This window comes from Culicoides brevitarsis, chromosome 1 (genome assembly GCF_036172545.1).
Source record: "Culicoides brevitarsis isolate CSIRO-B50_1 chromosome 1, AGI_CSIRO_Cbre_v1, whole genome shotgun sequence".
Lineage (NCBI taxonomy): Eukaryota > Metazoa > Arthropoda > Insecta > Diptera > Ceratopogonidae > Culicoides > Culicoides brevitarsis.
The window spans coordinates 40727393-40868994 of NC_087085.1; the positions used below are offsets into that span (position 1 = coordinate 40727393).

Sequence of the window (141602 nt, forward strand, 5' to 3'; positions counted from 1 at the left end):
GTAACCAGACAGCGTACCTTTTTTTTGTTGTTCAAAGAAGAAGGGGATTGAATGTCTTGCGAGCAAGGACAAAGCCAACAAATGCAATGTTTGTCTATACATTTATTTCTTTTATGATCATTTTTATTCCGTTTTATTTGTTGGCAAGCAACTAGAAGATTGTGGGTTTTTTTTCTTCTTTTTCTTATCTCGACAATAATAACAACAACATCTCTAAACAGGCAGCGCCAACAAACAAAAACGAAAAAAAAACTTGAAAGAAAATGAGCGGGATACAAGAAACGCCGCCGCCAAGAGTGCGCTCCTTTTAACAAAATTGTCTTTTCTCTCCAAGTTGTTTCATTTATTATTCTTATCATAATGCAATGTCGGGTCGTTGGTGTTTGCGGCAAATGCTTGGCAGCAAAAATTAGGAGAAAAAATATATTTTTTATTAAATCGCCGCCCGTTGCGAGACTTCGTTATTAGTAAGTGACCATAACCAGCCAACACCCCAGTTTCGTGCCATTTACGAGCCTCATAAATGTTTTAATAATAAAAATACTCGTAACGTATGATTAAGGATGGAGAACGATTTGATGCACTTGGCAGCCATTCAATCTGAACTTGATCCGTTTTGTGTGCAGGCAGTTACTTGCAGCAAAAAATTGTGCTTGTAAACAAATGAAAGTTTTTTTTATTGTTTTGTTTTTTTTTCGTCCTTTGTTAATGCATTTGTTTTTATTTTACGATTTTTAACGTCGTCGCAGACGCACACCTTAATTGCACGAGGATTTTATGCCTTTTTAATCTCATTTTTACGAGAAAAGTTTTTTTCCTGAATGAAAGGAAACTGAAGTAGCGAAAAACATTAAAAATCCTTGTTTTTGTTTAAGATCTTTTGTTTATTTTTTTAGTTTTAAGAGGACTTGAATACTGGTTTAAATATTTTCTTAAATTTCATTTATATTTATTTACAGGTCGACGAGTAAAATTAATGGTGAGAAATTTTTTTTTATTTTGAATTTGAATTTTATTTCTTTTATCATGTTTTTTTTTAATTTTAGGAATTTTTTTTTTAAATTGCTTCAAATATTTTATTTTTTTAATTTAAAAAAATTAATATCTCTTTTGATTTTTTTAAAAAATAAATTATTAATTGAATTAATTATTTTTGAGATTAAATTTTATTTTAATTAAAATTTTTATTCTGATTTTAATTTTTATAAAATTATTTTTTCAACAATAAAAAAAATAATTAATTTTTTTAAAAAAATTATATTATTTTTTTTAAGTTTCTTTCAATGTTGAAAAAGTTTTTTTTTATTTATTTTAATGTTAAAAAAATTAAATTGCAATTAAATTAAAAAATCTAATATTTCTTTTGATTTTTTAAATAAAAAAATTAATTGAATAATTGTTTTTAAAATTTAATTTTTTTATGTTCAAATTTTTTTTTAAATTAAAAAATTTAATATTTCTTTTTATTTTTTTTAATATAAAACAATATTATTTTTTTAGCTTCAATTTTTGTTTAATTTATTTTAATGTTAAAAAAAATTATTTTAAAATTTTTGCTTTGAATTAAATAATTTAAATTTATAAAAAAAAATAATATTTATCTTGAAAAATATATTTTAATAATTATTTTTCAGATTTAAATTTTTTTTAATGTTGAAAAAATAATTTTATAAATTAAAATCAATTTTGAAGCACTTTTAAAATTTAATTTTTAAATTTTTTAAAAAAAAAATTTTGAAGCAACTTTAAATGGTAAATTTTATTAAAATCATTTTATAAAAATATATTTTTCCATTTAAATTTTTTAAAAAATTTAATTTTTTACAATTTTTCAGCTCCAACAATCACGCCTCCAAAGACAAAATTCCAATCAATCCAAACCAAGCAAAAACTCATATATACCTATAAATACCTTCAGAAAGCCTCCTTTTTTGTCATGCACCAACAAATCATTACCGTCGTCATCATCATCTACCTTCTTCTACCGACAGCGGAGCGAGAAGATCGACAATAATTGAAGATTGCTTTTCATTTATTCGATTTCTTGTGAATTTCACCATTTTATTTAATATAAAGAACATTCCTCCCGTAATACCTTCTCTCGAATAAATTTAAATTTATTGTTCTTGTTCATTCAATTACTCTGATTTCTTTATTTCTTCCCAAACCTTCGTCTACAACTAAAAAACTTAGAGAAGAGAAAAAAAAAACTCGAACGGAACCGATATTGACTTCTCTTTTAATGCACAATTTCTATTATTATTATTATTTTTTATTTTCTTGCAAAGAAAAGTTTTAAGCTCGAAAAATTGAAAAAATATACAAAAAAAAAGTTTTTCACTCAAAATTAATTATCATGTGAGTAACTGTTGTGTAAAGTGTGTTATGTTTGTATTTAATTTTAAAGTAAAGTGCGAATGTGTATTCACAATTTTTGTATATAATTAATTAATTAATTACGGTTTTGGTGTGTTGATATAGCAGCTTTTGTGCATTTTATGTGTGTCACGACGGCGATAGCGACAACGAAGACAAATATTTTCTATTACATTGAATAAACAAAAAAAAAGTAAGGCGTTTCGCGATATTTTTCCATTTTCTCGCGAAAATATGAACCGTTAAAAAATAAACGTATATTATTAAAATTTATAAGTAGTATAATTATAAAGTATAAACTATGTAGCATCCTTGTGTTTTCAAAGTTTTCTTGATAAAAATTAATCATACGTTGGAAATTTTCTTCTTCATATTTATAATAATATATGTTTATATATATAATGTGTCTGCAACTACTTCAAAAGTGTTTCTATATAGTTTGTAATATATAATTATGACAATTATGTTACATTAATTATAAATTTAAATTTATTATAATAATTATTATTTTTTGTGTATATATTGAGTTTAAAGTAATTTACACACCAACTTTAACCTTGTAATATTTTTTTTTAAATATTTTTTTTTGTAATTAATTTAATTTTATATTTACCGCGCTTTTTCCTGTATTTATTTTTTTTTTATTAAATTTATTATTTTTTTTTTCAAGAGAAAAAGGGTACAAAAAAATTTTTTTTTTACAATTTTTAATTTTATTTTAAATCGGGCTCGCACGTTAGTACAACGGGACTTTTGGCGGAAATTTTGGTGCTGCTGTACTGTCGTGCCGATGGGCTGCGTTTGCTATTTAAATTTTTACTTTTGCTCGATTTGTTTGACTTGAGTGAGTTAATATTTGTGGTAGAGTTGGTGCAGTAAATTGTCGAGTCGTTCGAGTCAATGGACGAGCGACTGTAGTGAATTTGGTTGTGATTGCCCGAAGAATAATTGTCTGACGGGTGATAATTGTATAAATGTTCTGGTTGTTGTTGTTGTTGTTCTTGTTGGAGCAAATGGTGGTTTAGATTATTGTGATTTTTAATTGAATTCTTATTATTACTATTATTTTTTGATTTTTTATTGTTACTACTGCTATTACTACTATGGCTATTATTAACTTTTTTGTAGCTGTTTTGAGGACTGTGAAAGTTACTTTGTGACTGATGGTGACTGTATGAGCTGTTATGGTGATGGTAATTGCTACTATTTTCTTGGCGCTATGGAACGTGGTAGCCGAACGTGCGCAAAACTGGAATCTGCGATAGATTTATCCGAAAGATTTATTTTTAGCCCGATTTTTTTTAGAAAGACATATAAAAAGAAAAGAAAAGAGAAAAGCGTGTTTTCGTTAATTAAAAATTATTTTTTTTAGCAAGATTTAAAAATTAATTATTATTATTAAATTTATTTTTAATTTTTAAATTTTCCTGTGAATTAATTTTTTTTTAATTTTATTTAAAAAATTATTTTTTTTTCAAAAATTAAAATTTCAATTAAATAATAGCCATTAAATGAAAAATATGAAAAAATCAAAAAAATAATAATAAATAAATTAAAATTATTTTATATGATTAAAAAATTATTTTTTTTTATTAAAAAAATATTTATTAATTTTTTTTTATATCAAAATATTCCTGCAAATTATTTTTTTATTAAAAAAAAATGTTTTTAAAAAATTTAAACAATAGCCAATAATAAATAGTAAAATAATAAAAAATCAAAAAATATTTTTTTTTGTTTTTAAATCATTTTTTTTTAATTTTTTTTAAATTTATTTATTTAAATATTTTCTTTCAAATAAATTTTTTATTCATAAAAAAACTAAAAATATCCAATTAATGAAATAAATATTTTTTAAGATAAATAAATAAAAAAATTTATTTAAAGTAATATCCAATAAAAAAAAATAGTAAAAAAATTTTTTTTTTGTTTTTAAATAAATAATGTTTTTTATTTAATTTAATTTAATTTTAATTTGAAAAAAATTTTTTTCAATTTTAATTTTTTTTCATCATTTAGGTATTTTTTAAAATTTATTTTAAAAAATTATTTACCTAATTATTTAAATTTATTTTTAAAAAATTATTTAAAATTATGAAATTTATTTAAATATTTTTTTTCAAATCATTTTTTTATTCTTAAAAAAAGTTTCCAATGAAGAAAAAATATTGAAAAATGAAATAATAATTAATAAATTAAAATGATTCTATGATTTTAAAATATTTTTTTTAATGAAAAATAAAATCAAATAAAATAATTAATTAAAATAATTTTCTTTTGTACGAAAAAATTATTTACAATTAATTTCTTTTGAAATTCCTGTTCATTCATAATAAAAAATAATTACGAAACAAAAGAAACTGTAACTCCTATAATAATAATTAACATTCATAAATTGATTTCATATAAAAAAAGTAATTTATTTTTCAATTACTCAAATATATACGTTAAAAATTTATCATTTATGCAAATTAAATTGACGCTTTTTTGCACCCCCCGTAAAAATATATTAAAATAAATGGACAATTAAAGACAACAACTTGAACAAAAAATAAAATATAAAACTGAACTTTAATCAAAACTCTTTTTTCTATAGAAATATATATACAAAAAATAATAATAATAATAATCACCAAAAAATAGTTTTAAAATTTGCAGCTGACATTTTTTTGTCTCTGCTGCTTGGAACTGAACTCGAAGCGTTTTTATTTTTTTTTTCGTTATTTACATTTTTTTCAATAATTTGCATTTTTATTACTTATGCATATCATTTAATTTTTTTTAAATATTTTTTCGCGTCTTGGCGGTATCTAGAATTTATGCAAACGCACGAAAATAATAAGAAGAAGAGGAAAAAAAGGGTATTTTTTTATACAAACAAGAACAAATAAAAAAAAATCAAACGTTTTCCTTGTTGTTTTGGGGATAAAACGAATAACGATAATAAAATAAGCGTCTTTTTTTATTCTCAAGCATATTCTTCTAAATATTTTTTTTTGTGTCGTGGCTTTTTTCTTTGTGTTTTTGTGCGAATATACAATTTTTTTTTTATTTTGGGTGAACAACAACTCACTGTGTGTGTTTGTGCATAATATTGGTGCAATGGAAGGTTTTTATGGATGCACGGGCAAACAAATAATAATAATAATATTATGTATATATTAACAACAACGCAAAAAATAAAAAAAAATCGCAAATAAAACGAGAAAAACAGTTTTTTGTGCTAAAAAATGCGCTACCAGTGGATAAAACCTAAAGGGAAATTAAAGTGCACAGATTATAATTTAAATTGACATTTATGTAAACAATTTTTTTATTTTTTTTTTGTTGTTTATATAGATAAAGGGAAAACGTTTTAATGCGATTGAATGCTCTTTTTGGGCAATTTAAATGCAAGAATTCTTATTTATTTCAACAATTTAACAGAAAATGGATGCATTTTGTGCTTTTACGAAATAAAATAATGCTCATAATAAACCGCTTATCAAAAATTGGTTCATGCCAGATTTTCACTTTGTACATTTTCGTGGAAATTTAAATTAAAACTGCAAGCAATAACTGAAAATAAATAATTTTTGTCCTTTGTCCGTTAAATACTTGAAATTTTTGATCATTATTTTGGCAAAATTTGTCCCATTTTCCAATGAATAATAAAATATGATTGCGATGAGTGTACACAACATTTATTAATATTGTTATTCGAATGGAATAAACAACGGGAAATGATGTAGAATTGCCTCCGAGTCAAACATTTGTACATTTCAAAGAGCACATATGTCTGTGTCACATTACATTCCCATTATAAAAATGATCGTACCTTTTTCTTCATTCGATTTTTCTCGAGTGTTGTGAAAATTGTCACATTTGTAAAATCTGTTTTTTTCTTCTTCTGTGAATTTTTGCGGCGGCAGAAGAAGAAGGATAAATAAAAAGACGACAAAACTAAATGAAACTTTATTTCCTGTTTTTTTCTGGTCATGTGTTTCGTGTTTCTGAACTTTTTTTTTTATCAGAGGATAAATGTTTGTAATCCAAGTGTTCATTGTATTAGCAGAGTTTTATTCAGTTTTGTTACACGTCAGTCACTCACTCAAGCGACATGGAGTCGTCATGTATGGGCGAATATTATGTTACGATGTGTCAGTACGCATAATTTTTTATGTTTGTTTTTGAACGTAGACAAGTTTCTCGTCACTTTCCGCTTTTTTTTGCAAAGGGCGTTACGGAGGGAAAATTTGTTATTTTTGTCTGTTTTGAAGGTTTTTGTGTCTTATTTAAATTTTTTGAAGTTTTTAAAAAATTATTAATTTTAATTAAATTAATTTAATTAATTAATTAATTTTTTTTTTAAAAGTTTTTTAAAACTAATTATTATTAATAATAATATTAATAAAAATTAAAATTTAAATTAAAATAAAAATATTAAAATTAATTTTTAAAAATTATAAAATTTAAAAAAAATAGTTTTTAATTTTTTTTAAATTATTTTTTAATTATTAAATAAATTATTTATTTTAAAAAAATTTTTAAATTTTTGAGAAAAAAATCCTGTTGAATAAAAAAATTAAATTAATTTAGAATTTAATTTCTTTCATTTTAAATTTTTTATAATTAATAAAAATTAAACTTAAAATAAATAAAATTCATAAATTAAATAAAAATAAAAAAAATAATTTTTAATAAATATAAATAAAATAAAATTTTAATAAAATTAATGGAATTTTTGAAGTATTGAAAACAAAAAAAACTTTTAGATAAAAAAATATAATTTTAAAATATTTATTTGAAAAAAAAAAAATTATTTTACGAAATTATTAATTATTTAAAAAAAATATTTAAAAAAAAATAACTTAAAAACTAAAATTTTAAGAGAATAAAATAAATAAAAAATTCAAAAAATGTTTTATAAAAAAAAAATTAATTAAAAGTATTTTTAATAAAAAATTTTTAGCTTAAAAAATTAAACAAAAATAATAAATTTCGAAAATTAAATTAAAATATTTTTTTCTAGTTTTTAAAAAATTATAAAACTTGAGGATTTTTTTTATCAAAACACGCTAAAGTGAATTTTCGTCAAAAATAACAGAAATTTTTTAATTCTGTTTGTTTATTAGCCTAACTCCGAAACCGAAGCAGACAAAAGTCTAGCTAGTCAGGATTTTTTCTGCCGTATAATAGAAATAAAGAAAGATTGAATAGCTTTGCTGTAGCAGGGAAACAAGTGTGTTTAATAGCTCTCATCTCAAATATTGTGTATGCGTCAGAGAAATTTTGCGCAACATTGGACCGACACATTTTAAGTTTCGTTACTGTTTCTTGTGTCTTCTCAGACTCGTATTACACCCATGGAAAAAACGTGACTTTTGTCATTGTTCCTCTTCTTCCAAATAGTTTTATGGGTCAAATAAAGGCCATCTTTCAAACAAATTGTTTTCGAAATTGGCATCATATGAAAATTATGCTCAGCATCCATGACCTTTTCAATGTTTGTGATATTTATTTATTTGCAAGTAAGACACCTTCAGGACACTTTAAATTTATCTCTATTGACAAAACTTGCAATAAAACACACCGACAGCAAATAATTCATTTAAAAAAAAACTGAATAACTTTGGTTACACACAGTCTGCGTGAAAACTTGAACAACATGCCGCAAAATGTAATGAAAATGTGTCAAAGAAAACCCATAAATTATGATATAGGTCGGAGCCTATAACCAAAGAGGACGACACCGAGCGACCACATTTATTTATTGTCAACCATACGCAACAGTAGGGAACATTAACCGTAGTTTATAACGCACCGAAATTGTTCGTCGTCTACTTTTTTTTGTCGCATTTCGAAGAAAAAATCTAATTTTTGTCATTTTTACCTCAAAAAATTATTTAAAAAATTTTTATAGCATGAGGAGTATTAAATTGTGAAATGAGGAGTATAAAAATGTGAAATTATGAAAAATACATTTTAATAACATAAAAAAATAGTTATTATAGTAGAAATACTCCCTAATTTGTTAAAAATTCATAAAAAAAAAATCAGAATATACTATGAGGAGTAAGAAAATGTAAAATGAGGAGTAATAAAATGAGAAAAGAGACTTTTTCAAACAGAAATACTTTTATGACAATTTAAAATTAATTTAAAATTAATTATAAATAAAATTTCAAATCATTCAAGTCATGAGGAGTATAAAAATGTGAAATGAGGAGTACAAAAATGTTATTTCTTTACAAAATAGGTCTTAAAGCTTAGAAATGCGCTCAAAACTTTTACTTTCAATTTCCTTTCTCCTCTTGTTCAATAGACGACAATTTTTTTTTTCGTAAAAGTAAAAGTTTTTTACGAGATTATTTTTCACTTCTTTGTCCTATCCTGCCTCTTAAAAAAATGACAAAATATTGGTTCGTTCTAATTTATCATCGACCTTTATGTTAAAATTAACTTTTTTACTAAAAACTTCTACAAAGTGCTGCTCAGGTTACTTCACAACATTAATATATTCATCATCTGGTCAAAATTGTGTGGGCCTTATCAAAGCATATAAACATTTTTTATGGAAAAATAATAAAATGGTTTTCCCTAAAATCATCAAATAAACTTTTTGCATGCATGGCAAATCCTCTACCTGTATGTATCCCTTTTCCGAGTATCTGCCATCAGTTGTTAATTTTCAACGAGAAAACTTTTTCAAGGGGGATCCATTACAATCTACTTCGCATCGCATGCTGGTAGAAAAGTCATAAAAATTAAGTTATTGAAATCAATATAAAGGCAGATATCAAATTTTTAGAGTGATTGAAGGTTGAAATCTGTTATTTTAAAAGTTTGCGATGATGATGATGATGCTGAGGGAAAATTTTTCATCATCATCATTATTTTTTTTTTATTCATATTGAACAGGAAAACTTTTTTTTCCATCGTGCCTATAAAAAGTTGTTCCGATTCATAGCCGCCAGCAGTAATTTGTGAAAAATGGGAAAGGTCCGACAGATCGACACCCAGATTAGTCAACGTTTGACCTTGCTTCGTTATCGTCATTACAAAATGTTTAACTTTCACTTATCTTCAGTTAGTCTCAAGTGGTTTTCGGAAAGTGATAAAATCGACTTGATTAGAGTTGTTTATTAGTACTTCTTTTGTTTGGAAAAGTTTTACGTCTTTGTGTTTTGAAATTTGTCATTAAAAAGAGGAAAGGATAACAAATTTTCTTTTATGTGATTCGGAAATCAAAAACTTTTCATTTGAATGTCAATGTTTTTGTCATAAATTTTATAGATTGAGTCGTAATAAATCAACAAAAGAAGATTTTTTAAAAATAAATTTACTGATTTTGAATTAGCAGAAATGCGATTTGCAAATTTCGTTACTGTCATTTTTTTAAAATTAAAATTTACGAATTTTTGGATAAAATAAAAATATTTTTAACTAAAATTTGAATTAGCAAAAAAAAATTTCGTTACTATATTTTTAATTTTTTTTTATTTATTATTTTTTTTAATTTTTTTAATATAAACATTTGTCTATCCCTTTCCGTGGCGAACACATTTTTGATCAGAATAAAAAAAAATTATTTGAATTAGCAAAAAGTAATTTTCAAATTTTAAAGGAAATTTTTTGAATTGACATTTGTTTTTAAAAAAAAAAATTAAAATTTTTATTTAAAAATTAAAAATAATTATTTAATAAATTTTTTTTTTGAAAATTTACAACAAAAAAAAAATAAACAAATAAATAATTGTTATTTAATTTTTTTTTGTTGTAAATTTTCAAAAAAAAAAAATAATAATTTATTATTTTAAATTTTTTAATTAAAATTTTAAATATTATTTTTTTTATTTTTTAAAATATTTTTTTTTTGTAAAAAATTATTATTTTTAACTAAAAATTTAAAAAAAAAATCCAAAAGTGATCTAAAAGCCAATAAAACAAAATTTCCTTTCATGGTGAAAAAAATAATATTTTTTTTATTGGAAATTTAATTTTATTTATCTGTTATCGACATAACATAAAAACATTTCCGCTTCAATGGGATAAAGTGATTAAACATAATATCCTCTGTGGAAATGATCGTCCTACCTGAGGATTTACCTCCATTGACACATCTCAATCAACACATCGACCTCACATGTTTTTTTTTTCATACCAACTTCCTACATTTGTTTGCTGGATGATACAATAAAATAAAGTGGTCTCACATGCGTATCGGCGAAGTCTGTATATCTTATTGATTGTCCAGAGAAAAAAAATGGAGAAAAAATGAAGGATATTTGGGTGCTTAGCATGGTAAGCATGGAAAAAGGTATACTTTTCCCAATAAAAAGGTGATTTTTATTATTACAAAGGTCAATGAAGCATTTCTTGATGTATTTGTTTGAATAATATCCGGAAAAGCGGACCATAAAGTGGATCAAATGGAAATGTCAAAGGTTTACAAGGGCTTACGTCGTCGTGTTTGTCGTTGTATTCGGTATGGGGGAAGATATAAATGTCTGATCGTTTAAAGGGCTGAACAAACCAAAAATACTATCCATTTATAATATTGTTTCACATAAATCGTAAAATAACAGCAAATATTTTATTTTTATCGACATCCATCTGACTGCCTTATGGCATTCGATTAATCTCTGTGGAAATCGGGTTTTGGTATTAGAAGTTATTTTTTTGTCGAACAATTGAACAACTATTAAGGGACATTGTTATTGCATCTGTTGGATGAAAAACTGCAGAAAAATATAAAAAAAACAGTCATCATAACAAAAATATCACATTTTTTAAATTCAAAATGTGCATTGGGACAAAAATTTAAATTGTACATTGGGTTATAAAAATTGAAAATGTGCATTGGGTTTGAATTAAAAAATGTTTATTGGGTCAAAAACTTCCCAATTCACATTTTGAATTTAACCCAATGCACATTTAATTTTTTTGACCCAGTTGACAATTTAAAAATCTTCCCAAACAATTTTTTTAAATGCAGTTAAAAAAATCTCTTCTGGACAACTTAAACCATTGTTTTGTTGGTACAACAAATCGTAATACAAATAGCTTGTCATGTACAATTTGAAAAGAAACATGATTCCTCCTCTCAGACATTTTTCTCCGGAATCCGCGTCTCTTGTTTTAACAACTTTCCAAGAGGGAGTCGTGTCTTGAATGCAAACAAAAAAAAACAAAAAAAAACTTTTCTCATGGCATATGGCAAAACACTATCAGAGACTTCTTGCGAAACACAGCATAAAAAAAATATTTGCAACTAAACTTTTTTGAAAAAAAAAATATTTTGATGTACTCCCAATGCTCTCATATTTCTTCATAACAAATAATGATATAATAGAAAAGACAGTCAAAAACTTTTTTTTTTATACAGTCGAAAATTCATAAAGTTCATAATAGCCAATTTTTTTTTTGCTCGAGTCATGAATGTCTGTCAGATGCAAAATAATGTCTTGAAGGCGCAGATTGCATCACAAAAAAAACCTGTGAAAAAAATTTCCGTGTAAAATGTAGTGAAGAAGAAAAATTTGCATGTACGAACACGCATGACTTTTCTCTCACTAAATTTGTTCGTATTTCATGAAGAAAGGATGGGAACTGACATTTTCATGTCATAAAGTTTCATTTAGTTTTGCTGTTTGTGTCGTGTTTCCGAGAAAAATTTAAATTTTTTTCTTCCGAGTGAATAACCAGGCGTTTTCACATGTACAAAAATTCACATGTTAATTTTTTTTTCGAAAAAAAAAAATTAAATGCACATCTAATATTTCCGTACATCTCAAATTTACAGTTCATCAGACAATTTATGTCTGTACTTCTGTACGGAAATTCAATAAATTTCATAAATACCGAACCGATTCAGTGCAATTTTTTTCAAAAAAAAAAAAAAAAAAAAAATTGAAAATTGAATTACGTTCCGTTTATGGACAGACATCATATGTGCAGCAGTTATTTTTGTCGCTTGTAAAAAAAAATTGTTGTAGGTGAAAAATGTGCATTAGATTTATTTTGTGACATATTTTTTTATTTTTTCAAATCAATGAGCAATAAATCTAATGTTGTGTATGAAGGTAATTTTCTACTTTTTTGTACAAAAAAATAAAAAAATCAGATAAGAAGCTTAAATTGTCAAGACTTTACCGCAAATCTCGATAAAGAACTTCTTAACTCATAAACTTTTGAGACCAAAAATTATCTGGCTCAAATTACTGCAAAATCCGATAATAAACAAAACTTAATCTCGTTAAATTGCACATTTGTTGCGGCTTTTAAACAACATTCTGATGTGAATAAACATAAAATAAGATAAAAAAATTTTTTTCCGTAACATACTTTAATGTTATAAAATTATGAAAAAAAAATTATCAAAAAATATGATGTTTATATTTTTTTCGTGCTTGTTGTGCATTGTGCATGATATATAAACATGGCAATGGTGCTAAAAAACACAAGAAACATCACATAAAAAATTACATGTGTTTTGCAAATAAAGAAATAATAATACTTGAGTAGTAGTAAAATATCAAAAAATAAGGGAAAAATCGATATTTACAGCGACCATAACACTCACACACACGATGAGTATAAATTATGATTTATATTTTTTTTTTGATATATACAAAAATAAACAACACACACGGACACACACATAGATATTATTATGTTATAATAGAGAAAGAGAGAGAAAAATATAAAATTGCTATATTTTAATGGAAACACTTTTATTATGATTATTGTTTGTGTGTGCAATATATGTTTATATAAAAAAGTTAAAGTACAATAATAATGGCACTCAAGAACAGAAAAAATAATATTTTTATATATGTTACTATGTTATATATAAAAATTTATATTCACAAAAAAAAAAAAGAATTTTGTACAAAAAAAATTTTTTGTGATTTTTTTAGTTGTAATATTTTTTTATTTACTACCATTGGGTTACTATAAATTATTATTATTATATATCTAAGATATACAAAATATTTTAAAATTATTATATATTAATATATATGTTGTGTGAGGGTGTGTGTTTATTATTTTTGTATAAAAAAAATAAAATATTTAATTTTGTATCATTTATAAACACTTAAAATTTTTAAAAATTATTCAAACATTTATATAGTAACTTTTGTATATGTTTAATATTTATATAAAAGTTTACTTTTAGTGAAAAGTGAAATATATATTTTGATGTATGTGCTCAAAATTAAAAATAATATTTACTACCATTTAATAAATATAACTCAAGTGTTTATACAATTATTATTATTATATATGTTTAATATATATGATATATGTTATATATATATATATATATATGTATTGGTGAGATAATAAAAAAAAATATTTTTTTTAATGAAAATAAAAATAATTTAAATGAAAAAGGAGTCGAAGTACATAACAATAATAATAAAAATAGTGCATTAAACTGAAAACGTAAGAGTGCAGTCAACACAATATAATTTTTATTTATACTATGGTACACAAAACATATTATTTTATATTAAATTCGACTTTTTTTGTTCTCGAATCGTAATAAATGCAGGAAATTTAATGAATGGATTTTTACTCTTTTACAATCGATTTAATGTTCAAGTGTGTGTTTTCATGTTTTTCAACAAATTATCATCTCAAGCCAGGCTTAAGTGCCTAGAAACCCATTCATTGCTGAAAAAATAAAATTTTTGGCTATTTTTTCATATCGTAAAAAATATACAAAATCATGACCGATTGTGTCATAAAAGTCTCCTCTACTATACTAAAAAAAATAACAATAAAATATCCTACTCAATTTTTATATATGTATAATTTTTTATGTATGTTTTAAGGACTTTCTTTTGGGAAAATAACATGGAGATTTTTTTTTATTTTTTTACAAGTAATATTAATAATAATAACAATCTAAAGTATAAAATTGGAAAAGGAATGGATTTTCAATATATATATATTTTTTTGCTTGAAGGATGGAGAAATAAAAAAAAACTGTAACACAACACAAAAGAACAAAATAAACCAAATCATTGAGTGAACAAAAGAAACTTTGGGTGAAACTTTCGAATGAACAAGGAAATGTTATTCAACACATTCCGCAAGTAGTATCAGTGAGCACAAACATATAGAATGGAAAAAAAATAAGAAACTTTTCTCAAACACAAAACAACATCCGAACCTTGTGAGTGAATAAAATCGAAAAACTTAACACATTGGAGGGAGTAAAATAAAATAAAAAAAATTCAATAGAAGAAACTCAAGAAAAAATTTGAAACTTATATCACAGACACAATATAAAGTCAAGTCTTAGATCTTTTATGTACTGAAGTATAGTTTTTTTTTTGTATCAAGTCATCGCCTCATATTGTTATCTCTACTCCGTTTCAATCTACTAGTCAATGTCCCGAAGTTTGCCCACTTTTTATTATTATTTTTATTATATTTTTTCCTGAAGAAGTATGGTAAATTTAATCCGAGTGAGAAAATATATTATTATTTTTTTTTATTTATAAAGAATGACTTTGCGTATAAATAATAATAAAAAAAGAAACTTTTTTTCAGAGAATTAAATAAAATGAAAAAAAAAAGAATAAAATTAATTTTCTTCACACAATGATGTCAAGTAGTCGTCGATCGTCGTCGAATCGCCATCAATAGCAATCAACACGATGACACCGGACAAACAAAAGGAATCGATTTTCAAATTGAGAAAAAGAGACAGGATAAAAAAGACGTGATATTTCTTCAAGTTATTGATAGCTTGTCGGAGAAACTGGACAATAACACGATGGGAAAAACGGGTCTTTGTGCTGAAAGTTTCGAACGTTGTGATGATTCAATAAACTGTCATGACAATGCAAAATATTATTATTATTTTTTTCAAGGGAAATGCAATGAAGAATAATTTTTAATATTTTTTTTATTTTTCAAAAATTTTAATAAGAAAAATGATAAGTGAAAATTTGACAGTTTTTCTTGTAAATATTTAATTAAATGTTTTTAAATTTAAATTGATTTTTCTCAAATTTTAAAATATGTACTTTAATGAACGTTTAACTAAAAAAAATAATTATTTTTAAAAAATAATTTGAAATAATTCAAAATTTTAAAATTTTTAATAATTTTTTAAAAATTTTTAAATTAATTTAAAAAAAATTAATATATTAAAATTATTTTAAATTAATTTAAAAAAAATTTAATATTTTGAAATTAAAATAATTAAAAAAAATATTAAATTTAATTTTAAAAAAATACTATGTTAAAAATAAAATAATTACAAAATATATATTTTATTTTTTTAAATTAATTAATTTAAATAATAATTAAATTTAAATTAATTTAAAATAATTTTAAAATTTATTTTAAATATTAAAATATTAATTTTTTTTAAAATTAATTTAAAATAATTTATATATTTTTTTTATTTAAAATTAATTTTTAATAAATCTTTAAAATTTAATTTTTTAAAAATAAAAAATTATTTATTATAAAAATATTTTTTGTGAGAAAAATTTTTGAAAATTGTTGAAAATTTATCAACTTTTTGAAAATTTGAAATAATTAATTAGAATAATTTTTTTGTAAGATGAAACAATATCCCTCATTGCATCAATCTCTTATATTACAAGATTACCATTATTCATATCAAATATCTTTAGTACGAAGAAAATTGTCTTAATGAAAATGATAAGACGAGTCATTACCCTGAGCATTGAATGAACGCTCACATATCGAGCTAATAAACACTAATTTATCGAATGAAAACAATGACCGGGAATATATTCGCTCATTATCATCTTGATTGCCATGGCGATCGATCGAAGCTCAATGGATCAGAAATGAATTCATTATTGCCATTATTTATGATTATTATGATTAATAAAATCATGTTTCGTAAAAGTTTTCCCAATAAGAAAAAAAAAAGTTTTTTTTTCATTCCAAAAGGAAAAATCTCGTTTCTACTTGGATGAATTTTATTCAAAAAGATCGAAGGATGACACTTTTTTATTTATTTCGTTGGTAAGTAGGTCTTATCTCAGCCCGATAAGTATAAATAAACATTTATTTATTTTGGAGACGAAGAACATTTTTGATTGAATCGATAAAACATCATAAAAAGTCGTGATAATATCGCGGGAGTTTTATTGAAAGAGTCTGGCTCATTATCTCGTCTTTTTCGCTCTTTTACTCGTGTTTATATAAAAACATTTTATGTTTAGAGATAAATTTTATGAAAAAATGCTAATAATTTAGCGTGCTTTGCTATTAAATTTGCTTATTTTTTTTTTAATAAAAAATGTAATCTTTTTATTCGCCACAAAAAGGCGTTTTTTTGGTATAAAAAAAAATATTGGATAAAAAAAGGAGCGTGCGGAAATTTTTTTTCTTTGCAGATAATGATAAATTAAAAATTTATGTATACATGATAAATATTAAACGCGTAAAAATTAACAACAAAATTTTTTTTTGTGTTGATTTTCTCGAATTTTAGTCGAAAAATGAAAGAAAAGACGAAAAATGACACTTTAACTCCATAAATTTCCATCAAAATTGGATAAAGCAATAAATCTGCGACGAATAAATGCTCCAAAATATGATCCAAGTACGAAATAAATTAAATTAATGAAATGTCATGACGGTCCATGCATAACTTGATTGTCTTTTACTGCCGAAATTGGGGTAATAATATTATAAGTGTGTCATAAAATGCGTCTCCCAAAGCGATATTTAAGCAAAGCGAGAAGACAGAAACTTTCGTAATTTACTCGACATGCATAAAAATCATGTCAGAGGCAGTTTCGAGCTAAAATTGCTAATCAATCACTCATCTGAATGCGAGTTGTTGGCGTCAAGAGTTGTGCAAAACAAAGTTTTTTGACACTCGTGCGTCACCCTGCACAAGTTTTATTAAAGTGAACAGAGTTGCTGTCACCAACTAACAACAACCCAAAGCACCACTTAGTCAGCAAAATTTTCTTATCCATCATAAATAACATTTAATGTCATCTGAATATACATATTTTCCTCTCTCTCTCATAGTCGAGGATATTTCTTCTTAACGTGGTGCAAACTTCAGTTTCATCCAATTCGGATGGGGATGATGATGATGATAAAATAGATTTCTTCACAGTAACACTTTTATGTTGTTTGTACAGAGTTTCTCGTTCGTAACTTGTGTGACATATTATTATGATGCTGCAGAGGAGTTCACTTAATAAACATCATAATAGTTGAGGTACAGAAGGAAGTAGAGGAAGAATTTAATATAAAAGTATGTCTGATAAAATAATTTATATTTGATCAAAACAAATAAACATTTATAATAAACGGAATATGACGTCGTTTTAGTGCAGGCATTTCATTTATTACGGAGGAAAATTTATGTCAAATGTGAAATTACTCGAAAGTTTGGAAGAATTTGTTAAATTTTTGAAAGTTTTGTCCGTCGTTAAGGTAAAATTTTTAATTATTTGTTTCTTTTGATAAAGAAAAAATTTAAAATAATTATTTAAAAAAAAAAATTAATTGAAAATTTTTAATTAATTTTTTTTTATGAATTTTAAAAATTTTTTAAATTTTAATTTAAATATTTTTAATTTTCAGAATTTTTTATTTATGATATATTTATTTAAATAATTTATTTTTTCGTTAATTTAAAATTCAATTTAAAAATTAATTAATGAAATTTTAGTTTTGAAGTTATTCTTAGTTAATTAATTAATTTTTTTAATAATTTAATTATATTTTTTTTACATCCCAAAGAAAATTTTTTTTTAATTTCAAATTTTTTTTTAATTAATGAAATTTATTAAAAAGTTTTTAATTTAAAATTTTTTTTTTAATTTTAATTTTTAAATTTATTTTTTTTAATTTTAAAAAATTTATTTTAATTTTTAATTTTTTTATTTTTTAATTAAATTTAACAAAAAAAAAAATTTTTTATTTTTTTTTATTTTCAAAAAAAAATAATTATTTTTTTTTAAACATTATTTTTAAAAAAATCAAGAACATATTTTTTTTTTTAATAAGTTATAAATAAAAATTTTTATTTTTAAATTTAATTTGAATATTTACAAAAAAAAAAAATCATTATTTTAATTATTATGAACGTTTGGAAAATTTTTTTATTAAAGAAAAAATATTTTTTTTATTTTAAAAAATTTGTGAAAAATAAATTTTAAAAGTTCAAGTCTCAGTCAATTTTTTACGAATAGGTCAAGAAAAAAATATCAGGTAAAAAAAAATAAAAAAAAATATTTTAAAATTTCAACTCAACCAAAAATGTACAAGGCGCAATCAAAAGCAAAAGGAATAATCGACGATAAATATTTTCAATATTTTTTATTATATTGTATATATTTTAGGAAATTAACACAACAAACTTACATTTTATTTATGCACAAACTTGAAAATAGGTATTTAAGTTATATTTTATTATCAAAAAGGGGTTGGTGCTCATAATTTTCAAAATTTTTCTAATTTACTGTGGAAAATCTCAACAAAACAAACTTGTATTAAAAATAAATAAAACTTGTGAGTTAATAAAAATAAAAATAAAGAAAAATTCAAACAAGGAGTATGCATTAAATATATAATTATAAACAAAATATTAATCTTGTGTGCGAATTAACAATCGAGAGACAATGATTTTTTTTATAGATTAAAAAGATGGCGTCATATGAGTTTTTTTTTCGTTATTATCATTGTCTCTTGTTTTACTTTTATTTTATTATTATTCATTCAATAAAGAATAATTTCATTTTTGAATTATTTTTATTTATAAATTTTTAATATTATTAAACAACAACGATGTATAATAAAAAAATAAATATATTTAAAGAGATAAAATTTTTATTTTCTCAATAAAGTGATAACATGATGTTGACGAGTATTGTTTGACCTATTTCCTTTTTAATTTTTTTTTCAGCAAATTGCATGAAAATATCAATTTCGCACTTTTTTTCGTAAAAAAAAGTTAAATTGACATCACGAGTCAAACAAGTAGATAAAATTTTCAGTAGTTTCCCAGATTTTTTTTTCAATTGACTGTTTTCCTCGAAATAGGTGTCGATGTACGCAAACATATAGGTAACAAAAATTGACAGTAAAATGCTATTGTTTGTGCAAGTTGTTAGACACGATTCTAATAAAAAGAACGTCAATATAAGTGATCATAGTATCCTTTTGTAGCGATTTCTATTAATAAAACAGACTTTATTGTTATTAAAATTATTCAACAAGATAACAGAAGACTTTTCATTCATTTCATGTGACAGTAGGAACAAAAAAAAAACGAAACAAATAAACAACAAAAGTACACAGGAGACATTATCGATACTACATTGTTGTCCTCAAATTGAATGCCTGTGAGATAACTCATTTTATTAAATGAAGCCCCGTCAACGAAGCATTTTGATCAGGTTACTTGTAATGAAAAAAATAATTAAAAAATTAAAATAAATAAAAAGAGAATGAATTTCCTTTAAAAATCCTTTTTAATCAACGGTTATTTTTTTTTCAATTATATAGTTTAATAACATACATATATAATATTTTTAATTTAATTTTAACTTTATATATATACATGATAGATAAACGATGACTTTGCATAAAACAATGTACATTTTCTTCTTTAATAACATTACACATATGTAGTTAAACTCTATCTTATGTCACTATAAATTTTTCTTCTTTCTTTCTCATGGAAGCTCAAAGTATCGGGATGTTGCTATACAAATTCTTTTACACAAGTTTTCCTTATTATTTTATATAAAACTATCGCAACATTTTCATCCCGTAGAAAATTAAGAAACTTTTTTTTTGTATACAATGCTAATATTTTAATCTCAATTTTAATGTTATACTGAATGAGTTACTTAGTGATAAATATAATATATTATAATGTCTATTTAGAGTATTAATTACATTTAATTATAATTTATTTTCGTATTTTCTTAAAAGGTATCTTAGAAGCCTTGTAGTACTTTTTTTTCTTTGTTTTTAATTTTTTTTTGAAAATTTATTGTCTTATCATAATTGAACGTTAATAGAACGGATTTATTTCCTTTTCTTATTTTTTAACTTTATTTATACCTAAATGTTATTTTTTTAAACTATTTTACGGGAATGGAAAGGAAAATAATCAGAGATGTACTTACGAGAAAATTTTGGTAGCAAAAATTAAAATGTTATTTTAAAGTACATCTCTGGTTACTGTTAATTTTATGTAAGGTATGCAATGCACTAACTTTAGGTATTCTTAAAGTCACCTACAACAAGCCATTTAATGGTTAGAGAGGGATGATAAGAAATTATCGATAGTTTAATGAGTCATGCTTCGAAATTTAATGTACATTAGAGGAGTATTTATATGAACATAAAAGGAAGAAGAGGAGAAATGTGGTTAATATGTATTTTTTTTATATTGTCACCTTTTTCTAAAAGTTTTTTTTTCGCTCAGTCTTAATATTTTTCTTCTTCTTTTTTTTCTAAACATTTCTTTTTTTTATTGTAATAAAAAAATAGGCAGCATAGTTTTAAGTATATTATGAAGAAGGCCGACGATGGTCGTTTATAACGTTTAAAAGTATTTGAAAGACCAGCAAATCAACAATTTTTCACCCATCCTCCTACCGTCCTAATTAACATTTCAGTGCAGAGAACAGAAATTATATAAAAAAAAAGTTTTCTCTCTTATCGTCTTTGCTGCACATTAACATGAAAGAAATGGAACGTGCACATGCTAAATAGCATTGTAATCTCATTAGTGTATTCTGTTTGAGTTCACAAAAAAATACGTTCATTTGCAAAAGTTGATGCATCAAAGCATTTTAATGCCATTTTAATTCCACAGAAAAACATCAAGTGAACAGAAGAGACTGAAAATCCTTATTGCTCAATGGAATTATCTGATTCTTTGATGGTTTTTGATGTTATAACTTTTTGCTTTAAGGGGGATTTTGATATTATGGTCTTCGATAAATTGTGATATGTGAGGGTCTGAACGCGTAATTTTTGTACTTTTAACTTTTTTTTTGATTCATCAATATTTGCATTGAGATTTTCTATTTGAAAACAAATCGTTTAGAAAATAGAAAATCTCAATGCAAATTTTGATGATTCAAGACTTTGTTATAAGTACAAAATTACGCGTTAAGCCTGTAATAGTATATCTCCCTTTGATACTTGATTGAAATTGAATTTAATAAGTCTTTTTCGATTTTCTCCTGATACGATGCGATTACAGTTGATATGTGACTGTGCATTCATTATGCTGATGATGATATGAGTATTTTACGAGCAGTAAAGAAGTGAGTACTATAAGTGAAGGAAGATGGTAAATGTTCTGATTTTTATCGTAGCAAAGACAAATGAAAATATGTGCCAATAAAAAACTGTGTTAGCATTCGTATTCAACTACGAGCTCTCCGCCAACCTGTTTATTATTCGATTTCGAGACAATCACTCGTTGGGCATTGCTTTTGCCTGCAACGACATGCCCAATGCTACCGCTACTTGTGCTCTGATAGCTACTCGTCGACGAGGAAACCGTGTCATTATTCATTCGATGTGCGCTACTCTGTAAAATTGCATTGCTGCTATAGTCGCTGCTGCTGTGATGAGAATAGTGCTGACCCAAAGTTGTCGCTGCTGTAACCTTATTGTTTCGACTATTATTTGATTTTCGTTTTTTCATGCCATTTGATTCGGTATACGTATTGTTATCATCAGTGACATTTCCAATTGGTGCCCCAATTGCGTTCAGGTCATAAAATAAATTGTGTGTCATTGTTGATGTGATTGCTTGTTGTTGTCCGCTGCCCACGACACACATTATACTATTTTGGCTCAAGTTAAGGTTGTTCATACTCGATTTATTTTTGCTATAATGCTCCAAATAGTTTTCCTGATATGTCAATTCCTTGATGCTGTTGCTATTGCTACGACTTATCAGTTTATTGCCTGACTTTCTTCGGCCCGAAATAGACGACGTTCGCTCATACTGATGCATAAGATTCGACTCGTCCAGATTATTTGACGCTATTACCGACGCAAAATTGAGACTTGTATCGAGTGCGGAATTGGAAAAATTCACATCGCTCGAATGGAAATTATCAAACGGCAAATCTTTCGCTTGAGGTAATATTGATAAATTCTGGTATTGTTCGTCGTTGTCGTCATAAAACTCATTGTTGGCAATGTATTCATGATTGTTGCTGTTATTGTAGTGCTGTAGCATGTAATGTGTATCCTTTTTATCTACATCATAAAACTCATCGGGATATTTATGACGTTCGAAATGGGATTTCTTTTCCCTTTCCTTACCGTTACTGCTACGTCGTTTCGGTAGTGCATATTCTACTGGATTGTCGTCAAATGTCAGAATCAATTTCTCCTTTGCTTCATTACTGCCCGTGTAGCTGTAACCGCTGGCATAGTCGCTACTGCTTAACGAGCTGCTTGTCGTTGTTGTGTACGCCGATTGCGGTATCATGGGCAGCATTGTCGTAACCTTTGACATCGTCTTGCTCTCCTCTTCAGCATCTAATACATTATGCCTGTCTCTGCTTTGATTGATTGATACAATGGCATTATTTTTTGTGTAGGACTTTGTCCTTCTATGTTCATAATTATTACTTTTTTCTCTTTCGTTTTTGTTCGTCTGCACAGTATCTTGCTGTTGTTGGAGGAGCATTCGGTTCGTGTGATTGTTATTCGCAATGCCCATGTCAAACTTTTCGTCTAAAAAGGCATCCAGATATGTCAGATTTTTTGTCAGGTCTATTTCTGATTTATAGCTTTTGTACAAAAATTTATTATGATTCGGTCTATCACAAAATTTATCGTTATTGTCTACGTACGGTTGTCTGTCTCTTTGTAAATAGTTGCTTGGTTTTTTGCCTGCAGTGCTCGAAACGGCAGTCGATAGAAAGTCATCGATGTCATATGTGTGTCCTCCGCCTAAGGTTGTATGCGAGTGTTTCATATCGTTGTTGGCATCCATGGCGTGAGTCGAAGATTTATGAAATCGCTTGTTGTATTTCTGCTCTAATTTATCTAATTGAATTTTCACTCGAGCCTGTATTTTATCAAAATATTTGCCGCTATTTTCTTTTTCCATATTGTTCTTCCGCATTGCTTTCCTTCCTACCGCATTCCTTTTTGACGCGATCATCGTCGAAGAAGGCGGATAGTAAATGTCTTTCGATGTCGACCTGTATTTGCCCCATGTGTTCGTCGTTCCCGTTGTACCTGTTTCACTTCTTACCATCGCAGAAGTCGTTTTCCTATTATTAATCGCACATTTATCACGCTGTTGCTGATTATTATGTGAAGCAAATGAAAAATTGAATAAATCTAAGGATTTGACTAAGCCTCTTTTTATATTGATTTTCTTCATATTTTTTGCAATGTTGGCAGTGTTTGTATCTTCGCTTGTATCTCCGTGATTTTCGTAGTCTTGTCTCTTAAAAGAACACGTGGGAATGGCACTTTTCAATTGACTCGTATCAAATTCTGAGGCATATAACACAGTTGCGGATTTCGTGTCTTGACACACGACTTGCGTTGAAAGTCCTTTGCTACGAGACGAAACTTGTCGCGCAATGCTATTATAACTGTCGTATTTGCCTCGTCGTGCATACTGATTAGTTTCTTTCGAGACACGACGCACTTGCTTACGATTTGATGGAAGAAAGGGCTGTTGATGTAATTTCGCTGGCGAAGCTGAAAATTGCCTTTTACCTGCGTTCGATACGTAATCAATTACCTCCGATTTACAGTATGCATCGTCGTCGAAATCCTCGTCGGCAACCGAATCATCATCAGCGTCAAAATCATTAAAGCCAGGCATGTGTAAAATTGACTTTCCATCAACAACTGTTTCGTTTTCGTTTAAGGTTGTCTTGCGAGCGACGCAGTTTTGACTATTTGAATTTCGTGACAAGTCTAATTTATCATTCGTCGTCGTTACATTTATGTTATTATTGTAATGAGAAATATTTTTTTTATCTTCCTCATCATTATCATCTTCATCTTCACTTTTCTCGGCACTTTTTCTCCCATCATTATCGTTACCACTTATAAATGGATTCGTATTTCCCTTCCTTCCGTCTAACAAATTCGCATCTGTCGCAGAGTCCTTTAATTGTTGCAGACAGATGGAATTTGAAAATAATTTGGCACCAATATCAATTTCGTTTATTTGATTACTTTGACTATCATTTGCAGTAATTACCCCTGCAGACTTTTGTCTCGAACTACTTTCGCTATTTTGATTGATATGATCTGAGCGCGGAGAAGGATATGTTTTAATTAAATCGTCGTTCGCATCATCATTATCGGATAGGTGTCGATGTACAACTGTTTGCGTAATTTCAAACTTTGATATGCATTCATTGTTATTATTATTGTTGTTGTGATAGTTAGCGATACTGTCCTTGTTATTACCCGTATTTGATTTCATTTTAATAACAAAATTGCCTCGTACGTTACAATTGATATTGTCTGCACTGGCACTGTGTGGGACAGAGACTATTGGTTTGTTGTTGTTTTTGTTGTAATGCGAATTGGTTTTATTATTACTACTACTGCTACTCATCGTCATCATTGTCGTCGTAGGCGATGATGACGATGGCAAAAAGGGATTATTGTTACGTCGACTCGTCGTCGTTACTACTGGCATCGATTGCGAACTATTAATTAATGGTCTAACAGCATCTTTGTTATTTTCATCTAATGCTACAACTATACTATGATCACCTATATGCGTACCTACTACGTCAATGTTACTGTTATCGGTATTATTGTTACTACTAATGTTATTGTTTACGTTAGTAATTGGTATGAGATCATTCTCGTGATGATGATTATTGTTAATAAATAAGTTACTAGATACTGGGCTAATTTTCTTGTCCCCGTTTAAAAGTGCCTGCTAAACTCTTGTAGGCGGAGATAAAATCATAGCAGCCATTCGTACCTTCATTGCTTCCGGTGAGCCTTGCAATCCATTGTGATGATGATGATGATGGAAACCAGTTGGCGTCGTGTAAATTGAATCGAGAGGAGGCACGCCTCCGCTGCCTGTCATATCAACACGTGACTTTAAATCTGCCTTTTCACTGAAATGAGAAAAACAAATGAGAAGAAAGTTAGATTTAAATTTTCCCATAGAAAAGAAGATAAAAATAAACATGACTTTAATAATGCTAATAATAACAGAACAACACAAACATATCCTTAACACATTTATTGGACAAGTAAAATATTTATTCACACACAAACACCCCGAAAAATGATTCACAATGCTTCTTATGATATGAATTTTATGAAAAATTTATATTTCACAAAATTATATTTTTTGCGATTTTTTAAATTTTTAATTTATGAAATTTAGAAAAAAATTGAAAATATACAAAATAAATTTTAATTTGTTTTTTCTTTCCAAAAATTAAAAAAAAAGTATAAATTTTTTTTTATTTTTTGAAAAATATTAATTTTATTTTTTTTTAATTTTTTTTTATAATTTAGGTTCGAATATTGTTAAAATTAAGTTTTCATGAAAAAAAAAATAATTTATTAAAATACCTTAATTTACTCAAATCATAACCTAAATTTTCATTTAAAATTTTTTGAGGAGTACAAAAATGAGAAATTTGTCTTGTAGATCTCTCAAGTTAAATTTCTTGTTTCAAAACATGAAATTTTCACAATAAATGTTGAATATAGGTTCAACACAAAATTTTATTGACTTCAAAACTCCTGTTAGAACCAAAAACTACATAACTACATGATGTTAGGATATCCGTTTAACCCAATTATAACTAACTGAAGCATTCAAATCATGATGTCTACCTACATGTGTATTCGCAACGTGTTTGCAGGAAAATCCTGCCACACATACATATTTAGCATTTTGGAAGACAAGCACAATATTTCGTGTTGTTTGCTTGTGGGCAATATAATTGCATATGTTGATAATGCATTTATTATGGGTTTGCTTTCCCACATATCGCCTAACACGATTATGAAAGGATGACAAAATTCACTTATATCAATTTTGGATTTTATGTTCGACAGTTTAGTCAAATGAAGTGACCCATAACTGGAATTTATTCAATTATACATATTCCTCATGTCAATTTTGGTCTGAACAACAACAAAAGTCAGAAACATACACAATTTCATTTGTTCTTCTTGTCAAATTTATCATTCTGCATTTTTTGCCCGCGTTGTTTTGTCTGGATGCATGGATTTGCGAAACAGGTAATAATTAAATTTCAGATTCACTTTGTCTCTGTGTGTAATTGTGTCGTGCTGTGCAGTATAACATCATCATCGTCGTGTTCCAAATAAGGAATGTACGGCAAAAAAAAAGAGTACGCAGAATATTTGAGTATGAGTGAGGTCTTGCAACAACGATCCGTTTGCGAATCACCTGCATGGCTTGATGAAAATTTTTAAATCAACAGACAATATCATCAACCCATGTGGTATAACCGCATCGCATGAAACGAATCAATTGATCAGGCAGACATTCCAATACAACACACAGACATTTCTGAAACAATGCAGCAAAAAATAATTAGAAATCACATTTTGAAGAGAATCTAAGCGTATTTGTTCAATAATGTGCATTGGGACATAAAATTAACATGAAATTTGAACAAAAATTCAGAATGTTCATTGGGACAAAAATATTAAAATGTGTATTGGGACAAGATACTCAAAATAAAACTCTGTATTCAAGTTTTTTGTCCCAATGCAAATTTCTAAATTCTTGCCCCATTTCACATTTCGGAATTTTTTCCTAATTAACATTTTGAGTTTTTGTTTCAATGCAAATTTCAAATTTTCTGCCATATTGAATTTGAAGTCTCTTGTCCCAATGCATATTTTATACTTTTTTGTCCCAATATACATTTTAAATTTTTGACCCAATGCACATTTTGAATTTTTCCCAATATACATTTTGAATTTTTGCCCAATTCAAATTTTTAATTTTTTTCCATTATTTACATTTTAAATTCTTGACCTAATGCACATTTTATTTTTTTTTATCTTAATTTACATTTTGAACTTCTATCCCAATACACATTTCAAATAATTTTTTTTCAAAGACAGACATTTTATAAAAAAATGTAGTAAATTTTTTTCAGAAAAAAAATTGAAATGCCATAAAAAATATGACGGATGATACATGACGACGAAGCAACACACAAAATTGATTTGTTGAACAATTTTTTTTTGCTAGAAACACACAAAACAAACCTGTCTCCTAATATGATCAATCTGTTTAATATCTGGAGGAACCCTGCTGTGTACAGTTCTGTTCGTATATCTTGTGCAAATGCAGCACGTACGAAACAAAAAAAACACAGACAGTGATCATTTTATTATTTGTTTATTTTTCAGGTAGATCAATATGCTTCATGAAATGCAAGGAACGCCATCAGTTATGTTGAAAAAAAAAATTGTAAAAAAATGTAATAAAAGTGATGTACGGATATTCAATTATAATCAATCTTTTATGATTACAACTTAACAACGAGTTTTTTTTATTAACTTTTACATGCTGACATGCCTTTATTAACAACAAAAATAATAACAACATGCAGCAAGTGTATGCCTGATAAAATGTCGATCAATTTAACATGTATGACAATATTTGATTAAGGTATGGAAATAATGAAAATATTTTATTGCTCGAACAAAATATTTTACGAGATTAAAATGAGAATTTTTTAACGAATTTTTAAAGAGGTTGAACCAAAAGGTCAGGCATGAATGACAAGATTTTAATTACGTTACAATTGTATTAATTTTCAATCATGCATTTTGTTACGAAATGGGTAGGAGTTGTTAAATTACATTCTCAGACATGTTAGTGAAAGGATAGTATCCGATAAAATTAATATAAAACTAAAAATAGAAGGATATTGTGGGATATTGCAATGTAGGTTAGATGATTTTATTACATAGTAAATCGTTGGTTTTTATTTCAAGGAAGGATGATAAATTTTCATAAAAAAATTTAAGTCTTGTTTCTGAAGTTCAAAATAAATTAATCAATAAAAATTATTAAAAATTGTTGTATTTTTAAAAAAAAAAAATAAATAAAATAAAATAAAATAAAAAATAGAAAAAAATAAAATAAATTAATAAATGAAAATTTATAATTAAAAAATTATTAAATAAATAAATATTTAAATAAAATAAAAAAAATTAATTTAATTTAATTAAAAAAAAAAAAAAAAAAAAAAAAAAATTATTTTTGATTTTAATAAATTAATAAGAAAATAAAGAAATTAAAAAAAAAAATTTTTGATTTAAATAAATAAATACAAAAATTAAAATTAAATCTTAAATAAATTTAATATAATTTTTATTGAAAATATTTATTCTCTCAAAATTTTGTAAATATTTATTTCTCGAAAAATAATTATTTTTTAAATCTTTCAGCAAATTGATACATTATTTCATCGGAAATTTGTATGTTTATTCTTTAACAAGGATTTTTGCTATACCTACAGGAAATAATTTCAATAAAGCTTCGTTGCTCTTTTCATACATACAGCCTTTTATGAGGATTTTTATTATGAACAAGGTGAACGAACGTGTGTTTTAAGTGAATTAAATGTAAACAAAGAATCTTTTGTTGATATTATTGTAATCTTTCATTATTTTCAATCCATAAATAGATTGCAAGGGAGGAAAATCGGATGTTCGACAGAGACTCCTTTCAGCAAAAATGCAACTTTTCTTGCATAAAATCCTTTTCCCTTGCATAAAATTGCAATAATTACCATTGCAAGATGAACAAAGGAAAAACCGAGGGAAAATGTGGGTCACTGCCCTTCCATAAAATATAATTTCAAAATAAGCCTCTTAACGGTTGAGTAACTTGTGAGCACAAATTATGCCGCTGCTCATTGCAAAATCGGCTGTACCTTATCTCCTAATGCCCATTCATGGAAAATTGATATTTTATTTAATGTTTAGGCCTAAATGCCCACACACGGTACACTTGAGTGCATTTGCTTACTCACCGATGATGATGTTATGCCAACAAAGTACTACAATGGAAGAGGCATCAACAGGATTTATCAAACATGCATTTGCATCAAGGCAAAAATTATTTTATTACAAAGGTGCAACTGATAATATTCTGCTCTATTTATTTTGTAACCAATCATCGCATAAATTCTCATTTGCTTGAACAATGTATATGGACCACAATTATGAGCTGATGGGTAATTGGACACAAATATCCCGCATCCTCAATGGTTTTCTCTCTGTCTTGAACACTTTTATGAGCTTTAAAGGAGTTCATTAAAGCTCTTTGTAACATTTTTTTTTAATAATTTAGAGTGCAAAATGGTTACATTAATATTTTTATAATTATTTTCTATACTCTTGCATAAATCTCTTTGTACTTCAAAGCAATAACATTCTTTGTGTGCACTAATATAATTAAATTGCAACCACTGACGTGAAATAGAATAATTTTATCAAAGGGATTCATTCATATCAACATATGATGCAAATTTCTAATAAATAAATAAATAAAATTTTTATACATGCTTTTTACTGAATTTTCTTTCATTGAATATTTAATTAGTTGATAAGGTACAAAAGCTTCTTAAAAAATATGAATAAAAAAATTGTTTAAAAAAAATGTTGTTTTAATTATTTTTTTTATAGTTAAAAAAGTTTGAAATTAAATTATTTAAAAAATTAAAATTATTACTTAATTATTTTTTAAAATTTAACTTAAATAAATTAAAAATAAATTAAACAATTAAAAATTAATTTTGAAACTAAATTAAAAATTAAACTCAATAATTATATAAAATTTAATTTTTTAATCAATTTTTTTATATTTTTTTTTTAAAAATGATTTTTTTTTTCTAATTTTTTCCTTTTAAAAAACTTTTAAAAAAAATTATTTAAATTTTAATTATTCAAGACTAAACAAAAATAATTTAAAAATTAATTTATAAAAAAATTGAAAAATTAATTTTTATTATAAATTAAATAAAATTTAATTTCTTTATTAAATTTTTTTATAATTTTTTTCAAATAAAATTAAAAAAAAAATCTATATTTTTTGCTGTGAAAAAATAAAATTTAAAAAAATGTTTTTATATTTTCAATTAATATTTTTTAATTAAAAATAAAAATTTTAATTAAAAAAAAATAAATAAATATATATGGAATAAAAAAAAAGTAAAAAATTTTTTGAAAATTTTATGTCTTTATAAAAAAATATATTTTATTTTTTCTTATTTCCTTATCTTGTTATCAATGAAAAAATTCTTCTGGAACGTTATTATTGTGTCAAATAACAAAGAGAAAAAACATCCATCCCACACTTCATAAAAGTAAACATTTTCATATAAATTTTATTATTAATATATGCAAGCATAATAAAAAAATTGTAATAAAAAATTCAATGAATTCATTTTCTTTTATTATTCCTTTTATGCAGAAAAAAATTGGAAAATCATACAAATACACATGTTTCCAAGCAACCAAAATCACACATGTGATTTGCTGAACCAGTAAACACACTTTTCATAAGTTGTCAGCAAGTAAAGAAACTGTCGAGTAAACAAGTTAAATTGGGAAATTTTATGAATAAAAAAAAATTTTCACAAGTGCTTCTTTATCCATCTTTACAAGAAATTTTATTTTTTTTTATGCAAAAGATGCTGTAAAAGTTTTTCATTTAATTTAATCATATTACGATTGATGGAAAAAAAGTTGATATTTTCAATAAAATTAATTAAGAGAAAAATGTTTGTATTGAAAGTTGTTAATTCAATCACTTAATTGAATAAAAGGACGATTTCAGAAGATTTTTTTTTCTTCAAATATTTTTTTTTAAATATTATTAAGAAACGACTACCACACAAAACGCTCAGTCATTCGATCATAATTCAATTTTGTCTTGTAATACACGGTCGTTTTACTGCACCGCATGCGGTTTTATTTCTTTTCGCTTTTTTTTTGTTATATGCAAAAAAAAAGTACAAGACAACGATAATATTTGTATTAAAAATATTCAAAAATTTTTGGCATCAATACAATAAATAAACAAAAAAAAAAATCACAATACATACCTATCTTTCTCCTTTGTGTTGTAGGTGCTCCTTCCTAAATAATGCAACAGAAAGAGGAAGAGAGAGAAAAAAAAAGTTTATAAAATATAAATAAAATAAATATTGAAGAGGAATGTTCATAAAGCATGAGAGGAATTGGTAGAACATGAGCATTCACTCTTCAAAAAGTCGATTTTTGTCATCTTTTTTAAACGGAAAAAATTGTACCTTTGAAACAGCACTTTTTCGTTCGCACGACATGGATGCACAGCAAAAACAAAATTAGGAATGCTGCGAGAACGCCACCAACGATGCCAAGTAAGTAACTGAGACCTAAGGGTTCTGCAAATAAGAAACGAAAAAAAAACGTTAAAATAAATTTTAATCTAATAGATTTTTTTTAAAAACCATGCTTCTTAAATTGTGCTTCATAAAATAACTCCTAAAAAATTCATTCTACTAAAAAAAAAATTTTTACAGAAAAAAATCATTCGCAACGAAAAAATGTGGAAGCAAACTTGTTTTTGTCTCAGGATGCAGGAAAAAGGTTTATTTTTATATTTATTTTTAGCAATAATAATAATCAAGATAAAATATGTAATTGAATGATTAGTGCCACATTTGTTCCAAAATTTATGTTTTTTTTGTTTCAGTTTAATTTAAAACAACTCGAGAGAAAAATAAGAAACAAGTTGAAAATAGCTTCGAGACATAAATACGAGAACTAACTGTATGAAAAGTTATTGTAATCCATATGTCTCTTTTTAAAAAAGAATTGTTATCCTCACACTATGTGATTTTGTGAAGAAATACGAGAAAAAATTCTGTCTGCCATCGCACACAAAAATACAAACAAAAGTAGCCTGAAGTTCAAAAAAAAAAAAAAAAAAAAAGATGAAAATTATAATTTGGCAAACAGTCAGCACAAACAGCATCGGATGAGAAAATATTCAGACAAACAATGTGTATGTGACCGGATAGATAGACAGTGAGTATGGCATTAAAAATATATAATAATAATGAAAACAAAACATATTTTTCTTGAAACTTTTCCAAGCTCTATTTGAACAGAGAGCAGCATGACTTTTTTTTTATTTTTTTGAAAATATGAAGGAAATGACAACTAAATATATATAATTGGTGGTACTTATGAGACATATTATTGTTATGACAAGAAAAAGACCTTTCGGGGATTTATATTTTTGTTTTAGTCTTTTTTTTTTCTTGTTTTTTTCTAATTTTAATTTGGGGACTCTATTAGCTTTGTTCGTTTTGCGAGCAAATTGGGTGCAAAGATAAATATACGTGTAATGTCGCATTTCAATTAAAAGGCTTAGAAATTTTAATCTGACATTTATATGTTGCTGAACAAATGAACGAACAACAAAGTTTGAATTTTAATTTGTCAAACTCGGTGTGGATTTTAATTTTCCGCGTCATGCATTTCTAATGTTTTTTGTTGTTTGGTTTTATTATTTCCTTAATACGAATTATTGTGAAGAATTAAAGTTTCGCGAGGGATGAATTTTATGCGAGGTATAAAATTTAAGGTAAGTTATTAAAATTTAATTTTCAATTACCAAACAGTTTTTTTAATTTTAAAATTTTTAGCTTTAATTTTTTTTTTATTTTTTCTATTTTTTTTATTTTTTAAAACATAATTTGATTTTTTTTATTTCAGATTCATACAAAAATGAGGATCCATAATTAGTACATATTGAAAGTTAGAAGGCATATGTTAACCATTTAGTTCATTAACATGCAATGGATTGTATGCTTATTACATTCTAATAAAAGATCAAGAATGAAAAAGACATCGATGAGCCAATCTGAGGAAATAAAGTATACTCTTGGATGGTTGCCTTAACTATAACAAAACTTGAGTCGACATTCGATGCCATAGTTCAAATAAGATTTTTGAAGGCGAAGTTGTTATTAAATGTGACAAAATGGACAGAATCCAATTTTTTTGTTAAATCAAAGTATAGGTCTTTAAAAAAATTTGAAAGGTTTGACTTAAACCATCTGCATACTGAATAGAATACACAAATGACGAGACATAAATGCAAGAATTTTTTTTCCTTGCCTACATTTAAAGGAATTAATTTATATCATGAAAGAAACTTATAAGCATTCAGTTTCATTGTTTTGAAAACCAAGTTGTGAAAAATTCATCTGAATTTAAACTTGTATTAAGGATCTGACTCATATTTCCCTTTTTAAAGGAAAATGTTTGATCTGAAATCGTCTATCGTATTTATTTCAGTTAAAAAAAAAATAACTGTAAAATGATTTATTAAATATTAATGTAAAATATTTTAAAATTTTCAAACTATTTAATTTTTTTTATTTTTTAACCTATTTCAAATTTTTTCTTGTAATGTATCGCAAATTTTTTCATCAGTTGCGAAACACAAATTTTTCACAATATATCTCCTTAAGTAGCGAGTATTTTAATTATAACAACCTAATTGTCTTCAGCAATGACAAAACAACAACTTCGCCAACAACAATTTATCCTCAAATGTTTCTAATGTGCCATCAGGAGATCAGCGTGTGTCGCGTCACACACCCACACATATTTATGCCGGAAAACTTTGTCAATGATGTCAAGGAATGATACGTGTCTAATTAATGTTTTTTTTTTGTGGCAGTGACACAAATTTGACTGCACTGTTTAATTAGAAATTTTATGCTGTATGTGTCACATATCGTCGCAAGTTGACAACAACAGGTTTTGATGTCATCATTTGCGTATTTTTTGTTTCTTGATGCTTAAAAAATAATTACATGTTTTTGTGATTGATGAGATGTCTCGTTTTGCTTTCAGGATATTTTATGACACATAAATAAATGGAATTTCCAAAAGCAATTTCTTGCGTAATAAACAAAATTTTACGCAAATTGGACATTAAAAGACATTTCTGGCAAGAAATTGTCTCTGTGGGCAAAAAGTTCAATTTTCTCAGTTCATAAACGAAACATGGAACAAATACATGATTGTCCCTGCCAATAAAAGGAGAAATTTTTGTAGGCACCGAAAAACGACTGGAAAGCATTAATATGACATTAGGGAAAAAGCTATCACAGCAATATATTAAAACAGAGTCGTAAACATTTCATGGATGCTTCTGTCTCTCTACTTTTTGGTCGTTGTTGAAACTGACAATTTATCAAAAAGTGTGACTGGCGTGTGTGTGTGTGCGTGTTTGTGCGATGACGACAATTAAATTGCAATATAAATCACACACTTTAATGCAATTGTGTTGTCGAGTTGAGGTACGCTGTCTAAAAAGAAGACATGGGCACCGCATCGAAGGAAAAAGCCATAATAACTGTCAAATTGGTGACACGTATTTAATTCATGTTTTGTTAAAATTGATTTAATGGCGACCCATTATCAATTATTTTGTGGTTTATTGTTGTTGTTGTTGTTTTGTTGATGCTGATGACTTTTGTGCGAGAGACATTTTCTTTTCATATGAATTTATTGTCGGATAAACTTGTTGTCCGTTCATTAAAATAAAACGAACGCTTTTCCCTCATCGATGATGTTGATGTTGGCACTGACAGTTTGTACAATTTTTCATTCATTCACATATTTCATCGCTTGCGATTATTATTATTTAATTGCGGTAAATTATTACAAATGTTTTTGAAAGGCCCGTTTATACTCACACATTTTTTTTAGTGAAATATTTAATTTAATATGACAACAAATGGATCGAATGAAATGAGAAAATATGTAAAAATGCATGAATGTTAAAAGTTTAATGGTGTCATAAAAAAATATTAAAAAAAGATAAATTTAATTTATGTAAGAAAAAAATGGAAAAATCTTTTTTTTAAGGTATTCCAAAAAAATTTTTTGTTTCGCGTTAATTTTTAATATGAAATTTTATATAGATTTTTTTTTGTATTTTCCAAAAATAATTTAAAAATTTTTTAATTAAAAGTAAATTTAAATTTTTTAATAGTTTTTAATTTTAATTAAAAAATATTAATAATTATTTTTTTATTTTTAAATTAAATTAATTTAATTAATAATTAAATAATTAATATTTATTAATTTTTATTTTAATTAATAATTAATTTAATTTAAAAATAAAAAAATTAAATTAATTTTGGGTTTTGGTTTAATTTAAAAATAAAAATAACAGTTTAGATATTGATCGTTATTTTTTGAAAAAAATAATTTTTGATTTAATATTTTTTTATATAATTAATTAAAAAAACATTTTTTAAAAAATTTAATTTAAAATAATTTAAAAAAAACTAAATTAATGAAAAAAAAAAATAAATTAATTTTTAAAAATTAATGAACATCTAAATTTTAAATTAATTTATTTAAAAAATTATTTAATTTAAATAAAAATTTGAAAAAAAAAAAAATTTAGAAACGCGAAACAAGAAAAATTTTTGGAACACCCTTAAGAAAAAAATAAAAAAAAATGAAAAAAGATACAAACCTGCGAACATGCCTTCCACGCGTAGATTGATTGCGTGTCTGTCAACGCCACGCTCATTCTCGACAACGAGATAGTAAGGGCGCGCATCAGCTGGATTGGCATCCGTTATATGGAGCGTAGCCAAGTAGCAATCTTCTCGACTGTCTTGGATGACATCATCAACGCGATAACGTCCTACAAGCAAAAAAAAAAAAAATAAATAATTTTTTTACGTCAAAAAAAGTTTCAGGAAAATTCTTACCAACTCCCGCTCCAGCCTCAAGTCGTAAAGATCCCCATTCCCAAGCCACGTGTCGAGGACGAGGATCAGCACACACTACCAACGAAATTGTCGCTGATTCGCCGCGTCGCACCGAAACCGTATGCCCATTCTCGGAATTCGTACGAAGAACGAGCGGAGCACCTGCACAACATCCGCCAACATAATGAATTCAGGAAGCATAAGAAAAAAAAGCGGGAAATAAAAGAGAAAATTTGTATAAGCAATAAGAAAATGGTAAATCAATAATTAGAGCACTCTTGTGATAAATACCAATGAATTACAAGTACATTTCCGCCATACACGGAAAAACGAGATTCATTGATATCCCATCGACATACATTTCATTTTCGCAATGAAAACAAGGAGAAAAAAATGTGTTTAGTAAAATTCTCACGTACCTACGACTTGTAATTGTATTGGTTCAGATGTAACTGAACGTTCCTGGCCATTTATGTAATTTGTTGCGCGGCATTCATATTCACCTTGGTAGTCGTATGTCACGTTATTGATTACGAGACGAGGCTCACTTCCGCGATCGACGACGTTGTTACCGTATCCAGAAATCCTAAAAATAAATATTTCGTTAATATTTTTATTTTTTGTAAAGAAAAATTTTGACTCACTTTTGGACCCATTTGTATGTTGGGAGAGGATTTCCTTCAGCGATACATTCGAAAGCTGCGGGACTGAATAAAGGCGCTGTCGTGTGACGATCCGGGCCAGCAGTTGTTATTCTTGGTGGGTCTGAAATTTATTAAATTTTATAAATTATTGTGAAAGTTGATAAAACAATTTTCTTATTCGATTTTTTTTTCAGATTTAATGAAAAGAATTTCAAATAATTTGATTTATTCTTAAGTAAAAAATATACAATAAATTAAATTAATATTAGTTGCAAAATTTAACTTAAATTTTTGAATACAAAAAAAAATAATATGAAGAGAAAAATTAAGAACGTGATCTCAAATACGAAAACTTAATAATAAAAAAAATGTAAAAAATTCTCAAAAATAAAATTTAAATTTTTTCGTAAAAATTATAGAAATGACAAAATCTTTTTAACTTTTTCCTAAACTTAAATTTTTAAAATTAATTAATTTTTTAAATTTAGTTTATATATTCATTAAATAAAATAAATTTATTGAATTATTAAATTTAATTAAAAATTTGAAAAAATTTTTTAAAATTTAATAAAAAAAACTAAAAAATTAAAAAAAAAAAAATTTTTAATTAAAAAAAAATTTAAAAATATTTTAAATTTTATTTTATTTTATTAAAATTTAAATTAATTTAAAATTCAATAAAAAATTACTTTTATTCTGAATTTTAATTAAAAAGAAATTTTAATTTAAAAAAAAATTTTAATTTTCAAAAAAAAAAAAATATTTTATTTTATTATTTTTTTATTTTTTTAATTAAAAATTTTTTTATTTAATTTTTTCATTCAATTTTAATGATTATTTTTTTTAATTAAAATAATGATAAATGAATAAAAAAGGCTCAATAAATTAATTAAAAAAATTAATAATTAAAATTGAGTTAAAATTTAAAAAAAATTAAATTAACAAAATAAAATAAAATTAAATTAATTAAATAATTTAATATTTTTTTTAAAATCAAATTTCTTTTTTTTATTTTATTAAAAATTAAATTTATTTATTAATTAGTCAAATCAATTGAAATCTAAAGCTTAAAACTAATAAAAAAAGCATTTAAAACTTACATTTTACATCAATTTGGACGGATAACGTTTCCGATGATCCAACTGAATTTTGTGCCTGACACGTATAGAGGCCCGCATCTCTTCGCGAAATCGGTCTCAAGTTCAGCGATTCTTGCAAACTTGCGATTTCTGAACGTCCTGCTCGTCGCCATACAATACTCGCCGGCGGATTGGCATCAGCTTCGCATCGCAACACTAACGAGTCTTTTCCCTCCTCCAAATCAATTTGTGGCTCGCCCATCAACCTAATTGTGGGCGCATCTGTCGATCATAATATTTTAAGCATTAATGTCATTAACGACGATTATTACACAAAAAAAATAGAGTAAAAGTAGAAAATTCTACTTGTTAAAGTGAAAATCATAAACACGTTGAAACCCCTTTGTGTGTGAAAACATTTTCTATCATAAATAAAAAAAAAGAGAAGCGCCATATTTTCCTTTCCCAAGCATGACGCGCCATTAAGGAATCAATTTGATTGAGTATGAATACATCTGCGAAATGATTAATTGCCCGAGCAAATTATTTATACGGATCATCGTTGAATTAATTATGAGAAAATGGCGAGATACTTTTCGGTTTTGTTGTTTGTTCAACCCACAGCCACGAGCGAAAAATTAATTTTTTTTCTTTTAAAAATTTACTTACATCGAACATCTAAACGTCCCTCGACAGGAATTGCTCTCGCTGGATAAGACTCATGGAATGCCAAACATTTGAGAGTTTCGCCGTGCTTTTCGCGCGTTGCGGGAACTTGAACAACAGAAGCTGCTGACCATGTACGAGGATTGTCGGGCTCCGTTGAGTTTGTTTGGGGATGAAGCGGTAAGAGTTCTTGATCACCTGAAAATAAAAAAAAATTAAGAAATTATTAATTTTTTTAAAACTTGAATTAGCGAAAAAGCGATTTTCAAATTTTTAACGGTCAATTTTTTTGAATTGACATATACAAATTTTTGAATTAAAAAAAAAATCATAAAAAAATAATTATTTCAGACAATTAAAAAATCTTTTACAATAAAATAATTTTTAATATTTTTAACATTTATTTTTTTTTTTAATTAAAATTTATAATTTTAAATAATTATAAATAATAAATTTTAATAATTTATAAAATTTTTAATTAAAATAACTCGATATTAAAAAAAAATAAGGAAAAAAATTTATTTAATCGAATTTAAATAAAGAATATTTATTTATTCAATTTTAGGAATTATTAATTTAAACAGTTTAAGAGTTTTTTAAACCTGAATTAGCAAGAAAGTGATTTACAAATTTTTAACGGTTATTTTTTTTCAAATTGACTTTACAAATTTTAATTAAATTAAACTCTAAAAAATAAAAAAAAGAAAAAAAAATAACTAATTTATTTAAAAAATTAATGAAAAAAATTTTTTAACTGCAATTTTTAAATTAACTGCAATTGATAAATTTAAAAAATTTTTAGTTTTTTTTAGTTAAAAACAAAACTTAATATTGAAATAAAAAAATATTCTTTTAAATATTTGAAAAAAAAATATCTGTTGAAATTTTGACAAGAAAAAAATTAAAGATGAATAACTAATTAATTGTTAAACAAATTAATCTTATTATTAAATATCTGTCATTGTCTCAAAGGAGATTTCGCGTTGTTTGTTCAAACTCATTAATAATTTAAAATTGATCACCTTTGAACAAACTTTCGGCAAGTCGTTAAAGTGACAGTCAAGTATTAGCAATAATAATTAAATTATACCAATCAATTAATGCTAATTGGAGGGAAACTTGCTGAGTTGTCGATGTACTTTTTTGTATGCAAAGCAACTCAAACTCATGTAAAAGTAAAGGTTTATCGACTTTTTTTTGCTCCTGCCGTACAATACTCCAATCGAATTAATTCAACACAATCATGACTAGCAACATTTTTCTCTGACTTCATCAGAACTGTTGTTAGTAGTAAGTGCTTATCATGTATGACAAGCATGTTCTTTTGTTTGAACATGAATTATCCCAAGAGCATTAAGGAAATTCATTTGTGTTGGAGTCACTTTTGAAAATTTATTCGAGTAAAGGCTTGCATTGCAAAAGACAAAAGAGACTTAATTCCTTTGAGAATTCTGGTTGTTTCAGATTACTGTCTCGAAATTGAATGAACAACAACGAACTTCTGTTTATATCCAAAAACCTTTCAAAATAATAGATTTTAGATAGCGTAATAATAAAATATCTATCAGTCATTCAAATGTGTGCCCGTTATTTAATCTGTGACAAATGATAGTTCAATAAGGCGACATTCATGCAGGCATATTGTTACGAGACAATTTCGGATATGGAGCTAAAATGTTTAGAAATTCCCTTATTATTGATTAAGTTGATAGATTGTAAATTGATTAATGACATTTTACGTTGTTAGTTGGTTGTGTAGATACAAATTACAGTCAACAGCCTATAAATTCTATTATTTTCTTGAACATTAGGGCAACATTTTGACATGTATAACTTAATCTTTTTTGTCCTGAACTACAACGATACATTTTCACATGCATAATAAGATTATATGGTGATAAAATTATGGTAGAGGTAATTGTTTCGAGGCACATGATGTTGATGCGTATCTTTACTTGTTTGCTTGCACATTATGTTTGCTGACCGCATGGTTGAGATATTAAAATTAGCACCGCAGGAGGCGAAATTTATGGATGTGCTGTTGACTTGTTCCCTTGTAAATTGCTTTAAAAGAGTTATAAATAAGGATTCTATAGTTAGGAGTTGAAGGAATTTGTTTCAGGTCTTTTATAAAGTTTAAATTTGCGAAAAGTTTTTTATTTAATAAAAATTTTCGAATAACATCGAATATTACGATCTCGATTAGAGATGTCAAAAATGAATACTTGAATTTTTCAAAGATCTTTTTTTCTTTATTATATTTCTTAAAAAGTTGAATTTTGTATTTCCAAATATTTTTTGGAAAAGAAAAGCAGAAAGAAACCATTTTTGTTTCTTTAACTTGCTATTTTTATTTTTTCTTCCTTTTTATAGAAAAAGCTTTTTGGATAGAATTGAGAATTTTGATCTCGAATCATTAGAGATGTAAAAAATGACTTAAATGGTATTTGAAGATCATTCAAATTTATAAATAAATATTTTTCAATATTGAGGATAACTTTTTATTTTTTTCCAAAATTAATAATTAAATTTAATTAATTTATTGAAAAATTTAAATAAAATTTATTTTTTTTTCCAAAAATTATGTTATATTTTTTTTAAAGAGAAAAAAATTATTCAAAAAAAAAAAAAAATTTTTTTCTCAATAATTGATATTATTAATTTTTTATTTTTATTTGAATTTAATTTTTATTAAATTTAATTAATTTATTGAAGAATTTAAATAATTTTTTTTTTCAAAAACTATGTTGTATTTTTTAAAGAGAAAAAAATTATTCAAAAAAAAAAATTTTTTTTTCTCAATAATTGATATTATTAATTTTTTATTTTTTTATTTATGTAAAATTAAAATTATTTTTTTTTAATTCTTTAAAATTAAATATAAACTTAAAAAATATCAATAAACTTTATAAATTGCTTTCCAGCTGATTCAAATCTTTTTTCTATTATCAGAAATTCTAAGTCATTAAAGGGATTAGTAATTATAGCACACGTGCGAATAAGATGAGCCTAAATTAATTGTTTTGATAGTTCTTTAAAGTAGGATGATCCAAAAATAATTTTCAAAAATTAAAAAAAATATATTTTTAACGAAAATAAATAAATTCTGTTGAAATTTTTAAAAAATAAATAAAAAAAAAATTAAATATTTTTCGCCTCATGCTTGGTCATCCTAAAGTAATGAAATAATTTGCGGGTAAAATATTGTGGTTTTTCTGCATGGTTTCCATACACAAATTTGTGTCATGCGAAAGTGACAGACAACCGTTTAAAGCATTAATATGTCTTAGGGGGAAATGGTTTACTATGTCTGTCGTGCTTTCAAAATAAAAAATATCACAGCTTGCCACGAAGCTATCAAACACAAACACAGCGAGTTAAAGTGAGTTAAAGTTTTCGGTTGATATGCATAAAATTTTCCATTTAAGCTTCCTTAATCCAAACATAAATAACTCACTCGGATCCATAACCATATCTCGCTTTTTTGTGAGTAATATCGCACAAATGCACTGTCGCGTCGTCGTCGTCGTCCCGCCTTTCAAGTTCTCCAACAATGAAATATTTTGAGCTTTAACTAACCAAAAAAAAAAAAGTGTAAGGGACTGTCTGAGACATTCAGTGCGGGAAATCCATAAGAAAAGTTTTTCATTTGAATTAATATCCTTGCGACGCGCTGAAGCTGACGTAATTGTTGTTATTTAGACTGTTTTCGGTATTTTATAGCTGATATTTTTGTTTTGTACTGATGTACAACAAATAAATTATTCTTATTGAATTAATCATTTATTTGTTTCCTTTGTGCTGCTTTTGCTGTAAAACAATATTTTTTAAATAAAGCCAACATTATTCAAGTTTTTCGGGTATTTATTTTTATCGCCATGCAAGAAGCTCGAAGGATGTGCGCTACGAAAAATACCAATGATTTAATTATGCTCCATTTAACACACACAACAAAATAGGAAAAACTTTTTGTGCTTATCTCTTTTACGCGCTGCTGCTGTATGACAGAACAAAACCGGCTGCTTAGCGATTTATTATCATGAAATTTATTTATGGTACATTTCGATAAATTATAGCATGGTATGGGGAACATGGCATAAAGGATTTGGCAACCGTATTAAATTGCGATTCAAAGAAAAATTAAATTTTAATGATTTTTTGGTTAACCTCGAATGGAGTGTCGCGCAGGGTCAAAAAAAAACTTTTAAAAAAATTTTAAAGCTTAAATAAAAAAAAATAAAAAAAAAAAATTAATTAATTTTTTAATTGAATTTAATTTAATTAATTAAATTTAATTTAATTTTAAATTTTTAATTTAAAATTTAATTAATTTAATTTTTTAATTTTTAAATAAAAAAAAATTAAAAATTTAAAAAAATTTAAATAATTTTTTAAATTAATAAAATCTAAAAAGTTAATTTAATTTAATTCTTTAAATTTTTAATTTAATTTAAAAATTTTTTTATTAATTTAATTTAATTTAATTTTTTTAAATCAAAAAAATTAATTTTTACTTTTGATTAAAATAATTTAATTTAATTTTTAAATTTAATTTAATTTAAAATTTTTAAATAAAATTTTTTTTCAAAATTTAAAAAAATTTTTTTTTTATTTTTTAAAAAAAATAAAAAAATTTAAATAAATTTTTTTTAAAAATATTTAAATTCAATTCTTTAATTTTAATTTAATTAAAAAATTAATTTTAATTTAAAAAATTTTAAATAAAAAAAATTTCAATTTTTTTCAAATTAAATTAAAATTAATTTTTTTTATTAAAATTAATTGAACAAAAATCTTCAAAAAGTAAAAAATTAATCAAAAATTTTTTTTTTAAAAGCTTTTACTTAAGTCAAAAATTAAATCTTTTAAAGTTTTTTAAGTAAAAGTTCAAGTCAAAAGTTTTTTCGGCCCTGATGTCGTAGATTAAAGCGATTTCAAATTCATCAAAGGTACAATCCAAGAACAATAGAAAATACTTAAATATTCATTAAGGCACGGATTGTACATCTTCAGAATATTAATAATTTTCCATCATCATTAAAATCAAAGAAAAAATTTAATTTTATTTGACTGACATAAAAATGTCCCTTAAACGATATTAAAATAAAAAAAATTCCTAAAAAACTTTCCTTAATGAATTATATGTCTGCGAAAATTTTATCAATTTGACATTCTGTCCGAAGGTTTCACGTGAAACAAAAACGGATTCAAACTTCAAGTAGAAGTCGAAAGAGAGAACAAAATAATGAAACAGATAACATGATCCCATTTCATTCAGTCTACCAAAATAGCGAAATGCAACTCAACAGGGAGAAAGAGACAAAGTCACCGTTCGTTCGCTCGTCTGCCGAAAAAAGCAAATTAAACCTATATTAAAAGTTAATTAAAATTCCGCTGTTGTCATTTTGATTACAAACGCTATAAATTCTGACTTGAACGTTTATTTTAAAATGAAACGAGTGAACGAGAGAACAAAAGTTTCTGACATTTTATATTCTTGCAAATTTGATCGGGGTGTCGCCGTACTACTTCGAAACAAATTTGAATAATAATAGTTTGGGGTGATTAAGTGAAAACTCGAACACTTTCGTAAATTGACGATAAAATTTTTTTTTTTAAATTTATTTTCAAGTGTCTCAGCATGTAAATGTCTCTCTTTCTGTCATTTCTTCGATATTATGGAAATGCATTGAAATGAAATTAGTGCTTGAGCCTGTAAAAGCACTTGAATAGCTTTTGATAAAAATAAACACATTTACTCAGGGGGAGTTTTTAAAAAGTCTTCATTTGAATAGATTTTGCTTTTATCTATTGAAAAAGTGCATCCTTGGTTGTTAAAGGGATTTTCTCCTTTTACTCTACATTAACCTAATCCCATTCAAGTTTTTTAATGTACTTTTCATTTCATTCTTTTTCCATTTTTTTTTTCTAAAAGTCTCTTTTATTAAAAAAAAAATGGAAAAATAATGAAATGAGGAGTCTTTTCAAGGATGGATGTTCGTTTTGTCTACCGAGCGACATAATTAAAGCCATAAATTTTTCGTCGTTGAATATTTAACGGTACCCTATGGGCAAAAAACGGGTCAGATTGATCCCTTTTAGGATCAGGTCACCCTTCAGGAGTCCAATTGATACCTTAAGGGACCAAAAATTTTCTCTTAAGGCGTCATCCATTAATGGCGTCGGCAGTTTAGGGGGGGACGGGGTTCATCAAATTTACGACGGATTCCGACGAGCGGGGGAGGGGGGTAAACAGAAATGTACGACGTCGTAAAAATATGCCATATTGACGATTTAAAAAATTTTCGTTTTGAATTATTTAAAATAATTTTTGAAGTATTTCAGACTTTGTAATTTTTTTTTCAAATTTTTCACGAGCTTTCATTGAAATTTGAACTGGTACTAAAAATTTCCTTTTCAGTAAGAAGGGAGGGGGAGGTATGTTGTTGAATTTCGACAGTTTACGATTACAGGGGGGGGTAAGGGTCAAAAAATGCCCTATTTTTGCCGACGCCATTAATGGATGACGCCTAAGGTATTAATTTGACTCCTGAGGGTCAACCTGATCCCTTAAGCGATCAATCTGACCCGTTTTTCGCCCATAGGGTATGTCCCTGACCTTTAGACATTTCCCCAAAATGGTTTCTTTAAAAAATTAACTTTTTCAAATATTTGTCGTATGCATTAGGAAAACCAAAAAGTTATTAATTAAATGTTGGCAAAGTTCTGACGGCAAATTGAAAGTAGTAAGGCACTCTTTATGAAACATTTATTCGCAAACATTTTATGCAAATGACCACAAAGTCTGCACACAAAATACCAAAATTATACAATAATGTCTTGAGGGCGGAGGTTGGAGAACGACATCGTCTACAAACTAATAATTTTAATAAGAGGTGTAATTAATTAAATTCAATTAGTTCAGAAATTCAATAGACGACATCGATCAGTCAAAATATTTGTGGAGAGAGAGAGAGCAAATTTATTTATTTTAATTGTGTAACCAAAATAATTTCATTATTCTACGTGCTTCTAACATGATAAATGACACTTTTTGGCACGAAACTGCAAAATTTATTGGTTTCCTTTTAAAGTCAACTTTAATTAAGCCCAATAAAATGTGACCTTTGCAGTAAAATAATGAGTAGTTATAAAAAATATATATAAATGAAATCAAACAAAGGCACGATATTCTGAACGGTAATAAACTAATAAAAATGTAAAAGAAATGCACAATAAAACACTTTACTTACCCAAGTACCAACGAAGTGTCGCCGGAGGATTTCCATAATGGGACACGCACTTGACTGTGGTAGTTGCTCCGGAATCGACAGTTACGTTGTGGCCCGGCGGTATGTGAATGCCTTCTTGCTCTAATCGAGGACGTTGCGGCGCAACTGTAATGGAAGAAAGAAATAATGGTTTTTAATTAAAATTTCTAAAAGTGTTATTGTGGCGTTTAATAAGAAATTTTAATAAGAAAGAAATTATGGAATTGAGGACGATACAATTTATGTTTTGCTTTAAAAGAAAAATTTAATTCAAATTAAAATATTAGAAAATTTGTTTTAAATGGATTAACATAAATTGGTTTTCAAATTCGATAAAATATATTTTTAATTTAAATAATTTTTTATTCAATAAAAAATTAAAATTAAATTATAAAATTTATTTAAATGAAAAATTCAATTTAAAAAAATATTTTATTAATTATTTCAAAAAATTCTAATATTTTAAAATAAATAAAATAATAATAAATTTAAATTAAATTAAAAATAAAAAATTAATTATTATAAATAAATTTGATAAAATATTAAATAAAATAAAATTTAATTTTCATTAAAGCAATTTAAATGTACCTAACTTGAATTTTATTATTTTAATTTTTTTAAATTTTTAATTGACATTTAACTCTCATTTTTCAAGTTATGATATAATTTTATATTTTATTAATTCAATTAATTTTTAATTATTTTTTCAGTTAATAGAAAATTTTGTTGACTTTAATTATTTTTTAAAATTTCAAAATTTGTTTCAAATGTATTAATATGAATGAAATTTAATAAAATAATTTTTAAAAATTCTTAATATAAAAAAATAAAATTAAAAAAATTAAAAAATTCTTTTTCGATCATAAGTTAATTTTTTTAATATGAAAAATTAAATTTTATATTCAATAAAAAAATATTATTAAAAAATTATCGAATAAAAAAATTAAAAAAAAAATAATTATTATTTAAATTGATGAAATGAAAAAAGTGATTTTTGTCAAAAAAAAAATTGAGTTAAATTTCTGTATTTTTTTGAATTTGAGGTACTTAATTTTTTTAAATTATGCAAAATAATTACTTAATATTTGATCAATTTCATTATTAATTGTTTTTTAAAAATTATTTTATTTATTCATTTAAAATAATTTTTATTAGATTTTTTTTTAATTTAAAAAAAAATATTTTAAATTATTTAATGAACTCTGAACCATCAATTTTTAAACTTATAATTTTTTAAATATATTTTTCTAAACAAAACTTAAAAAAAATTCAATCTTTATAAGAACAGAACAAACTGAGATTTTTCTAATATTTATTTAACTTTCAAAAATGAAACTATTTTGCTCATTGCATTAGCCTTAATCTCCTTTATTTAAAAATTATTTCTCTACACAACAATTTTTTTTGTTTATGTTTATATTTGTATTTATGGATTAGTCGCATTATAGAAAAAAAATTCCTTTTAAAAAAAAATATTTTCTGAAAGCTTTTCTACTCAAATACCTGCAGCGAGAAAAAAATATGTATGGCTTTAATCCACGTTGTCATGTTTATGCAATATTAATTAGACGTATCTTTGCTGTCGGCAGAACAAACTTCTTTCTTGTAACGTATATTTTTTTAAAGTTAAAACCGTAATTAACAAAATTAAAATATAAAAGTAAATATCAAGAAGAAAATTACTGTAATGCATATTGCACGCGAATCATGTTGTAAAAAAATTATGAAACATGAAAGCTTTTTCCTACTTTATAATTAAAAATAAAGTGTTTGCCGACTCGAGCGTTGTTCGGGTTAGGCAAACACTAAAAAAATACACAAAAAAAATTTTTTTTGTTCCATTCTATAAAATAAAATAAAATAATAATAAATGAAATAACAACACTTGAGTTAGCGAGAGAATGTTTTAAAATAATTATGCGTTTTCCCATCCACACTTCTATTCAAAAAAAAAATTATAATAAAAAATATGGTGTCTCTCTAAGCTTTTCCTATCATTGCATTAGGCTCATAAACGCAAATAAACACAATATACATGAAATAATAATATTTAATTACATTTCAGCAGCTAGAATTATTTTCAGAATTTGTTAAAATGTTAATAGGACACTTGCTGCAATTGCATAACGCAGACACATAAAATTAAGTTAGAACAAAATTATGTTCTGGGAAAGTCTATTTGTGTGTTTTCCATAAATTTACTCGTGCATCGTGCAAGAAAAGCTGCGGCAGTAACGAGAAAAACAACAAAAAAGTAGTTTTTGACTTCAATTTTCGCCGAAAAACACATCTAGATGGGTATTTTATTGTGTGTCAAGCCAAAAAGTACTTTTGGCGAAATAATATCACGTAAATATTGTCGTTCATTCATTTTGCATAAATACATCGTTATAATAATAATATGTTTATTTTGGGACACACAATTGATAGAAATGAATGATGGTTGTTTACGTTTTGTCAGTGCAACTCTTTGGCACAAGTGGCAAGGCACATACTTGTGAAAATTTGGACAAACATGTCTCGAACAAAGGCGTAATTGAATGGCAACCACAAATATAGATTCTTTGCAAACTGACTCGACATCGTAGGGATTTTGTATCAGCAACGAGATATTTTAAATTGAAAATGTCCGACGACGAGTTTGCTTTGTGTGTAAAGTAGATAACAGTTTGCATTATGAAATTCGTGGAATAGAAGAGACGTGCGTGGGTTTGAAAACTTTTTAAACTCGAGATTTGATAATACGTTTTGCGAATTTCGTGTCAGGCGAATTTATTTTATTCGTGAAAATATTAATTTAATTTTTTTTTTTCATTTTAGATAATTTCGAAGGAATGGTAAGTTTTAAATTTTCGCTCAAAATTAAAAAAAATTAAATATAAAAAATTTATTTTTTTTTAATTTCTATATTTTTTTGATCAAAAAAATAAATTTATTAATTGAAAATTGAAAAAAAAAATAAATTATAAATTTATTTAATTTGATAAAAAATTATTTGATTTATTAATTAATTAAAATTAAATTTATTTTTTTTTTAATTTTTTTTTTTGATAAAATATTATTTAAAAAATTGAAAAAAAAATTAATTTTAAAAATTTTAATTTTTTTTTCAAATAAATTTTTGAAAATATTTATTTTAAATTAATTTTTTTTCAATAAAAAAAATTTTTTGGTAAACTTTTAAAAAATATTAAATTCAAAAAATAATTTTTTAATTTTTAATTTTTTTTTTTTTATAAAATTTTAAAATTTTTTTTTTTTATTTAATAAAATTTTATAAAATTTTTATTTAGAAATATATTTTTTAAATTATAAAATTTTAAATAAATAAGATAAATTAATTAAATTAAATTAAAATTATTTTTTAATTTTTTTTTCGTTTCAGTTATTTTCAAAAAAATTAATTATCAAAAAATTAAATTTAAAAAATGGTAAAAATTTAATTTTTAAAAAATTTTATTTTTTAATTTTATATAAATAAAAAATATTTTTTTAATTTTTTCAAAATTAATTAAAATTTAAAAAAAAATATTTAAAAATTCAAAAATATTTTAAATTAAAAATTTTCATAAAAATTAAAATAAAATTATTTTTTTTTTTTTTTAACTTTTAATAAATTTTATCAAAATTTAAAATTAATAAAAAAATAAAAATGATAAAAATTAAAATTATTTTTTTATTTTCAGCCATTTAATAAAAAAATTCTTTAGAATTAAAAAATTATTCTACGTACCTCTCACAACCAATCTAACAGGTTGACTCGTAAGGGCATCTTGTGTTGTAAAATCGCTCGCTGTCACTTGGCACTCCCAAATGCCATCGTCGAAATCCAGCGTTGCCGATCGCACCCATAACGAACAATCGCCTCCGGGATGCGGCGCATGCATTCCCATGGAACTGCTCGCCCACTCGTACTTTTTCGGATAAATTCCCACGGGCTTGTTATCTTTCTGCCACGAACAAACGCCACGTTTCTCGATGACTTTGCACGTAAGCAGCGCATCCTCGCCCGGATTAACTTCTGTGTATCGCGGCTGTTCCGAAAATCGTTGTAAGCCGGTGCTTGCTGCAAAGAGAGAAAAACAGAAAGAGATGATAAATATTTTTTTTGTTATCGTCGTTGGACAATTCTAGCACAACTATGACTATTATGATTATTGTCTGAACAATAATAATGATGAAAATTGTGGCGTCAACAAACAAACACACACATTCAGACAAACAACTCTCTGGCATTATCTCCGTCTGTTGCTGCTTATGGGATAAAATAATAACAAAAGATGGTTTTGTGCAGCAAACAAATTGCATGGACCAAAAAACACAAAACAAAATCCATATGAAAATTGTTGTCTTTGCTCGATGCGCACAAAAAACCGAAAGAACGACGACAGAGGCGAATAGAAAGTCAAAAAAGTCTCGACATATTGATGTATGAATATTTTTCGGAGAAACAACAACGTCGCTATTTTTTTTTTTTTTTGGCTTTTGTGTCGAAAAATATGGAAAATATTGTTTGGGAGTCCGGAAGGAAAAACCTCCGTTGCGTCTTTCGCATGCCAAAAATTCACCTGAACAACGAAAAACAAACATCCACACAAAGAAAAATTATTTTCGCAAAACTATTTTTGTCTCTCTCTCTTTTTCTCTGGAAACAAAAATAAAAATAATGATAATGGTAAAAAAGACAAATACCCAATTTCCAACCAATTTCAATGAAAATTGGGTGATGTCGTTTATTTAAAAAACGGACCAATGTATGCTTTTCGCTCCTCGAGTTTAGCATGCAACGATGACTGCAAAAAAATCGTCGGAACGAGCGTCGAACAATAAATAGGTGTTGGCGTTATTCCAAAGTATTTTCCTTTTGTTACGATACGCAACGTAGTCGATCGTGTAAAGAGCCTCACGAAATATATTCGGAAGAAAAATATGCATTGAAAACATGCACAAAAGTATAAGTTTATGGAAAATATTGAAAATACCTATATCGTGAATGAATTTGTTTTCCCATAAAATTAGAACGACAACCAAATTTGCTGTAGAATTTAAATTTGGAGCGTTTTATAAGGAAAAAATTTAATATCGTTTCTGAAGATTTTTTTAAAAATCGTTTCACCCTAATGGAGGTTTATAAAATGCATCATCGTGGAGTACAGGGATGTTACTAAAATTTAAAAAACAAAAAAAAAATTTCAGAATCTTTTTTTTTAATTTAAAAATAAAATTAATTTTATTAAAATTTAATTAATTTAAATTAATTTTTAAATTAATTTAAAAAAATAATTTATTTAAAAAATTTTTTATTTAATTTTTAATTTAATTTTCAATAAATTTTTGTTTTTATTAAATTTTAATTTAATTTAATATTTGAAAAAATTTTTTTTAATTTTTTAAATTAATTTAATTTTAAAAATATTTTATTTAATAAATTTTTTTTTAAATAAAAAAAAAATAAAATAAAATAAAATAAAAAATATAAAAAAATAAAATAAAATTAATTTTTTTTATAATTTTAATTTTTTTTATATTTTAATAAATTTTTATGGTTTTTTTCTCTAAATTTTAAAATTACGCCTCTGGATAAGCAACATACGTTTCATGATAACGCATGTTATTGAATATAATTTTCGAGTAGAACGGAAAAAATAGAGGAAAGGAAATGCTATTTGAATAAATCTTTTCCACACATTGTCTTGCAAAAAGTGGGCAAAACGTACAATAAAGGAGAGCAATTTAGTCTCACTTTTATATTTTACTTTCGAAAGACAAAAATTGTTAAAAAACATAAATTTTCTTTACTTATGAAATTTTATTTATGTTTTGTTGAAAAATTGATTTATCTGAAAATTTATTATTTATTTTTTTTTTAAATTTATTAAAATTTTTATTTTTTTAAAATAAATTTTTCTTAATTTTTTTTTTTTAATTTTTTTTTTTTTAAATTTAAATTATTTTTTAAAATAAAGTTTACTTTTAAATTAATTATTTTTTTAAATTTAATTTATGATTTTTTTTTAATTTTTCATTAATATATTTGAACATTTTAAAATTAATATTCCTTTAATTTTTTTTATATTAAAAATTATTAATTTTTTTTAAATTAATATTTTTTTATTTTTTAGAAATTTTTAAAAATTTTTATTTATTATTTTTTAATTATTTTAACTTTTTTTAAATAATTTTTTTAAAGATGTTATTTAAAAAAATTCATAAAAAAATTTAATATTAGTTCAAGCTTCAACGTGAATTTTATTCAAATAAGGATTTTTCAATTTTCCTTCACAATATGTACAAACAACACAAAAGACATGCAGAGTTCACTATCTTTTGTGTGCCATTTTTCACTAACAATAAGCGACGGAAGAGCAAAAAGGAACTCGCCAGTAAGTTACTGGATGCCCTTTTACTGCAAAAGCAGCATCAGAAATTGAATGCAAACGAAGAAAAAAGAAAAAAAAGTCGATCGAGTAAATGGTCGATATTTCCACATGTTTTTCAACTGCACTGCTCCAGTTCAATGTTTTCCAATTCAATTTAGTTTTATTTTTATTTATTTATGTGCCTTTGCATATGTTCCCTTTTGCCACTCTACGTAGCTGCATCGAAAAGAAATAACAGGAAAACGTTATTCTTCAAACTTAATGCACTCAAATTTTTTTGCTGCTATTCCGGGATACGATGAAAAATAAATATAATATAAAAAACTTTTTTCTTCCTTATAAAAGGCGACCATTAGTCCTTTTTGACTAATTGTCATTTTACATGAATTGTGCAATAACTTTTGTCTGTGAAGAAAGAAAAAAATTCTGAAGAGCTTTTAATGACTACGGATTTCCATTCAAAATATTTTACAAATAAACATTTAAAAAAAAAAGTTTTATTTTATTTATTATTATTATTTTACGACATAAAAGCATCAGACACTAACCGAACAAAAAAAATTCTTTAATTTTATGTCTATGGCATTGTTGACGCTCGTCAGAGCTTCTGACTAATTATACTTTTTTTTGCCGAGTTTGGTATATAATGCGATGATGCCATAATGAATACATGCCATCAGAAAGTCACGAATGTGTTTTGAAAGTTTTTGATATATTTTACATACTTTTGTGCAACACTACAGAAAAAAAAGTTTGATATTTTGACTGCTGAGTGGTTTTTGTGCATTTTTGAAATATGTTCTTTCACACAAATTGTTTTTTGTATTTAATGAAAAGTGAATGACATGCGGTGTTGTTTATCATGGAACAGAGATGCCCTTTGAATAAAAAAATAGGAGTTTTCAATTAAATTTTAATAAAAGTTGATTTTTTATTAAAAAAAAAAAAAATACTAAAATATTTGTATAAAATTTTTAATTATTTTTTTTTATTTTTATTAAAAAAAATTAAAAAAATTTAAAATAAAAAAATTCTTATTCTTTAAAAAAAAAAGTATTTTATATTTATTTTCAAAAAAATAGTTAAAAATTTATTTAAAAAAAAAAATAAATTAGACTTAGTTAATTATAAAATATTTTCTTATGTAAAAAATTTAAATTCAATTAAATAAATTTATAATTTTTTAAATATTTAAATAAAAAAAAATTAATTTAAATTTAAATTTTTAAAAAAAAATTTTTTAATTTTTTTTAATTTTTAAAAAAAAATTTTAATTTTAATTTAATTTTAAAAAATTTTTATTATTTTTTTTAATTTTAATTTAATTTTTTGAATAAATTTAATTTTGATTTAAATATTAAAGAAATATTTTCATTTTAATTAAAATTTTAGAAACTTTTTTTTTAATATTTTTTATTAAATAGAAATAAATTTCATAAAAAATTTTGAAAAAAATCGGAGTCAAGTTTAGAAAAATTAATAATAAAAAAATAAATTATTAAAAAAATTATAAATTATAATAAAGATTTTTTTTTTTAAATTTTTTTCTGAAATTTATTTTTTTAATTTCTTTTAAATATTTAAATCTGTCACTGATTTTAAAATATCTTCAACTACACTTGCCATGCTGTCAAAAACTTTTTTCCATGAGTTTTAAACTTTTTTTTTTGTTGTGTTTGATGTAAATATTTTGCTTATAACTTCTCATCATACACACCGGAAGTTTTTTGAGACAAAAATTTTAATAATTCCTCATTATTTGAGCATAAATTATCGTGTCATTTAATCTTATAACCTTCAACAACACTATTAAGTTAATAATGATAATGTAGGTGAAAGTTCCTGACAAATACAATTTTAATTATGTGAACGACAAAGTTCTGCTGTCTCCTCAATTTTGCACAACTAAAACTATTACAATAAACAATTTCATCAATATTTAGGTGAGTTCGAGTACGCAAATTTGCTAATAATACTAAAAACCAAAACTCTAATAGACACAAATTAATTTACAAACTTTTGCAGCAACCGCTATCATATTAATGTCTTTGCCAGAGAGAGATACGGAGGGAGAATTATTTTGCAGCGTCGTCGTCGTCGAACGGCAACAAATATCGGAAACAATATTCATAATTATATTCCATCGAGCGTCGCATGATGCCGAAAAAGCAAAAACAGATTACACGAAATATCTGCGTTGGAAATGTGTTTCAAATAAACTTTTACAGCAGCGGCAACGAGAGAATGAGAAACAGATGTGTGTGTGTGTGTGTTTGTGGAAATAAATAAAATTTTCCTTCTCCTATCTCAGGTGTGGTATCGATTTTGATTATTGCTGTTTCGCTCTCTGGATATTTTGTGTTATCGAGTTATTCTGACTTTTATTTGCTTTGCCATGTGTACCACGAGGTTAGTTGTGCGACTTTTGTTTATTATCATTAGTTTTGGCTTAGTTGTTTATTTGTATGATGTGTCTAGATGGTATTTCAACTTAATTAAAGCACGATAACATTAAACAAAAATTAGTGAACAGTCGTTAACGCACACATATTTGCGATGTTTTTCCATTTCATTTCATGAAGAATCCAGAAAAATGTGTTTTTTGTGAGTTTTGTCTGAGGAGTACGAAAATGTAAAAAAAATTATTTTACCAAATTATTTTTTATAACAAATAAATAAATCAAAAATAAGATAAAAAGTTAAAATATCTGCAAAATTATTTAGAAAAAAAAGTTTACGAATAACTTAAAAAATTCAAAAATTAATTTTGAAATAAATAAAAAAAATTTAAAACAATTTTGAAAATAAATTAAAATTATTTTTTTTTTATTTTAGAAAAATTTACGAATTAATTTAATTTTTTTTAATTAAAAAAAGTTGTGAAAAAATTATAAAATATTTTTTTTAAATGTAAAATATCATTGAGGAGTACAAAAATGTGAAATTTGCATTTATTTTAAAATTTATTTATTTAATTTATAATGAAAGAAATTAAAAAAAGGAAAAAAGAAAGAAATCAAAATTTCAAAAAACCAATTTTTCAAATATTTTAAAGATAAAGTAATTAAAAAAATTGATAAGAAGAAATAATTTGTAATTAATGTATAAAAATTAATAAAAGTTAAGAAAATATAAAACTGAATTAAATTTAAAAAAATATTTTAAAAATTTATTCAATTTTGGTTTTAAAAATTTTTCAATTGTTTTAATTAAATTAGCTTAATTTTTTTTTAATATTTAATATAAAATTTTGTATTTTCAAATTATTATTTTATTATTATTTTTTTTTTAAAATAATATTTTTATTATATGCCATGTTTTTTTTAATGAGGAGTATTAAAATGTGAAAATAAAATTTTCATTTTTTTATAACTTTTTGATAATTCAAAATTTTTTTTTTATAAATATATTTTTTTCAACTTGTCAATTAAATTTAAAAAAAAATTAATTGATTTTTTTCAAATTTTGTTTTAAATATCCCAAATTGAATTTCTTATCAATTATTGTTACCAATACTTCGAAACTTACTGCATATTTTATTAAATTATATTTTAATTAAATTTCCAATAAAATAATTTCCTACTGAAATTCGTTTAAATTCCGATTGAAATCCCATTTTAAAACTTAAATTTGTTTGGCACAAAACTTTAAATAAAAACATAAACAATTTCCCCCCGAAGCACGTTCCAATCAATATTTCAATATGTCTCGTAAAAAAATTGCACAAAAAAGTTTTTTGGTTACATCTTCGATTACAACGGGCAATTTATCTGTCAAAGACGACTTTTTGAAGTGAGTTCAAATGTCTTCATCTGACCGATAAACATCGACGAGAAGAAGAAACATAAATTTGTCTGACCCAATTTCCCCGCAGACCGAAGCAGCAGCAGCAACAAGCAAAATATTAGTTGCAAAAAGTTTAAATATGCGTCGAGGACTGTTGAGTTGGGTGAACAAAGGAGCCTTTTTCCATGTTGAAAGACACGTTCAATGATAAACATAAAAGTTCTCGTAACAATACAAAAATATATTGGAAGGTCTTGGAAACAAGGAAAAAAAAAGTTTTTAAATACTCAAAAGTTTTATCCTTGTAGAAAATGTTTGCCTGATGGACATTTCAAGGACCGACACATCATCAAGGAACCGAACGTGTGTAAATTATAATGGAATTCAATAAAAGTTTAAAGATGACTATTATTTGAAACAACAAACAAGGAAAACGATTACCATACATAAATAAGTTATTTTATGAAAAACATGAGTTTACATATTTTCTATTTTATTAAATGTCGAAAAAAAAAGTTTTTTTTTATTATGTGTCGTATAACAACAATAAGATGACCATTCCTCTTGTGCCCGAAAAATTTTAATATATTACATTATTTCTGTTGAATAATGTTCCTTGTCTGACTTTTATGTGCAAGCATCTTCTTGTATATATGCAAATTTTCCTATTTTTTGCTGTCCGAATAGAATAGAATTATCAATGAAAAATGGACAAGAGAGTTTTGGGACCAATCTTTTATTTTTTTATTTTTCCTCCTTCTGCACTCAAAATAAAAAAAAAATCGCAACAAAAAACTTTCTGTATATTATTATGTAGGTTGAAACATTTATATTTTTCTTTAGAACAACGAAAAAAAAATCGCTTGAGTGTGTGGCGGAATGTTGTTGTGAATTAGGTCGGAACTAAAAAATGTTAAAATATGTCTTGTTTTACGGAAAAACATACACAACGGAATTTTTTGTTGTTATTTTCCACTGATTTTTATCAATTTTAGCAGCAGCAGATAGCAGAACAGAGCCGCCTCAGGGACACTTAATCAAGTATTAAGTTTTTTACAGTATTTTTTTCTTACAAGTATTGAAAGGAAAAAATTTATTCACAGATTTGCTGACAGGAAAAATTAACCTTTTTTCATCGGGAAGTTATGCGTGAATAAGTTTTATCTAAATGTTTTCAGTGAAAAATGTTGTAAATAAAAGGAAATAAGATTAAAGTTAAGGATTTTTTTTTTGAAAAAAATTATGGTTTGAGCTTTTTTTCTTTAAATAAAAAAAATTAAAACAAAATAAAATAAAATATTAAAAATTAAATAAAATAGAATATAAAAAAAATTAATAAAATTTTAAATTAATTAATTTAAATTAAATTTAAAAATTATAATAAATAAAATAAAAAAATTATTTTAAATAAATTATTTTATTTTAAATATTTATGTTTTTAATTGAAAATAGTTAAAAAATTTAATTTAATCAATAAATTTAATAAAAATATTTTATTAAAATTAATTTAAATATTATTTATAGGTAATAATATCATTTTATAATATTTTCCAATTTTTTATGAATTATTATTTTTTTTATTTTTAATTAATTAATTATTTATTTTTATATTTTAATAAATTTTTAAAGTTGAAAAATTTCTGACCTTTAAAATTTTAATTTAATTTTTATTTTAATTTTTTTTAAAATAATTTTTCTAAATTTTTAGTTTTTACAAAAATAAAAATTTTGAAAAAATATTTTTTGAAAAATTATAAAAAAAGGATTTAAGGAAAAAAAATTCATTAAAAAAAAATTTTTAGAAAAAATTTAATAACCTACATTAAAAAAAAAGATAAACACGGAAAAACGTTTTGATGGTTTATAAAATCTAACAAGATTAAATCACAAAAAAAAACATCAAATCTATGAAAACTTTAATATTTTGTGACAACAAAATTACCAAAATTCTGATGACAATAACAAACATTAAAATTTATTTAATAAAAAAACACAACTTTCGACTTTTCAATCAAAGATTTCTGACAAGATTTAAAATTAATCACTTTTGAGTCCAAATTTTTCTCTCTCTGGACGACAAAAAAAAACTTTCAACGCAGAAATACGTAACAAGGAAATAGCAGATAATGGATTTACATATCATAATAAAATCCCTTCAATGGTAACAATGCAACGTCTGCAGAGAACGAACGAGAGAGCGAGAGATTATTTGACACTCAAGGCGCTTTACCAAATCCTTTAATACACTGAAATACACTTAATTGACAAAACTGGGTTTTCTGTCATGAACAGGCGGCGACGACGACGACGACGGTAGTAACTCGCTTTTTGAGAGATTTCTATTTGGTTTGGTATTAGCAGCTAATATTCACAAAGTGCAGCGCTACCGAAGGCGAAAGAACGTATAGATTATATGCAAAAGTGTCATATTTCGTCGACGTTCAATAGAAATAAATTGCTGCACAGAATTTTGAACCATATTAATTTTGGCGCAATTCTTCGTACGAGAAATGCAAAACGAGAGAAACTGAATTTGGAAGATTGCACAAAATCCGAATTTAAACGATTTTCTACAAAATTCAATTTATTTATTTCTTTTGGGGTTAAGGTTTTTGGAGCATCTTTCATATATGCAAAAATATGATAAATTTTGGCCTTGGTTTGCGTTTATCCGAAGAAATAAGATAAATTGATCGTAATTAAATGAAAGTTGTTTTTAAAATATTTTCTTGAAATTTTTTTTCAGTGTCATTCAGTGACGGATTTTAAGCTCCTTATATTTAAAAAAAACAAAATTCATCAAAAAAAGGATCCAAAAAATTTTTGAAAAAGAAATTTAAAATTATTCCAATTAATTCAAATGAAGTACAAAAACTAATATTTTTTATTTAATTAAAAAAATTCATAATAAATAAAATGAAATAAAATTACATAAAATTAAAAATAATTAAAAAATTAAATTTATAAATAAAATATGATAAAGAAAATTAAAATTCATAACGTTCATGATAAATAATATTATAAATTTTTATTTAAAAAATTAAATATTTAAAATTTAATTAAAAAAATTAAATCTATCAAAAATTAATATTAAAATAATTTAAAAAAAATAAATAAATAATTTAAAAATAAATAATTTTGTTTTTTTAAAAAAATTATTTAAATTTTTAAAGTTTTTTTTTTTAATTTAATTTTGAATAAAATATTAATTAATTAAAATTTTTTATCTAAACTTAATTTTTATTAAAAAAAAAAATAAAATTCATATCGTCAATAATTTTAAAAATTTTAATTAAATTAAATAATCAAAATTTAATTAAAAAATTAAATATGTAAAAAATTAAAAAAAAAATTTAAAATTAAAATTTTTCAAAAATATACTCAAATTAATTTATTTGAAAAAAAATTAAAGTTTTGTTAGTTTTATTTTAAAAATAAATTATTCAAAAAATAAATAAAATAAAAAAATTATTTGTTCAATTCTTTTCATTTTGAAAAGTTTTTTTTATTTCTTAAAATATATTTTTAATTTTGAATAAATTATTAATTAATTATAATTTTTAAACTAAAATTAATTTTTATAAAACAAAAAATCAAAATAATTAAAAAAAAAAATAAATTTTTACTTTTCCCGCACCTCTTACATTCAAATCCTTGTTTTCTTCGACCTTCAAATTTTATTTTCCTCCTTTCTTTGTGTATTGACAGTGCATTTCTCGAGATAAATACACGAATTTGCATTATACCCGTTTTTCGCGATGTTCCTCGCGGCAAGCATTTACGACTTGCAAAGCAACGACGAACAGGATAATGCTTTTAGTTCTGAATTGAGAAAGCAATTTATGTACACGAATTTCCATTTTGAACAGAAAGCGACACATTTTAAGGATTTACGTGGTTTTATTTGCTTGCTTAGTGTTTAGCTAAAGTGAAAGGATTCGGGCGACATGCATCCTCGAATTGATTGGAAAATTGCTCGTGCTTCGGCATACATTTCAGTTTCGGGCGGGGTACAAAGTGATGTCATGTCGACAATGTGCGAAAAACGTCTTCTTCAAGAGGAAAAAAAATTGCGGAAGACAAAAACGAAAAAATATGAAAAACCATAAAAAGTGCGTTCTGTCGCCATAAAACATCGCATTCATCCATAAACTAATTCAAGATTGGAAAAACCTTTTCAATTTGCATGTTAATGACTTATTGAAATGCACAGAGGCAAAAACGAGATTTAGTTAAAAATAAAAAAAAGTATGTTGTATGGTTGAGTGAACCCTTTTACTTTACACAAATATGTGACCTGAATTTCAATTTTCTTCTCTGTCTTCTCGAGAAGCGACGCGATGTGTCTCGTCATATACAAATCATTCGAGATTTATTCATTTTTATGGCAGAGGAACAAAGCTTGTTATTGTTTTGTGTCTCGATGTCGCTGTCGATGCAGGAACAACTTAAAAAACGACGTGCTTTAACATATATTGAAATCCATATTTTTCATCATTTTGATTTAAGTGAAGAAGCCCCTTTTTGCTTGTTTTGATGGAGTATCACTGAAAATATGTTTATCCTCACGAGTTTCTGCTCAAAAAAAAAAATGAAGAGGAAAAGCGAGAAGAGATGATATGTGATTGTTTTTGCCATTTTTTCAATGTTTGCAATCTCTTAAATAAAGCTCACAATTTTTTTTTCTATTTTTTTTTTCGAAACTCGTGTGGAAACGTAGACAACATTGTGTGACCAAAAGTAAATTTTCCCACGATAGAAATTGAAATGCATTGTAAAGTCCCATAAATTCTGAGCCAGGAACCATGATCTATTTCTCTATGGTAGTTCCTATGGTTTATTTATTATTTGCTCACTTTGGTGAATGAACAATGTTGACAAACATGGAAAAAAACGTAGGAGAGAAAGGATGGTCAGAAATGGAGATTGCAAGTAAATTTTATGAAGCTCGAAAAATTTTTATGGGATGAATTTCAAAATTTTTTTTTAACACAAAAAAGTAAGTAAAATTTTTTATAGGTATTAATTTATATTAAAAAAGTTTAATTGAAATAAAATTTAAAAAAAAAATAAAATTGTAGAAAGATTTTTTTTAAATTTTAATAATTTTTTAAGAAAAAAAAACTTAAAAATTTTAGAATCAGAAATTTTTTATAAATTTCAAAAATTAATTAAAATAAATAAAAAAAATAATTACACAAAAAGCGAAATAAAAATAAAAATTTTTTGTGTTTGAAAAAAAATTTGAGGAATTAAAATAAAGACTTTTTAAAAATAAAATTAAAAATGTAAATAAAATAAAAAATAAAGACTTTTTTCAATAATTTAAAAAATTTTTCGCACTCGAAATATAAATTTTTTGTGCAAAAAAATAAAATAAAATTTTTAATAATTAAATTTAATTTTAGAAATTTTATGTTTTAATTTTACAAATTATTAAGTTAATTTTAAATAATATTTTTATTAATTTTTTTAAATTTTGAAAAATTATATATAAAATTATGAATATTTTTAATTAAAAAAGAGAAAAAAAAAATATTAAAAATTTTAATTATTAATTTATTACTCATTAAAAGTTAAAAAAAAGTTTGTACGTGAAATAATAAAAAAAATTAATTTAATAATTATATAAAGAAATTAAATTAAATTAAAAAAAAATTTAAAAAATTAAATTTGATGAGTTGTGAATTTTTGATGAATAAATTAGTTAAAACCGCATAATTTATTTAATAATTAAATTGATTTTTTTAAATTTATTTTTTTTTTAATTTTTTTTTTTAATAATTTTAATTTTTTAAAATAATTTTTTGGAAAATAATTTATTTTAATTAAAAAAAATTAATTGTACAAATTTTAATAATTAATTAATTTTAAGCTTTGCTCGATACTCGAGATTTAAAAAATTTGCATATTTAGAACCAATTTGGCAGAAAAAAGTGAACTCCCGTATAAAAAACTGTGTGTTATGACTATCCCCCTTGAAAGCTGCGAATAAATCAAACTATAAAACTTTTCTACTATTCCATTTTTTTTTTGATCTATTTTTTTTACAGCAACTCCATGCCCAACATTTTTTATGCTGTTTGTCGTAATATAACATAATATATGCATGTAACTAAATAGGATTATCTCTATATGGCCCGAAAATATGATAAAATAATTCCCACGACCACGACACATTTCTAACCCAATCAGTTTTGCTGCGAATAAAGTTCAGATATTTTTTTTTTCATACGCGACGCGACATATGAACTGAATAAACTACTTTTTTGTTATTTTCGGGGCATTTACATAAATTTTAGTGAACACAAATATATTTTTTCACAGTAAATAAATTTTTTGGGTGTGGGTCAACAAACTGTCTCTTCGCATAAATTAAATAGCCATGCACGATGCATGATGTTTACTCATTCATGAAACCCTTTGCCAAGCTAATTTTGTGAATTAGTGAATGCATTTTTTATTTGTCGTTGTCATGGCTTGAAAATCATTTAACTTTTGTTTCCTGTGAATGATTAATTTGGCACGAAAATAAGTTTTTTTTTTTCAGGAAAGGCAGTTATTTTTGATGAGTTTTGTACCTTATTAAGTACTTGAGGCACTCCTTTTCTTCTGTTTTTCCATTTCTGAACGCAAAACAATAAAAAATCCGTTAAAAGCTTTACAAGATTGTTTAATTGCTGTCGTTAAAAAACTTTCATCCGTACTAATTGTAATAATTATGTGACGTTGGCAAGTTACGGGCAACGTCAACTGCCTGAAAGAATCAAGTTTACAATTAATAATTATGAGCACGTCAGCACGGAGTAAACGGTATTGCACAAACCACAACAATATAATAGCAGAAATTGTTATGGATGTGGTAGCAAAGATGAATTATTATCATCTCTCTTCTTTCGTGTCAAATAAAAAAAAAACGAAAAATAGCTCAACTATGAACAACTGCATTTATTTACAGAAATCCAAGAACAAAAAAGGAAACTAATTTCATGACAGATTTGATATTTGTTTCTTGTCGCTTCGTAAAAAAAAGTGTTCTTGTCGACAGAAGAAGAAGAATCGCATTGTTTTTCATTGTCATTGCGTGCGATGTGAGGCGAAAGAAGACAAAAAAGTACGTTAATGATAATAATAAATGACACATCACCGCTATTTGCCATGTGCACTATGGCGAGACAAACTTCGTTTTTTGTTTCGTTTCACGGAATAATAATAATTGCAGAACGTTCGAAGAAAGACTTCCAACTGACAAAAGGTTCTGCCTTGATTGATTTTCGCCGTTAGCTGAACTCACAAGTTGATCACACATAAGGAAAATTGTTAAAAAATTTGTTGAAAAAATTACTTGAATTTAACAAAATTTGTCGCAAAATAAAGTAATTTATTTATTCGATTGAAAAATTAAAAAAAAATAATTTTCATTTAAAAATTATTTAAATAATTTTAAAATAAATATTTTTTTAATTTAAAATAATTTTAAATAAATTGCTTTTTATTTTTTAAAATTAATTTTGTATTTAAAATATTTAAAAAAAAATTGTTTAAATTTTTTTTTACTTTTTATTTAATTTTTTTTATTAAATTAATTTTAATTTTATTTTTAAAATTTATTTATTTACTTAAAATATATTTTAAAAAAAATTAAATTTTGAAATTATTTTTAAGTTATTTTAAAGCAACATTAGAATTTCAAAAAACAAAAAAAATATAAAAAATTTTTAAAATTATTAAAAATAAATATCATTAGATTTTTAAGATAAATTTTGAGTAAAATTTTGAGATATTTTTAATAAATTTCATTTTAATTAAAAAATATAAATAATTTTTTTTTTTCAATTTTTTAATACAATTTGCTTTCTTTTATTTTTATTTTTTCTTAAAAAAAAAAGAAAGTCATGAAGTATTTTTATTGTATAGTTTTATTGTTTTTTTTATGCATTTTATCTTGGCTTAGATCATTTTTTTATTAAAAAATTGTTAAATAATGAACTCAAGCAAATTATTTTGTATCATTTGTCATACCAAGAGTATTTAAATTTGTGAAAAAAAAATTTTAAATAATAAAATGTTTGAAAAAAAAACAAAGAAATATTTTTATGTTATTTAGAATAAAAAAAAATATAAATTAAATCAAATAAAATTAAAATTTTAATTTTATGAGCAAAAATTAATAATTTTAGAATTATTTTAAAATTAATTAAATTAAATTAATTAAAATTATTTTAATAATTTTATTTTTCAGAATTTTTAAAGAAGAATTAATTGAATAAAAAAATAAATTAAAAATTTAAAAAAAAATATTTTGTTTTAATTTTTATTTTTTTAAAAAATAAAAAAAATCTTAAAATCCATATAAAATTTTGTTCAAATCTTCTAAAATGTCCCATATAATTCAATCTGTCAAACATATGCGAATCCATACCCAAACCCATGAAATCAAATGCCATATTAGCCAATGTGACGTCGTCATTGTACTTTATTACATACCAGAAACGTCTAATGCATGCAAACCTTACCTTAATAATGTTACGGTAATATTTACATATCGTACACCTCCCTCCAGCTAAATTCACGCATATAAATAAGTCACTAATAAGACCGAGAATGAGTTTTGCTGCTACGTTCAGGCACATATATACGAAAGAACACACGACAAAAGGATTTACGGCAGACGAGCTAATAGTCGAAGCGTAACATCACGTTCACTCAACCACATCTTTAACTTTTTGGCTTACATTTTATTCAATTGAGAACAACAACATCATGCATGATAGTAAGTACTTTGCACGCGGTCCAAAAAAAAAAGAAAAATAAGACATATATGCTCGACGATTTACGAAAAAAAACGAGAATCTATATACCCAAGTGTGCCATTCATATTTTTTTTGTTACTTATTGAAATGGATGAAGTGCGCGTTCGTACCGAAAATGAATAAATACCAATTTTTTTTTTGAAAAAAATTCCAAAGTATATGATTATTATGATAAAAATACTCCTCCCGATGTATTGTTTTCTTCCAGTAATAAAATATATCTGTAACTGTTCATTGGAAAAGAGTTTAGTAAGCAATACTCTATCGCTGTATGAATTATTTTTTACGTACGACTTCCCATTTAACGAAACTATAACGAATTTGAAGATGTAAGCAAGCGAAAATGTGCATTGGGATGATATTCTTAAATGTAAATAGGGCTCAAAATGTCATCTGGGGCAAAAATTTCAAATGAGTTTTGGGTAAATTTTTAAAATGTGCATTGGGCTAATTAAATTTAAATGTCAAATGGGGCAAAAACGATGAATTTGCATTGGGTCAAAGTTTTGAAATGCGCATTGGGTCAAAAATCTTAAACAGTTTTGGGTCAAAAATCATGAATGTCCATTGGGGCAAATATTGAAAATGCTCATTAGGGCAAAATGCTAGATATACATTGGGTAAAAATTTCAAAATGTCAACTGGGGCAAAATTTTTAAATGTGTTTTGGGTAAAAATTTTCATTTATGCATTGGGTCAAAAATCTTGAATGTGCATTGGGATAAATATTTTAAAATGTCAACTGGGGCAAATGTCGAGTTTATAATACTTTTTTGATATTCACTATTCAGCAAAGATGTTCCTTGAATGGGAAGTTGTACGTATTGCCATCCATTATAAATATTCCTTTGGTGTGATACCGATAGAGCAATGCGAAGAGCGCTAAATGAAACATATCGATATGCTTTATTGTGAAATGAAATGTTCTGCATACTAATCAGCAAAACGGGTTGAATCACAATAAATATCTCTTTCTGCGCCGCGCTCTATATGAGTTTCATTCTTTCAATTTTTTTTTAAAACAACAATAGGCAATAATATTTAACAATAGCTGCGGTGAGTCAAAAATGGAATACTAAGAAGTGAAAAATAAGGGAGTGTAATTTTTTGATTGAATTGGTGTGGCGCGGTTTTAACTCTTGCGAAATAAAAAAATGCCCAAATAACGAAGAAAAAATTTAAATTGCAGGAAACGATGCTTTTTTACGATTTTATGGATGAATGGTAGCAACAGTCTTTGTGGGATTTGAGTATTTGTTCATCTGGTCAGAATCAGCGCCAAAAGGCAGATCTGTGTAATATCATTTAAATTTATGTGTTTGTTGTTGTTTTACTCAGAAGACAACAAAACTTTTCATAGTTGGGTTAAATTTCCGAAGAAATAAAAAAGAAAAAAAAAGTTTATAAGTTGTACTTTGTAATAAAAATAAACAAATAAATTTCATGAAGAAACTTAGAGAGATATCGATGTACAGAAAGAGAATTAGAAGTGAAATGGGTGCTTTGCGATAGAAATTGATGTAAGCGTATTTTTTTAAATTTTTATTTTTTTTATTTAAACATGTTATGATTTTTTTTAAATTATAAAAAAATATTTTATTTAATTAAAAAAAAAATAATTAATTTAATTTAAGGGATATATTTTTATTTAATTTTTGAATTAATTATTTTTTTTTTATTTTAGGTACCACAGTAGGTAAAATTAAAAGAAATGTTTTATTTTAACAATTAAAAAAAATTTAATTATTTTTTTCAAATATTACTTCTTATAAAAAAAATATCGGTAGTTTTTCGTTAAATTTTTGTAACTTTATATTTTATTTTTTTTTTAATTTTAATTTTACCTATTTATTATTTATTTTATTAATTTAAATTTTAATTATTTAAAAAAAAAATATAAAAATTATATTTTTGAATTTCGTTGAATTTTAATAATTTTTAATATTTTTTTTTAATTTATTTTTATTTTATTTTAAATTAAATTTTAAATCCATTTTAATTTAGTTTATTAATTTTTTTAAATTTATGATAATAATTTTTAAATTTCTGACAAATAATTATTTTTTTTAAAAGTTTCATAATTTTCAAATATTTTTTTATTTATTTAAATTTCAAAAGACATTTCATCCAAAAATAGAAAAATTTATTTGGAAATGCATTAAAAAAGGGTTCCTTTCTGTAGATTTAAAAAGATTTCTCGCAAGAAGAAAAAAAATACCAAATAAAAGTAAAGAAAATCATCAACTTTCAATATTTACTTTTTTCTGGTCTCCCCTTTTTTCCCTACCTTCCATTTAAATAAATTCCTGCCAACCACTTTCTAAATAGGTTTATCCGCTCGTATAATTTCTAATCAATAAGTTAGCAAGAAAACGGTCTTTGGCAATTTTCTTCCCTGACAGCCGTGACGACTGAAACACTTTCTGTCATCAATTATTATCGTCCAGTGTGCTCTTGTGCGTTTCATTTACATAAATTATTTATCACTCACTTGACACAATAGTAACGAACGGACATTGTTGTAATGTTTTATTCAATCAGACAATCTCTCCTTCAACTCATGTCTAAGGGAAACGAAAGCAAAAGGAAGAAATTCCCCAAACCTAACCAAACAACATTACACTTGAACAAATCAAAATTAATTTTTAGCAATTTCTCTTTCTGCATCCAATCCGATCAAATTTCACCTCAAGTCGAAGAAATGAAAAGTCCTCGTTTCTCATGAAATCCATATCTCTCGTTTTATTTTATTTATTTTCTTACCCTTTAATCATATATACTTTTGAGGGTATCCTTTTGCATATATTTACTTAGCAAAAAGAAGAAAATTTATCCAGAACCACAGAAACTTAAAAAAAAGTTCGACTTCGTAGCATGTTTGACAGCAACCGAACTCTGAGGTACGACGCAAAAAACACACAAAAAAAGTATTAAGGCCATTTCAAATTTAATTCAAACTTTTGCTTTCATTCACGTTTAAAAAATAAATTTAAAAAAAAATTAATTGGAATAAAAAGTTAAAAAAATAATTTTAAATAAAAAAATAAAATTTTAATAAAAAAATATTAATATTTAAAAAATATTAAAAAAATAAAAAAAATAACTAAATTAAATTTTTTATTATAATTAATAAAAATAATTGAAAAATAAAAACTAATTAAGAAAAAATTTTTTTATGATCTTCTTCAAAAAAAAAAAAAAAATTAAGTAAAAATTTAAAAAAATATATATTTAAATTAATTTAAAATATTGAAATCAATATTTTAATTTAATATTTTAAAACATTTTAATTTAAAAATTAATTTATTTTTTTTTTTTAATTTTTTTTTAATTATTTAATTTTTTTTTAATTTTTATTAATTTTAATTCGTTATAAAATTTATTATTAATTTTTTTATTTAATTTTTCAATTATTTTTATTAATTATAATAAATAATTTTAATTAAATTATTGTTTTTATTTTTTTTATATTTTTTAAATAATTAATAATTTTAATATTTTTTTCAGTTGAATCAAAAAAATTGAATTAAATTTGTAACAGCCTTTCCAAAGAAAAACATTAACAAACCTGAAGTCGAATTGGTTAAACATAATATGTAGGAGTTATTTAAATAAATTCAGTTTGTTCACTTTTGTGTACTTTTCAACTGGATTTGCATTCGTGCCCTCTGAGATTTTTTCTCTAACCGAATTTACTTATCCAAAACTTAGTTCATGGCCATTACTGCTTTAAATCCTTACCTGCAAAGAAAGAAAAAGAAAATTTATTAGCAAAATTGTCGTTTAAACTCAAAAAAAAAAGAAAGAGAAAGACATCAACTTTATCAGATTGTGGTTTCGTAAAAAGTGTTCCAACATCTGTTAAGCTGATTGAAAATTTTGGTTTTGTTTTGTCTCGAATTTTTTTCTTGTCGACTTTAAAACTTTTAAACGAACAAAGAATTTAATCCAAGACGTTGCAACCTCAATTGTTTTTTGTCGGGAAACCTCAATTCGTCTTAAACACTTCTTCTTCATCATCAAAATGCCAGAAAAGGCTAAAGTTATAATAGATTCAAAGTCATCTACATTTTCGTAACATGGCAACATTAAAATTCAGCAAAAAGGAAAATACACACAGCAACTTTGAATAATCCGCTCTTCTTTGGTATGCAAGGCAAAATAAAAAAAAACGTTAAAACAGACACAAAAAAAATAATCTGCACACTTCACTTTTGGGAATACATACGCTTTTTTATGCTATTATTGCTATTCACGGAACGCAGAAAAAAAATAGGAAACGAGCAAAGAGCACATGACCTTGAACTGATTTTTTTTTGCTCCATACTCGAAAATCGAGATAGACAAAAAAAAATGAGTTTATATGCAACTGAAAGCAGCAACAGTGACACATGAGTTTAAATACCGAAGCAGAATAATGTCTCACTCTATCTTGGCATTCTATGGGATGTGGCCCAAAAATATTTTTTTTTTGCTCTATAAAAACAGATAAATGTCTTAATAGGGCATGTACGCGTTATCTTCTTGTCTGTTTCTCGTGTTTCCTTGTGCGACGCTTTCTGATTTAGTAGCTATTTTTTTTACTTATTATTTTTATGTGTATCTGATGGATTTTTTATTGATATTTTTTTTGTGAATAAGAGGATTTTTTTGAGGAAAAAATTGTTGAAGTCATTTTCATGAAATATAAAAAAAATCTTCTTTAATTTTTTTCCATAAAATAATTTAAAAAAAAAATAAATAAAATAAAAAATTTTTTTTAACAATTTTTTAAATTAATTTAATTTTTTGTTAATTAATGAAATTATTAAATATTAAAAAATATTTTTTATTTAATTTTATTTAAAAAAAAAATTAACATTTTTATAAATTATTTTTTTTTCAATTTTTATTTAAATATTTATTTTTTAACAAATAAAAAAATTTAATTAAATTGAAAAATTTAAATTAAAAAATTTTATTTAAAAAAATATTTTATATTTTTTTTTAAATAAATTTTATAAATATTTAATTATTTTTATTAAATTAAATATTTTTAAAAAAAAATAATAGAAAATTTATTTTTTTTAATTTTTAAAATAATTAAATAAAATTTAAATAAATTAATTAAAAAAATAAAACATTAAATTAAATTAGTGTGTCCAAAACTTGAGTTTGCTTGCTTAAATTAAAAAAAAAAAAATAAATAAAAAAAATAATTTTTTAGCAATAAATAATTTTTTTTAGTTTTTTTTATTTTTTTTTGTTTTTCGTTTTTAAAAATTAAATAAATTAAAAAAATTTATTTTTGAAAAATTATTTTATTTGTTTACTTAAAAAAAAATTTTTAAATTATCAGAAAAATTTTTTACAATATTTTATTTATTTAAAAAAAAAAAAAAAATTTAAAAAATATATTTTAATAGAAAGGTCATTAAAATAATAAACTTAATTTTAGAAGTAAAAAAAATTTTCAATAATTTAAAGAATTTTAATGAATTAATAAAAAAAAACTTTTCAATGATAAAAAAATAATGAATTTTAATTTTTTAAATAATTTTTTAAAAAATTCCTTTCACGATAAAAATTCATTGAATCTAAAAATAATTTCCAGCAATTTTTTTCCCCATACAACAGGAAACATAAACAAATTTTGTTTGCTTTCTTAAAATAGACAACATCGTCACGGATATGCGGCTATCATTCTATCACGAGCGAGAGAACTTTTCCATCGGATATGAAAAAAATTCCTCCCAACTTTAAAAAAATAGACCAAAAAAAAAACGAAGAATGCGGAAAAAGCGGAGGAGGCAAAGAAAAAAACAATGATGATATACAATGATATTAAATGAGCACTCGACGCAAATGTATCGTGTTGATGTTGTTATTGCGCCTCTGTGCTTTTTTTCGCGTGTATGCAAAACGAAAAGGGAAATGAAAATTCAAAACAAGAAAAATAGTGAAGGAGAGATAATGGTCCATGTCGCAGAATGTGTGTTTAAAGCAAAGCCCATACTAATGATTAGCTATTAACAGAAGTCGCCTCATATCCGTTTCGAGCCCCGCGGATAAATTAATTTCCCTCCAAACATACGAAGAAAATTTTCCAACTCATTTTGCGTTGAAAAAAATTAAATTCAACGTCAGAATGAGAAGACACAAAAAAACTCCCGTAAAAGAATTTAATGATTTACGGCAGCTGACTTTTGCACGACGACGACGACGAGTGTTATGCTTTCATGCGGGAAAATAAAAAAACAACAAAACACCATCACACGCGACTCTATAGAATTATGTAAATGTCTGTCAGTTTTTTTTTCCTCTGTTGTTTTTTGTTGTGAAAAGACAATAGAAAAAAAGTACAAAAAAAAGTGAAAATGAAAAAAGTGAATAATCATAAAGTATTGTAAAATGATGAGGACTTTTTACTCGGTAACGGAGATAAATAAGCAGATAAATGCGTCGTATTTGCATGAAAGAGATAAGCGAAACAACAAAAATGTCGGCAGACATTGTTTGCTCTGACGTTAATGACATACAAGAGTTTTCTGCTAAATACAGAAAAAAAATATTAAAGGATGTAATGAGCTAACATACGCGACTAATGAATAGATGTAGAACCGAGACACACAATTACACTTGTTGCGATCTCCTTTGTAAACAAATAATTAAGAATCATTGTCGGCATTGTAATGTTATAGCTTTTCATCAACATCATCATCTTTAATAAGGACTCTTTTGAGCTAAATTAAATTTGAAAAAAATATTCCGTAAGATTTCTGTAAAATAAAAATATGGAAAAAAATTATTTATAAAAAAAATTAAATTAAATTAAATTTTTATTTAATTAAATTATTTTTTCTCATTGATAAATTTATTTAATTTAAAATTTAATTTAATTAATTTAATTTAATTTAAATTTAATTAATTTAATTTAATTAAAAATTTATTTTTTAAAAAATTCTCATAAAATATTTTTTTTTAATTTTTTATTTAAATTTCTTATTTTAATTTTATTTAAATAATTCGAAAATAATTTATAAAAATATATTTTATTTTTTTACTATTTTTTAAAAAATTAAATATTTAAAAAAAAAAATATTATGAAATAAATTGTTTTTTGATATCATGTTTTATAATTTTTTTTTATATATTTTATTATATTTTTTATTATATAGTTTTTTATTATATTTTATTTATTTTTATTAAAAAAAAAACAAAAAATTAATTTTAAAAAATTTGAGAATAATGAAAGAATTTAAAAAAAATATTTAACAATTTTAATTATTAATTTACAACCACTTACAATTGAACAAAAATAATTTTAATAATTAAAAAATATTTTTAAATTATTTTTTTTTAATTTAAAAATAATTTTTCAATTATTAAAATTATAAAAAAATTAAATTAAATTGAATTAAAATTAAATTTGAATTAAAAAATTATTTAAATATATTTTTTTTAATTATTAAAATTATTTTAATTAATTATTAAAATTAATCTTTGTAAATTTTTTTTTTAATTCAATTTTTAAAAAGAAAATTAATAAAAAACTAAAACTTTTTTTAATTTATTGAAAATTGCAAGAACAAAATTTAAATTTATTATTTATATCCAAAATTCATAAAATATTTTTAAAATTTATTTCTAATCAAAACCACACTTTTTTTTCATTAAATTTTAATTATTTCTCAAATTTTTACCAAATTCCAATTAAAAATTCTTTTTTTCTCTATAAAAGTTTTCTAATCGACCTAAAATTTACTTTTCACTCGAAAATTCATTGAAATTTCCGTAGAAAAAAATTTTTGAAACACTTTTCCTGCACAGCACAGACAGGAAGATGATGATGAAAAATGTAAATAACAGACACAAAAACATGCGGAGGATTTTACATTCATGAGCCAGCATTGTGGTAACAAATCTCTCTCTTGTGCTTCGTATCCAAGTACTTTTTTTTTTATTTAGAATCATTGTTATATGTGATTTCAATCTGATGGTATTAAATTTACATCGATGACAAATGGAAAATAAGTTCGGTTTCTGGCTTACAAGAATTTAATTTAAATTTGACAATGCAACGAAGTTTGGTCACTTTTTTTTTATTTCGTTCAACTTTTGACACGGACTTTAATTTTAATTTCATGTCATTTCACTCTCCGTTACCCTTTTGAAGAAAATTTAATGGAAATTGACGTGCAGACAAATAAAAAAAAACGACGATGATAGTAATAATAAATAAAATGACTGCAAATATAAATTTTCCAGATGAACTTTTCATTCACAGTGCCATGCACAGCAAAATGAGAAAACGACTGATAATGTTCTCTCGTGTGTGTGTTTCAACAAATCAACATTTTTTGACAAGCATTGTGTCTGTGTGTGGCCATTGTTTCGCTCACTTTTAAGCATAAATCCAGACATTTATGACGCTCTCGTATAATGGCTCGGAACAACAAAATGACTACAAATGGACAATGCGGATAAAAAAGTTTTTCAGTACTTTTCTCGCGAGTTAATTTTGTGAAATTGAAAATTCTAGCGGTTAATGTGTCTCTCATGTCCCATTCAGAAATCACGACGGCGATGATGATGATGATGAGGAGCATAACTGTAAACATTATCGTTTGAGTGTTGCGAGAAAAATATCTGGATGGTTTCCGAGAAAAAGTTAAAAAGTCAATTATTTGATGGCAACTATTTGCGTTGTCAAGCAGTCAATTTAATTTTTCTGAAAATTATTTACTCGAATGGATAATATTTTGGAAAATTTTTGATTCTGTGAGAAAAATTAATAAAACTTCATTAAAAAAAATTATTTAAAATTATTTTTTTAAATTTAAATTGAATTAAATTAAATGATTAAAAATTAAATACAAAATAAAATTTAAAATTAATTAAAATTTTATTTAAATAAAAAAATAAATAATTAAAGAAATATAAATTTTTTAATAAAAAACAAATTAATGAAATCAATTAAATTAATTAAAATTATGCTACTTAAAAATAAAATTGAAAAAAAAATAAAATAAATAAATTATGTAATAAAAAATAAAATTATTAAATTAAATTATATAAAAATATTTTTTTAATTAATTAATTAAAATAAAAATAAAATTAAATTAAAAAATAATTAATATAAGTTTTTAAATTTTCTTCAAAATATTTTTACAAAAAAAATTTTTTTTTTCATGGTTCTTGAAATATTAAAATTTTTTATTAAGATAAAAATTCATAAGATCTTTTAAATTTTTTATAAAAATGAGCAAAAAGTAAAAATTTCCGTAATAATTAAAAATAATTATTTTTTTTAAATTTTTGTGCAATAATAAATAAAAATTTAGAAATATTAAAAAAATTAATATTTTTAATGAAATCAACAGAAAATTTATTTTTTTTTTTAGAAAATTTACTTTTTTATTTTAATGAACTTTTTTTCTATTAAAAAGAAAAAAATAACTTTCTTAAAAAAAATCTTAAAAATCCCTTTCAACTTTCTCACAAAATCGCAGTTAAGCTTCTTACATTACTGCGCGTTTAATTGGTTCATTATCGTTTTATGATTTCATGGATTAAGAAATGTTGATTTTAATCTTTTTTTCTGGGAACACGGCAAAAAAAAATCTAATTGAGCACGAACACAATCGAATTCTAAGCAACAAAGTGCCTGAATGAGTGAGAAACCAATAAAAGTAATAAAAAAGCGATGAGAAGTGCTAAAACGTGTGTGTGTGAGCTATGCGATAAAATCAAACATGATTTGTCTCTCGTTCTTTCGTCATATCTTCATCTTCCTTTCGAGTCACACACACACAGCAAGCCGTTCGTTTAAATTTTGAAGTAAATCTCTTTTTTTTTGTTTTTATCGGAACATGTAAATACCCCGATTACAAGCCTCTTTCATTAAAATTGTATTGCATCGTGCCTCGTGCATGGAATTCGAGAATCAGTAGAGAGAGAGTGTAAAATATTGGCAAATGTAGCGAAAATATGTTGAACGTAAATCCGCAAGCTCTTAAAAAATGTAAAACGCATGTAAATTCTATCTGGAAATCTCCCGATAAATAAATGAGTGTGTGTTGCGAGGCAGAAAGTTTACATTTTATGCCAGCTTTCGTTAATTTTCGGTTGCGAAAAGAGGCTTGGTCGAAGTTCTTAATCGACAAGAACCAGTTGGAAAACTATTATTTTCCGCAAATTGCTTCGTTGTTGATAAAGCAGAGTTTAACACGTTTCCATAGAAGCCATTAAAGTTCAAAAAAAAAAACATACGCAGAGAGGAAAAAGATGGATGATCCTTCTTATATGCGTTGTTTAATAATAATATGCATGGTTAAAAAAGCAGAAAATATATATTAGATTTATGATCAAACATACGAGCTTCCTAAGCCGCTAATATGTTGGAAGCAGCAAAAAGGAGTTGTCTTTGTGTTTTGTGTACACATTTTATCAGCAGAGAAACAGGATCATCATATCGCATAAGCAGGCGGCGCGGCATGGCATAACACACAGAGGAATGCACATAAAAAATTCCCATACAGAGCGTCTCACATGTAATATTTAGGCAAAAAAACACGAGATTGAATTTTTATCTTCAATGTAAAGTTCAATATTAGCGCATTTTGCTGTTAAAAAGGTAAGTTTTTGTTGATTTTTACATTTTCGTACTCCTCATAATTAATTTGCTTTAACAATTTCTTACGCCTCATTAGTTGAATGATCGTTTGATCGAAAAATCAGCCATTTTGAATTGATATTTTGAATTAAAAGAGTAAGATTTTACATTTTTGTACTCCTCACTTCACATAACTATACTCCTCTTTTTATAATTATCTTAAATATAATCAATTTTGTACTCCTCAATAATTTAAAATATCATATTTTACTTAAAAATCTTCTTAAAATACTAAATTTTTACATTTATGTACTCCTCACATTTTTATACTCCTCTTTATTTATAGATTTTTATCAATTTTGTACTCCTCGATATTTCGAATTTCTCGAATTTCCTTTGAAATATTTTTAAAATGTTCAAATTTCACATTTTCGTACTCCTCGATTTACATTATTTTACTCCTCATGATTTATTATCTATAAAAAATTTTGTATTTCTCATAAAATAATTTAAAATTTTATATTTTAAGATATTTTCCTTTAAAAAAATTTTAAATATTCAAATTTTACAATTTCATACTCCTCATTAGTTTTTTTTCAAAAAGGACGAGATTTTCAAGATAAAGTTAAAATTTTTCTTCGAAATGCGGTAGAAGAAAAAAAAATAACGAAACAACATTGGATGAGACAGAAAGAAAAGAATAACCTTTTTATTATGAATATTTTATTATTGAAGCTGCCATACTAATTTATAGCGGTAATAATTCATATCATATATAAACCTTTTTAACTTTTTTTATGTGCCCATGCCTTGTCGTGTCGTTTGGTGCTACTGGCAAGTTCCTTTGCAAGCGAACATCTTATCTGTGTATGTCATAATTTATTGTTTAAACAAGTCATAAGGACGACACACGATATCTACGTAATAATGATTACATTAGGCTTTAAAAGATATCTTTTAAGGGCAACATATTATATTACACGCCGTCGTTTGTTGTAATCTCCATAATAATTTTTTCATGTTTAATAAAAATAAAAAGAAAACATGAAAAATCCATGTCCTTGGATGTTTTTAAAAAAATTTTGATCTTCATCAAGCGTGGATTCAATCAAAATCAAGTTTGTTCAGGAGTAGGGAAAAAATGTAAAATATTTGTACACGATAACGACCTATTGTTCACTTCTGCATGCCTTTAACGTCAAGTTGGATGGGCAGCAATGCAGTGCTCTTTTACTTACTTACTGTCCATTCTTCATAAGTGAGTTTGAGCTTTGAATGGAAGTTATGTACTGAAAAAATCTGGAGTATATTTTTTAAAAGTTCAGGTGAGTTGAAATTTTATTTTACTTTGAGTCTTATTTTTATAATATTTAAAATTTATAAAAATTTAAAAGAAAATTAATTTTAATCAATCTGAAGATTTTTTTTAATAAAATAAAATTATATTCAAATTATTAATTTAATAAATAAATAATTTAAATATTATTTTTTTTATTTTAAAATTAATTTTTTTTTTTTTTTTTTTTAATTTTAAAATTAAATTTTAATTTTTTTAAATTTTTCAAAAATTTTTTTTATTAAATTAAATTTTAATTTTTTTTTTAATTTTAAAATTAATTTTTTAATTTTTTTTTTTTTAATTTTAAAATTAAAAAAAAAAATTAAACTTTTTTTTTTTAATTTTAAAATTAAATTTTTATTTTTTTTTAATTTTAAAATTAATTTTTATTTTTTTTTTTAATTTTTTTTTAAAAAATTTTTTTTTTATTTTTTTTTAAAAATTTTTTTTTAAATTTTTCTAAAATTAATTTTTTTTTTAATTTATCGAAATTTTTTATTTTAAATAATTTTCAACTTAATTTTTTTCATTAATTTAATTGAATTTATATTAATTGAATTTATTTTAAAATAATTTTTTAGTAAAATAAAATAATACTGTTACGCCTCTGATAAATATTATCTAAGTAGTCTATTTTATAAAAAAAATCAAATAAGAGTAAAAACTAATATCCAACACAGAAAAAAAATCTATTGAATTCCGAAGGACCAAAGATCGCATAAAATGTAATATCGGTACTTGCCTTCGTTTTTCTATTGAATTAAATTCTTCATATTTTACCATTTTAATCAAATTACACATGCACAACACTCCCTCTCTGACATTAGTGAACTTTCTCTTATCACTTTCCTCTAATTACCATTTCAATTTAAAACGAACAAAAAAGGATTTTCGTAAAAAAAAATTATCTGTAATGACCCACTAAGGAACATTTTTGTTTTTTTTCCATGCTATTAAGTATTTCAATAGGCATTTAAAACAAAAAAAAAATAATGACAGAAAATTACTTTTCAATGGCAAACAATGAAAAAGTTAATAAGTTGCCAAATGGCATGTTAATATTCCAGTAACGATAAAAACTTTTGCTTGACAAAAAAATTGTCAATTAGAACATAATAGGGACTCATCGCGTTTATCTAATTAACAAATTGTCGTCACATGCAAAAAAAAAACACTCGAGAAGCGTAATCTTCAAACAAATCCCCATCTGCTGAATTAATAATAGCGAATTTTTACTTTTTTCTTCATTTTTTTTTACAATCCCCATGACTATCTGTGGAAAAAGTTCCGCGCGCGCCTCCGCGTAAAGAGACATTGAGTGCAAAAAATTATAATTTTAAAAGATTTTTTTTTGTGCTTTGAATTTATGTCATATACATGCCTTCTCTCGAGCCATCACACGGGCTCCTTCTTCAGTCATGCATAATTTTCGTTTGCAAAACTTTTGTTTTAATTTTTTTCCTTGTCTCCCTCTTGGCATCTATTTAAAAATTTGTTTATGAATATTCAAAAGTTCTTAGTTCCGCGAGTGTTGCTTATACGCGGAATGCATTAGTCTCGAAATTTTTGACGGTATTAAGTGCGTTGATTTAATCTAAAATTTAAAAGTACTTAAAAATGTGCGATATCGACTCGAGTTGACATGAAACCTCCATGATGCAAGAATGTTAATCGTGCCTGATGGGAACACGCCTCTCCCAATAACTTCATCATTCAATCATTTTTTTCTTTATTCGAGTGTTTACTTTGGAATATTGATATAGTCATCTCAGCGAGACAACAATCTTGTGTCTTCATTCTCGAGTGGTCCGAAGTTTATCTTTTCTTTCGTTACACAATGTTGTAATGAGAAAACACGGCACAGAAGAATGAAACCAAAGTTAAAGTACATCAATAGCGTGACTTATACTCCGTTCGGAGATTAAGATAACGTGGTAAGAGAGAAAAAATTATGTTTTTTTTTCTTCGACACAGCAAGTTACTTGCTACTGACTGATGAGAGATAAGGGGTCTTAACGGGTAAGTATGTACTTTGAACTTTTTTAGAAAATATCTGAAGTTATCAGAAAATATAATTTAAGGTTTTTTTTCAGGAAGATGCGAAGTTGAAAGTCAACAAAGAACCTCAAAGAGTCCAACCTGATGAAAGAAGATCATTGGAAATCAATACAAAACATTATATAATCATAAAATACCGAAAATAGCCTATATAAAAAATTATCAATAATACCGAAAACAGCCTATGAAAAAATAAGTAAAGTACATAACACATATGACTCAGATACACTTACCAAATAGCAAAAGAAAGTTCCCGTTTAGACATAGTTTAAAGGTCAGAAAATCCGCACGGCAAATGGAAAACTATGGTTCGATTTCAGATGTCTCTGTCGAGATTTTCTTCCGTTATTTCGCTTGGAAAAAAAAAACAATCCGTTCTATTAAGGAAAATAGGTTTTAAAATTCGTTCTATTAACATTTTTACGTTAAACTTTCGAACTTTTAACGAAATTTTGAATTTTTCAATATTTTTAACAAATTTTTTGAGATTTTATAATTTTGATTAATATTAATTAATTTATTTTTTAATTTAATGAGAAATGATTTATTTTTTTTCTAAATATTTGTTAAAAAAAAAATCAAAAAATTTATAAAAAAATATTGTTCTTTTAACTTCAAAATTGATGTTCCATTAATTATTAGCATTTTTTGAATTTGTAACGGATTTTTTTTTCCATAAGAATTATCTACAATACGGTAATAAGGTTGAATAAGTTAATTTCACATATTACTGTATGGATAAAATTTCATTAATAATTATTGCAATTCAATAGATTCAATTAAAAATTTTAATCCATGATATACTTTTAATCGAATGTCATTGACATTGCGATTTTTGACATGAACTATCAATAATTTTCTTTTGTGATAAGTTAACTCAAGTCAATAGTATCAAGTTACACGTTTGGCGTATAAGTTACTGCCAGTTACTTTGCAACAAAAGTCAAAGTTTGTTAGTTTTGTTGTTTCCTCAAATGTGTTCTTATCTACATGACTTTATATACAAACGTTAACCTTCACCTTTCACACAAAACACACACACATTTCATAAGCCGTAATAACCATAATAATAAAGACAAGCCAGAACTTTTCACATCAATATCGAACCTTTAAAGCCACTTTGTTCGCATATTGTTTACATTTAGACACAAAAGAACGAAACGAGCAGAGATAAAGGTGTGATCTATTCAACACACTCCGACGCCTTTTTTTTATCAAAGAAAATTACGCTGCTTCACACTAATGATTGTGGTAGATTTTACAACATTAGCAAACAACAACAACAAAAAGCAATAACAGTATTAATAAGAAACATTCATGACATGACAACATCACGTCGTCGAGTGATTGGAAACGAACGAAGAAGGAGAAATAGCTCAATTTCGTTTCTCTTAGAGATGATCATGGTATATCGAAAAAAAAAAGAACGAGCGCTATAAAAATCATTATCCGACGTACCGTTCATGAATCAAGCGGTAACAGAAGAAGCAGCAACAACAAACAAGAAGAAACGCAAGAATTTCAATGAAGTAGTTATTAAAAGATACGCGCGACGCCGTTCAACAAACGCAACATTATTAAACATAGACACGTACGAATCTCATTGAAAAGTTTTCCATATACTCCGAGTACATATTATCATCATCCCGTGCCATGCTGCATGGAAAAACTTTCTTCCCTTCGCTTTTTTTTTGCGTTTCTCCTTGGATGGAGTTTTAAGTGTATCGCTGAATCTTGTGAATATTTTATGTAAACTTTTGCCAGCCAGATTTTGGTTGTTAGCATTGTGAAATTATTATATCGTAAAACTCGCATGGAAGCAGGTCTACAGGGATTTTCAAGAAAATATTTTATTACTACACGAATGACAATGCTCCGCACTCACATATGGAAGTGATAAGACCTGGAGCTTACTTTTGTTTTGTTTTTAGCAGCGTATAAGTAAGTTTTTCGAAAAAACGAAAAAAAAACTTCACAATTTTTCAATGTATTTCGTGATTCTACGACTTGACTTGCATTTTTGAATATGTCGAAAAAGTTACAAATAAACGACAAATTAATGCAAAAGGTGAAGAAGAAAAATTTCCGAGAAGTTAAATATGAAGGACCGACAAAGTATCATTATGCATGAAAAACTCTTGATGTTGCACAAGTGCGTCTTCAACACTTTGTTTTCAAATTGTTTTCACATATGGCGCAAGAAAAAGCGAAGAAAAAAAGCACTCTTCATGAGAATGATGGAAAAGGAGTTAAAACAATTATAAAATTCTCGAGAATGTAAAGTTAAGCATCAAATAATAATGATTTGATTACACATTAGCTCATATGTGACAAGTTGACGGAGTAAAATTTTATGAATGTCGGGAAAATGCTTCTGCTTTGTTTACTTCAACTCTTTAAGTGAAAAAGGCGCCATATGGGATAACCTGATGTAAGCAGATGTACTTTCATTTAATTCCATCAGAGATGATAAGCGGTAAATTTTTCAACGGGTTCCAATTTTTCTCATGAATTTACGAAATTCTTTAAAATAAAAAATTCTAAAAAATAAAAATTTTTATTTTAAAGAATTTCGCGAATTCATGAATTTGTCTATTTAGTTGAAAAAATTACCACTTCTCATCTCTGACGGAATCAAATAAAATACATCTGAGCTCATCAGGTTATAGATCACATCACCCGATATCAGCATTTCATCGAAAAAAAATGGCATGAGATTTTTTGATGGTTTTGGATTAGTTAGGCCTAAAGTAGTCCTAAAAACCTAAATTTAAAATTTTACAACGAGCCAAATGGATTTCAGGCATTTTTTATTGCATTTGGGTATATTCAACTACCTCTTTGACATACCCGATCTCACTAAAAATGCAAAGAAAAACTTTGGTTCGTTGTAGAATTTTGAAATTAGGTTTTTTGGACTACTTGAGGCCTAAATCAAGCCTAAATAATGCAAAACCAACAAAAAATCTCATGCCATTTTTTTCGATGAAATGCTGATATCGGGTGATGTGAGATCGAAGGTACTTTTATTTGAAAGGTCAATGTGATAAATCGCACATAATTTCCATTTGTCATATAAAAAAACATGAATATGTGCGATTTATCACATTAGCCCTTCATTTATTTTAAAAATTTCGCTAAAAATTTATTCAAATCGATTTAAGAAATTTTTAAAATCGATTTTTGAAATTTTTGCTATCCTTTCATACTCAAAGTTTTTTTTATCTAATCAATTTTAGAAAAAAAAAAATAAAAAATGACTTTGAAAGGATAACTCGAATTACACAAATCGATTTTAAAAACTTGTTTAAAATCGATTTTAAATATTTGGTTTAAACTCTTTAAAGCTTTCAAACCAAATTATCAAACCTACCACAAATTCAGTCTTTCGGTTTTGAAACTTTTCGTATTTTCACGCCACTGCCGCTTTCACCCCCATACAAAATTACGACTCTAAGTACAGTTGAAAAGTAATTATCATTTTCTCTTTTATGGAAATTCTCTCTCTCACTGCAGGAATTTTTCATATCAAAGAAAATTGCTTTATTTAATGACAATTTTCGTTTTTGTCATTGCTCACCAATTGAGATGCAGGCAGTACATATCAAACACAGGAACAATAATAAAATACAAATGCAATAAACAAATTGCTTTGAAATGAGAAAAATTTCCCAACTTTGTATAATATTATAATTAAATATTTTGCTTCTGATTCAATACGAAATTTCTTCTACTGTGTTTGTTCGCTTTGGCGTAAAAGCGTTTTCATTACAACATATTTCTTTATTTTAAGCAACAAAAAGTGATTCAGTGATGCGGTTTTGTTCAATTTACTCTTCGAATTACTTTGTGTTTAAATTACATGAGAAATTCTTGTTTATTTTCTATTCTCCATGCGAGATCTGAACTCGACGAGAGAGAGAGACAAAAAAAAAGATGGAATTAATTTTAATTTAAATATACTTCTGCATAGTTTGAGAAATTTTTCGGGTATTTTCTCGAAGACAAGAACGCAGATTGATTTTCGTTATAATAATGTAAATACAGAAAATTTTAATTTCCTCAGGCTGTTCCATCTTATTCGATGAGAGTTACTGAGTGTTTGTCGAGAAGATATCAAAATAGTTCAATTTTCAATTATCTGCCACGCCGGAACGGAGATTGATTTCGATGCGATGCGAAAAGTTTATCTCGAGTAATTTGATGACTCAGAATCTTCCGATGCCACTTAGGCTTTTTCAAGCATTTCTTGTCATCGTGATGACGAACTTTTTTTTTATGCGTGCCAAAATTTATGTTTGGTTAACTCTACTTCTCTCAATTTAGTCCTCGTTTTTGTCGTTAAACATAAAATGATAAATTATGGCATCGTCTGCGTTCTTTTTCTACCTTTTCATTGTTTGCGCCATCCAAGAAGGAGAAAATGTTGCGATGTTGAACATCAACTCATAATAAAATTTTTAAAACAATTTTAATTAAACGTGTTTTAAAACTTTTTCAACAGCAGCAGTTTTAGGTCAATCTTAATTAATTATTGTCAAGAGTATATTAAAAAATTGCTAAAGCGTTGGTGGCTGTCAAGACACTTTTTTTTCCTTCAAAAGTTCACAAAAAATAATTTTTCCATTTTTTTTTCGCGAAAAAAACACGAAAAAATACATTTAATAAAATAAATGATTAAATGAAGAGTAAATAAAAGTACTTTTTCAACTCAATATGCGAATTCGAATTGTTGTTCACAGGAAATTGGAATGATGATTTTACATTTTATTTCGTTTCGTTTTAATCCAATTTTTTCTCTGTTATTGTGTGAAAGACGAACGATGACAGCTCAAGCAAGAAAAAAAAGTGCCAAAGAAAAAAAAAACGAAGAAAATACAATTATTTTCCATCAAAACATTGATTCTTCACGGCCTACTTCAAACTTGATTATTATTGTTATTATCATGATGCTTTCTTTCAATTCCCGATTTTTTTTCTGTTTTGTGCTGTTTCTAATCTATAATAATGTAACATTTTTTTCAGATGGATTCTATTGTGAACTTGGTTCTTTTTCAAGTCGCCATTTTGCATAACAACAAAAAAAAATTGAAAATTGATGTTTTTTTGAGGAAAAAAAAAGTAGATCGGTCATGTACTCTCATCATCTGTTCTATGTCAGTTTTGTGCGTAAAATGGATGAATGAAACTTTTTTTTGTGTTAAATAAGAAGAATAGAAAAAAAGTTCTCCTCCTACTAGGTCAACGGAGAGGGAATATTTTATAATCCGTGACTCAATGGTAGTAGGAAGAAGAAAAATCTAAACAAAACCATTATTGTTGTTTTTTATGTTATGTCCCTTTCGCGGTTTATATTATAAAATTAGTTGAATTTGTATAAAAATATATTTTAACTGTATAAAAACTTAAAATTGTAAAAAATTTACATTTTTAAATGAATTTCATTAAGTTTCATACTTTTTTAAAAATCCGTTTTAACTCAAAAATAATTTTAATTTATTAATTTTTAATTAATTGAAAAATAATACAAATTAAAATTTAAAACGATCCATTTAAATTAAAAAAATTAAATATAAATTATAATTTTTTTTATTAATTTATTTAAATTAATTAATTAAAAAAATATTAAATATTTAAAAAAAATAAAAACCAGAAAAATTTAAAAACTCAATTGTAAAAAATAATAATTAAATTAATTAATTAAAAAAATTTCTAAACTTTTTAAAACAAAATTGTTTAAAAAATTTAAAAAAAATTAAAAATAAAAATTAATTAAATTAATAAAATTAAATTAATTAAACTTATTATTAATTAAATTTTATTAATTTTTTATAAATTATTTTCAAAAACAATTTCAAAAAGTTGATTTAATTTAGTAATTTGAATGAAATTTGAAAATTTTAATGATTTGAAAATATAAATAAAAAATATTAAAATTTAAAAAAAAAAAAAATAAATAAATTATTTTAATTAATTTATTAATTATTTTTTTAATTAATTTAATTTTATTTAATTAAAAATTTATTAATTTTAATTAAATTTAAAAATTTTATTCATTAAAAATTAAGTAATAAGATTTAATTAAATCTAAAAAAATACTTCAAAATATTTTTTAAAACTATTAAAGAAAAAAAAAATCATTAAAAAAAACTCCCCCGCGCAAGGTATTACACAAGAAAAAGTCATCATTCAGGTGAATAGTCGAATAAATCAATTTATATAGCAGCAAAAAAAAGATACTGTCAGTTATAACGTCGACATTTCAATTTATTGTTCAAAAAAAAGGAAGGCTTCCATTCTTACACACATGGATCATCAACGACGACGACGACAATGCTGATGATGATGATGTGAAACCTTTTTTTTATCCTCTGTGTCTTTAGCACTATTTACAACGCCTAAAACGCCGTGATATGATATGGGATGATTGGGACCGCAGTCATTAGCGTCTCAAGTGACAATACGGCATGAATCATCATTATATTTTGTGTCTGTCTATTTATTTTCACATTTTTCTTAATTTTTTCGGTCTCGTACGTTTTTTCTTTATCTTACGCATGAAAGTAAAGAAAGAAAAAGATTTCTTCCGTTATTATTTACATAAAGGCACAAAAGCCCGTTGTTGTCGTCTTATGAATAGTGTGAATAGCATAAAGCCTTTCTTTCACGTCTCTTCGCTTAGAAGAAAAAAAACTATAAAAAAAAAGAATTTTGGAACAATAGTCGTCGTCGTATCATAACCAATATCATAATTACAGATATTTACGACATCGTACTCTATGATTATATGGACAAGCAGTCATTCCCGTACAAAAGATGATTTAAATTTAATAATAATAATGATGATGTTCGAGAAAGACGCTTTATTGAGCATTTTTTTTTGTGTTGTTAAGCTTTTCATTCAAGACACACGTTTTTGTTGATTCTTCTCCTTCTTCTCTCTCTCTTTTATTTGTTTTCAATGCACGAAACGTACTATCATCTAAACTATAGCGTAAAATTTATGAAAAAAAAAATTCAATGTCGAGAATATGATGAATGATAGTTAGTGAATGAATAAAAGAACATTTTCATACTTTATAATTTGGTATTGTGGGATCGTTAGTAATTTATCAAAATAATAAAAATAAAGTTCTTTCGCTTAAAAAGAAATCAATATAGAATCCTATCAAGCTTATGGGTTGAACGGATGTCCTTCACCTGTAAAAAAAACAGTATGGAAGGTACATAGAAAAAGAGAAAAATTGAAAAATAAACACACAATTTGAATTGCGAGAGAAAATTAAGTCAGGAGATGAAGTCATTGGCTGAACATTGCTTGAAAGTCCTCTTTTATGTGCTTTTTATTTAAGATTTATTATAAATTGATCCAAATTTTCTCTTTGGAGTCTTCTAATCTCGTTCAGAAGCTTTCAGATTTTATCAAAACTTTTCAAATTTTGATCCAAAGCTCTCAGTTTTCATTAAAACTCTTCAGATTTTGATCCAAAGCTCTCAGTTTTCATTAAAACTTCTCAGTTTTTGATCTAAAGCTCTCAGCTTTCATTAAAACTTTTCAGTTTTTGATCTAAAGCTCTCAGGTTTCATTAAAACTTCTCAAATTTTGATCTAAAGCTCTCAGCTTTCATTTAAACTTCTCAGTTTTTGATTTAAAGCTCTCAGCTTTCATTAAAACTTTTCAGTTTTTGATCTAAAGTTCTCAGTTTTCATTAAAGCTTCTCAAATTTTGATCCAAAGCTCTCAGCTTTCATTAAAACTTGTCAGTTTTTGATCTAAAGTTTTCAGCTTTCATTAAAACTTCTCAGTTTTTGATCTAAAGCTCTCAGCTCTTATAAAAACTCTTCAGATTTTGTTTTTAAGTACTCAGCTTTTGCTAAAGCTTCTCAGAACTCCTTTGAAAGCTTAGAGAAATTAAAAAAAATTGTTGTTTTTTACTTTTTAGTTTCCTTTAATGTTAAAAATTTATTTTTTTAGAAATCTCGCAATTTACGAGCTTCACGAACAAAAAACTATTCAGTAAGAAGTTGTTACTCTTTTACCTAGTTAAACCAAGCAATCTAATCATGTTAGTTAAATTGTACCTAAAAAAACGTTGAAGCCCATAAAAAAGTCCATACAACTACGGGTGCGAATGAAATTTTATACCAGCATCATTCTTTCTTACGATCTCCTTGAAACACTTTTTTCTTTAGTTTTATTTATTTTCTTAGTTAACATTCTACTTCTTTTTTTTTATTTTCATTTCTTTCTTGCACCGCTTGCGCCATACAAAAGTTGTTAACTTTCGAGTTCGCAATATAATGAAGACATATTAGAAGCATTTTATCAAGACACACGCTGCTGCCTGCAATAATATTGAGTCGCGCCCAACTAACTGTACGTACACGAAAATTTATAAATCTTTGTTTAAGAAGAAAAGTCGTCATTTGTTCATGTTCTTCTAAAGTATTTTTTATCAGCTTTCGTACCTTTTGTTTGTTTCGTATTTTTTTCGCCATCTTATCATTACATAACAACAATTTAAAAAAAGAGGAAGGAGTTTCAAAACTCGTATCTAATGATAACTGATCGCAGACATTTTCCTCGAAAATTTTATTTTATTACCTTAACAAACATGGCACTAACATATGCGATGCTAACGAGAAAAAAAATGTAGAAAAAAAACACTTTAAAAGTGCATCAAACAAGAGAATGACGACGACAACGACGGAAATTTCATCTATAAACGTAAAAGAAAATTGAATATTTTTCCAGCGCACACAAATTTAGAGAGACACATGTTCAATATTTTCCATGATGATGCCATACCAAGTAGAGATAACTATAAATGATGTGTGTTTCAAGACGAAAGACAGGCAAGCAAGCGAAGGAAATGAAATCAGTGGCAAAATTGTTTTGAATTTCCTTTTTACATTTTTGGTTTCAAAGGAATTCAGCGAGTTTACTGCACTCGAGTAAAATTTCGCAAATAGTGATCGATAAGGTAATCAAATTATGGGATGTTCATGCATGAAGTGAATAATAAACAAGTTTCGAAGTATTTCATTAATTAAGTTAAAGTTGAAAGGCACTCACTCACGTATGAATTTTTTTTTTTTGTTTTTTTTTAAACAATGAAAAAATAAAAATTATTCAAATAAAATCATAACAGCGAAGAAAAAAAATATGTTTTGCAAATAAAAATATAGTATGCAAAGCAAATATAAATTCAATAAAAAAAATATATGTAAAATACTGTTTGTGCAAAATTTCAAACAAATACAAGTTTTCATTCAAAAGTTCTTTTGAAATTTAAATGTTGACTTCATTTTGCATCATAAAAAAAGATTTATTAAATGCTCGATTGATTTATGATAAAAACTCTTGTAAAATATTCATTCAAACTAAAATAACTAAAATAAACATCATGGCAAAAAGGTTTAAAAAGCAAATAGAAGATGTTGCAAAAGGTTTATTTGTTTCCAAAGCAATTCAGAGAATTTCGAGTTGTTGTTATTTGAAAGATTACTTTTGAGAGGTGCTTCTTTATAAATTTTATGAATAAAAAAATCTTTGAGTTTTTATTTTAAATGAGATAATTTTATAAAGAGCTTATTTTTTTGATAGAGATTTTTTTTGCTTATTTTTAAATTTTTGAAATAAAATTAAAAAAATTAAAATTTGTGACATTTTGTTAAAATTATTTTTTCGAATAAAGAATATCTAAAAAACTTTTATTTTGTAAAAAAAATTATTTTAATTATTTTTGATAAAACTTCATAAAAATATTAATTTTTGAAAAAAAAATATTAAAATGAAAATATCTAATTATGTTTTATTTAATTTTTTAATTATAAAGTGACAATAAAATAATTTTTCAATTTTTTTTTAAATTTAAAAAAAAAAAAAAAATATTTAAAATTAATTTTTAATATTTTTAATTTAATTTTTTTAATCATTTAATAATTTTTGAAAAAATAAAAAAAAAATATAATTATAAAAATTATTTCAATTAATTTAAATTAAAAAAAAAATTAAAATAAAAATGAAATTTAAAATTAATTAAAAATTCAAACAAAAAAAAACAAATAATTTTATTTTTATAATTTTTAAAAAATATTCATAATTTTAAAATTTTAACATTTAATATTAAGAAGAATTTTTTTTTTTTAAATATTAGACAGAATTGTTGTTATATTTTTTTTATAATTTAAGATAATTCTTAAGTTATATTTTTTGTTTCAAAAGCAATTTTTACAATTAAAAATAATTATTTTTCCATCTACCAAATTAACCTTTTCAACTTAAAAAAGCAATTTCCTTCGAAAAAATCCTTATTGACTGTAATTCTCTCTTTTCTTTAAGCCAAGTAGGTATTTCGCGTTGTATCATTTTCTAAAGTAGCTCACAAACACTCCATGTCAGTTTTGCAAACAAAACAGATAAGATAACAAACCGACATTAATAACAATTTATCGCAGGACTTTCTTAATTAAAGTTGCCGTGCCACGCCGCCGCCGCCGCATGATAGCAATTATTATGATTACTTTTATGAGAAAGGTCTTTAATGAACTCCTTTCAACTCTATTATTTTTTATGATACTTCAAAAAAAAAATGTTAAAGAAAAAAAGTTTGAAATCAGAGGTCACGTTACAAAAATGACGACGACACGACGATACGAAAAGATGACCGTGATTGTTATTTTTTCCCGTATTTCTAAAAAGTTGAAAAAATATAAAAAATAAACGTTTGTTGGTTTTTCTTCGTGATATTTTTTTTCATCATCTTCCTCCTCATATCATATCATTATTATTATTATTCCAATATTATTCTTTTCTTCATCCTCTTCAATCTCTTGTACGTTTTGCTGTAGTCCATTGTGTTAAGTGCGTATTTATTGTGTAATTTAATTTCGATATGGATATTATAATATTGAATTGAATTTATTATTGTTTTGAGAATGAAAAGAATTTGAAACGTCATGCTCCTCCATGAACTCTCTACAACAAATGTAACAAATGCGACGCTTCGAACACGACGATGACACACATTTCTATGGTAGTCTGGCGAATGAAAGAGAATGTAAAAAAATATTACGTTCGAAGAAAAATTTAAGATATCGTATTTTGATTTAAGACTTTATTTAAAAAAATAAATAAGTCACGTGGTTTAAAAAATATTAAAATTTAAACCAACTTTAAAATTTTTTTAAATTCAATTAAATTTTTTTAAAAATTTAAAAAATAAATTTAATAAAATTTTTGAACCCACTTTAAAAAAATTTTTTTTTTAATTTTTTAAAAAATTTTTTGAAAAAAAAAAAATTTATAAAAAAAAAAAAAAAATTTTTTTTCTGATAGTCACGTGGTTTAAAATATTTCAAAGTTTAAAGGTCCTTTTATATTTTATTATTTTTTTTATTAATTTTTTTTTAAAAAAAAATTAAAAAAAAAAAAAAATAAAATTTAAAAATTTTTTTAAAAAAATTTTTTAAAAAATTCAAAAAAGGTTTAAACTTTGAAATTTTTCAAACCACGTGGTTATTTAAAAAATATTTTTTTAATAATTATTTTTATTATTTCTTAAAAAATTTAATAAAAAAAACTAGAAAATATTTTTTAGGTTGGTTCAAATTTTTAATTTTTTTTTAAACCACGTGACTTAATATTAAGCTCTTAATAATTTTTGAACCACGTGACTGCCTGATTTTTCTTTCAAATGCGGTAAAAAATTGCTCGAGGAGCAAATGGAGTAAAACGAAATAAAAAACCTTAAAGGTAAGATGAATCAAATTGAACGTAAGACGAGCCATGATAATAAAAATACCATTCGGGTCGCATTTATATGACGATAGTAAAAGTAAATTCAAATGAACGAAAGGAAAAAAAATACCGAAGAAGAAGTAAAAATAAATATACGGAATTTATTACAATAGAACAACGTCTTGATTGTCTTCGCGCCACGTACGATGGCTGAATGAGACAACAAAAAAATTCTTAATTCCATCAAACTTGTCATTAATTATCATGTCATTAAAAAAGTCAAAGATCCAGTTGAACACCTCGTTCGAGAGGTGAAATAGAAACTTTTTGAAAAAAAAGAATAAAAAGTTTAGAGGCGGCGATGATAGACACCCATTAATTGTTGTCGCTAAGAATAGCATCGGAGCCCCTCTCAATATAAATGAGTGACACATCAAATTTTTTATTGTTGTCGTTTCGATGATTATTCGACAGACTCTCCATCAAACGCGAAGACGTTCAAACATGATTTTTGGTCGTCATAAAAAAGGTGCTTCATAAAAATTAAGATGAGGCTTTAAACCAGAGCACGTGAAGGACGACATTGCGAGAACAACGGAAAAAGGTAAGGATTTTTCACAGCTCAATAAACACACATTTTTGTGTCTGTTTTATTTGGAGAAGAGCCACGGCGGAAAAAAATCAAACATTAAAGTGAGATGTAAAAGGTACCTTCATAGAAAGCACATAAAATAATCACGAGAAATGAAAAGGGATGTTGTTGGTGTGAAGAAGTACGCGCCTAAACCAACATTTTCTTTAATCATGTAAACATTAGAGAAGCATTTAAATACACACTTTTTGACTGTAGAACACGCAGTAAGTGGCTCTAAAAACAAGAACAATAAAATTAAATTTAAATGGTGTATTACGAAAGTCGGGTCTCTTCGTGTTTTAACTTGTTATGGCATTAAATATTATTGGGATGTTGTTCATTGTTTTTAATATCTCGCCTCGACGATAATGTCGGTTGGAGGGTGTAATTTTTACTTTGGTACACTGTGAAAATTTTGTGGCGTGGAAAGGGAATTTAACGAAATTTTTGTGAAACTCGCATTTTTTGCTTTAATTTTCTTTAATGTTTGAAAATTTTTAAATGATTTTAAACTGAAAATTTTTTCTATTAAAATTCAAGAATTAAATTTATTTTTTTTTAAATTTAATTTTTTATTTAAAAATTTAATACAATTTTAATTAAATAAAAATTATTTTTTTTAATTTTAATAATTTATTTTATTAAATTTCATAAAATTTTTTACTAATTTATTTTTCTCTTTTTAATTTAATTTTATAAAATTTTATTTAATAAAAGTGTTAAATAAAAATTAAATAAAAATTGAACAAAAAATAAATTTCTGAAAAATTTGGAAATATTCTTTAGAAGAAAAAATTTAAGAAAATAATTTATATTTATTTAAAAAAAATAATTTAAAAATTAAAATTTAATTTCTGAAATATTTTTTTTTTATTTTATTTATTTTTTTTAAATATTTTTTAATTTTTATTTTTAAATTATTTAAAAAAATTATTACCTATATTTTAATTATTATTTTAAAATAAAATTATTTTAAAATTATTTAAATTATTTATTTTTTTTCGCTAATTATTTTTAATTTTTTTAAAATTAATTTAAATAATTTTTTGGAATGTCTTTCTAAAAAATTTATATTAATTATTAATTTTGATCTAAATAAAAATAAATATTTCACAGTGTAAAAAATTCAAAAAAGGAAATACTTTCCATAATTCACGCTGCAAAGGTCGAACGCCTAAATATGCTACGCACGTTTGACTTACGACATAAAATAAACAATTAAAAATCAATTTCACGAAGAAAATTGAAACCTTTTTTAAACAACATTTATTTTATTATTATTAAAATCATCTCTGTTTTCTTAAACAGATGAAATAAAAAAGTTTAAATATCTTGAACCGAAAATCGGTAAATAATATCTTTTTTTATGGCATATTTATTTAACGTTTATTATTTTTTCATTGGAAACATCCAAGACATATTAATTCAATACAAAAATAAAATCTTAAAAAAAATATTTTTCCTCAGAAAACATAATAAATGATTGTCAATGTGTCAACACAACAAAAGTCCATCTTCTTTTTCTTCAAGTTTCTTTATTTTGTTCGCTAAATACATTTTAATATCTTCCTATTATTTTATTTATTTTTTTTTGTTTAGCACAAAGAAGTAGATCGTTGCATCAGACAGACACGTCAGACTATTGCTTGTCCATCACACAAAAAAGTCGAGTTTTTGTAATATTCAAGTCAACTCAAGTCAAATCAGTTTTTTGTTCGGGCAACGCGGAATCATGTCTTGAAACCTCGTTATTGTATTGTAATGTTATTAATACCATTATTGTGCCATGTAACGAATGTACGTGAGTAGTCATTGAATTAATGCTCAACAAAGATGAATCACATTATAAAGACGATATTTTACAATACAAACACACATACACGTTAAAAATGTAAATTCTTGTGTAACTTTGACTCTGAGTGATTCTCCAAAAGGCACAGCAAAAAAAATGTACAAAAATAGTTGTAATAACAATAACAACAAACATAAATCGTATAAACGTGATGTGATGTTCAATGCTAAAGCAAATAATAAATTTTCAATTGTGTTCAATTGAAATATACCGAGGATTAACTTCAGGTTTGCATTACTCACTTTTTCCGTTATTTTAATTATTTTTTAAAAAATTTCAAATTTTTAATCGTTTTTTCATGCAGATCGAATATTCTGATCAGATATCCCCGAACTACAAAAAAAAACTGACACCTTTAAAAATTTAAAATTCAAGGAAGATGCCAATAACGAAAAAATGTTCAACACAGCAGTCAGTCAGTCAAATCAGTATTTTATTATATTTATTTTTTGACTTATTACTCACTAAACCTCGATACGTATACAAAGAGGATGGTTAAAAAATGCAACGTCACGAATCGTGAGCTTGATATTAAAGATAATGATTGCTAACAAAGTCACTTGAATACGTCGCGGATTATCCATATACCAGATGCATATTAGCATTGAGAGACACAGTGAAGACAAATGTTCATTTTTGTCTCCTTTTTTCTTCGCTAAATTTATTTGTAGACAAATATGGGTTGTAATTAAATTTTTTTTCGCATTGTTAATTGAATTTCGTTCCATGAAGTGAATTTGCAAACAATTGCATTTTTTAATTAACAATTTTTTATTTGCATTATTTTTTAGCGAGTTCTAAATAAAAATGAAATTAATTATGGAAAGGCGGAAATATTGATGGTGAATCGAAAAGTAAAAGTTTTGACCCACTGTGACGACGACGTGAAATAATATGCGATTTGAGTCGTGGATCGAAGCAAAAAAAAATTACCGATAGATTTTTCTATTACATAAAAAAATATAAATAAATATTTCTTCAAATAATAATAAAGTATTTTGTACAATACTCGTCGGATTTGATGCGATGTAGCAGATGAAGGGCTTTCAAGTTACGGGAGTTTTTAATGCTCGAATCTCGGAATATCAAAGGTAAGTTTATAATTATAATTTTTTAAATAATTATTACGCTTTTAATTTTTTTCAGATATTTATAAATTTAAAATGATTTATGATGATAAAAATTTAAACTGAATGAAATATACTGAAGATGCATAGAGTGAAAAAATTTGTTAGCGGGTTGAAAAGAAAACATCTGACGAAAGTGCTCAATTCAATTCAATTTTACGAAAGTATACAGAAAGTATACTTTTCTGCCAAATGTAACCCCAATGACTATGAAAACTCAATCAATTAATTAAACAATCGCTTTATTCTTCCAAAATTATCCAGAATATCTCCAGTACGTCTATCTTCTTTTCGTTCTGCCACAATAGTGACATCTCTCCCTCGTAACCGACGACAGGTTTTAGCGACATTGGTAAATTGACGGTTACATTGACATCCCTTTAGGAAGCTTTGATATAAGGTTAAGAAGAGAAAAACTAAGCAGCAAATCAACCACAGTTGACTTGAAGGTTATAAAGCTTTTCAGAAAACTACATCCTCATAATATAACATATTAGAACTTAATGAAGGAAGAAGTTACAAGTAGACTAAGTTATTACAAGACAAGGATCTCAATTAAAACTTTTGTGGTTTGACAAGGTTATAGCAAATTTTGTAAAGAAACAAAGTCTTGGAAAGGCAAACGTTTCCAATCCATTCTAAGAATATTTTTTCAGCTCAGCTTTTTTGCTCAAAAATTCATCAATAATTTATGAGCATCAACAAAAGACTACAAAATCGAAAAAAATGTCAATTCGAAGAGAAAAGAACTTTTTTGAACAAAACCTCGATACTCGAGCTTCAAATTCTCACAAACTACCATCTCTCAATGTAACATTTATTGAGTTCCTCTTCTTTTTTTCTCATTTCTTTTTTGTTCGTCTTCTTTAACTTATTATTGTGCATGCGTGTGTATGCCTCTTTTAACCTTTAACACAAACAGCAATTTCATTTTGAACATTATTGGTGCTATATCAAAAAGATGATTATTCAATCATTTGCGATTCATCTTTATTTTCTGCGCTGCGTATTGCATTAGTGGCATTATTGTTATTATATTCGTGGTTGTTGTTATTTCTCTTCTTCATCTTTAGCTTTGTTATTAAAGGTAACCTTCATTCATTGATTCGCGCATATTATTGCAAGAGATATTAAAATGAAGAAGGTACAGATAAACAAAAATATATACAATTCAAGGCGTCTTGCATGTTGTTGTTGTTTTTGCAGACTAAACAAAATAGATTCCAATCTATCATATCTGCTATCCTTTAGTAGTATAGAAGTAGTAGTTTTAGCATTATTATTGTATATTTTCATAAAATTCACAAATGCCTTATAATGTGTATTATTGTATAATAATGCAATGAAAATTGTGGGAACAAAATAAATAATTTGGTTTTGCCAGCCTCGAAACTATTTTATAAGCATGTCGTGGCATAAATAGGGACATGCCACAAAGAAGACAATATCTTTGGATATATTTATAACATGCACGATGACTTCGAGTTCATTTACATAATTTGAGTTGATGGCGATATTGTTTGTTCTAGTTGTTAAAGAAGAAGAAAGTTTGCTTAAAGAGTTGAACGAGAGAAAGTATGGCATTTGTTTGACTATTAATTCAGTTTTATTTGCTTATGGAAATTGAACGATTCTGTCTCATGCTCCCGCTCCTTGTTCAAACAATCACAGCTTGTCATGCAGCACTCGAAATTTATCGACAGAAATATTAATTAAGTGGAAGATTGATGATGCGGAACGAAAATCATAATTAAAAATTTTCTTCGACGGGGGCGCAGATGAGACTTTGTCAAGTATACTTAGGTACTTAATGATATCTACATCTCTGTTCTTTTCTATATTTACGCGATTTACATCAATGATAACCTTTATCTTGAACGTTTGAGTGCCTACCTGGAAAATTCCAATTAAAAGTTTGGCACCTTCTTTCAGCTATTTAATTGCTAATTGAATCAAACCACTTGTAACGTAAAAATAGAATTTTGCTCTTTTTCCAACCTGAGAACACCTGCTTTGACTGACTAATGGTTTTTTTTTCGTTAAGTAATAATATTTCACCCTTTTTCTGAGGATTAATTTTTTTTTCTGTAACCGCATAATTTGGGAAAAGACCACCAAAATCGCGGCAACATGATGATCATGAAAATAAATGCAACAAGACGTGCTTTAATGCTTAACCAATTTTACATCTACACACCCTTTGTCTCGCGAATTTCGTGTCCATTCCATTGTTGCGCTTGCCAAAATTTGAACCATATTGTACCAAAGCGTGTCGTTCGCGGTGTGTGGTAAGAATACGTATAATCAAATTTTTTTTTTGCAAAAAGTTAAAAAAAAAGAGAAGTATTATTAAATTATTATTCTCTTTGTAGCTCGTATCTGCGGTAGGCCATATTTTTCACCTGTAATACTTTTCCTCTAGAATTATGGCATTAAATGGTTGAAAAAAGGGAAAAATTTACTTAACAAAGGTTGTGACAAAAAAAAAATTAAATACATAAGCGGAAACAAACCGCGTGGTTTGACATTTATTCACTTTTAAGTTTTTTCTCTTTTTTTTTCTTTCTGTGGTAGCAAACAGCGCAACAAAAAAATGTTTGTCCATGAATTGTCAAAGGAAAAACGCAGGAATAAACCGTTTATTCAAATGGTGTTTGTTGCCATTTTTTATTCATTTCTTTTCTTTTGTATACGTATTATTAAATTGTAAAAATGTTTTTAACCACATTTAGAGCGAGATTTATACAAATAATAAAATTTATGAGGAAAAAAAGAGGAAGCACGGGATTATGGCGAAAGGTGTCAGGTAACTCATGTTTTGATAATGATATATTACCACGCGCGCCTGATGCCATGCAATGAGGGAAATTGGAGTAGAATGTCATGTAAATGTGATACATGTGGTAATGCGGTAATCAAATTGCAGTAGAATAAATTAAATTTTTTCCTTTGTGACTTTTCAATGGGAATATTTTAAAGTACAATATTTACTAATATTTTATTTTTTAAAGAGTAATTTAAATTAGAAAAAAAGTTCAAAATGATCTATAAAAAAATCGAAAATCTGAGAGTTAGCTCTTGAAAAATCTTAACATTAATACCTATTAAAAGAAATTTTTGATAAATGTATACTTGAATTAGAATTAGAAACAAAAACTGATTACTTTAGAGTAAAAATTATTAAAGTTAGCCCAATATGTTACAAGAGCTGAAAAGTTAGCTCTGTAATTTCTTAAAGGCTAAGGGTTAAAAACTATGAATTTTGAGAACTAATTTAACAAAATTCAATTAAAAACAAAAACTGACAACTTTTGAATAGAAAAAATTAAAGTTAGGCCAATATGTTTCAAGAGCTGAAAAGTTAGATCTTTGAAAACCTGAAAACTAAGGGCGCTAAATGTAAAATTTTGAGAATTTAATTTTTAATCTACCAATAAAAACAAAAACTGACAAATTTTGTCGAAGTTTATAAAAGTTAGCTCCATATTTCTCAAGAGCTAAAATTTAATATTTAAATTTTTTTTCTATTAAAGACATAAAATTTAAATTTAAATTGATTTTTATTAATTGAAACTTCATTGTTTTACAATCCTTTCTATTTTTTACAATAAAAAAACTCTAACAATAAAACTTTCCCATCATTTTTTTCAGATTTAATTTTTTTCATAGAATTTCTATATGGTTAAATTCTGGAAATAGAGAAAAAAAGCAAAATCGAGTATTCAAAAACAATTTTCCACTTATCAAGTATACAGGATTAGCATAACTTGTTCACATTTTTTTCTGTTGTTAATGGAGAAAGATTGAATCGCACACGTGTGTCTTTAGAACGCAAAAAAAAATACAACAAAAGAAAAAAATATATTTCCATTTCAATTTAGAAAATCCCTTTTAACGTATAATAAATGGAAACACCTTTATCACAAACATTTGTATATATTTAATTTACGAAATTTTTGTGGTTGACGGTCTTCTTGGTTTCATGGAATTTTATTTTTACCAAAAAAAAATCTAAATCTCTGAATTGATTGATAAATGTTTAGATAAAAACCTTTCCCTTCTTACATAAATAGATCATGACGCGGTCACCTGTAAAAAGCCCGTTAACATAAAGTATTATGAACACTTTTGAACCTCATCCCATTTCAAAAAAAAAAGGTAGGAGATGGGCACAAGAGTCACATTTAGAGTTAACTACCTTCGTATTTTCTATTTATATCGTAAAACTCATAAAAGTTATTATAAATGTTTAAAAACCCTTACCTTTGATAAAAATTATGTAGATAACTAATACGACTAATCCCTTACTGTCCATTATGTGATGCTTTTTATTGTGGCTACCCATATTTTTTTTGTTGCTTCTAAAAAATTATCGGTGTGTCGGTGGAATAATTTGCTGTTTTTTTTTTTGCTCCTCCTTGTTTATTTTTTTCAAAAAATTCTAAATATATGCGAGATAATTTAAATAAACACAAAAAATTTAGTCTCTGTTGTGGTTTTTTTTCAAACTTTTTTTTTGTTATTTTTCTGTTGTGTGGTTAATGCATTGGAATTGCGAGCAAATCCCTTTATAGCGATGAAACTTTTTTTTCTATATTTTTTTTTTTTTGAATCTCTGCGAATATTTTTATAATTTTTTTTTTTTTGACTATCATAAATATTCAGAATATCATTATTTTATGTTCTACATGCATTTGCAATTTTTTTCTTGTTTTTCCATGAATATGGATGTCATTTTTCGCGCACACAATTTTTCTTTGGTTTTTTGTGTCTTCTTTTTTTCAAGCAGAAAAATTACATAATCACTTTTTTAACATTTTTTTTGCAAAATATTTTTTTGTATGAAACATGAACAAAGTCATCTGCACTTTTCATACATATTCATCATGATATTAACAACATTCTTGTATTAAACAGCAGTCGGGCACCGTAGCTTGTTGTATATTTTTGCATATTTGCTCAGTTTCGTATTAAAATGCCATCATATTAACTATTATGAGGAGAGAGAAAAAATTTCTGATGATGATAACAATAATAATGTCACATCATCATACCATAGCTCCCTTGTAGAATTTTGTTACTTTTGCTTCGAGGAAATTATTTCGTTCCTTTTTTTAATATTTTTTTTTTGCATTTATCACTGCTAGTTTAGTTTAAATTAGTCTTCGTCATCTAGCAACTTTTCGCTGCCTCTGCTGCTGCTACTGCTCCAAATGATGATGATGACACTGATGATGCTATGTTGATGTTGTTGATAATAATAATAATTTGCAAACACTCTTTGGACTCACTCTCGGCGACATACGTTGCAATAATCCATGCGAGCTCTGAAAAGAGGAAAAAATTTATCATCAAAACTTTGTCGTGTCATAATAATGCAAAACTAAGTAAGCCATATAGACGGCGTTGCAGAATTAAATAAATGTGTTTATTTGCCAGATAAAATTAGGGTAACAGCAGAAAAAAATACTAAAGAGGAAAATGCAGGTTAAACGTGTTTTTGAAACTTAATGTTCCTTGACACGGAGTACGACAGAGCGAAAAAATTTTCAGTGACATAATGATACATTGTTTTAAAAACAAGTAAGTTGTTTTTTGTGAAACTATTTAAATGGATTAATAGAACGAATTCTTTGACTTTTCGAACTAATTTTAACTTTTCTCGACGTTTCTTTAGGTAAGTAGCCCTTTTTTGTGCTAATTATTTTTTTTTTCCATGACATTTTTAATTTTAACATGTAAGTAGAAAAGTTACTTCAAAGGAAATGTCCGTTTTGGAAAAACATTACGAAGAAAATGAGGATTTAGTGCCATGTTACAACTTTTAATGTTTGTTTACATTAGAAAAGGAAGTAATGTCTTTGACACAAATCCTATGTCACTTTTCTATTTGTAGTAAATTGTACAGTTGAAAAGGAACATTTGTAAAAAAAAATTTTTTTTGTGGATCAATTTGATGAAAAAACTTGAGCGTATTTTAAAATTTATTTTTAAATTTTTTTTGATTTAAAATATTTTTGTCATGTAAAGTTTTTTTTTTTTTTAATTTATTAAAAGGAAAATTTTAATTTATTTTTTAATTTTTTCTTAATAATTTTGACCTATTGAAGTTTATTATTGAGCAGAATTTAAAAAAAAGTAAAATTTTTTATAAAGTGAAAAAAAAATATAAATTTTGGAAATTAAAAAAAAAACTAAAATTAGAGGAATGATTAAATTTCACAATTTTATACTGCTAAAATCTAACATTTAAAATTAGTATTTTCTTTGATTTTTTATCATTTTTTATGCTAAAAATTAAATTTAAAAATCAAGTTTTATTTTTTTTTTTTTTATAAAAATTTTAAATATTTAAAAATTAAATTAAATCAATTAAATTAGGTAATTATTAAATTTAAACAAATTATATTTAATTAAATTAAATTTTTGAAAACCTTCAATATCTAACTTTAAAAATTTTTTAAAATAAAATTATTATTAATTTTAATTTTTTTAAAATTAAATTAAAAAATCATAAAAAATTAAAATTTAATTAGTTTATTAATAAAAAAAAATTCTTAAGTAGTTAAAAATTAATTAAATTAAAATATTAAAAGTTTTATAAAATAAAACTAAAAAAAAATTATTTTTATTTTTATAAAAATAAAAAAATAAAATAAATTTTAAATTAATTTATTTCATTCAATTTATTACAATTTCAATATTTTAGTAATTTTTATTTTTTCATAAATTAATGAATTAATTTTTTTTTATTTATTCTTTAATATTATTTAATATTTAATATTTTTTAACAAATTCAATTTCAATTTTTATTTTTTTGTTTTTATAATTTTTTTTAGAAAGTCAAAATTTTTTTTTTTATTTTTATTTTTTTTTAAAAGACAGACAACAAATCAAATCTTTTTTCCCGTTTGAAATGCATTAAAAAAATTACTTGAGAAGAATTTACTCAAAGGACGTCATCCGTTTTGCTTTGTTTCACACACAAAGCCACAAATCAAAAGCTAAGTTGCCTTAGAACACAAAAGTAGGCTGAAAATATTAGAATTGTTACATTAAATCAACAATTCCTCATGTTTTCACAAAACTACTCAAATAAATGGCTATTTACTTTATTGAACGCATAATGATGTGATTTCTTTGTTTAATCAAATATTAAAGACAAAAAAGAAAAAAAAACGAAAAAGAATAAAAAGCACAGATTGAATAACAAATGTGGGCTTAGCTTCAGTTGAATGAATGAACTAAACAAACAACGTAAATATGTAACAGAAGCATTAATTTTTTCTATCATTTGTTTCGTTCTGTCTTCCAAAAAAGAAAAAAAAGTGCGTTAACAATCGCTCCCTTTTCTTCAATCACTCACTTCAGAACTTTAAGAAAGCACACTACTGAAGTAGCATAAGGGTCATTAATATCGTGATTTATGTTTGGATCACACTAATTAATGATCCTCCTTTTCGTGTGTGTGTGTGTGCTCTTAAATGAATCAAGTTAACAATAAACCATCCCGGCAGCGAGCACACTTTTTTTTCGCTCACATTTACATCAACAACACATTATTATTATTACTTTTTGGTGGTTTTGTAAATCTTTTTAAGTTCATTTTGCCTTCGTTCGTTCCAGAGGCAAATAATCTCTTTATCTCTTGTTTTATTGTGTGTGAGTATAATTCGCTAGACGCTTGAGGGCAGCGCACTTATAAGCCTCCAAGGAACAAAAAATAAAATTCCAAAGCAAAAAATTGAATAAAGGAGTATAATGTACGCAGATTGTATTAACGAACAATATGAATGAATGGAATCTGTTTCGTGGAATCCTTGGGTGCATTTTTGTTGTACGATATCGTTTTTTTTATCGGATTCCGGCTTATTTCAATAAATAATACGATACTAATAATAATACGTTGTTGATGTTTTTTGCAGATCTGTGGAGTAAGTTTCTTATGAATTGTATCGAAGAAGCAGAAGCCATCGAAGAAAATTATAATGTTTCATTTTTTATTGAGAATAATTTATATTTCGAAATTTAAAATAAAATTAATTTCATTTTAATAATAAAATTAATTTATTGTTTTTTTAATTAATTAAATTAATTTTATTTTAATAAATTAATTAAATACTTAATTCTTAAATCTTGAATTAATTTTAATTAACCAAATATTAATTTAAAAAATTAAATGAAAAAATTTAAACTAATAAAACATTGAATTAATTAATTTAAAATAAATAAAAAATAATTTAATTAATTTTTTAAAATAAAAATTATTTTTGAAAAAAATTTAAAAAAAAATTAATTTTCATTTTTTTTTTAATTTTTAAATATAAATTTTTGACAATAAAAAACCATTATAATTTTTTTACATAATTTAAATTTTTAAAAAATTTATTTTTTTTTAATTTAATTTTTTTTTAAATTTTATTTTGAATTTTTAATTTAATTTGTCATTGAAAATTTTCTAAAATTAAATTTTTTTAAATAATAAAAAAAAAATCATAATTTATTTCATTTAATTATTTTATTATTTTTTTTAAAAATTAAATAATATTTTTATAAATTAAATTAAATTTATTTATTAATTTTAATTAATTTACTTTAATTTTAATTCATTATTTATAATTTTTAATAAATGTTAAAAGAAATAATTTTAAATAATTTAATTTAAAATTAATTAATTATTTTTTTTTTTTATTATTTTATATCATTTTATACAATTTAAATTTATTTAATTTTTTTAATGAAAAAAATTATTAATTATTTTTTAAAAAAAACTTTATTTCAGCAAAATCGCAAAAGACTTTTTTTCTTGCAAAAAAACAACCTTCAATTGCCAATTCAAGCATCAAAAGCAAAGCAATCTAAATCAATGGAATTTTTTATGCAATAAATTCCCCAAGCACCAAGCCATTCAATAGCAAAGACAAAAACAACAAAAAAAAAGAGCACACAGTGATTAAAATAAATGGGAGACGACTACGCATTAATTAATAAGGATTTTCTTGATTGCTTTATTGGACTTATCGACTGTTGTTATTTCGTGAACGCAAAGGCACTGTAAAAAAACCGTCTGTTTTTGCTGTGTTCTTTGGAATTTATTATTTTATTATATTACGATCGAGCATCCATAGAGGTACCCCGGATTTATAAGCGTCTTAAGAACGGCCAATCTTTACAATATCGTACTTTTGCTCTTTGTTGTTTCAATGAAATTGCTTTTTTTGTGAGTTCTTACAAATAATTTTTTTTCTTTGCACTGCAATAATGAATGGTTTATGCACTAATAAATTATTTTTTTTTCTTTCAGGAATTAACGTTCATTTTTTCAGGACGAAATTAATTTGATTGAATTTCGCAATAATTTTATCAAAAATTCCAATCAATCCAAACCAAGCAAAATTCACCGGAATTTAATTACCTTCGAAAAAAAAAATGTTTCTCCCATGGATCGGAAAATTTATTCACGTGAACGAAAGAAATCAATACGACAACAATAAAAATTTCTATTTTTTTTTTTCAATTGCATATGAACCAAAAATCTGTGGTGAAATTATATTACCGCGCGCCAATGATACCGGATATCAAATTCAATTCGTACGTACTTCAGTTACAAATTCTCTCGTATTTATTGTCAATTCAATCCAAATTTCCGGTCTGCGTAGCACGAGACTATTGACCGAGCGAACGTAGTAAAATTTTGTGTAAATCTGACTTTTTTCCCTTTTTTTTTGCTGTAAATTGACTGGCAATTGAAGTGTCATGCATGCCGCCATCATCGCTCGAAAAATAGCAGCATGTCTCTGATTGTGATCTACGACACAATGGGGCGCTACGGTTATTTGGACTCTCGCAATGGGTTAGGTTAAATCCGTAATAGAATAATAAAATTACAATGAAAAAAGTGCATTTAAAAGTTTTGACTTTTGCTTTTACCATTTTTCCAACTTTTTTGTGTGTGTTTTGATACATAGTTGTTTTTTATTGCTCTTACGGAAAAAGTTTTTTTTTTTGCAAATATTTGTGCTGCCGAGAGAAGCACAAGCTGTGGGACAGACAAAATTCCCTTTGATGAACTGCATTCGGAGTATTTTATTGTACTATTTTACTGTTCAATGTTCGGCTAACGAAGAAATTTGCGGTTTTGTGAAACTTTGTGTGCGAACAAAACTATCGCTGAACATGGACTTGGCAAGGCAGCAGTGTAACAATTTAAGATGAATTTAATGTGAAAAGTAAAAAAGTTTACTTTTTTACACTTAAAAAAGCACAGAAAAGCCATTCTTGATGCCTTGAATGCAGAAAATTTTGTGTGGTTTCAAAAATTAGTTTAAACAAGATGAAAAGTATTTTTCAACTTACTGGATGTATATACCGACATTTGATATAATAAAAGTCGACTTTGGTAACAACAAAGAAAGTTTTTCATTCAATTGTCGTTCATTCATTCATTCTTGATATTTTATAAAGTTTTTGTTAAGCTCATCTCATGGTGATTATTATTATTATCATCGTTATATAGTTACGACTTTTGTTACCTTTTTACTTGCGGAGTGATGCTGAAAATTTAAATTAGCTCCCGAAATTATTTTTAGGGAAGGTCGTTGAACTTTTTTGAAAAAAAAAATTTTTTAAAAATTTTTTTGAGACACTTTTACATAAAAAATTAAATTTTAAAATTAATTAAATTAAATTTTATAAATTTATAAAAATTTATTAAAATTATTTTTTAATTAAAAAATTATTTTTAAATTTTATGAAAGTTTTTCGAAACAGAAACTTAATTTGAAAAATTTGAAAATCGCCTTTCTCTAATTCAAAAAAAAAAATAACTAAAATTTGTAAATAGCTTTTCGCTGATTCAATTTATTTTTTTTAAAAAGATTTAATAAAAAATTATTAGAATTATTTTTAAATAAATAATTATTTTTAATATTCGTCAAAACTTTTTTTAAACAAAATTAGCATTAAAAATTTGAAAATTGCTCTTTACTTATTCAAAAAAAAAAATTATTTAAAATTTTTATGGCAGCAATTTTTTTTCCAATTTTTATATATAATATTTATTTTTATTTGAAAATTAATTTTACAATATTTTAATAAATTAATTTTTTTATAAATATTAATTTATTTAAATAAAATTTCAAAAATTATTTAAAAAGTTAAAATGTAATAATTAAGTTATTTTTTAATAAAAAATTAAAATATTTTTTTAGTCAAAACATTTCATTGAAAAATTAAAAAAATAATTGTAGATTGCTTTTTTTGGTTAAAAATTTTTAAAAAAATATTTTTTTATGTAAAAAAATTATTTAATATTTTTTTTACTAAATTAAATTTATTTTTAATTTAATTTGAATTTAACTTTTATTTAAAAAAATTTTTAAATTTATTTTATTTAATTAATTTATTACTTTAAAAAAAAATTATAATTAATTAAAAATTATTAATTATTTTAATTTAAATTTTTAAAAAAATTAAATTAAAAATTATTTTGAAAAATATAAAAAAATCACAATTTTTCAAAAGAATTGAAACCTTTCAATAAAAACTTAATACTTGGTAAAGCACAATTCTTCGATGTAAAAACACAACAAAACAATGCATTGATGCTTCTGCTGATGATGATGATGAACTCTGACGCATTTTAGTCTACATTTCATTTTTTTTTTGCAACATATTATTACACCATATAATAGCTTTAGCCAGTTGTTGTTATTATTCCTGTATTTTTTTAGCATGCCAGAATATTTTTTTACACGAAAATTGTTCTTAAAACCACAACAAAGCATTTGAAATGTGAAACCATATCATGCTGTTTATATGAAATTTTATTCTTTATTTTTTGAAATAATAAGCGACTGATGGGAGAAAATAATTATATGCGAATATATGAGTTGATGCTGCCTCGTTGCTACTGCCGCCGTGCTCTATATATTTATTTATGTTCTGTTTTGTTTTGTTTTCGTTTGTTGTTCACTCTTCAGCACTTTTTAACGTATTTAACGCACATCCACACACACGAGTGCGAAATAAATGGAACGAAAGAGTAAAGTGTACAAAACAAAAATAAATTAAATTTATACAACAAAAAAAAGACGTAAAAAATACATTAAAATTTTACAAATAACACAAATTATTTACACTCATCTGCAGTAATAAGACGAAGTTAATATCCTCCAAAGTGTTGTCTGACAGCATTTGTCAAAATATGCATTTTTTCCTGTCTTAAGTAAATATGGGAACATTCCAACACCTTTTCTCGAGAAAAGATCTTCTTGCCGTGTGTGATCTCTCGTCAAGGCGCAACGAACATAACAGAATTTTATTTCACAATGACTGATTATGATATTTTGTTGCCCATGTATACAAAAAAGTTTTAAAAAATTTTATGCGTCACTCTCATTTTTGCATTTTTAAAGTTTATTTTTTTCATTTCACCAAAATGTGCGGTATTGTTTCGGTAAAAGTACTTTTTGGAGAATATTTTTGGTGTTGCCATTGAGTCAAGTTATTAACATACAAAGAAATTCTTTTGTTGCGATGTTTCTGGTATAATTATATTTGTACATTGTACGTTAACTATATGAATTCCGTTGATTCTTTATGTATAAAAATTTTTTTGCCGCTTGTAAATTATGATATTGTACTCTAAACAAAGTGAAATATGAGTATTTTTGTGGAGTAAAGTTTTATTACTTCTGTTAAATAAAAGAAATAAATAACAACAACTGCTATGGATGCTTTTGTTTCTGATGAGGATGAAGTTTATTTTTCAAAGAAGTCTCGGTGAAAATAAAGTATCAGTTTCAAAGAGATGATTTTTTTAGTGCAAAGGTTTCTTGATATTTGATGTTAGAATATTTTATGGAAATTTTTGTTAGTCTGGATATCATTTTATAAGAATATATTGAGAAATATTAAAATTCATGAAGATAATTTTTTCAAATAAATAATTATCAAATTTTTATATAAAATTGTAAGAAATTAGTGTCTCTCAAAATTTTATGAGAGCTTAATTATTTTTTTCCATTAAAAAATTCATAAATAAAATTAATAAAGAATTTTTTAAATATAACAAAAATAATTATATTTTAAATTTTAATAAAATTAAATTAAAAAAATATTTTTAAAATTTTATTTTCATGAAAATGTGGTTAAAATATTTTTTAAAAAATAAAGACAATTTAGAGGAGAAAAAATTATGAAAAATGATAAAAATAAAAAAAAAGTTAAAATAAATAAATAAAAATAAATTCTTCGATTATTTTTTTTAAATTAATTTAAATATAGAAGATTTTTGTAAAAAATTTTTATTTTATTTAATTTTTAATACTTGAATCCCAGTTTTTATTTTTATTTTACATCATTTTTATAAAATTATTATTTAATTTTTATTTTTTTTTTAATTTTTTAAAAAAATTTTATTTTATTTTTATTTTTATTTTTATTTTATTTTATTTTTAAAAATTTTTTAAGTATTTTTTTTCACTAAAAACAAAATTTTTTTATTTTAATATTTTTTTTTTATTTTTATTTTTAAAAATTTTGTAATTTTTAATTTTTACCATTTATTTTTATTTTTTTTTAAAAATTTTTTATTTAATTTTTTATTTTAAATTTTCTTTTTAATTTATTTTTGGTTTTATTTTTTTTTTTTTGAAAATTTTTTTTTAAATTTTTACTCGATTTAATTAATTAATTTAATTTAAAATTAAATTTAAATTAATAAAATTAATTAATTAATTTAAATTAAATTTTTAATTTAAATTTAATTTTTTATTTTTTAATATTTTTTCTAAAGAAGCTAAAAAGTTTAAATAAAAAAAATATTTTTGTGTTAAACTAAATTTTTTTTATTGTTGAATAAATTTTAATTAATTAAAATTTTTATCGCTCATAAAATTTACAAAGATAATTTTTTGAGTTGAAAAAAAAAACAATTAAATCATAACTCTTAGATTTCACTTTCACACCTGAGAAATTTTTTGCGAGACATTAATTTTGTACAGAGTATGATTTTTTTTTTGGTATTTTGTGCCAAAAAGAAAAAAAAATCAATTTCCCCAAACTTCAAACAACAACAAAAGAAACGATCCCCAAAAAATTTATGTATGACAGCTTTTCTCTTCCCTCTTCCCCGAGTTAACACCTGTTTAGTGCTAGATACACATTTTCATATATCGTCACCTTTTTTCCCATCCACACACGGTAGCGTCAACCCTTTTTGCTTGTTTCCCTTTGTAGGTATTCATATCATATCATCGGTTGTTGTTTGCCCGAATTAAATCCACAAACAGACATTATTTTGTACATTTTCGGACACACATGAAACCGTACGGAGTGATGAACTTCAATATTTATTATGAAGTGAAATTGTTTGTTCAACATCATGTTTATAATGATGTTGATCGAGCGACGGCATGTGTCGAGGCGAGGCGTTTAAAAAAATAGCAAAGTGCGAAAAAATGATTATTAAACAGTATGAGGCTTAAATTTTTGATGCATCGAAAAAAAATGTCCTCCGCAATAACATCGCATCGCTTTAAGGAACAGACAAGCAGCAACAAAAACAACGAAGGGCGCTTATGTTTGATGTGACGACCGATACAAACAATTGCTTGGTGTGCTGGCTGACGGCATGCATGCGCGCCAAACGAGCGCTAAAATAGCCAATTATGAACCTTTCAGCGGGGATTAGATGTATACTTAAATTGTCGGAGAGCAGAAAATGTTTTTTTTGTTCGTTATTCCGCTCGTGGGTGTACAATATGAGAAATAAAACAAAGAATCGAACGGATTTTTATGATATATTGGCAGCAGGTTTTACTCGTCGTCGTCCTCTTTGGTGCATGGAGAGAGCGAAAACGATACGGGTTCGCTTGCAAGATTGATCGATATACGGAATTTTTGCAATCACAGAAATGCTCAAGAATTTTTTGTATTTTTTTTTAGGAATCGAAACGATTTTTTTCAAATATTTGAAGTCGACTAAATCGCATTTCATTGATTTTTTTCAAATTTCACATTTTCTTACTCCTCAAAATCCAAAAGTTTCTCATTTTCATACTCCTCTTGACTCAAAAGTTAAATTTATCACTTAACTTGTAATTTTTCATGATCAAGAATAATTTTTTCTCCAAAGTTGTACTAAAATTTCACATTTTTGTACTCCTCTCTTAACATTTTCTTACTCCTCAAAATTTTAAAAAATCAATTTTTTGTACTCCTCTTTATCCAAAAGATTATTTTGATAAAAAATTAGTAAATTTTTATCACAAGTTTTAATTTTTTGTCAAAATATTTGAAAATTTTCACATTTAGGTACTCCTCATTTCACATTTTCGTACTCCTCAACGCAAAAAAGGTCAAATTTTTGATTTTTTTTAATTTTAAACGTCAAATTTTAAGTTATTTGTTCAACTTATTTATAATAAAAATAATAAAACGGACGACTTTTTCATCATAAAACCTCAATATTCTTCGAAATGTGACAAAAAAATACTCAAAAAGCAAAAACGAGAAAAAATATTGGGGCTATTATGATGAAAAAATGAACCGTGTCTGTTTTTGTTATACGTCAAGCCATTTTCAAGGTAGTTGAGCTTCAATTAAATTTCGTTTTAACATTTTTTTCGTTCGACCAATTTACATGAGCCAGGATACGTGCATTTTTCATATTTTTTTTACTTTGTTCTCTTTCATGGAAAATAATTAAAAAATGTTTCTCTCGGTATTTTTTCCGCGTTTTTGGGCTTTGCTGATTTTTGTGAACACCTTTAATTATTATTTTCACAAAAATTTAAGGTCCGAAAAGAAATTTATGAGAAAGATTTATGACGGTCCTTAATACTGCGGAATTAAGATTGAAAGCCTAATTTACTTCACTTCAATTTTTTTTTTCAAGCTTTTTATAAAGATATACAACGCGAAAAATTACTTGTGACTGCATAATACTTTAATCATCTTTTCTTTACTTTTTTTTTGCAATCTAGAAATATTTTATTTTTTTATTATTTTTTGCAACAACAAAAAATTCAATATTTAACGGACGAACTGTTTTTTCCGTCTTCGTGGAAAAATTATTATTATTGTTTGGAGTTATGAAAATATGGAAAAGAAACTGAAATTTACATCCTTAATCCATTTAAATTTTCTTTTCTTTCTTCTTTATTAAGCTAATCCTCGAAGTCGAACCCAATTTTTCCCTTTTTTCGTCGTCGTCGTACCGCAAATATTAACGGTGTGCAAGGAAAAGAACAAAAGAAAAGTTTATTATTATGATTGTTATTATAATCGCAACACCGCTGAAATGGTTGAATGGGCGGGAATGATAGATGATTTTAAATCTACTAATTTAGCTTTCAATTCGATAACTTTTCATGTAGAAATAATTTTTTTTCTCTTTTTTATATAAAGGAGAGTTATTTATTTTTCATTTAAAATGAAAGTGAGACGGAAATTTAAAGTTTGTGAAGGAAGTGAAAAAAGATTTATTTGAAAAATTTTTTTCTGCTGTATTTTTTTCATTTTAATTTTTTTATGTTTAAAAATTTTACTTTTTTTAAAAAAATAATAATAATTTAAATAAATTAAAAAAATAACAAAATAAAAATTCTTTTTGTAATTTAATTTTTTTTTATTAAAAATTGCTTGAATAAATTTTATGAACCCTTTTTAATTTTAAAAAAAAAACTTACTTTTTTTAACTTTTTTTCTTTAATTTTTAAAAATACAAAAACTAATAAAATTAAATTTAATTTTATAAAAAATTAAAATAAATTAAAAAAAATTAAAAAATTTGCAAAAAAATAAAATAAATAAAATTTAAAAAAATAAATTTTAAAAAATAAAAAAATAAGTTAATAATTCAAAAAAATGAATAAATAATTTTTTAAAAAATCGAAAAAAAAAAGTTATAATTTAAAAAATAATTAAAAAAAAGTTAAATATAAAAAAATAAATAAGAAAAAAAAAATAATAAATTTCATATTTAAAAAAAAAATTAATTAATAAATAAAAAAAATTTAAAAAAAATTAAATTAAATTAGATTTTGAAAAAAAATATTTTAAAAAAATTAATTAAAAAAAAAAATAAAAAAAAAATTTTAGTCTCTAAATTTTTTAAAAATTAAAAAAAAAATTAATAAAAGTTTTTCGTAATTTTTAAAATAAATTAAATTAAAAAAAAAAATTCTTTAAAAAATGAAATTTTTCATTTATAATTAACTTTAATAAATTTTCCATGTACCCAAAGCCTACACTGTCCTCGAAAGCAATAAATTAAACTGCAATGACAACAAAATTATACAGGTCAGATATTTTTTCACAAACATTTAGTAAACACGACATACCCTCGCATCGCAATAAGTACGGTTGACGAAACTTTGTTAGGCATTCCCTCGTTGGGAATCGCCAAGTACTTTTTTTTAATTTCCAAAGCAATTGGAAAAACATTAAAATGCGCTTAAACTCTGTCCTTTTTTCGCTAAAACGCAGGTACAACTTTTTTTTTTGTTGTTTGTTGTATATAATTATGATTAAAAGGTCCTATTTAAACAACTTTTTAAAAAACATTTTTCCTCGAATGTGTCCCTTGCGAGAATTCGAATGAAATGTAAACAACGAATCTCCATAAAATACTGAAACTTTGATAATTTCTAATTTTATTTTGTCCCAAAATTAATTTTATTCGATGTATCCTTTTGATTTACTTGCAAATAAATCCCGAAGAAAAAAAGAGATATTGGAAATTCTGTATCAATATTGACTTTTAACGAACGGAATTTTAAAAAGCATTAAAATAATTTTTCCTTGATTACAGCTTTTTCAGCATTTTACAACGAAAACGCAAAAAAATCTATGTCGAGATAATGAATAAAACCCAACGAAGGTAGATAGGGTAAAAATAATGAGGACATAGAGAATTGATGTAGTGGAAATTTCAATTACGGTGTTCATGTGCAAAAAACAATCACTGAATCGGAAATTTTTCAGACACACACAAAAAAAAATTGTTTGCCAATGGTGACACATTATACAGCGGCGACGCGCAGCACGACAAAAAAGCAAATTGAACTATCTTATAAATACAAGTGTCACATGTGACTTATCTTGTCTTCTTTTGTTTAACTTGACGAGTTAATAAGGTTTCTTTGTGTTCCGCGTGTATTTCTGCCAAAACACTTTACATGAACACGAAAATTTTGTAGGTCGCCTACAAATGCTTTTACATTAATTATAATCTGCTTATAACAATTATAAACGGAGTTAAGCTTCCAATGTTTGTTATCATCAGCATCATCATTGTTGTATATGTTGGAGGTAAACTTAGAACAATGATCCCAATCACAAAATAAATAATAACGAGCGAACTTGATGAACTTATAATTAAAGTTTTTGTTTAACTAGATGAGATAATCTCCATGCAGTATCGAATTTATCATTAAAAGGCTTAAATTAATTTTTAAAAAAATCTAAAAAAAATTAGTCCAATTAAAAAAATTAATTAATTCAAATCAAGCAAAAAAATGATGATTTAATATTAATTAAATTTTAATTTTTTAATTAAGTAAATTTTAATTTTTTATTTTATTTAATTATAATTTTATTCTTTTTAATATTAATTTAATTTTATTTTTTTAATTAATTTTATTTTTTTTTAATTAAATTAATTTTACTTTTGCAAATAAGTTTATTTAATTTCTTAAAATTATTAAATTTTATTTTTTTAATTATTTAATTTTATTTTAAAAATTAATTAAATTAATTATTTTTTTAATTAATTTAATTTTAATTAAATTTAATATTAATATAAAAAAAAAATAAAAATTAATATTAAATTAAATTAATTAAAGAAAAAAAATTAAAACAAAATTGAAAATATATTTTAAAAATCAATTTAACTTTTTATTTAAAAATTTTAATTTTTATAAAGGGGCAAAAAATTTAAGCTCCGTCACTGAATATATGCTTAACTAATGAAAAACTATGACAAAGAAGAATTTAATTTAATTAGATATGCAAGTAAATTAATATTAATTAAAATATATTTTTCGAAAGTTATTAACAAACATGTGAAATCTGTCAAATATTGCAGCAGTAGAGTTAGCAAAAATTAAATATTTAGTTTCATGTTGTATGCTTATTTGTAAAATGCATTTTATAAATATTATTAACAAGCATATATATTTCATATTATGGGAAAATATTATATTTGCGCTTCTGTCTATATGTGTGCACGTTGTCGTGATTCGAAAACAGGTAATATTGTATTATGTTACACAAAGTGGGATAGTTCGGTATATTTATTTAGTGTGACACTAAAACATGACTTTGGTAAATAAATATAGCTAAAGTCTATTGAATGAATGCCACAAAGTACACACAAAAGTAGTCTCAATACCGGATAAAGTATTTTTTTTTACTCAAACGACACCTTTGTCTCTTCGCTGTGTAGTAAAAAAAGTACAATCTGTGTGAATAAATATTATTTTATCGAATCGTGGTTAATATTAATTTATTAATATTTATAAATTTAAGTATATTGCAGATGGAGGTGATTGTCTTTTATAAATATTTTATTCAAAGTTTAATTCCTCGGTGAGTAAACAAAAGGGAAGGTGTTGAACAGATGCTCATAAATATTTAACAATATGGTATTATTGGAGGTTTTAGAGGGCAGACATGTAGCTTCAGGTAATTATTGAAAAAAATTGTCTCAAAATAATAATTTTTTCAAGAAATAATTAAAAATATATAATAAAAAATTTTGAAATAATGATAAAATAATAATGTAAAAAATAAATAAAAATTATTTAAAAAATTAAATAAATTGAATTGAAAAAATAAAAAAAAAGAATAAAACATATCATTGAAAAAAATAATATTAATTTAAAATTTGAGAAAAATAAAATAAATTAATTAAAATATAAAATTTTAGGGAATATTTTAAAATTAAATAAAATTCTCGAAAAATATAAATTTTATTTTCTTTAGATTCATTTTATATAGAAAATTCACATTAACCTACATAAATGTTTTAACAAAAAAAATTATAATATAATTTTTTTTTCTTTCAAATTATATTTTTTATCGGTTCTATTTATTTGTTAAAAAAAATTATTTTAATTTAAATATTTTTTTTAAATTTAATTTAATTTATTTTTTGTTTTAATAATTTTTTAAAATTAAATTAATTTAAATTTAAAAGTTAAACTACCTAAATTAAATTAAATAAATTTAAAAAAATCATTAAAATAAATTTAAAAAAAATTATTTAAAAAATTAATTTAAGTTTATTTTTAAAAAAATATATTTTTTGCATAGATTTACACGTTTGTACCTTTTTAACATTAAAATTTCAAGAGATTTCTTCTTATTATTTTTATTTTATTAATTTCAACAATATTAAATACAAAAAATATTTATTTTACAAAGAAAACATTACAAGTTGTTACAAAAAAAAAAAAATTATTTACTATAACAACAACCCATCATTCGTTCACAACCCACTAAATTTCGAGTTCAGTCGCTTCTTTTTTCACTTTATAATATTTTTTAACGATCTATTTCAAAAACTATTTGTAGGTATTTCATTCAATAAATTTTTAAATAATAATCGCAACATTTTCAATACACCTATATAAATAATAAACACAAAACAGGTTCTACTAATAATGAAATATTGCTACATTACGAAATTTAACGCATCGCACGAAAAATAAAAAAAAAAACATAAATAAATAATTGAGAATCTATTTTGTGAAGGATTGCGTAAACGTGAACTCTTGGAGTCGAGGTCCAAGAGTGATAAAACTTTTACACACCCATCAGCTCGAGTTTCAGCTTTGTAATGGCAAAATAATAAATTCGAAAAATCTATTAGTATACAAAAACATACAGTCCTAATAAATTTTAAATTAAACGGCAATAAACAATATTTTTGTTATTTTCTACGAGATATTAGTGTCGATGTAGGCGAAAGCGCGAAGTTAACAAAAAAGCAAAATAAAATAATAATTTTGTATTTCACTGTGAACCTTTAGCTTTTTTGTTTGTGATAAATTATTGCTGTGCCGTCTTCTAGTTTATCGTTTTACATCGTCGTCGTCGTTTATTATTAAATTAAAATTTATATGGAAAATTATTGTTGCTGTGCCATTAGTCTCCAATTATGATAAACAACGAGCAACGATATATTTTACATCGGCAAAAGTGCGAGAGAGCAAGATACAGATAACATTGACAATGTAATCGGGAATATTTAACAGCGACGCGTTTTGCATTTGTGCCGCATTATAACAGTCATAACAGCAATAACAACAACAATGGCAATCATAATAATAATTATAATTACAGCAAATTATCTTTTTATTATGCGCACCTCTCTTTTTAAATATTTTATTTATTACACTCTTCTCCATTACAATTCACAAAGTGCATCTTGAACGAGCAACGGAATGCATTTTTTATTAAAGGTGTATATTAATAAAATATAATGTAGGCGATAAATATGCAATTCCCATCGCCTTGACTCTTGTTTCATACAAATGTATTATTTTATGAATGCGCGCGAAAATAGACAAAGTAATAAAATTTTGTCGAATTTGAATCAAAAAAGTTAACCATTCAATACGTTAACAAAAAAAAAGTTGTTTATTGTTTTTTTTGTGCTCATTATAATTTGAATGCTGGTTAATAATATCCATTGACATGCCTGGAAACAATCGACATTAAAGTATTAGGCATCATAAGTAGGTCATTACAATTCATGAAAATGTTATTTTTTTATTTTTCATATTTTTTAAATTTTATTTTATTTTAAATTTATTAAATTAATTTAGTATTAAAATTAATTAAATTAATTTATTAAAAATAATTAAAAACTAATTTTTAAAAAAATATTTTAATTATTTTTTTATTTTTTTTTTCTACATTTTTTATAAATTAGGTAAATATTAAGTTAATTTAAAAATTAAATAAAAAAAATAAAATATTAAAAAAAATTAGACAAAATTTATAACATGAAAATTATTTTCTTAAAAAAATATTTTATTAAAATCAAATTTTTTAATATATTTTTTATAATTAAAAAATGAATTTTATTTAAGAATTTAATACTAAATAAAATTTTAAAATATAAAAAAATACAAAAAAATTACAAAAACATTTTTTTTATTTTTTAAACTTAATTTATGAAAAATATTGTTTTAAAAAATATAATATTAATATTTTTTTAATTTTTAAATTTTTTTTTATAATTAAAAAAATTATTTTTATTTTAAAATATTAAAATTTACAATATTAGACAATTTAAATTATTTTTAAAAATTAAATTATTTTTTTTATTTTATTTTTTATTTTTTTTTTTTTTTTTTGAAAAAAAAATATATAAACTTATAACATGAAACATTTTGTCAATTTGTATCAACCTTAACTTATAGACATTAAGCCTAAACGTTTTTTTTTTTCGTTACTTATTTATGTAACTTACTCTTCTTCCAATAAATTTACTTCTATGAAATTTCTTCTTCATCAACATTTATTGCTATTTATAGTCAAATATAATGGCTTATTAATACATTTTGTGTGTGTGTGCCCATTATTATTATTATTACGTCCAATACCTTACGACGACGAAGAAGAAGAAAAAAATTGAATTGAAGAGACTTTTATGAACTGTAAGATCACGACAAACAATCTCTTGTTACTCTAAACATAAAACATGATTGTACATTCAATTCAATAGGCTTTTTTTATACAACTTGTCGAGTTGTACTGGATACAGCAAAAATATTTAGAAAGAGAGACACAAACAAGATTTTGTATTTAGCAAAAATTATTTCCCATGCATTTAAAGTACGCGAGTTTGGATGCACTATAAACTTGTTGCAAATGTTACGTAACCTTTAATGTTAATGCATTTGGATATTTTTATTTTTTTGTGAAAAAGCAATATAGCAATAATAGGAATGATTTACAAGACAATTTGATTTAATGACACGACAAAGTATTCATGCAAAATTGCAAGTGTGTCGTCTGTTTCTCCTTCTTTTGCTCTTAGCAGAATCCTATGAATTTTAAATTAAATTTAGCGTTAACTGAAAAATAAATAAAGTGTTTTGTGGAAAAATTGTGTTTCGCGAAATTTTTTTTTCTGCGAGACTTCTAATGTATAAAATTTTTAACAAGTTTTTTTTTTATTTTAGGTCAATTAAAAAACTTTTAAAAATTTAAAAATTGGTTTTAGAGTATAACTTATTTCAAACTAAATTCATTAAAACGGATTATTTGGATGATGGTTTGGATGGAGTCTCCATGGTAAGTTTTTTTTACTTAAATCAATTTTTCTTAATTTTAACTCAAAATATATTTTATGTAGAGCTATTTGAACAATAATATTTAATTTATCTTTCAGCAAAAGGATTGAATGGCTCAAATTATTCTAAAAATTTTTCTTTTATTAGAAGAATATGACAAATTATTGGGAAGACTTCTTCCTTAAACCAAACAAAAATCGAAAGAATCACTATTATCAAAACCTCAACAAACAGTTTAAGACATTAAACGTTCAGACGACTTTCTTCTATATGGAGTCAATGTTGCTGTAAATAAGAAAAGTATTTGTAACAATTCAATACCTTCCATCAAAGTACGACAAATGTTCTTAAACATTCATACTAAAGTCTTAAAAGGAAAAGTTTCAAACTCAATAGAACAAAAAAATAATCAGCGGAAGTCTTGTCATAAGATATCACTTGAATAAATAAGACTTTAAGTCTTCCGTATTTGACTGACAATGAACGAAGTTAAAAACAAGAGTAAAAAATCAAAACAGATTTTCAAAATATAAGAAGTCGATCAAAACGAGATACTTTTTTTTCTATATCGCACGAAATTTCTGCGAAACAGCAACTTTTTACAACCAACGAACACAAAATTCACAAGCAAACACCTCGTCTACTCAATTTATTTGGCAGAACAGCTATATTTTTTCCTTCACAAAAGTGGCACTTATGCGATTATCAAAGCATGAAAGGGTTTAAATAGCGGAATATTTATTGCACACTATATTACAGCTACATGTACTGTGCCATGATAAAATGCAACATTGCAGACAGATGTAAATCCTTCATTCACGCGACGACAACGACGTCGACGATGAAGAGGAAGAAGTACATTGTAGCTAAGGTAAGTCAGAGGAAGCACAAAGTAAAAAAAAAGTATCGCAGTTAGCACGCCGATAAATTCCTTGTTGTTGTTAAAAAAGGAATTCCTTTCTCAGCTCATAATATATTTATCCAAGAATAAGCATCAAATGTTCGCTGAAGGAAAATTTCTTCGCTGATATGTTCACATTGCTTGATGATGATGATGATGATGATGCCGTGCTTGAAATGATTCGAGAGTATGAGAGTAAAATTAAACAGTGAACACCTTTCATGATAAATAAGGAATTTTATATTGCGAGGAGTGCAAACAAACACACACACATGCGTTGTTTGTAACATAATAATATTGAAAATGTTGCACTGCATTTTGCAGATAGGAGCTACCTATATTTGAAAAGTAGATTTTGTTTGGCTTTACTCGATGCAATATCAGAAAACAAGTACAATTAGGAGCACACACGAGTGTACTGCGATATAATTTAACGTCATAAAATTGTAAAATGTGTATTTTAGTGCAAACAAGGTCTGTATTCAGGAGCCTCGTCGACAAGAGTAAAATAAATATTAAAGACCATTCTACTGAATTATATGAGAGGTGAGCAACATGTTCAACAAACTCTCAAAATATTCGCAAGGATGACGACGACGACGATACGAAAAGAAGAAAAGCTCTTGCAACCACCGTAATATATTTTATTTGTACACACGTAAAATTAATATAAAAACAAATATACCTCATCTAACGCGTTCAAATTCTCGAAACACACACATGGATATGATATAACGATATAATGAAAATATAAATTAAATTTTGCACACAAGAACGGAGCGAAACAACAATATCTACTGAAACGCAAGTAAAAACAATGAAATGATACCGAAAATTTTATACAACAATTAAAGTTCTTCTTCGCATGAGCATATTTTGCTAAAAGGAGAAAGAAAAAATATATTTTCCAAAAACGACGCAAAAAAACATGCAAAACACTCAGAAGCAATATAAAATAATGATAATAATAACTGTGTTGAGTTGAAGAAAAGTTGCGAGAGAAACTTTTTATCAACATCACTTTGCATGCAAATTTGACAAAATGGAATTGTCATATGCAAGAAAATTGTCGCAGACAACATGTTTTAGGGGGCAGGTTTTGCTGTGAACCGTCACGAAATCAATATTTATTAGATTACGTTGGTTTTAGAGGACTAAACATTGTAGAAATCGTGCGTAAATATGAAATAATGCTTCAATTAACTCATGCTTAAAATTGGGAATTTATGCAAGATTGGTTTGAGAGTGAAACAGATGGGGAAAACTCTTGACAAAAGTTGAAAATATAATTTAAATTTTTTAATCCAAGATGGAATTTCATTTAAAATTTTAATAAAATTTAATTTTATAACAAATTTGATTTTTTCATCAAATTTATGAATTTAACAAAAAAAAAATCACAAAAAATATTTAATTTAAAAAAAAATTAACTTTGATTTTTTTTTAAATTAAATTCAATTTTTTTAATTAAATTTTTTTTTTTAATTTTTTTTTTTTTTTTTATTTTTAATTAAACTTTAAAATTTTTTTTTTTAATTAAATTTTAAATTTTTTTTTTTTAATTTTTAAAAATTTTAATTAATTTTATTTTTAAATAATTTTTATTTTAATTAAATTTTAAATTATTTTTATCAATATTATTTTCATTAATTTATTTTTTAAATATTTTTAATTTTAACTAAATTTTGATTTTTTGTTTTACTATATTTAATTAAAATTCTAAAAAAAAATAATTGTTAATTTTTTAACTCAACCTGTTACATTTTTATGAAAAATTATCATTAATTTTGATGAAAATTCATTTTTAATTGAGCATTCCTCCTGAGTTTCATATATTTCATTAAACTTTTCATGTTCAGTGATTATATCTCAAAAAAAAATTTTTTTCTCTCAAAAAAAGGATTAATTTCATTTCACATGAACAGATAAGCAAAAAAAAATATATTTTCAGGCCAAATATTTTAATAATAAAATTCCTCAACCTTTAGATTAACCTTTCATAAGCAAAACATTTTTTACCAGGTAAAATCAAAAACCTTGATATATTTTATCTCTTTCAGAGTCACTTTTTAGTACATTTATATTAAAATATTTGCTCGTGCTTTCACTCATAGACGCCCAAAATTGCTTTTAATAGCGCAACACCCTTTTCTGTAGCATATCGTTCATCCCCTCCGCAAAATGATTTATTGTTGTCATTTGTATCTCACACTTTGATAAATTTATTTTACAACAACAACAAAAAAATTAATAAAAGCGATACACAAAACAATGAGTAACTCTTAAAATGTGTCGTACCGAGTGAACCAAATTTGCCGAATGTCATTTAAACAGAAAAATATTATTTTCAATGTAAGCCTCTCCCATTGCTTTCGATGTTGGCACTTTCAGATTTCATTCCATTTTACATGTCTTTTTTATCGTAATCATCATTTCGTATTAGCGTGGAATGGATTTTTATACGAAATCCCTTTATTTGTGCGGAACAATGCTGTCACGATCATTAAAATGATAAATGTTCAAATATTGTAAGTAGATTAAAATAAAAATCGAATTAATACTTTTTTCTCGATGGATTTCGAGTTGAATGAATTTTGAAAAAAAAAAAAATTGTGAGATTTAATTAAATATGTTTAAATTACAGATTTATTTTTTTTTTGTTTTTGGATAAATTCTTGGAAAATTATTTTATTCGGAAAATTTATGAAAAAAAAATTATTATTAAAATTATTTATAAAAAAATTTAAAAAAAATAAGTTTTAAAAAATAAATTTGAAATAATTTCTAAATTTGGTTAATTTATTTAAAAATTTTAATTAAATAAATAAATTAAATTTAAAAAAATAAATAAAATTAAATTTTTAATTTAAAAAAATTCAATAAAATAAAAAAAATAAATTAAATTAAAACAAATAAAATTTAATAAATAATAAATAAAAAAATTTAATTTAAAAAAAAAAAATTAATTTAAAAAAATAAATTAATTTAAAAAATAAATATTTTTATTAAATAAAAATATTAATTAATTAAATTAAAATAATTAAAATTATGTTTAAAAAATTCAAAGAACGTAAAATATTTTTAATTAAAGGAAACAATTAATTTTAAAACAAATATAAATCTTCTCGCAACATGAACAGAAGCTCCGCGAAGTAATTATAAACCACAATTTCTTCTTTAAATCAACATTCATTCTGTATTTCAAATAATAATGTTTGCTAACGCGAAAAAAAATTTTTTTTTTATGTATCCAGAAAAACAAATAATTGCGTTCGAGTGATAATCATTTTTCATTTAATTTCAATTTATTTTTTTTCTGTGCGATTATTTTTATAATAATTATTGTTATGGAAGTTGAATGAACACATGTTCGAGCTTTTAACTCAAATATTTACACAAAAATGATAATTTGCGTTTATTTTTGGCTTATTTTAAAACAACCAGATTTCAGTCAGTCAGGTGGTTTATGGGTTCATCCTCAATAATTAATAATAATTAATACGCAAATTGCTCGAGAAAACTCAAAAAAATGATCGTTCAAAAAGAAGTTGAAATCATCTTGCGGCTTGCTACAAATGTATTTCTTTCTTCGGAGGCATTCAACTGTTATCCGCCACAGACACAAACACACAAAAACGCAAATTGATTGATGAATATTTTTTTGTACAATCATTTCTGCAGAATTCCTTTAATCATTTTATTTGAAGCTAAATTTGTTTTCAAAAGTGAGCACGCTCTTTTTTCTTTTTCTTTCTCTTGTTTGCGACGAAAACGACGATAAAATGTCTGAACAGCAGCAGCAGCAAGGAAATGCTGTGAAAGGAAAATAAACAAAAAAGTACGTATCTCTAATCTATTTTCCGTAACTCCTTCTCTTAGTCTTTTTTGGCGCTCGTATAAATTACGTTCTTTTATCTCAGAACATAAAATAATTTTTTTTTCTCGTTATTTTTCCTTCAATTGAACTGCTTTGAGAAATTAAAATGATGCTGGAATTTTGTTTTAGGCTACAGTCGTCGCCTTTTTTCTTATTTATTTATCTCGTTAAAAGAAGGAAAAACAATTTCGGAAACCACGTGACCTATAAAAGCTGTTTATGGAATTTTTACTGTGAATAAATTCAAATTTCTTCCTCAAAGGAAGTTTTTGGATTTATTTTAATTAAAAAAAATAATTTTCATAAAATTTTTTATTGAAAAATTTTTGACATGATGCATATTTTGAAAATTTTAACCACGTGACTAAAAAAGAAAAATTCTTTTTTTTTTATAAATTTATAAATTTTTCTTCCAAATTTGGTACAAATAAAAGTGAAATGAGCTAAAAATTCATGCGACAAGTCTCGTCATGGACCATGAACTTAACAACATTATTATTACAGTACACGAAAAAAATTTATTACTAATTTTATTATGTACATTACTTTTTTTTCATACATAATTATTATATTACCACCAAAAAATTTAAATTTTATTCGTGTCTTTTGCGTTATTTACGTTGAAACGACGAAAAGAAAAAAAAAATAAAAAACATAAACTCAAAATTGGTACATATTCAAATTACATTCCACTCTTTTATTGTTATTACTTTTATTTCATTTAAAAGTCTCGTGCACATTTTTCGTGTTTTTTTTCTTTAATTAATCCGCAAATGTTAATTATTGTATTCTTTTTCCCTAAATTTTAAGACTCTCTCGAAAAAAAAGTAGGCACGAAGTTCCTTCACGTTTTATTTACAGCCGTAACTTCACAACCGCGTGTGTGTACAAAAAATCACATTAATTTTATTTTCAAAGTCGTTATTATTATATTTGTACAGTAAATACTTCGGTAGCTACCGAATCAAGCAAACACAAGTAGCAAGCGTTCTATATAACGCAGAGCGTTACGTTCTGCCAGCTTTATTTTATTAAAAAAAATTAGTAGCGTATGTTGGAAGTAAGTGAGAGTAAACCTAATAAATAAAAAAAAAAGAAAATGCGAAGAATAAGCGTGTTAATGATAAAAATATTCCTGTTGGGTAGTCCATTAGTGAGAAAATTAGGGAAATTTGGTATAAAAGGTGTTAAGTAAAGGTAAAATTAAAATTTATTTTAAAAATTTATTTATGCGTTTCAAAGCCAAATTAAAATACGAAAATGTTAAAATTAAACTTGAAAATTATTTTTTTTAATTTTTAGAATTAAATATAACTTATTAAAATTTAAATTAATAAATAAAATAAAAAAATTTAATGTTATTCAAATAAAATTAAAAGGCTACGATAATTTTTTTAATAAAAAATAAAAAAAAAATAATAAAAAAAAAATTAATAAAAAAAATTAATAAAAAAATTGAATTTTTATTTTAATTCGAATTATTTTATTTAAAATATTAATTTCAGTTCCATTAAAAATTAATTAAAAAATAGAAAAAAAAATTAAAATTTATTTTTAAATATTTTTTGAATTAATTTTTTTCGTAAAATAATTTTATTAATTTAATTTAATTTTTATTTCATTTTATTTTATTTCTTATTTATTTATTTTTTTTTTTTTTTATTTATTTTATTTTTTTTTTTTGAAGAAAAATATTTTAATAATTTTAACTTTAAAGATGTTAATTTAATTTTAAAATAATAAAAAATGATTAATTAAATATTTTAAATTAATTAAAATAATTATATAATATATTGGAAAGATAAAAAAAAAACAATTAAAAAATTTACATTTATTTATTCTTTATTTTTTCAAATTATTATTTTTTCCAAATTATTTTAATTAATTAAAAATATTTAATTCATTTTTTTTTTAAAAATTTAAATTAAAAAATATTTTTTTAAACGTAAAATTATCCTATTTTCAAACCACAAATAATTCTGCATTACTTTTTATTAAGCGCCTGAAAATGATTAAAGAAAGACGAACGAAAGGGTGTGTGGAATGTTTTTTGCCTTCACAGTATCTAAATATATCAAAAAATTGCGCGGAAATTCCTCGCATAAGTGTTTTTCGCGTGATTTTGATAACGCTCCGAATTCTAGGTCAATGTTACTTTTATTATCTTCCTCGAAGCAAAAAAAACCAGCAATTATTTATCTTCAAAACCCTTAATTTAATGAAAAAAACAAAACATTAACAGACCTTTTATTACATCTTAAAAGCTAATTAAATTCCTACGAATTGCATTTTAAGCCATTTTCGGCAATAAAAATAACCACTTAATATTTTGTATCATTTTTCTAAATTGAATGAAGTAGTAGCAATTTTGTTAAACAACATATTTGCGCAAATCATCACAGATTCGTTCAAGTTTAACTCGCACTCCTTCTTATGGGAAAATAAATAAATTAGATTCAAAGTAAGTAAGTCAATATATGAACTGATGTTGAATTATAATGTTTTCTCATATGTTGTGTATATTTATCCAGATTCACGATGAAGAAGAAGATGACGAATGTTTATTTGAAATTTTGCTCCTTCTTCGTTTTTTTATTATTTTTTTTTCAGGAATAAATCCGATTTTATTCAATTTTTTATGAAAATAGATTTTTTATTACCACATGGGAATACCTTGCGGAGTGAAAGAGGATTTCCATACAAGTTACATGCAGATCGTTAAACTCGCAGATATTGGCATTTTATTGATTTAAAAGACGATATATAGATGATTTGTCAGCGCTTATGCTCAATTGATTTGAAAACAGATTTCCATTTATTTTTTGACAAGAGATCATTTAATTTTGGTTTTTTATGTTTTTTTTTTTTTGTAAGAAAAACAAATTTTATTACATTTTTAGAGTTAAATCTGAATAAACAAAAAAAAAATAAATTAAAAAAAAATGCAGATGAAAATTAACTTGCAGCTATAAAATATAAACAATTTTCTTTAAAATCAACAATTTCTTTTTTTTTAATGAAAAAAAAAATAATAAAAAAAACAGCACGTTCTGTTCATTATAATCAATTAGATCAATTATAACAAGAAGAGTAAATGTTGATTTTACTTCTGGATATTTTTTTTATTTATCTTCGAAACAAAAAAAAAACAGTTAAAAAATTCACTCGAAATGCAAGTTATAAAAATTTAATTTAATTTAGTCGGCAACACCTTCCATATACAATTTTCGGTAATTTGTTTATATTAAGCATATTTGTACTTATTTTAGCTTACAATGTATAGAGTTACGAAAGAAACGAAAGAAAATATAAAATTAACATTGCACATGTAAAATTAGTACGGTAAATAATTATAAGAATGGAATTAAAATTACAAACACTATTTTTTTTCGTGTATGATTTTTTTTTGTTTCATATGAATGAGCAACGTATATGTTTGACGTGCTTATGAACACAACAATAAACAACAAAAAAATACTTTAGCACAAAATTTTAGCTTTTTTGATTTATATTGCTTGTTATTCACGGTGATTACGAGTGATTATTATTAAAATAACGTTAGTACGTTGGCTATCTTCTAACACATTTTGTAGCTAAATTTATTTGTATTTGCCTCGAACTCGAAGAAATTTTTTTTTTCGGTGATGATTAAAAAAAAAAAATTTTTTTTTTTGATTATTATTATTATTTTTGAATTACGATATTTTTTGGTATACGAAAATTTGTATATAAATTTATGATATATAATAATACAAATGATGCAAAGATTAATTTTTAACTCACTTTTTTATTTTTTGATTTGTTTTGTTTTGCTTTTTCTCTCTATTTGATGCACACGTTGAGTATTAATTTATTATTTTTTGCCTTTTGGGAGGTCTCAAAAAATTTCACGCCAGTTTATAAGCAAATAAATTTAATTTATAAACATTAATTGATTGTTCACATCACTCACATGAATAATTAAATTATCAATTTATTATCATTTATTTATTTATTTAATTTTTGGTAATATTTTATTTTATTTATTATTTATTTATTTATTTAAATTTTTGTTATTTTTTTTAAAGTATAATTTTTATTTATTTTTTTTTTAATTAAGTTATTAATTTGACTTTTTTTAAAATTTATTTTTAACTGACACGAATTTAATTATTTTTTTTTCATTCATAATTTTTTTTTTAATATTTATTTATTAATATATTCCTTCCGTTATTAGATCCCATAATATTTCAGAGAATAGAATAAATTTCATGCACGCGCACCGTATTTGGTAAAAATTATGACCGAATCGGTTGAGTATCTAACACTAACTGAAATCGGAATCACCAAAGCAAGCAAAATATCGGTGAGGGAGCGGAATGTGAACGAATGCGAGACGGAAAGAGAATTAAAAATGAGAAATTTTCTGTACGAAATGTGTGGGATATACGCAAGAACATATGTTTATATTGTGTATCATGAATGAAATGTACGCTGCTGAGCTTTTATGATGTTGCTTGAATGGGTAACTCATTTTTTGTTGTGTGTGGCGGTAGGTTCTTGCATTAGAAAAGCATGCTTAATAATTTCGAGTTGTCTGCATTTTGCATAATAATAATGATGATTTATAAGGAAAGTTAATTCTTTTAAAACAAAAGAAGTTTTCGTGAATAGAAAATATTTTTTTTTAATTATTTAAATTTAAAATTATTATTTTTTATTTATTTTAAACAAAAAAAAAATATTATTTTAATTAATTTAAATTTGTTTAATATTTGAAATAAAATAAATTTAATGAGTAAAAATATATTAAAAATAAAAAATATTTTTTTGTTTAAAATTAATTTTTATTTATTAATAAATAAAAAAATTAAATAAAAATTTTTTTAAAATTTTTTTTTAATTTTTTTTTTAATTTAATTTTTTTTTAAAAAAAAAAATTGATTAAAAAAATTTTTAAAATAAAAAATTAAAAAAAATGTTTTTATTTATTTTTTTTTATTTAAAATTAAAATACGTTTAAATATTTTTAAATAAAAAAATAAATAAATAATTAAATTATTTTTAAAAAAATTAATTTTTGTTTAAATTCATTAAAAATTAATTATAAAATTTATTTTTAGGTAAATAAATTTTACTTAATTTTTTTTTTATTATTTTTTTATTATTTTATTTAATAATTAATTTTCAAAAAATTAAATAAATAAAAATTATTTTTAAAAAATAATATTAATTTAATAATTAAAAAATATTTTATTATTTTAATTTTTTTTTTTAATTTTTATTTAAAAAAAATATTTAATTTAAAAAAAATTAAATTAAATAAATAAATATTAAACAAAAGTGAAATTATATTAATAGTTTTTTCAAATAAATAAAAATCTTTGCCCTCAAAAAAAAAAATGTCACAAAAAATTCAGAGCACCAAAAATCAATCACACAAAAAAATAATAAATAATCTGTCACACAAAGTCTGAGACCCTACCAACAGCATATTTTACATTTCTCTTGACTTTTATTGGATTTTCTCCGAAAATTGACACTAATTTAACGGAGAAATAGTCCTAAATACACACACGTTCGGCATCCAAACAGCAAAAAATGTAGGTCATTGCCGGTTCAAATAATATAAAAATTGATCTTTTTTAAATACACAATTGTGTGTCCTACGGTACACTTGACCCGCGCCAACAAAAAAAAAAACACAACTACCGAACTTTTTGCAATCCAAAATAAATACGTTGATGAAATTATTCCAATCACGTTTATTTCGTATGTGGTACGAGCGACAGGAACAAAAAAAAAATTTATCATACTTTTTTTCAATTTTTTATCTTTTTTTTTCCGACATACGGGCCATGTACTGACTTTTTTTTATTTAATTCACCTACATAACTAATCAACCTAAACTTTAAACTATTATTTAATTTTCGGCGTGTTTTCGGACATGAAGATGACTAACAAGCCCATAAAGAGTATCAACTAGTCGAGATCCACGCATCTCGTGATGTAACTGATAAAATTATTTTTCCCCTCCGAATGTTCCGGCGGTAACTCATGCTCTTTTTCTCTCTCTCCCGGTTAAACGTACGGCATATGGAGCGCATGGTTCTTGCAAAATGTACCAAAACAAAACGTACGAAAATCAGCTGATCCGTATGTGGGTGAGAGAAACGCATCGCATGCCGAAGGATGCAACAGCGACGTGAATTTAGGTCTCCGTACGTCGAAGATCTTATGTAATTTTGTTGATGATGTGTGTGTGTGTGTGTGTGTGTTTCGTACCGCATGGAAATTTGATCATAATAAATACCACTATAACTTGTACATATTTTTACCAACTATTTTTCACTGTTCCTTCGCATACAACAGAAAACATTTTTTGATTGCAATTTATGTTATGTGCAGCAATGCCTTGAAAAATTAATGACGGAACGAAAATAAGGAAAGTTTATGAACGAAACCGTTGATGAAATTATTTTCAGACGAAAGCTAAAAGTAACCACAAACTAAATTTCAGGCATTTTCACGTATGCGGAAAAATATTCCAGGCACGGACAGTACTTTGGTATAAACGCCACAGACAAAAAAATTTGCTTTGTTCAACAGTTAGCATTTCATCAGAATTTTCATGCGAAAACAGAGTAAATTAAATTTTTGTGTGTGTGAGAGAGAAATGTTTACGTTCGAAAGTAAAGTTTACTTTTACATCTGCAATATGAAGGGACTGCTTCTGTTGCCTGATTGTTGATTGAAATATATGAGTTTTTAATAAATTATTTTGCAGTTTATTTTGATTTTATTTCCTAACTGGTTCATGTTTTGTTGTTGGTGAGTTTGGTAACTTGTGATGTTGATTGACCAATTTTTATTATTAAAAAATTTAAGAGAAGTTTTAAAAAAATTATTAAAAATTTCATGAACGATTAGAATTGATTTTTTTTTAATTAAAAAAAACAATTTGTTTTCTTTATAAAAAATAATTATTTAAAAAAAAATAATTAAAATTTTAAAAAAAATTAAAAAAAATTAAAAAAAATTTAAATTTTTTAAAAAAAAAATTTAATATTTCAAGAATGTTTTATTTTAATAATTTTCTAATTAAATTTAATTATTAATTTTTTGTAAATTTCTTGATTTTTAACAAATTTTAATTTAAAATTAATTTAATTTTTTTAAATATTTAATTTAATTTAATTTTAATATTTTTTTAAAAATTTTATATTTTATGAATTTTCATATAAGAAATTTAAATTCTTGCAAAACTTAATTAATATTTATTTCAAGTATAATTTATTATTTTTACAATTAAGAATTAATTATTTATTTTAAAAAAATGTTATTATTTATTATTTTTTTTTTTTATTAATTTTATTTTAAAAAAATATTTATTTTAAAAATTAAAATTTATTTTTTTTTTAAATTATTGTAAAAATTTTTAATAATTAGTTCTAAAAATTTGAGATATTTTGTTTTTTATTTTACAACTTATTTTTATATTCGCTTTTTTTTAATAATTTTTAGTCATTTTATTTAGTTTATAAAATTTGTTTAAGTTTTTTTTATTAATTCGCTAAAAATTTCTTTATTTTTTTAAGGTTTTTAATTTATTTTTCAAATTTTATTGTTTTATTTTTTTTTCATGAATTCTTAAGGTTTTATAAATTTTATTAAATAGATTTTTTTAATTTTTTTTAAATTCAAGTCTGTTATTTTTTCTTTTTTTTAAATTCTATTTGAATATTTTTTTTTAAATATAAAATTCTAAAATAAATACATATTTAATTTATTATTATTTTTTTAAATTTTATTCAAAATAACTTTAATTTAAACTCAAGTTTAAAAAGAATAGACCTCTTAATATTTCCACACATGTCTCAAGCATCTCCTGACACTCGCATTCATGAATCATAATTTTCCCAAATATATAAAAAAAAATCTCAAAATTTATTATACACGACCCTTGATATACTATTTCCAACATTTAAACGTGCTAATAACACAGAAGTAGGTACCATAACATATCACAGCAAAACGAGGCAAACGAAACGATATTATTTCCTATAATAGCTGGGATAACATCTGTTGAATGGGTCATGATAGTGCTGATCATATATCTACGCCGCCGTAAAGATTTTCCCCACACACACACACACACATACCGATAAATCTGGGCTCGAACGAAATTACAACAAGGATGATGATGGTGCTTCTGCAGTAATTAATATATCGATCAAGACTGCTGTCGACATAAAAAATGGTCTCTTTGGATGTTGGAAATCCGAGAAGGCAATCTAAATAAAGGGAAATGAAAATCTACGTGCGATAACGGGATTTCAATGAAACTCTTTCAATTACGTTGCAAATGAATTTGCGTTGAAAAGAAGCCTTTAATAGAAACATCGCATTACAATGTGTGGTAATTAAGGGACCTTATTAAATGCTTGCTTGTAAATAATTCATTTTGTGTAACAGATAAATTTTAATTATAGCATTTAATGGCCTTCCGAGCGATTTTTCTATCACATAAATTGAAACGGAATCGATTAGAAAAAGAGATATCGAAAAAAAAAGTGTAAGAGGATTTGCGATTAAATCAATGACAAAGTAAAACGTTACTGAGGGATGCGACACAGCTGCGGAAAATTAAACCTTTTTGCATTTAATGAAAAACGAGGAAATAAATTTTCTGGCTTTGCTAAACTAAATTTCGCTAATTAGCAAGGAAAAAAAGTGAAAGGTCAGCAACATTTTTCATACTGACCAAAAAATTCCACAGACAAAAGTTTTTTTTTACAAATCGACTGTCAACAACCAGACAGTCAAATAGCGTTGAAATTAACCGCCAATCTTTGCAAAGTACGTGTAAAAAATGAAAACGGAAAGCGATTTTTTTGTGCTTCACGACATCATTTTGACATGATGAGCTATACTGTTCGCCACACATTTTACTTATATGGACATAAAAATATATTATGTGCTGAACGAGGCACATAAGAAGAGTCAAGTAGTCGTAAATGTAATAATAGATGATGAAGTAGCAGGCGAAACGAAAAAAAAATCGCACACGTTCGTTCGTTCGCATCTATGACGAGAAGGAATACTACGAGGGAAGGAAAAAAAAGAGCGACGTTGCAAAGTATCAACTTCCTATCTAATTTAACTTTTGCTGATATTCAAATACCGTGCCAAATGTATATTTAGGAAGTAGACGAAAAATAGCTGATAGGAAGGCATTCATATATGACGATGGCAGAAGCAAAAACTATATATATGGTAATAATAACGAACATTCCCAATAGAATTTCGTCGTGTGTGCGAGTATGCATTTCATTATGTTAAGGTGCGTCAATTTTGGCGATGACAGGACTCCGATTTTGATGAAAAACCTCGGAGAGTTGGGCACCATATATATGATGCTGCATTCACATATATTTATTTGGCCGCCTAACAGCATCAATATCACACACATTTAATAATATTTGCTCCATTCTTTCTCATCAAGATATTTTTTTTTGCCTCCTTGTTGTTGTCTGTTGTCGGTGTATTCATTGCTTTCACAATGCGTACACTCGTAACAAAAGTGCTGTAGATGTGATAAAAAATAATGTTACAAAAACTTTTGATGATTTGGTTGATTAGAGCGCATTTTGAAAATAACTTCAATTAGCTTTCTTAAAAGTTTAAAAATAAGTTAATGAAATTGCATAAAACTTATTGTTATTATTATTGTCGAGCATTATCGTCGAAAAAATAGTTAAAATTTGCTTTTTATGATTTTATATTATGGTTTACAAAAATCTTATTTTCAAAATATTTTTGCAATCTATAAGCTCAGATTCTGAATCCAGAAATATTTTGTTTTTCAGCAATAATTGAAGTCATCGCATAATTTTGACATCCAAAAATAAAATGTCAACTGTCGTAAAGTGACACAAATTTCAGGGACTTTTCTTACTTAATAATCTGAAATAATATTTGGACTTTAATTTAATGGCTCTTCAACGCAGAGGATGTTATAAAGAATCAACTTAATTTTTTATGGATAAATATTTTAAGGTCTTTGTAAAATTCTATTAATGATAAAATCTGTTGATGGCCAAACTACCACGTCAATATAATTCTTTGCATTTTTAGAGTATGATGCAAAAGTTTTTTTTAATGGAGTAAGTGTATTTTACACTATAAATTTTCATAGCATTTCACTTTATTTGTCGTGACAAAAAACTAATTGGTCGGATGCTGTTGATTAGTTTATATTATATCAAGTCTTCGGGTTCTTAGGTCATATCAAATGCGATTTTTGTCAGATATTTATAAGTCTTCTTAAGAAGGAACATTGTTGACTTTTCTTCAGTAAGTATTAATAACATTTTGTTTTACATGAGACTCTAAACTAAAGCCTGAAGGAATAAAATAAAATTTAATTAATATATGAAAAATTCTAAAAAAAAGTATTATAAAACTTACCTAAATGCCTTTCAAAAATTTCTCAAGTAGGTATTTTTTGTTTTATAGAAATCCTGAAATTTACTTACATCCTTTATACAGACAGACCTTCTAAAACCATCAAAACCAAAATTAATTTTTCCGAACACTCTTACAATTTTTTCCATGTAATAATATTCTGAATGTTGCTCGAACTTCTCGCAGCAGAAAAAAATATGCAAATATCATCACATCATGAATCGAATCGAGCGTTGAAAAACGATTCAAAGATGATGACAACTATGAGTACTGTTGCTCTGTCTCTGTTCCCTCTCCTTCGTGTCGTTACTTTGCTACAATTCCAATGTTCAGTGGCTCATATTGTTGCTCGTTTGTGCAAAATTGAACAATGTTCAAGGGTGTTGTGTCCCTTGTAATAAAAGATTCCTGTTGTTGTTGTTGGTATGTTGTCATCTCTCGTCTTCATTGTTAAAGTACATTTCAGTCACTATCAATATTTATAAGGATATGTGACACTCGTGACTATAAAATAATACAAAAAAAAAGTCAAATAAAAATATTACCGAGCTAAGAGTGCTACATTTCATCGAGTGTTCTGGGAGGCAGTTGATATTAACTGAATTGATGAAAAGGAAAATTCTTCTCGTTCATTCGTTCGTCGTCGTTCGCTCTCGTGAGTAGTTTTGTTATTACTTATTATTATTATTATGTGTTAGCGTGTCTGCAAGATAATAAAAAAAGGAAAAAATCAATATATGATAAATGATGTTTCTCCCTTTTTTTTTGCTGTCCTGACTTTTGATATTATCTCGGAAGAAACCTCTCGTATACGATACCAATTAGATAACGGACAGAATATTAACTTTTTTTACAGGAAATGTATTCAAAAACATTTTTCAACAATTTTTTTTTCTTCGAAGCCATTAAAGATTTTACACATGATTGCGTTGAGCAGGACAATTACGACGACACACACACACGAGAGAAATTCAAATCTAAGCGGAATAAAATAGGAAAAAAAGCAAATATTACGATCGAGAGCCAAACCAACGAATCCAACCAACTGTCTCTCTCTCCGTAGACTCAACTCTACATATTTATGCATTGCAATTTACATACATTTTCACATATCACATTGGCAAACAAAAAATCAGAAAATCTGTAGTTTTTCCTTCGTGAATTTTTATTTCGAATAAAAGAGATGGAAAAAATAATGTACAAACTGAACTAAATTGGTATATGAATGGCTTGGGTTTTTTTTTTATCATAAGAAGATGAAAAAACTACAAGAATACACTTAGGATATGGAAAAATATGTATAATGTAGAAATTTATGTAAATTTTTGTCATAGCATGTAATCTATTGGATTTGGAGGTTCAGGGACGTAAAAATTTTTGTTAAAATAATAAAGTTGTCTTTGAAATACAAAAATTTAATGAAACAAAAGTTTGTTTAAATTTTCTATTAAATTATAAGTTTCAGCCTTTTAATTTATTAAAATAAGAAACTAATCCTAAAATTAAAATAAAATTGATTTTATTCTTTTCTATTCAATATAAATAATAAATTTAATAAAATTAATTTAATAAAAAAATTTCTTAAATTAAAATAAAAAAAAAAAATTTGAAAAAAATCATAGAAATTTTATTTAAAAAAAAAATATTTTATATTAATTTCATAAAAAATAAAATAGATTAATGAATTAAAAATTAAATTAATTAATTTAATAAAATAAATATTTCTTAAATTAAAATTTTAAAAAATTTTCAAAAAAATCATTTTTAGAAAAAAAATATTTTGTATAAATTTCATAAAAAAATAATAAAATTTAAAAAAAATAAATTAAAATTAATTATTTATTAATTTAATTATTGTTTAAAAATTAAATATAATTTTCATTATTTAAAAAAAATAGAATAAATTAAAATTCATCAAAAATAAGAAAAAAATAATTTTATACAAAAAAATTAATAAAAAATTTTAATCTTTTAATTTAATATTTAATAATTTAATTTTTATAAATTTTAATATTTAATTTCATAAGCATTAAACTTAAAATTTAATTTTTTTTTCAGACATATTTACCGTAAAACTTTAAAGACGTCATAGTTGAAGCAAACACGAAACATTTTAATGTTATGTAGATCAAAATCTTAAAAAAAAAAAACACACAATAAGGCAAAGGAAAACAGTAAAATCTGTTGCAATTTTCCGAGGCTAATCATACATTGCATTTCCGAGAAAATAATAATAAATTATCTCTGATTTTACTCCTTTTATACATGAACAGATAAACATGTTCAAATGTTGTAAACGACGTAAACTAATTTTTATGCTTTTACAAAATTTCCTCTTATTTTTTCTGAATAAAAATACAAAAATTTTCTGTCATGTCCATGCAAAGATAGGAAAAATTAAATTGTGTTGAAACATATGTGAGTTGTGTTATTTTACAATAAATTTAAATATTTTTGTTGGAAAGTAATCGTCTAGTCTGGTCAGACATGAAAATATTTATGTACCTCGAGCCAAAGTTAAAGTTATAATTTAAAAACTGGAAAATTTACATTTTTTCAAGAGAAAATACTTTTTGTTGAAAAATTGATCATTAAAAAATTTTCTGAAGTTGAAAAAAAATACAAAAATTAGAAAATTTTACAATTTTTATGCAATTCAATGGAAAGAGATAATAAAAAAAATTTCAACGCTGAAAAAGTTTGTCAAACAAACACAAAACAACATGTGATAATCGTACATCCCATTTTATTTGCACACATCGCACAACAAACAATCTATCTACATTTTCGTTCATTTCCCATTTTATTTTTTTTTCACAGATTTTTTGCGGAGATTAAATAATGGAAGAAAAGATAGGCAGATTACGTACAAAATTAAACACTCTCGACCAGAAAACTGCATTACACGATGCTACAATTTTAAACAATGTCGTCCAAATTGAAATTTTCATTATTATTATTTTTCAATTTTGTTTTACTACACGACTCTCGCAATCAATGTAGCAGCTCTCTCGATGATGATGATGATGATGATGATGATAAAAAAGAGCTTTGTTTTGTTTCTTTGTGCGTCATATATGGCTACATGCTGGAAAAAAACATGCGGCGGCTTGTATACAAAATGCATGTTGATTTAAAGTCCCATTCATTTTACAATCTCAACATTCGGTTCGTTTTATTACAAAAATGGCACAGTTTGTGTGCAATTTTGTGCATGTTTGTATGCAACAAATAATTTGCTTTAAGTTTGCTGTCCCATGTTTGTTTGTTTGCTAAGCTCTTATGTTATGGACAACCATTTTCCTCTTGAAAAAAAAATTTTTTATATTTTTTCTCGTGAATGGATTTTTTTTGGAGTATTAAAGTCAAAAATGAGCATGAAAATATGCTGTGACATGTTTTGTGATTTTGTCTGGGTGTCCTTTGCTGTTATTATTGATTAAAATTTTAAGAAGTATTTTTGTGAAAATGTCACGAATAAGCTTTGTAACGAGTTCAATGTGATAGAAAAAAATAAACTGAGAGTAAAAATATTTCACAAAAATATTATTTATTTTTATTTAAAAAAATGATTTTTTTATTTATTTATTTAATTTATTTATTTAATTATTTAAAAAAATTTTTTATTCATAAATTTATTATTTTAATTTTAATTAATTTTAAAAATTTAATTTATAAAAATAAAACTAAAATTGGCATTTAAAAAAAATAAAGATTATATTAAAAAAAATTTTTAATTAAATTATTTTTAAAATTGAAAAAATATTAATATAAAAATCTATAAATAAATAAAATAGTTCTCTCAAAAATTGTTAACATTAGAATAAGTAAAGTAGTTGAAAAACCCCCGGGTTATATCTCTACATGTCAATGCGACTATCAGACAATGTTGTATGAAAAAAAATTTAATTAAATTATTTTATTATTATTATTTCTATAAATAAATGTTTAAAAAATAATATAAAAATAAAAATAATTAAATATTTTTAATTTAAATAATTTAATTTTTAAAAAGTTTTTAATTTCAAAAGTTGATTTTTTTATTTTAATAATTATTTTTTTTTATTATTTTATTTCATAAAATTTTCAAATGAAATAATAAATAAATAATTAAAATAAAAATGTTTTTAAATTCTACAAAAAAAAAAATTAATTATCCTTAAAATTTATTTTTTTTTAATTAGTCAACTTGTACAAATAATTTATTTTAAATTTACTTTTTTTTTCATTTTAAACATTAAAATAAAAAAAATAAAAAATAAAATTGTAAATTATTATAGAATTTTTAAAATATTTTTAAAATTAAATTATTAAAATTTATTTAAATAAGTTTATAAATAAAAAATTTAAATAAAAATTTTTTAAAAATTTATAATTTATTAAATTTTATTTGAATTAATTTTATTTATTTTAATGTTTATTTTAAAAAATTTTTAATTTATTTAAATAAATTTAAAATAATTTTTAAAAATTATAATTAAATTGTGCATCATAATTTAGTAAATAGTTTCAATAATTTCATATTTATTATAATTTTTTTCTATGACCTAATATTCTCCCATTCATTGATTCTCCCAATTTGATATTCATGAATCGATATGTTAACGCCTGGTTGATTTTTGTGCATTTAAATTAAATTCCATTTTTTTTTATTTGATCCAATTGAATTTATTTTATATAAATTATCGATGAATGGATGGTGCAAAAAAAAACAGAGACAGAACGCTTTCGAGAAATTTGCATCAGTTCGTTTAACCCGAACATATTGTCACTATGCAAAAAAAAAATATTTCGTGTTGAATATAAATGTCATTTTCATTTCGTTAAACTAATTTTTTTATTATCACAATTCTTTAAAATATACAAATCGGTGCTATATTCTCTGTGAATAAGTCTGATTGTAATAAATATAAATACTATAATGACGACGCGAACGATAAAAAAATTAAATAAATATTGAATTATTACACAAATCGAATGACTCCTTCCTCGAAACGTACAAAAAGACAGACAAATAATAAAAAAACGGATTTTTTCCTCTGTTATTTTTTTTTTGTATGTGCGCCAATTTATTGAAAGGACGTGGACAATTGAGTCGATTCCGTTGGGAGATTAAATATACAACGTGCTGAACATCCTTTTCAGCTACCCCCCCAAAAAATTCTCCGACAGAAAAAAAAAATAATAATAATATTTTTGAAACCTTGTCAGTTTTTCATGCTACGAAGGTATTCAGTTAAAATGTAAAGTGAATAAAAATAAATAAATTTATTGCGACGGGCAACATACATTTTATTTTATTATTTAATTACAATGATAAAATAATAAATTCAAAATGTAGTGATAAATAAACAATTCGAGGAAAAATAAAATTTAATTCCTATGCGAAAATGTCGAATTAAATCCAAAAAAATTATCATATAAACCTCTTATGTAAAAAAAAACTTTTCTCAAAAATATGCAGAAAAACGCATTTAAATCAATGGAAATGGGTTCACAGACAAAATAAATTATTTTTTACATTTTTTTTGTTTGTTTAAATAAAATTCAGGACTTTTTTCACTCAATATCGGTTTATTTTTTGCATGTAGATAAAAACAATAGGTCCTCGTAAAAGGACACAATTTATTTTTATGCAAATTGGAAAATCCCCAAATCAAACTTATGGACAAGCTCGACATTAATGATGTCACATACACGACCATATATCACCATCACATTTTTTTTTTTCGTTCGAGAAAATTTGTTTTATTATTATTTTTATTTTCGGACAGAACAAACGACTTGCGGGCATGTTACTCCCGAATAAAAATAAAATAAAAAAAAAAATAACATTATTTTGTTTATTTGTTTGATTTAATTTAATTGTCATCCAATGTTGTTTACGGCCTATACGAACTATAACCCTATATTTTTTTTTATTCGTTGTACAACAAATGCAGATAGGAATCTTAATTATTATTATAACGTTATTCAATTTGTTGGACTTTTTGTTTGCAAGAGATATCGCATGCATATATTACGATGCAAGGAATTTTTATTGCAATTGTTCATTTGTTTAAATTGTTAAATGTTTTTCTGTCAGATCAGATGATAAGATCAAGAATTTTCATGAAAATGATTTTTTTTTTATTATAATTAAAAATTGTTGAAAAAGTTTTTTTTAACGCATTTCGAAGGAAAGAAGCGATGTATGTTGAAAATTTGTACAGGCGAATTTTTATTTCATAATTTTTGATTTTATGAAAAATAAAAATCTTTTGACCTCAAGAGGAGTATGAAAATGTAAAGTGAGGAGTACAAAAATTTATTTAAATTGAAAATATAAAAAACTTACACTTTAAAAAGTAATTTTTTTATATTTTCAAAAATTTTTTGGAAAAAAAAATATTATAAATTTTCATGAGGTGTAAGAAAATGAAAAAAAAATATTTAACGAGGAGTATAAAAATGTAAAAAAATTATCTTGAATAGTAAGAAAATGAAAAAAATATTTTTTTTAAATTTGAGAAATATAAAAATTTATTTTTTTAAATTTTGAGGAGTAAGAAAATGTAAAAAAAATGTTTTTTATTTAATGAGGAGTATTAAAATGAAAAAAAATAATCTTAAGGAGTAAGGAAATGAAAAAAATATATTTTTTAAATTAAATTAAATTAAAGCAGTGTAAAATTGTAAAAAAGTTATCTTGAGAAATATGAGAAATATAAAAATTTATTTTTTTAAATTTGAGGAGTAAGAAAATGTAAAAATATTTTTTTTAATTTATGTGCAGTATAAAAATTTAAAAAAAAAAAATTGTTGAGGAGTAAAAATATTAAAAAGAAAAATTTTTTAATTTATGAGGAGTATAAAAATGTAAAATTTTTGTTTTGAGGAGTAAGAAAATGAGAAAAACAGTAAAATATTAAATCAAAAAGCGCTATTATTTGAAATTTTTTTGCAAAACTCAATCTCATTTTCATATTTTTATATAAATGAAAAAAGTTCATGAAATGCCAGAAGTCATCATTATGGGTCATGAAGTTGAAAAACTGAAATAATTTCGCTATGAGGCAAAATATGATTTATTATTATTATTGAATAAATGAACATTAATATTCACACATTTAATTTTTTTTTATAAATACATGAATGAATTTTAATCGTAAATTTATGTTAATGTTAGGACATCAATCATGAAAATGACGAAGAGACAACGGTAATTTTTTTTCGAAAAACTATTTTTTGAACAAACAAAAGAGTATTGAGTATGCCACAAGCGAAATTTTTGATTCAACTGAATATTAAAATGTATGTTAAATGACCGCGCGCGCGGGGCGATGAATCAAAACATTATGTGTATATGTTACATGGATGAATGGTGATGTAGGCTACACATAAATTTCTCATTACAGTCATTTGTTATTTGTGTGATTATTGATGTGCGCTTTCATTGATAGATTTTCGAAATGCAAAACCAACAATACGCATCATTATGTTTCACTTCGGAATTGGAAAAAAAATCGGGGATTGGTATCTATAGTTAGAGATAGAGAAATATATATTTTATTACCACACCACATGGACCATATTGCCATAAATACATAAATATATATATAAATGACATATGTATAACAATAGAATGAGTAATGAAATTTATTATGCATGCAAAAATAATAATTATTGGGTAATCATGCTTTAAATTTATTTTAAATTATTTTGAGGCTTTGACATCGTAGTCGTCATCAACCTCGTCAATTTATGTTTTTATTATTTTTTTTTCGTGCATTTATTTATTTATGCATGTTGAACATCTTTTTGATTTATGATCTTTTGATTTAACTTTTGACTTGTCGTTTGGAAAGTTATTTTTTTTTCAATGAATGAATGCAGGTCAGGGCACGGCTTTTTTACGCAATTGAATTGTAATTGAAAACTGATAATTGTTCGGTAAAAGTAATCAGATGTCAATTAAAAGTTTATATTTAATAGGATTCAAATATATAATTATGACAATACCATCGATTTTTTAATACATAATTAAAAGTTTGAAATTTGATGCAGGATATTATTTTTCTAATGTAAAAAAAGTAAAAATTGCTAATGTATAATTTTCAGTATCAGTATTAAATTATTGAATATTTAATAATAATTATTATTACAAGTTATTATTTTTGTCAAGTTAAATTTTTCTCCTTTTTTTTTTGCTTTCGTTTATTTTTTTTAATTTTATATATTTTTCATTTTTTTATTATTTATTTTTATGATTTTTAAAAAAATTTTAAAACATAATTTTAAACATTAAAAGAATTTATTTTATAAAGCTTAGTTTAATTTAAAATTTAATTTTTATAATTATAAAAAATATTATAAAGAATAATTATTAAAAATATTAAAATAAAATAATTAGAAAATTAAAAAAAAAATTAAAAATTTCTTTTTCAAAGCTAAAAAATTTTTTATAAAAATAAACTTTTAAAGATTAAAATCATAAAAATTAAAATTAATTTTATAACATTTAATTATTTTAATAAATTTTAAATTAAATAATTAATTAGGTAAAATTTAATTTAATTTATAAATTATATTAATTTAAAATATTTTTTAATTATAAAAAAAATAAAAATTATTTTGAATTACTAAATTGCTTTTAAATTAAATTATAAATTAAAAAAATAAATTAATTAAAAATTATTTTAATTTTAAAATAATATTTAATGTTTTATCCATTTTTTGTACATTTTATATCAAAAATCATACAAATTATTATTTTTATATAAAACATTAAATAACAATTTATTAACAAGGCATTCCCTGAAAAGAATATTTTAATTACAAATTTTCAAGTAGCCCGAAACGAAACAATGTTCTCAATAACAACATGATATGTATAATAACAATTATTCGATTCGAATAAAATTAC

At 24.4% G+C, this 141602-nt stretch overlaps 1 protein-coding gene across 2 annotated transcripts; it reads right to left on the reverse strand.

The window, feature by feature from the left end:
• Positions 1–3546: 3546 nt before the first annotated feature.
• LOC134837988 (hemicentin-2) lies at positions 3547–98527 on the reverse strand. 2 transcript variants are annotated; one of them, XM_063853408.1, is made up of 13 exons: positions 98422–98527; positions 49567–49899; positions 45816–45959; positions 38566–38760; positions 37918–38178; positions 36818–36938; positions 36593–36759; positions 36174–36335; positions 35933–36106; positions 31692–31805; positions 31485–31518; positions 25340–25481; positions 3547–3632 (listed from the first exon to the last, which is right to left on the reverse strand). In XM_063853408.1, the coding sequence occupies exons 1-13, from the start codon at positions 98501–98503 to the stop codon at positions 3594–3596; spliced, it is 1968 nt and encodes a 655-aa protein (XP_063709478.1). In that variant the 5' UTR covers positions 98504–98527; the 3' UTR covers positions 3547–3593. The 2 variants fall into 2 exon arrangements, with proteins under 2 accessions (XP_063709478.1, XP_063709477.1); XM_063853407.1 differs by lacking the exon at positions 3547–3632 and having other exon boundaries at positions 24957–25481.
• Between the last annotated feature and the right edge of the window lie 43075 nt (positions 98528–141602).

Coding starts and splice junctions, on each gene's coding strand:
- LOC134837988 (XM_063853407.1), bottom strand. CDS start 98,503: ATGGGTAGCCACAATAAAAAGCATCACATAATGGACAGTAAGGGATTA. Junction 49,900..98,421: donor CTACATAATTTTTATCAAAG/GTAAGGGTTTTT, acceptor CTCTCTTTGCAG/CAAGCACCGGCTTACAACGA. Junction 38,179..38,565: donor GGGACGTTTAGATGTTCGAT/GTAAGTAAATTT, acceptor TATGATCGACAG/ATGCGCCCACAATTAGGTTG.